The 144,179-nt window shown below is 40.2% G+C and overlaps 1 protein-coding gene across 1 annotated transcript; it reads right to left on the reverse strand.

Annotated features, from left to right (window-relative positions):
* Positions 1-20,235: 20,235 nt before the first annotated feature.
* LOC116314287 (protein shisa-6) lies at positions 20,236-101,073 on the reverse strand. The gene is made up of 7 exons (XM_039610619.1): positions 100,198-101,073; positions 94,961-95,118; positions 87,718-87,813; positions 87,223-87,291; positions 30,542-30,604; positions 27,138-27,266; positions 20,236-21,146 (listed from the first exon to the last, which is right to left on the reverse strand). Exons 1-7 carry the CDS (start codon positions 100,764-100,766, stop codon positions 20,524-20,526), a joined length of 1,707 nt encoding a protein of 568 aa, XP_039466553.1. The 5' UTR covers positions 100,767-101,073; the 3' UTR covers positions 20,236-20,523.
* Positions 101,074-144,179: the final 43,106 nt, after the last annotated feature.

Here is a 144,179-nt window from a genome sequence, read left to right on the forward strand (position 1 = left end):
GCTGCTGAATCTTTAATTTTATTCATTTCTGCCTGTGTTTTACTTGCATCTATTTGAAAGAGTGTAAACACAAAACATGAATTTATTTTATATGCTGGAATATGCAGAACATAGGTTTAAATGTTAAACAAATTACTTCCTGTGAAAGACTGTTGCATATAATTAATTTTTGCTTGATGCAATGTGCATAAAGTTAAAGATTAAAACTAATAAAACATTTTTTTAAAAAGAGACTTTTTCATTTGATTACATTTTATATGATGGATTATGCAGGAAAAATAGAATTGAACTGAAAAGTCTATTGCTTTATTACGTATTCAGGTTGTGTATCATGTTTTTAAAGTGATAAAGTAATAAAGTAACCAATTACTTTTAAAAATAACAATCAGTAAAGTAATGGGATTACTTTCTTGGAGAAATAATCAGTAATTAGTAACTAATTAATTAATAAACTTGACCAACACTGATGAGTACCCACATGGTATACTTGTAACTAGGGATGGGTACCGGTGTCCGGTGCCGTTCTGACATAAACGGTAGTAACCAGACCGAAAAGCAGCGCACATTTCGGTGCTTTATTTCGGTGCTTTTTTTTTTTCCTGAGCCAATTCTAGCCAATCATTTTACGTTTCCGAGGATAGTAGGCGGGGCCAGGTACGTACGTTCTTTTAGAGCAGAGCTACAGATTAAAAATGCCCAAGGCAAAGCGATCAAAAGTCTGGCTGTACTTCACAGCAAAAGATGCAAACTCAGCAGCCTGCAACAAGTGCTTTAAGCTGATACTGTGATACTGTCAAAGGAGGTAACACCTCAAATCTGATGAAACGCCTGGCGACGCATAGCGTTTTTTTTAAAGCCGAGAAATGCGCCGTGTTTGATAGCTTGCTGCGAGACCTCACACCGAGCACATCTACTGCGGGTGTGGTGCCTGTTATCGGACCCGGAGTTAGCAACATCCCCCCAAAACCCGAAGAGTAGAGTCCTGGCCCCTAGCCCTGCCAGTGTAGCAGAAATGATGACGGATGATGATGGCAGCAGCAGCCGTTCTCCTCTGCGTGAGTAGCTTCATGTTGTTCCTGTGTAATTAACGTTGAGTACGCTAACCACATTATTACATTAATGCATGTAAGGTGAACTAGCAAACACCGTCGTAGTTACATGCGGCTGTCTTCTTGTTTGATGGCAGATACTCCCTTCACCCTGGCCAAAAGGCTAAAATGACCAAAGAAAAGTGGAAAACAGTTAAACATGAGAGGTTTTTGGACAAAGTTTGTGTTTTTTCCATTGTTTAAGCACTGCTTCCAGCCAAGAGTGAGACCATATATGCCCTATAGCTGCAGAAAAGGCTAACATTGTTATCTTTTTACAAAAAAACAGCTGAACATGAGAGGTTTTTGGACCAATTTTGTGTTCTCCATTCTTTAAGCACCGGTTTGAGCACCGGTATCGGATAAAACCTAAACGATACCCATCCCTACTTGTAACTGTCAAAAAGCAGATAATAGAACTGTTGCAATTAGTAATCATTATCACATTGGCTATAGCAGAGGGGAGGGACCACCGAGCAAAGGACTGGGCTTAAATCATTAAAAATAACCCAAAAGATATTTCATCAGCACCCATAATAATCTCTGCTAGCTAACTGTCTGGTAGCTAGCTAACTATCATTTATGTCCACATTCACATAGAGCAGAGAGGGAAATCTCCTCTATCCCACGTTACCCTTGGTGGTAGTAATATATCTGATAAAAGTAAATGACCAAATTCAAATTGTCACACACAAACAAACACACTTTTACCTTCTGTCTTCCACTTAGCATTTCTTATACTGACAGCTGATGTGAACGCCGTAGCCAAAAAGTACAAAAATTATTTGAGAAAATGGGCATTAATCTACTGCTGTAACAGCTTCTGATCTCCTGGTTTCAAACTTCTCACCAAATCTTCTCACTTAGGAAGCTCCAGATTCTCTAACGCGTATGTTGGGTTCTAAGTCACAGTCAGCGTTTCAGGCTTTCTGCACAAAGATCCTCCTGTCATGTGGAATATCTCTACATGCTTTTGTGGCTTTGTAACATTTGGGGATTTTATGTCATTCAATGCAACCTGAACAGCCACAGAAAATTAAAAAACGTAGGAATTTTGGGATTATTATTAATATTTACTGTCTGTTATTTTTATTTTACCATCTCAGCAAAAGATTCAGAAGTAAACCAAACACAATTCAATAATAATGATAATCTTTAAAGTCTCTGAATCCTTGAGGCACTAAAATAAACTGATCAAATAAGAACATACACCCCTATCATGGACCCTCATCTCATATTTCTTCTTTTAAGCTGAAAGCATCAAACATCACCAAGAGCAACACATAAACACCAAGTAGCTGTGGTTACCAAGAAGCAAAGACACCCTTTCTAGACTTTAGGTAGTGTGTGCAGTGCTGGGTGAAATTAGCACTCCTCCGATTTGGCAAATCACAGGAGGGAAACAATATTAATTAGGTTAGCAGTTAGCCTGGTTTTCACATCCCTGGATTCAAATGCAGCACTTTTCATCTGGCAATTCATGCAGTCTGGCTGTGCCCCTTTCTGAAATGCCTCTACACCCATACGCTGAATTTTTTATGGCACATAACCTCATTTTCGGGTCCCAAATTTCAGATGACCCCCGCAGAGTTGTCGAGTTATTGTGTAATTTTCACAAATTCTATTTTCAAATCTCAGCCATATTAGCATAAAAAGCTGAACCGTGTGGCTTTGAGCCATAAAATGAGAAACCTCCATTTTAGCTCCATTACTTGTATGGTATGACAAAGATTTACTTCAGGTTTCACAGAAAGTCTGAGGAAAAATAATACATTGACTATTAACATTAAAGCAAGTAAGTGAGCATCTTTTAAATCTCCAGCAGGGCTCAGATGAGTCAGTCTAAAACCTGGAAGCACAGACAGTATAAAAGATGGATGTAGCCACCCTGATGTCACCCAGTGGCTTTTAGCCAGAAGTCCCCTTATACTGATTAAAATTAGCAAACCTGGTTAACAAGGATTCATAAACTTTACACATTAAGTGCATAGAGACACGTATCAGCTAAATAGTGCTAAGTAGCATGCTATTAATATGCTAAAACTTCACTTACCAAAACTGAAGCACAAATTTGTTGAATGCTCTGCATCTGTGTTTGTCAGACGCTTCCATTGAAACACTCCAAAACACACCAATAGCACAAACATGCTTGAGAGGTCTAATTAGCAGAGGGGAAGCCTAGCAAACAGCTCTGAGCTACAGCTGGCTGATCAACAAACCTGCCAGTCAAGTGGTCCAATCAGGTTCAAGCCTTGGAAAAATCCCGAAGAAGGGTGAGATATTAAAAACCCCATAGTGCGCTAGTTTTAAAGAGGGAAAATGTTTACAGACACCAAATCTAACCACACCGACCGTGCTCGGTAATAACTCTGCACTCCAGAAGGAACCAAGTCTGCAGCCAATCACAATGCCCATCGTTTGTATAAAGCGCATGGGGTTGTGAAAACAAAAATGATAATTTCTTTTGGTTTTTACTCTCTTTTTATTTTTGCTTTCATTCTCGGTCACGTTTAGGCTCTCACAACGTGTTTGTTATGGTTGGTATGAGATTGTCTTTCACACCAGTAACCCTTTTCAGTGAAAAATGATGAGTTACAGTTACGGCCTGCTGCTCAAGGACATACTGAGATACACCAGCAGCCTCGACTGGCTGGCATTGTTTGACACTCCTCAGAACAGTGGTACCAGTCTACCCAGCAACCCCCCCGATTAAAATAAACAAACAAACAATAAATAAACATCTCCGACAAACAGCCAAATAGAAGCTTTTAGCATGGCTAATTATATTTTACTCTGTGTATCAGAACTGTGACTTTTAAATGAGTACAGGTATGTTACTATAATGATCATAGTATGTCTATATGTGCCCTATCTTAATGAAACACAGTCAAACATACAGTGATTATTAACATGTATATGTTTTAAAAAACTGATAAGTCCAAGGTCTTTTGATTTTCATATATATTATGTTCATTTCATGACTCCCCTGCCAGGGTGGTGCACATTGTTTGCATTTCTTTTACATGCCTACATATGTTGCCTGTAGGCTGAGCTTTCACCATTTTATCTAAAATATGCTGGATGTGTGGGTAGGTGTATTGTTACAGGCACAGATAAGGTGATGAAAAACAGTCCAGGAAGGCTAGATTGGCTAATGGCTGCATGCATAATCTATCTAATGAGCTCGTCAGATTTATATGTGAAATTTAAGGCTCAAGCAGAATACAACATTGGTATTGTTAGTGTCAATGGCTGTAAGGTGTTATCTCAAACTCTGAATTAAAGTAGGCTGCAACAGATCACACTGCTCAAACACAGGGTGCTGCTTTTCCTCCAGGCTTAAGGAAATAAATCAGAGCTCTGTAGGTTTCTCTACAGTAGAAATCAAGGTCATACACTGTTTTTTAAATCTAGGACAGTTCGCCTCATGAGACAAGCTGTTCATCTACCTCATATTACTGGGGTGGCACCATGTAAGTCCACAAAATCAGCAGCACCAGTACAAATGTCACTGCACAGCTGGACAGGTTTACTGCAACGCCCACAACAAGTTGATATAAATATTATTACCTGTTCTCATGTAAATCCTGGCATATCTGAGGACCCAGAGATCCATTGGAGGATCCTGGGCTCAGGGTTGTGTCCACTGCGGGATCAATACTGTTAACTGATGAATTTGTTACATGATCTCTTGAACAAGCCACCTACTATAGAAGCATGTGACAGCTGAGAAACCTGCAGACCATTGTTCTTTCTTTTGTGTGCTTACTTTGTGCCCCTCCTGTTAATTCCTCTGAGACGCTTCAGCCTAGTTGCCCAGATTAAGACTCTGTCTGCATGTGGTTGTTTCAGCTTGCATGCAACCTGGCATAAATTAATCTAAATATGTTAAAGTTTTAGACAGAGGAGGTGTTTTTAAGCCATTCGCTAAGTCTACTGCATCATAGTCTCTTAAGCAACCTCCCCAGAAAACAACAACAAACAAAAACCAACAGAGTTTATTAAGAGGTAAACCTGCACAGTGAACACGCGTGCAATACACACAAACCTCTTTGTAAACAAGTGATGGTCTCTGCTGGTGGTTCCCTCTGTCAGACACTTCCCAGCAGGATACAGTCAGATTAGCAGCATCTCATTGATGGCTTGTGAACATCCTCGTTTCATCATGTTCACACAGTGGGAAGCTTCACATCCCACCTCAGCCCCATCCTCGCACAAAGTGAAGAGGGGGTGTCACGTGCTACGGTGTTGCTGGCAGAAACCACACTCAGACCGGCACAAGTAACACTTATCAATGTAACCTATCACACGTTAGGTTTAAATTACATGTGCTGAGGACTTTTTTCTTTTCCTTCACTACGCCATTCACGGGTACAGGTCTGGTGATCGTTCACGTCAGCCCATGTGATGGAGCACTCACACTCACTCCGCTTCTTGATCAAATAGGCCTTACATAGCCTCGAGGTAAATTTTGGCTAAGGCTCAAGCTAAACCTTTGATGATATAAAAGTGAAGCCAAAGATTTCTTGAATGGCCACTGAGGATGACCCATACACTGTACATGAAGGATAGGTGAAGTTTGTCAAGGTGAAGAGATCCGAAAAGTGAAGCAAGCATAGGTATTTTTTAAATCAGGGGCGTTTTTAGCCCATTCTGGGGGGTGCTTCGAATGAATCAAAGCACCCCCAAAGATTTCTTACTTTTTTGACAATATTTGGTACAGGATATTGTCATATTTTTTTTTTGTGTGTGTGTGTGTGTGTGTGTGTGTGTGTGTGTGATACACTACAAAAAAATATAGAAAGGATACAGTACTTGGTTGAGATGTAATATTTAAACAACAAAAGTATAGATACCCCCCCTCCCAAAATGGTTTGTTCCAGCTCGCCTCTGGTGCCCTTTGTGCCAGAGCGATGGTGGCTGAGACGCAGCGGAGTGAAGGTGTAAGTGCCTGGCTTAAAACAGGACATCTTAGCTGCATTTAACCTTCAGTTACTCTTTATATAGTTAGGTAGGAGTCAGACCATATTTCTTTTTAGCTGAAAAACGTTACACCCAGGTAACCTGCAGTGTTGAAAACGTGTTTCCCGACTATGTTTGCTACCCTACAATCCGTCCTACTCTGTAGTAAAATCAGTGACATTTGACCGTCCTGTTGCTCCCATTGAAATGTATACAGCCTATTTAAAATCTAAAACTTAAAATTGTCCGTAGCCTGCTGTTGTTACCACTGTCCTGTTTGAAAAGGAATGAGAGAAGCTGCTTATTTTGTCATATGTGCCGATATGAAACCCAAGGTACTAACTAGCTAACTGACTGGATTGCCATTAACCTTATAACTCCTGGTTTGTTTGTGTTTGTGTGCGCGCGTGTGTGTGTACAGAGAGACAGCCAGTGTCACTGTATGTGTTGTGAAGAGCGGACCCAAAATGCAGACATGAAGGAACTTGGACCAAAACTTGAGTGTCAACAAAAAGCGAGCCGTTTAATATGGCTGATAAAAAGTACAAAAACAAAAGGCAGATGCACACAAGAAAGAACCTAACTACAACTAAACTGGGAAAACTAGATGCTAAACACAAAAGGTAAAGAACAAAATCTTGAACATTGCAAAAAACCTAAACATGGAAAATCCTAGAAACATGACGTGGAACAACAGACAACCTGACAAAGAATGAACAGAAACACACAGGGCGTTTATCAATATGCGTACTTGCGTTCTCCTGTACTCGTGATACGTCATCAGTCGGAGACCAAGTACTGTTCCAATTCGAAGTACGCATCACGCCGAGAACGCGAAAAAGTCCCGGATGTGTTCTCGATCCGCCCATTTTATCGAGCATGCATCGGTGTAGACTTGGGACAGCTATATATCCCAGAATGCATTTCGTCCAAAACTCAACAGCGGACTCCCGTCACATCCCCCCGCTCGCGGACTTCTCACTACTCAGGTTAAAGAAACCCCAGCAGCTGTCTATAGTATTGAGTGTCCACTAGAATAGAAATAAAAGCGTTCTAACATCTCACCTGCTTGTTTTTATTAAGGTATGTACACGTATGTACATGTACACTATTTTTATTATTAGAGGTTTCACTACTGAGGTTAAAAATGATATATAAGTCACTTAGATCACTTCTAAATGTTAATGTTTGGTTTATTTCAGTGTTTTATTTGTTCCTGAGTAAACCGGTTTGGCTGTGATTAAAGTTAAGCTTCATAACATGTTACTCACAGTTAAATTAAGAGGGGACGGCAGTAAAAACTCCGGACCTGTGACATCATCACGTACGCTGGTGTTCCAATTGTACATATCGCGAGTCCGTGCTCGCATTCTCGGCGGGTACATACTCCCGTGCGCGCTCTCGTGATGCGTACTCACCGAGAACGCGAGTACGTACTCGCGTACTTGGGCATTGATAAACGGCCACAGACTACACACAAGGGTGATTAGGGGAAGTGGAAACACATGGGGAAACAGCAGACACTAATCTGACATAACGAGACAAAGGAAGCAAAGTTGACTACACTGACACAGGACACAGACCTGCAAAATAAAACAGGAAACATGTGAAGCAGACATGACAATACAAACTTGATAACATAAGACACGCAGTCAAAACAGCCTCACAGACAAAGGGTGGGGGAAACTTAAATATAGGGGAAGAAGACACAAGGGGAATCTAAATAAACAAATGAGCTTAGATAACCTAATGAACTTAAAAATAAACCATAAACATCAAAATAAACTCAAACTCAAAACACTGGGTCCACAGACCCAGGAACGTGACAGCCAGGTTCATAATGGATAAGTTTTAAAAAAAAAAAGGAGTCACATTCAGTTAAAAGTGTAAAATCAAATTATCCATCAATCAAGAATAATGTTGGATCAGTGTTTCAATATTTATATCTTTTATTAGATGTTCATGTGGTTTGGTTATTTGCCTTTTGGTTGAAAGTACACTGAGAGAGGACTTTTATATTAGTGATTTCAATAGTATTTTTTTCATATTAATTTAATGTTTTCATCTAATACAATGTGTATGATTGTCAGTCCAAAGAGGGAGAGAGGAAAGAGGGGAAAGTACAAGGTCAGGAAGAATCAGGTAAGAAAACAGACAGGGAGTAGTGACAGGCACAACAGAAACTCTTAAACTGCTTGAGAGAGTTGACCACCAAACAGTGATAGATTTGCCAACCTCAAGGTGAGGCGACATAGGTCAAAATAAAAGAAAAAAATCTGCAGAGCCATATTAGTAGTATCTGCAGTAAATTGTACCACAGGCACAGTTGCCTCCATTTTTATAACTTTTTTAATTAATATTTGTACATTTGTACATTTCAAGGACTCTTCTATTTTTGGAGTTTATTTTTTATGTACCTGTATTGTATTATACATACACTTTAAAAGTGAATCTCTGTCCAGAAAATGCACTCAGTTTACTTTTTACTCACTATGAGCATCATTCATTATTCTCCCCCAGTAATTAAGGTTAGGATATGTATTTTTTTTATTCCAATCCATTCTTCTTTTGCAGCATTTAAAGAACCTTTATCAGATTTGATGGTTTTGTTACAAACTTTTCAAAAAAGTGTTTTGCTTCTTTCACAAATGTGGGGATTAGAATTTTTTTTAGAATTGAATATTGATTTATCGATTAGCATTCAAATATCTCAGTGAAAACAGAATAAAGATCTACCACAAAGCAAGAAACTGAGACAAGGCTAATCAAAAGGTATTGGCTGAAGCATATCCTGATTAAATTGTGTTAAAATGTACAAAACAGTGATGTCATGTTTTGAGACGAGGACCCAGGCACAGAGAGACTTGATGAATTTAAGAATCTTATGATTTGATAAAGAAATTTGCAGACTTGCACAGAGATGGTAAAATTATGATGACTGATAACGGAGACAACAGACGATGAGGACAGGGAGGAACAGGGGTTTAAATGCACCAAGGAGACAGTCAGAGAGAACTGGGGACAACTGGAGACATTTAAGGATGCAGGAACTGACAGAGACGGGGAAGAAGTCTCATTGTGACGAGTTTATCTTGCCTGGCTGGGCAGCTCTCTGGGTGCTCAGCACCCTCAGAGCTCTGATCCTAGAATCGCCCCTGTTTTAAATACCTCAACCTTGTGAATTTTGTTAAGGCTTAAAGTTAGAACACGTCGACTGGCAGGTTTGTTAATCAGCCAGCTGTAGCTGAGCGCTGTTTGCTAGGCTTCCTACTGCTATTTGGAACTCTCATGGATGTTTGTGCTGTTGGTGCCTTTTGGAGCGTTTTAATGGAAGTAAGTGAAAACAATAAATATGTCTTGCTGAGAGATACAGACCGTCTTTATCCTTTGAATTTTGGTGAGAAACTTCTGGTATTTTCTTGTATATTATGGTTTTTATTAGCATGCTACTTAGCACCAGTTAGAACCCAGAGAGTTTATGGATGTAGCTTGCTATCTTGCACACCAGGTTCTGGACTAAACATGGCCACTTCTGGCTCCAAAAGGTTAACACACACCTCAAAATGTGGATTGGAGAATAGGTGTCACGTTAGCTAGCTAACATCATACAGTTAGTATAGCTGCATTTAAAGCATGTTTAATGCTTTGACGAAAGCATTGAAGTCTTTTTTTTTAAATAGTTCGTTGATATTTCCATTCTTCATTTTTTTTAGCTTTAATTTACTCAAGAACTTTGTGTATTTTTGCGTGTATTTCTTGTTTAATGGGTAAAACCTATTAAATTACCTAATATGGTCAAGCACTGCTGCAGTGCAAATAAGTATAACATATATAGGGTGTTATAATGTAATTTTATATAAAGGTCTTGCACATTTAATCTATATTTTATGTAATAAAATGATATACCACCCATAAAAAATGTCACAATACTAGTAAATGGGTATATAACTACAACATTAATTTTCATAAATTCATTAATTTTTGATTATATAAACAGTAATATGGGTTTTCATTTTTAACTTAAAAATGTCCAGAAAATGTTATTACAATAGACTAAATACCATACACTGTTATTTACAGTTTGGCCTCTTGTAGACAGAAAAACTCTGTTTCAGTCCAGGTACAAATCCACAGCGAAGCAGAATGAAACACCTGTTACCTGTTTCAGGTACCTGTTGTTACCTGAGACGATACCTGAGACAATGGTGCATTCATGGGTGCCATTGCAAGAAAGTTTGCTGTCTCACAGCACAGTATTAAGAGGTTCCAGGACACAGGCTGTTACACATGGAGAGCTACAAAAGCTTGTAGAAGGGCATGAATCACACCGCAGACCCTATATCTGCTGCTTAGTGTGAGGAGCTGCAAAACTCCTACAAAATGCATATTGACCAAATTGTCAGAAGCAGTCTCCATGCCATCACCTCACACCCTTTAGCGGGACCTGTGTTCACAGCCCAACACTGCAACTCATTTGGTATTTCACAGAGAATATCAAAACTGGAACCTGTTTGCGTCACAGATGAGAGCACAACTTTAGTTTTAGGAGACAGATCGAACGCCAAATGCCTGCTGGAAGTCTTCTCTGTTTCTCGCACGTATTGCCTTAAGTTTTAAAAAAAGTTTGGAAGTTTGTAAGGTTTGTAAATGTGTACACAAACATCTCCCTCTTATACTTACATGCTTATTAAAACTGCATCTGCATATGACCATTCATTTACACAGGAACTGTCTTAAACTGTTCAACAGTTTCAAGCAGCTTTAATTCTTAGACATTTAATCATTCAAGGAATTGCTGTACTGTTGCAGCGCAGCTCGAGTTAACTTCTACTTTTAAAACTTAGAGGGGAGCGCAACCTTTAAGTGACAGGTCTGTTGATCACTGAGCTGTTCTGACTGCAAATAAACTGTGAGTAGTTTTAAAAACTCCTGAGTGCTTTCATTTTGGTTGCATGAAAAGAAAAGTGTTACTTTTTTCTGCTGGCATTTGATCAAATGGACACACGAGCCGAGCTCGGACTCTGGAGAGGGCCCGGCCTCTGGTGTTCTGCACATTGATCTGCTCTGTGGCCTGTACTGTCTGAAGTCTGGAGTATCTGCTCTGCTTCATGACTTAAAGTCCAGGTTGGGGGAGGGAAAAAATTCTGAGTTTGACCAGAAGATGTGAAAAAAATGAAGGAGAAAACAGAAGGGAGGGAGGTAAAGAATAAATGAGAATTGTGAGCATCCAGCGTGCGTGACTTCAGCAAAACTACTGCCGTTGTTATCTCAGTAGCAGATGGAGAATGAATAGTGTGTATGGTGTGTGATTAATGAAGGCTGTTGTCAATAAGACAATGCAGGCAGGATATCTGTGAGGCAGTAAGCTTTGTATTTAATTGAAGAATGTTCACACTGGAGCAAAGAAACAGGACTTTTTAAGAGCTTCGAAGATAGTTATGTGCAATGTCATAATATAATGTAGGCAGTTAGTTTCAACAAACATCTAATATTATGGTCAATTTTGGAGAGATTTTGGAATGAATTTGCAGATTTTGTGTCTTGTTTTCACTTTGTTCTCTTCAGGGTCTGATGACTGTGTTTGACAAGTATGTTAAAATCACTCATGAAACCGTGGCCATTTGGATGCATTGTGAAGTTTATAGCAATGGCTGCTCTTATTTGTTGTAAAACCCTGCAGCTACTCTAATAAACATAAGGCTTCCTTTGGTCTACCCTAACGAGGATGTTTCCATGATATTTGAGGAGGGAGTTTGCAAGAACTCCCATAACTGTTGTTATTATCGTTATGATGGTAATTATCATAATCATTTTCCGGACAGAGTCCTCATCTCTGATACGCAGCTCAGCCCCCCTCTAACTTTTCTTGGTGGGTAAAATTGACCAAGGTGATGAGGTCTGGGGTCATTTGAGGTATACAACTAATCCATCTGTGGTCTGCCGGTGCTTTGCCGAGCCCATTAGGAAATTACTCTAATCACATCCGAGTTATGGATTATTATCATCTGCAGGTAGCCACTTCATAATCATTCACTTCTTAATTTGTGGGTTATAAAATCACGAGAGGGATCATTCTGTGGATCCTGTGTAGGATTCACAATGAAAAATATCTTGTGTGACAGAAAGGAAATAATGAGGTTCATGTAAATGCAAAGAACAGCAGCACATCAGTGCAGACCACAAGAAGGTAAGAGACACCGCACATTTTGTATTAAAGGAGAGCCCTGGAAATGATACGAACCACATTTGATTAGCAGAGTAATTTGTTGTTTCTTAATTAGTCATTTATGTATTCCCCAATAATGTCAGAAATTAAGTCATTTATTTATATACTATAAAATTTATGCTGCAGAAATGGCAATACATATCACACAGTAAGGATTGAAAGCCAGGTCAAATCTGTAAAACTAAGTCCATGAAGAGATATGCAATCTGAGGTTCTTCCCTTCTAGAGGGAGTCAAGGAAACATGGGTGTGTCCTATGCAGAAGCCTTCAGTCACCTTTCTCACTCACTGTGTTAATAGACCTCTCTGCATTGAATCATACTTGTTATTAATCTCTGGCTCTCTTCCACAGCATGTCTTTATCCTGTCTTCCTTCTCTCACCACAGATGGCCCCGCCCCTCCCTGAGCCTGGTTCGGCCGGAGGTTTCTTCCTGTTAAAAGGGAGTTTTTCCTTCCCACTGTCGCCAAAGTGCTTGCTCATAGGGGTTCATATGGTTGTTGGGTTTTCTTTGTATGCATTATTGTAGGGTCTACCTTACAATATAAAGCACCTTGAGGCGACTGTTGTTGTGATTTGGCGCTGTATAAATACAACTGAATTGAATTAAATGTTGCACCCACAGTATGCAGCATTTTTTATATACTTTGAGTGCTTTTCTTTTTCCTCTTATTATGGTTTAAACAAAGGAATAAAACACTTACGGCACTCTCTTGTGACTGTAAGAATCTCAGACGAATGCTCGATCGTCTGTCAAACTCCTAAAAACTCACGATGCTCCTAAAATTAACACAAAAAAACTTAGATTGTATTTATTTGCAGAATGCACATTCTTTCCAGGTTATTATTACTTTTTATGCTATACTTCCCCTCCACCCCCACTCACCAACTATCACTAGAGGCTATCTCACACACAGCTCTGCTACTGACTGCTCTCATTTAAGCAACAGCGAAGCAGTATGTCGGAGGGATCGATAGCCGCCGCCTACGAGAAAGTCGTATGTGTGTGTGCTTTGCAGTGGGAACAGCCGCAGCCTGTTAGCTGCATTCATCTTCAAACTCCCATGGTGCTATGGTCACCAGTGAATGCCACGGTGTTTACACAGGCTCCTTAAGCACCCTACTCTATTATCTCTCTGCATTTACATGGCGCCCACATCCATTCATTTCTCCCGGGAGGTGAGAACTCTCGTAGTGAACCATAGATTACAGGAATTGTCCAATTTCTGCTCAGGTTGGATCCTATTGGTATAATAGCAGCAAAGATAATAGCTTCTATTTCCACCCCTGTGGCTGGTCAGCTGCATTTATTATTTGGTTATTTCCTCTTTATGGTTAGGTAAATATTCTACTTAATAATCTAATGCATTCACTCATCTGTCAGCTATGAGTATGTGTTGCACAGCTGGAGCTTATATAAAGGTATGATTACAGTTTACAGTGTAGAATGACTGAAATTTAAGAGTGTTGGATGCAAATATGAGATGATAGACAAAGGAGATGAAATTCAGTTCTGATGAGTTTGAGTGTTTTGACAAAGTGACGAACAGACTAAGTTAAAGTAAGAGAAAACTGAACATTCAAGAAAATTAAATAAAACATTTTTAGCATAAATCAAAGAATATAAACTCAAAGTATTTCATGAAGATCGTATTAAAATGGGCCCTGAATAAAACCAAGGAGTGCCAACTGTGAATCTGCAATATTGGAAAAACTCATCAAGTAGGAAAAAGGGGAAGAAAAGTAAAGAAATTAAAAGACTAGAAGACAGACTGAGAGAGACTCGTACAATCAAATGGAGGAGACACAGTCAAAGGGTAAACTGCAAAGAGCGCTATAAAAAATTCAAAAGTTATCTAAAGTGGATGATGAGGATAAGGTTATGGTTTTTTTTCTTTGGTTCTTGCTTGCTTGCCTTCTGTCCATTCTTTGTTTGGCACATCAATCAATCAGAGCAGCATTTGTCCCTCACGCTGCTGTGGCTTCTGATTGGATCACAGTGGTGATACATGAGTTTGAAATCCTTTGTCCTTCCAGACAACTCAGATCTCAAATTTCAGCATAGATACAACCCTGAAGTTCTTGTTTCTTTTCAGAGGTCTGCATGTTTTTTGGTTTTGGTTTTTTCTTCAGAAAAATACAACCAACAACAAAGGAATGATTCATGAGCATGCTTGGTTATTTTACATTGTTAGGATTAGCACTAGTGCTCAACAGCACAAGGATATATCCTTCTGACTGTTGGTTTACTGATAGTAAGCGGGACCACATTACAATATACACCATATCACCTTTTTGAACACCAGTGGCTGTTGATGATGGTCGGAATCATTCAAGCAGTTATCTGAATTAATTAACCTGATAAAGGACACAGAGGGAACAGGATTAAATTGCTTAATGGCCAAACATTTGACCATTGCTCCTCCATTTGGGCCACAGTTGTCCAAATAACCTTGTTCGTTTTTCCATCTAAATGCAAATGGATGGGTTTTGAAGAAAGTGGAAACCACTGCTATTTGCCATCTGCCCATTTGTGTGTGCACTATTGTGACCATTAGGTTTTGTTCTGGTATTGTACAAAATGCATGGCCTGCTCACTCCGCTATGAATTTCAAGAGGGTTTCAGATGGACCAGGACATGATGGGAGCAAAAGGTATTAATACATGTGTCATAAAAGTAATGAGGCTCAGTGCTTTTTGTTGATGGTGTCAGTGACCAGGAATGCAAAGGCAGGTTGGGGTACAGGTATTTTTGTGTGGTCTTTGAAATTATTATAAGGCGAAACCAGCCTCATTGTAATTCTCAGTGTATCCAAATCTGTTTTTTTGTCTTAGAGATATGCACACCACGTTTGTTGGTGTGCCAGGACACACCAGGTTATAACAATGCTGAGATGGTTCATATGGCCAACTCATCTTTTATATAGTCCCGTGACAAATTAATCTCATAGAACGACCTTTAGCGGCATTAACCTTGAAGTAAACATTTTCTGTATGACTTTATTAACCTCTCACGTTGTTTTGTAGGAATTTTGACCCACTCTTCTTCATTAATTGCTTCAGTTCTGTGATTCTGCAGGCATTCATCTATGCACAGCTCTCTTAAGGCCAAGCCCCAGCATTTCAGTCAGGGTGAGGTCTGGACTCTGACTGGACCATTCTACTGTAGATTCACTGATGTGCTTGGGATCATCATCCTGTTGCATGATCCAATTTTTAGGCCAAGCTTTATCTGTCCGACAGATGGCCTCACATTTGACTCTAGGATAGCTTGGTGTACCGAGGAGTTCACAATCAACTCAATGCCTGGAAGGTAGCTTGAGTTGACTGTTATAGTGAGTAACAGTGTACTGTATATGAAATGAAAGGAAACGAAGTGAATAAAAGAAAAAACATACTCAGTATTTTTCTAATTATTCTGTAATGCACGTTGACATTTCACACTAACTGAGGCCTGTAGAGTCTGAATGTAGCTCGTTTTTGGGGGGGGAATTTCACTGAGCATTGCGTGGTCAGCACCTAAATGCTCCACATCGGTAAACTGCTAAAACCTTTTGCTTTTTTAGAGGTGGTCACACTTCCAGATGATCAAGTAGATTTTATTAAGTGCATATAACTGTTATTTACCCCCAGAATTCCTATGGAAACACTTCCAGGACTGCATAGTGTTAGATTTGTATTGTGATTGTCATTTATGCTTAGAAATATCTACTTATATATTCTCAGAGTTTTATAATTAGGTGTAGATTGGTAGAGGTTTGATCCTTAATAGTCTGCAAGCTTTGTGTGCATTCCAGAGCTCTCTGACTTTCACACCCACATTTTAGGAGCATGGGAGAGGTCGTACCTTGTCTTATTGTTTTATGGTAGGATAAACTGTTTTAGTCTAAGTGCCTTTTGTTTAGATGGACGGCTCTTGGGAGTCTTCCTGGGGTCACAGTTTGACCCCCCCCCCCCACACACACACACACACACTCAAGGTATTCTTTGTTCACATGTATACCTATGTAAGGGGTCATATGTTAATGAACCTATGCATATTCATGTAACCACAATAAAAGAGCAGTGTTACGGGAGAGTGGACGAGAGCAACTGGGGTCAAGCGAAGGAACGGCGCCTGTCCAGTTCTCTCCCGTGCACGTGAAACATAAAGAACTTGCCTACTCGTGTCTTGCTTGCTGTGTAATTACATTGTCTTCAACGTTCCAGCTACAAACCTATCACATAGAGTCTTTTTTCACTGTAGATTATTGTAAGAGAGCCCTTTGGACTCATTTTTGAATGGAGAATTTTACTCTACATACTTTATCCAGATCATATTTATGGCCAATTTAGAATCACCAGCTAACGTGACAACCCTTGGCCTAACTATTAGACTGTATATAAAAGATAGAGACATGCATTGTGACACACATTATAAATTGGTATGTGGACTGGATTTTGAAGTGTTTCACCATTTTGATCATAGTTTCTGGAGACATAGGTGTCTGGAAAAGTTTTCAGGTAACATTAGCAAGCTTGGCTAGGATAGTGCATCGAAGAGTGTTTCAGTCGATCGCCCACTTTTTTACAAAAAGGCTATCAGACGAGGGTAGTGAAACGTGAAAAGCTGTGGCTCAAACCACAAACAAAAACAACAATTGTGTCTCACTGCTGAAACCATCATGTTTCCAAAGGTTTGCATTTCAAGCTTCACAGTTTTGCAACCTCTTAGTGAGTAGTTGGCGAGAGTTCAATACAAAGTACTGACTGTCAGGGCAATCTGCTAGCAACAAAAGCAATCGCAAGGAGGTTTTTGCTGCAGCATCATATATTTCTTTGTGACTACTTTCACCTAGAAACAGCAAGCAACCTCCTGCAAACACTTACCAACAGGCCCGAATTCACATTTTTCCCAGCCGTAAGCAGTAAGGTTTATGACCAGGCCTATGTGACAGAGACCTTACTTTGTATTTTACTTGCTTTTGGAGGAAAACTCCTGTGGCCATTTGATGAACTGCAGTTTTTGGTGCTTCTGCATCTGCATAATATCCAAGTCCTCCCCAGGTTCACTCTATGGGTTTCAGAGTTTTGTTATCTTGGACTTATATAAGCACATGTTATTAAACTCATATATACAACACACATGGTTTGCTTTAATAATTTGTAAACAAACAGAAAAATGCACAAGAACAGTCATAATTTGTTTGTTGAAGCCTTTAAGTTAGTCTCCGGTTATTTGTGCAGTTACATAGACGTGTTGTCATTCATACCACATTTATCTGTATTATAAAAACTCCTCTTTGACTATGAAAGACAATACAATCCTAAATAAAAAGGACAACAAAGCCTGTATGGCAGCCAATGAACTTCACAACTTTTTAAAAAGAGTAAGTGGCTATAGAGCTATACTGCATGAACAGGAAATATTGCACATAGAGAAAAGGCTCTTGGGATGACATCATTATTAATTAAGTGAAAAGAAGGAGCAGAAGTTTGTGAGATTAGTCGAGCGAGTTGGATGAACACATATCTGTCTAAAGCAGTCTATTAATCACGCCTTCTTCAAATGGCCCTCATTTGTGCAAGCACTTTCCAATATAGGAAGAAAAAAATCGTGTACAAAGACAGTAAAGTTGGAAAAAAGACAACCTCAAACTGACATCATTAAATGCATATCTGACATTAAAAAATAAAGTGGCACATTAAAGTAAAGAAATACATTTGGCCAACCTTTCATGCTCCACAACGTAAATCAATTTTAAATGTATTGTTATGACAAGAAATGAAGCACACTTAAGGAAAACGTGCAACAATGCATGAGCGTACTTCAGCATAATCACAGAATTGATTTGAATGAGACATTGCTTTCCTTTGAAGTTTTCCATTTAAATTGCACAGTCCAAATCATAAGTAACATTGTATCCAAGTTTGTATATACAGTAGCTGACCACTCAAATATCTAAAGAAACAACAATTTTCCTGATATCTTACTTGTCCAGTCTGCTGAGAGTTGTCACGATTTTAATTTCTTATTTCCTGACATTTTGGGAATGGAAATAGCAAGTCTGTAGAAATACAAAGGTTATTCTGAGGAGCATTTCTGACCTTTAATGAAAACGTAATGTAATTTCTGGCCTTTATACCATAAACTGAGCTACAATATAAAAGTTGGATGTAGCTTTAAATCTCAAATTTTATAAAAGTCTATCAGAAAATGACTGTACTGCTCACTTGATGTGTGACACTTTCTGTATGAGTTCATAGTTTAAATTGTTAGTTACAAATTATCTTTAATTTAGCAGGATGTTTATTTATAAAGGGTGTGAAAGTGTTTTTGGATTCTCCATCAGACACACGCCTTCAGCAGAAATGCTTAAGTTGGTGGCTACGTCCATCTTTTATATTCAGTCTAGGCTTAAATTAAGATGGGACTTGTCTTTGTGAGAAAGCTATTTTTTTGGACATGTGACCATTTTCTAAAGGAGGTGCTTAACTGGCTTTCCTGTGGAATTGGGCAGGAAGCAGCATGACACTCCACCTGTTGTTAAAAAGTGCAATGGCACGCTTAAATTTTCCTGCACTTAATAGAAATTTGCCTTAAAAAACTGTCTTTGGCAAACCTTATGACACATTGTGGCGAGTCCATTTAGAAAACCCAAGCCCTGAAGGAATTACACAAATCCTAACAGCCACACTTCTATTAATAGTATAAAATTTGGACCCCGACTGTCTCACTTCCTGGACTGGATCTTCATATAGGAACCGAGAAAACCTTTCCCACCCCCAGGCCAACTGAAAACAGAACCACAGTATTTTCACATACCTGTTATCCCATAAAACTTTAATAAATCTTATTCGAGCAAAGTTTAAACAACTTTCAATAACAATTGGAAGATTGATATACCTAATGGTTGTTTTGCCTGCAAAGTTTGAGACTTCTTCAATTGAATTTTTGAGGTATATATACGGTAACATCTCTCACCATATAGGTTTTCACTGCTGGTTCTGCTGGTAAATTATAGTCAATAATATTGCACAGAAAGCAAAGACAACAAGCATGATTGTTCAATTAAGAGCATATGGGATTCCATACAATAAGGCATTGCTTTAATAAAAATATCTCAAACATTTTAATCAATGCTTCACTAACAGGCGATTGTGATGTCCTCTTTAGTACCGATTGGTCCATCACATCGACAAACTATTACACAACCTGTGCACTTCTTAACACTGAGTGCTTGATATGTAGAGATGGAAGCAGCTGGCCAATCACAAACTCAGAATTATGGATGGATGGGGTTACGGATGACAAAGCAAGGATATGGAAATTCAGCAAATTTGAATGACCATCAGGCTCCGTTTTCACCTGTAGATTTATTTCTGCAGACTGAAGCTGCCAGTCAACACTGGTAAAAGGTTTTTTCACACACAATCATTCTATGCTACAAGCACAGTTAGAAAAGAAAAAAATTCCCCCCAGATATATATTAAATCCACATATTTTGCCGACATCTGTGGAAATAATGCTATTTGGGGGAATTCACCTTATCTAAAACAAAATTTTAAAGTAGGAATCAAGGATTCCAGGTGGGAGAAAAAAATAATGCCGGAGGGCCAGCTTTTCTAGGTTAATGCTGCTAATATAGCCTATTTACAATCTCCTATTATATGCAACAAAAATAGCCTCGTTTTTCACTAATAAGCTGATATGTTCTGGCCATTCACCGAAGAAGAAGAAGAAGTAGAAGAAGAAGAGAAAACTTAATCGAAAAAAAGGGAAGTCATTAATTGTGCTTTTTAACCCACAAATCCACTTCATCATTGAAATGGGACAATTCAAGAGGCACCATCTGAAGTGCTTACATCAGTTAATGAGAATCTCTAAAGCTATAACAAGGACTGAAAATACAAATAGTAAATATATTATATTTATATATTTATAAAGTTGATACAATTCCCTTCCAGTCCCAAATCCAGTTTAAAAAATATTTTCTTCACATTGTCTAATGTCCGACATGAAGGATCTTTGTGTCGCCACGCAAAGCCCTTATGATGCTCTAAGAGAGAAATGTCTTTGCCAGGGTTTGATTCTAATTATCCAAAATCTGGATGACACAGAAAGCTTGTGCTAAAAAGCCGGAAGAGTTCTTTTTTTGTTCTTTTTTCTTAAATGCAGGAGGTTGTTTTGATGAGAAGACTGAACAGTTCTGCTGAGTATCCTTCTGTTGATGTTGGTGGTGGGTCTCAGGAATGCTTCAACCCCGGAGTTAAACAGTTACCTCGTTCTTACTGGCAGTGTGGTATGTGTGGTGGTGGCCGGGAATGTACTGCAGGTGGTCCACCGTGTGTGTTCGTCGGGAAGCAAACGCCTGCCTCTTAGACGTGGTCACTTGGTGGTTGACCGTCAGCGTGTTGTAGGAGTCGGTGGAGGCACTGGGTTGAGAGTGCATCTTGGTCACCTTGTGGCGGTCCATAACTGGCGTGGTGGGTATCAGCATGTCAGCATGAGACATCGCCCTCGCCATGGCCTTCTCACGGAACTTGTCACGCCTCATTGCTGGGGATAGCAACAGCGGATCCTGGGAATGGAGGCGGTCCGCTGAGAGCAGCTGCTCCTCCGAGAGGTGGCGGCTGCTTCCATATGCTGCGGCCGCCATCACACCGTATGAAGACAGGCCGTACTCTCCACGTCGCGGCGTCCTGGGAGGAGACAGGACGTGGTCCTGCGACATGGCCCTTTGGACTCGACGGGGACGTTGCCGCTGCTGGTGCTGCTGGTGTTGCTGGTGTTGCTGGGGTTCTGCGTTCAGCTTCACCATGTGGGTCGGTCCCCGTCCACCAAAGTCAGGATGATGCTTCCTGGCGTAGTAGTCATCTATGTCTTTATCACCTGGGGAGTTAAAGACAAAGATCATCAGGGAGAGGCAGGCGCATTTAGTCTTAATGGCTTTGTTTTGGATAGCTTGGCTTATGACACATCTCTCCACAGCTAGCTTTATTTCAACAAATTAGCAAAATGCACCCATCAATCACTGAAACAGCAACATTGCATCCCTGGTCAAAAATAGCTGCAGTACACTGGCAAAAACTGCAGTGTGGCTTATGAGGTGGAAAGACAGATGGGGGGTGGGGGTGCTGTTTCCATGCTCAACAGTGGGAGTCAGGAACCTTTCTTATAAACCAGGAAATTATGAGCATCCACCCAGTTTCTTAACTGTTTATCCAGCTTATGATCAGGGGCAGCCTGATCCTGTCTCCCCTCTCATAGGGCAAAAGGAAGGATACGCTCTTGGCAAGTCACAAGTCCAGAACAAACAGCGAAAGGCTGACAATCACACATTCATACCCATGGCCAAGTCTTTAAACTGTGGGAGGAAAACTAAGAGAGTACTAGGAGAACATGCAAATACAGAAAGGCACCGGTAGATCAGGGAACGCTGAATAAACATGTTTATGTCGTTTATGTACACAGGAACATCATGGTGAGCTTAGCTGTACTGACCTTCAGACTGTCACATAATGCCCGACGATCATCACTCTGCTCTTTCGGTATGAGTAATATAATCCAGTGGTGTCTAACCCTGGACTGTCAGCAGTATAAGTCAGTGTGTTAGGAATCAAAGGTTGCAAGAATAATCCCACCTTGTAGCTCATGAATTAAAAATTATCTTATTTCCACTTGATTTACAAAGAGTTCTGGGTAATAAGCCCCCGTTGCTAGAAAGTCTAAATTTGGTCCAATCATGACACAATGTGTTGAGTAAATATTAAAGCAATGGTTGCTCATTGCCAAAATGTTTCCTGGGCAAGTTGTGCTTTGCAGCATATTAGATCATTTTTCATTCTGATATGTTTTACTAGTCAAAACAAATTATTGCACAAGCAAGAGCCTGTACCTGCATCAGAAAAAGACTCCCCAGTCTTGGTGTCCACCTCTAAGGAGACTCCTTACTGAGCATAAAATCTCTTTTCTGTGGCTATTTGGGTAATTAGAAGCATTCTGTCTACTATTACTGACGGCCAGGCTCATGCCATTTGTGTGGCTCAGTACAGATGACGGTTGCGTAGTGCGTCTCGCGATATCATTAAATCAAATAACAAAACACTCAGCTGCGGCAGCAGATTAAACCGGTCTTTCACAAAAATGCGATCCCCACAGTAATAATGGCAGTGAGAACTGATAATATAATCTCACACCAGCTGGAAAGTGCTATGCAAAGCAGTTTGAATTGTTTTGTCCCTTCCCTTCATGAAAAACAGGATAACTCCAAGCTCTTGTCAATGTATTTGTCCTTCAGGATTGAGAACACTCATAAGCAAGCCACAGTACTCAACAGTTCATGCGCGGGTGGTGCCTGAACGGGCAACCAGTGATTTAATCCTCTGCCAGAAAGCAGGCCGCCGCTCCACTGTGTGCACACACTCCTAATGGTAAAATCATTACCGCAGTATTAGCCACAGGTAGCTCTCAGCAGACTTCTGTCTACCTGGTTTTTGGCTGTGCTCGCAAAAAGGGGAAGGCTACCAAGGAGCCTGCCTGATTAACTATTGTGCTGAGCAGTTGTTACCTCTGCAGTAGTTAATTACTGCAGAACACAGAGGTTGAATTGGCGCTTTAGGACTATATCACGCTTCACCAGGTCGTGGAGAAAGGGGATGATGGGAATTGTTTGTCTGGATGCTCGTCTCTCTGGGAGAGATGTCACGCCTGGATACAGAAGGTCACCTTATTTTCTCCCACTCAGAGGTTTTAATGTCCACTACTCTGTGCATTCCTAATGAGGGAAGCCCAACTCTTGCCTGTGGCGATGTGGTCTAGCATTCTTCCCCGAAGGGTTGGTTTAGATATGACATTACGGCGGGAAATGTCAACCGAACTACAAGTATAGACACAACTGACAAGCTGTGGCTCATATCTCTAATGACAGGTCAAAGTGAAGTTTCCAGTCAATAAGATCTCAAGAGTTGCACTCAGATAATGATATGGCATAAATAAGAAAAAACCCCACAACACGGAGCAGAGTCTATGTAACCTTAGGGTCTGAAGAGGGAAGATTAAAGATTAAATTAGCATTCATTCCTTATAGTAAAATGTCTTAAACTGTGGTCTATGTGAACACCACCATGGGGATATCTGAGGTTGCAAAAAGTCTATTAGAAGCAACTTTCAGACTTCGTTTACAAAAGGATGACCATCTGTGGTATTTTCTGCTAACTTGTTTGCTAAGGACTTGTCAGTCCTTAGCTAATGAGCAAGCAGTTTAAGAGTCTTCAAAACCCCTCCTCACATATATTTTGTGCAGTCAAGATGCCTGAAAAGCTCATCTTGAGGCTTGAAAACAGGACTTTGCAAACCAACAGGTGACGTCACAGTAACTACATCTATCTTTTAACTGTCTTAACTGTGGTGCAAAAAGCCCGTTTTAATATAGAAGTCTATGAGAAAATGACTGTATTGCTTTTACAATTTATGACCTCAGTAACCACTTTTCTATTCAGTTTATTGTCTCAATCTCTAATTTTTTTTTATACAACTCAGTGTTTATCTTGGAAATTATGGTCCCATTTAGATGGATGCTGAAGGATGTCATTCTTTAGGGCTCGAATGCTTTGCTATTGACACATCACTACTGCAGTGTTTTCAGTTTCTCAACACCAAGATAGCGATGTAGTAAAATGTAGCAAGACCCCCCCCTTCTATACATTGTTTACTTTTATATTTCAAGTCAAAGCGTTCACAGGACAGGACAAGAACAGATCAGAAAACAAGAGATGCTTTTTGTTGCAATCAGCTGAAATGAGCAATTTTTTCCTTTCTGCCACTGAGGTAAGTAAAGTCATCCTCGAAATGGTCTGTTCCTCTATAACTGCCTCCGCTTCCATTTGATTTAGGTCTTATTCTTTATGGATGTACACATGTTCCACTGTTTACAGTGTAAGTGGCTGAAATGATTTAAGAAGGGCAATGGAAATTGCTTTATCTCATCTCTGCGGCACAGATAAAACGCAGCACTTTACTGTTAAAATGATTGCGAGAGGCTGAAGGGTCCCAAATGTGAAGCAGAGCTACAACACAGGAAATTGCTAACAACTGCTAATTAAACCCCAGCTCCCACTTTGCTAGATTACATTCAGTATAGCCAGTGTATTTATGTGTCAGCTATTGATCACAGAACACCGTAATCATATAATGCACTAACACTCGTGAAATTGGTAGAACATCAATTATAAAGTGATCTTTAGAGGTTTGGAGTAGGAGTGGCAGAATGTAAAAGGGGGATACGGTAATATCATTTAGGTATTTCTTTTTGGGCGGATTAAAGGTGGCTTATTTGTTCTAAAAGGTGTTTTAATCCCTTTAAAGGGTGATTAAGGGGAAAAACAGCAGAGCCAAATATGATTGGTTTCTCCTTCTTTGTGCCGCCTCCTTGGAGGAGCTAAGCGGGTTATTTTAGAGCTGCGTCCTCAATCCCTGCATCGTTGACATCGTTGAAGGACGGAGAGGATGGAAGCGCCTCTCTTGCTCTCTCTCTCATACACACACAAAAACTACACACCAGAAATGATTTATAATTGCCAATTTTAAATTGCAAATAAACCATGCTAATTTAATTTAGTAATCATCGTCTCTCCAGATGGTTTCATTAAAATTGCAACTAATTATATTACTTTTAGGCTTGTTTCCAAAGATCTCACTCATGCTAGAACTTCTTTTTTCTTCAAGGGATGACTTTCCTTGCGTGTTTGACAAATTCTGCCGGGCCCCTGTCTCAAATTCGAAAAGCTTCTTTGTAGTTCAGCATGATTCATCTCTGTGATTTTCTGTGTTTGTACAGGACTCCGGCAAGATAAGAGCAAAGCCCCGAGTTGATAAGTGAAAGAAAAGGCAAACTTATAAAAGACAAATGTGGAATGCGCTGAGAGGAGATTGCTCTGATGCATGTTTTTCTATCACATAACCACACAGTGTAAAAAAGGACCAGTGACATGTTTAAGTGGCTTTCTCTGTGTGCGTACCTTGTCTTAAGATTGCTCCTGATGCTTTGAAGGTTTTATTTGAACCATTTTTGCAGACTCTTGTGGAGCTCTTTCTGAGCTTGAAAGGGAAAACTAAAATACACCCAGAAGTCACCGATGAAATGTGCACTTTCTGGGTGCTAAAGCTATAAGTGAGTAGGATAAAAGCAATTTTATATATACATATAATATATATGCTAGTTGTTAATAGTCATGCCAGCCCACATCAGCTGCTGGAATGACTGATCTGCTTCAGCTTTATATGTTTGGTGGAATTTTAGAGTATTTAGAGGATACTATTTAAAAAGAGTTTTAGGGGACAAAGGGGGTCATATGATTGTTGGGTTTTTCTCTGTATGTATTATTGTAGGGTCTACCTTATAATATAAAGCGCTTTGAGGCGACTCTTGTTGTGATTTGGTGCTGTATAAATATAACTGAATTGAATTGAACTATTTAATGCCCCACTCACACAGGCCTAGATACTGGTTGGCAACCACCAGTTGCTAGAGAAAAAGGAGGATGCTCTTGGTTGCAAGTGGTTGCTGGAGGTTATAGGGGGTTGCTGTGACATTGTCTGTAAAGCCAAGGACACACAGACTTAAAGATCTGCCAGTGACTCAGTGAGTAAGGAAAAATGTGTCTTCCCCGACAGATTGGCAAGCGATTGCTTGCTGTTTGGTAGGAAATAGGTATATGCTGCTGGAACAAAAACCTCCTTATTATTGCATTGCACCGGTCGCCTATATTTTATATAGAAGATGCATGTGTATATCTTTTTGATACAAATGTGTTGAGGTACTTTTAATACAGTTGTTGAGTTTGATTAATTTTGGCTACATGGAAACATGCCCCAGAAACGTCAAGCATGAATAAGGCTATATGCAATCAATATTTGATTATAAAATCTCACTAAATATGTCAACTCAATGGACCCTTACAATCCACATGCCCAGCCTAGAAATTAGCAAAGCTGCAGTTTAATGACCTGGGATTGAATTAATTTGCAAGATAAACATAACATTAAATAAACAGCTTCATTTAAAGATCGCATTAAAAAACTGTTTTATGAACAGAATTTTTTAATTCTTAAATAGTCGAGGTTTCCTGTTTGTTTTCTTGTTCATGCCTCATGTCCCATCTTACTGTGCAATAAAAGTAAATGTAATTTACTGTCGTTTAGGAAAGATCTTCCACACAGATGAAGCATACCTTAGGAAACTTGTGGCTTTAATGAAAGTTAAATAAATGAAACAAAACTTGACTCATCACATGAAACCATTCTATGAACCAGTGGACAATGCACCAGTCAGGAGGTTAAAGCAGCATCCACGTTATCATCAAACTGAAAATGTCACCATGAGGATAATGAACTGCAGTATTGGCGAGACATTAAAGTGCCATCCAGTTGTTGTATAGAAGCCACTGAGCTGAAAAAAAAAATGGTTCTTAATATGTCATTAAGAGACATTAGCAACATGACATGGGCCACAGATGGAACTAAATTACACGCCAATTAGATGTCAGTCTATGAGCCGATAGATGAGTGGATGGGAATGAGTGTGGAGCCTCTGAGCGCGCTGTCATGCATTTTAAAAAGTTTATTTCCCTAAAAAGGTGAAAAGTGAGAGTACTATCTGTATGATGAGCCAACAAACATCTGGAGGTAGTTATCATGATGCATGTCTCTGTAATGGTCATTGAGATGTTTCATCAGGCCTGGCGCGGTGAATCGAACAACCCCTAATGCACAGGCCCGACATGAGGGTGATGTCATCGCCTGTGTTTTTGCAGCGTATCAGGTATGACACAGCGATGGAGGACGACTGAAGGACCACTCGCTAGATCTGTGGAAAGTATTTACTTAAGTCAGACTTGAGGGCCAGCTCGTAGGAGGGCGGCAGATGGCTCAGGTTCTGGAAGGATCTGGAGAGGGACAGGTCGTAGGCTTCCGTGGCTGAGGTCAGGATGTTGTTCATCCGCTGGGGTCGCTCTACAGGGGACAGGGGAGGAAGTGGTGCACTGCAGTCAGCACACAGTCAGTCAAAAGGATGGGCTATACACTGGGAGTCTTTACTTGAGGGAAAAGGAAAGGAAAGTGATGCAGTGGGAAATGTGCGTTGAGAAAGATTGAGCAGGACTACAGAGCATTTAGGGGCTGTTTCACACATGCTGCTGGAATTTATTCAACTTTTGGTAAAAAATCAATCAATCAATCAATCAATCAATAAATAACTGAGACATTGAACAGGAAGTTAGAGTATTAAAAATGTGAATGTGGGCACGGGTAACTGGGAAAACCACTGTAATTACACCCGCCATATCTGATGTGCATGCTGGTCAGATTTGGGCTGTTTTAAAGTCAAAAGTAACAGAAAAGGCCAGCTGTTTCTGTCTTATACTCCATATGCTCCTTGTTCCTCCTCCATCCACTCATGAAATGATGTTGCACAGATTTCAGATGCACAGATTTCCTCTGATCAATGTCAAAAGTGTTGCTTGCTTGCGTCTGTCTGCAACTTTTTCTTGATTCTTTCCCTTTGTTTTCAAAGTCACTCTCACCCTTTTATATTTAAGCCTGGTACATGGCTCCATTCAGATGAGAAAATCTTTTCTCTTGTGACATTTGGATAGTTTATTTTGGGTATACGTGAATATATCCTTAAGATATTTGCATTATTTCTCTCTGAAATGCCAAAAACTTGGGCTCGCTCCAAATGATCACTGTCATTTTTCTTCTGAACTGTGGTGCTTGTTAAAAATAGCCACAACTTCTCGGTGAACTTTGGCATCATTTCAGCTTGTGATGTCCTGTTTTTTGGAATCTGGCATGGCCAGGCAAACATCTCTACATGTATTTCATTTTCAAGATGAACAATTCTGCCAAAAACTTTACAAATCCTTGTTTTTCATTTCAACATTTGTTGACCAATAGCTACCAGTGCGCCAGCCTTAACTACTTTATGGACAAAACTCCTACTGCCACTGGTGGAAAAAAATCAAGTATGCATAGAACTCAGTGAATTCGAGCATGGTATTCTCATAGGATGCCACTCTTGCAACAAAATTTCCTTCCTACTAGATATTCCACAGTCAACTGTAAACTGTATTTTTGCAGAATGGAAACATTTAGAAACCACAGCATCTCAACCAGTGCTGAGGCACATGGTGCATGAAATTCACCAGTAATTCCAGACTTCCAAAACTCCTCTGGGATTAACATCAGCACAGAACTGAGCACTGGGAGCTTCATGGTATAGATTTCCATTGCTGAGCAGCTTCTGAAGGTGTAATGTAAAGGTAGCTCAGTACTTTTGACCATATAGTGTATCTGTTGGTTGCATCAGTAAAGTATATGGATGCATAATGTGAACCAAGCTTGCTGGGATTGGCTGATAGTTTACACTTCAACCTTTTGTCTAAACATGGCTACTTCTGGCTCTAAGAACTTCTCAGACGGGGATCCCAGTTTGGAAAATGTAATTTTCCTTTGCTGGACAGAAACATACTCAGAACTTTAAAAAGAAGAGATAACATGTTTGACTGAACTGAACTAAAAATTAAAAAGTCAGAATGGGCTGTATTTTAGAAAGGACTATGCTTAACAAAGAGCGCTTTGCTTGGTAAGGCTGAGGGTTTTGTGTCAAGGCATTTCAAGGATATTATTTACTGAAGTTGCAGCTTCAATGAAATGACTAATTTGTCTTCTTTGCAGTTCTGAGTCAGCGGGAAACTGCGTCACTCAACTGCATCTAAGCAGCTCAAACGACAGATCATTATCGCATGCCTTTAACAGTTCATCTGGGGATATCTGTGATATGTATGACACCATTACAGCTCCCTGCACTGCACAGAGCTCCTGTGGCTTCAGAATTTAGGACGCCCAGTCACGGGTCAGGAGGCGCGGTGGGCGGAAAGGGCTGGGATTCAGGCAGGGACGCGGGTGCTGGATTTAAAAATAGGACCGGGCAACTACTGCAGCAAGGAGGATAGGGACACACAACATCAAGGAACATATGGTGTAGAGGGGAGACATTCACAGAATCAGAAAGTGTGTGTGGGGGTTTGTGGGGTAGATAGAGCCGGTTAGGTTGAGTGAAGGAAGAGGAAAGAAAAAAAATGCGTGAAGAAAAGATTTTAAGGTTGGACTAAAGGTCATGGATTGTAATGCAGCAACGTGAAGTTTTGCAACTGCAAAAAATACACAAGCGCTTGAACAAAAGGAAAGAAAAGGAGAATAATGACCCTCAGTGTGCAGGAAAAGAATTCAGTTGCTACTTTACATGAATTATGTTAAAGAAAAACTGATGAAAAGATACACATAAACACCATGTGTATGTGTATTACTTACCGTATCTCATTTGTCTGTGGGCTAACAAATCCAAGTGAGAAAGAAAGGATCAATAACAATCAATGTGCACAGTATGTTTCAAACTAGAGGTTGCCCTTGGTCAAAAACAATATTGCAGGAATGCTGCCAAGGGTTAACAAAAACGTCCAAACCAGCAACTCTTGAATTATGCATTGCAGCTATGATCCTCATCAGAAGCTAAATAGACTTCAAAAGTGCTGTTTGAAGAGTTTTATTTGGTTCTGAAAGCACTTTCGAAACCCATTTTCCCATGAAAAGCCGCCCTGTTTAAGAGGCAGACAAGCGCAGGCAGGATGTGGATGGCAGCGCTCCGTTAATGGTAAAAAACTTTGTTTAATGACTCAATGACGATAACTTTAACCTGAAACAGTGACACAAAACACTGGCCTCTGCAGTTTTAGAATATCACAGAGGGGATTTTTGTAAGTAATTAAAAATCCAGGTTCCCTCTTTCATTTCACAGCCATTTAGATGCAGAACCGTTCAGTAATTCCACAGTGAAGGGCTGCTCCCCTTTCACAGAAAATCACATTTAGAAAAATAGATGGGATGCTATAAGAGTAACTGGGTTTTCAATAACTTGAGCAAACTGCACAGGCGATCCTTTGATTATCACACTTTTTGCTTTTCATTTTCTCCGAGGATTTCTCTATCAGCTCCTCGTACTTTAAATTCCCTGTGAAAGGCATACTTTTGTTTTTGAAATTGGAAATAGTCTATCACAGAAATTGCTCGGCTTTCTATCACTTAGAGATAATAATGCATATCATTTTGGAAAATGAAGCCAATGACTGCCATGAAATCAGGCTAAACTAAAAAGAGTATATCACGTTATCAGTCTAGGGTTACACTGGCTCTGCCTGTAACTACACATCAGCAGTCAAGCAGTTTCTTACCCATTTTAGGTGTCAGGGCGGTCAGGTCCAGGTGGCTATGCTGGTAGTCATGGTGGTGGTTTCCTGTTACGAGAAGAACAAAAGCAAATAAAAGTGTGTCAAAATCAGCAGACACAAAGAAAGCCAAAAAAAAGCAGCCCTTTTTGATTTATTCATATTGCATTAATATATAGAATAACTGACCCGACTCAAAAGTAGTAACAATCAAGTCAAAAACATATTACAAAGCCAAGTTAAACTAAACCAGTCAGCAGCACAGCAAACATGAGGTGTACAGCCCAAATACAAATAAGATGGTTACAACTGGAATCTAATTACTGTTATAATACCGTTAATATGCCTGTTTGACAACAGCTTATGGAAAATGTCAACGTATCTCATGGCTCAAGGGATCCAATTTTTGTTTTGGGGTTTTTAGAAGACTGAGAATCTGAGAACAGATTCTTCTATCGGTCCTATTCAATAAATAATACAACTATGTTATACAGGCCATCCATAGCTGCTGTGCAATATGAATAACCTTGCTTTGCCTTGACAGTCACTACACTTTATGCATTATCTATGCCGCAGTGTTGAAGTAGTGAAAAACTGACCTTTATGAGTTCAGCACTACTGGCTCTTCTATAATAACGTGACAAATGTTGTTCTCTATTTCAGCAGAGTATCAGTCAGCCCTTCCATCCACTCAAGTCAGTATTCGCTATATCCCCAGACATGAAAGCTTTGATTTGTTCAGTGTCTCAAGTGAGCAGTAAACTGCCACTGCTCAGTTATGAGCCTGTAAGTGTTTCTTCCATTTGACAGAATCCACTGTTTAGCAGCGCTTTACCAAGATGATTGATTATAGTCACTTTGTCTGGGTACGTGGAAGCGGCTACACCTCACGGTGATCCATCTTTGCGGCAGGTGTGTCACTTGATGTTGCGCTAATATTGTAATGTGTTGTTTTGTTGGCTATAGAACAAAGCAATATGTTGTGAGACCTCTGTCACTGAGAAGCAATGGGAATTCCAATAAGTGAAAATATTGCCTTAATTCAATTATATCTTTTTTCTTTTCCTGAACAACATACAACTCATGGTTATGCAGTTGTGGCTTATTTCCATTTAAATATGTTTATCTATCATTCAATAAGGCAGTAAAAGCACAGCTCTGATAGCTGTGTGTGAGCTCTTATAGAGGCTTTGAACTGATAACAGTGGCTTGAGTTCTGCCTTTGTGAAAGATCAGTGCCCGTAGGTCACCGATGTTTATTTGCCGGTGGGAGTTTGTGACATTTCAGACAAATGGTGACTTTTGCTAACATCCTTAATGTGGAGTTGGTGGAGTCCCTTTTACATTTAGACAGACAGTCAGATTTTGAATGTAAAGGCTTTGAGAGTTAAACTGTTTTGACTGGGTGCACGTCTTCGGTCCGTCCTCCCTGCAGCTGTACTCTGTTTGCCAGTCACACAGGTTTGATCAAGAGGCCAATTATAGCAGCTATAGAAAACCCAGTTAAATTACCCTTCTATGAACGGGAAATGAAAGCGGTTTTGTACCAAGTAAATAACAACCTTTTACTATCTGAGTAATTGGGGAAACTGCTTTTTCCCCAGAGCAGAAAAACAGACCTCTAGATAAATTTCACACATTAAAATGTACCACAAGTGTTTAGCCAAGGTTCAAAAGCTTATCACCCGGCAAAGATGGTTTCCCTTTGAGGTAATCTCCGGTTCAGAGTATGCATGTGTGTGATCCCTTTATATACATATGAATGGGATCGCCAGTATTGTGCAGTGACTCTGGTACTAAACTGAGAACAAAAAACACATACAAAAAATAAATCTGATCTAGTCCCATGCATGGCAACATGGAGCATGGAGCTCATTCACACCAAACTCATGAGGCTGGAGTCTCTATTTCTTTAGATGTGTTTGGTCATATCTCACATCTAATATATGAAATTTAAAGTCTGTGCCTTCAAATAAACTGACAGCTAAAGAATCCTGCTACATATTAAGAATTAATGGCATTACCAAATGAAATGAAGGTAACTTGATGCAAAAAGTATTTTGTTTTTAAAAGTAAAAAGAAAATCTCCCCCACTAGAGAACATCAAGTGTGTCATGCAAAGCTGAGCCTTTTAAAAGATGTCCTCTTTTACCAAAGCCTGAAACCCAGCAGGACGACAACACATCAAAACTCTTAGGGCTATGCAGTCTGCTGCAACAGCAGTGCACAGATGCACTACAGATGCATTACATAGATAATGCTTAACACTGTTTTACATAAAAAACCTGGCAGTTTAATGCACTACTGAAATATACTGAAACATGTGGGTAAAATTAATAGTCTTCACCCATCTGCAAAGGTATTGCCATTAGTCTATCCAACCATACATCTATTCATCCATCCATTTTCTTCCGCTTATCCAATTCAGGGTCATGGGAGGGTTGGAGCCTATCCCAGCTGCCACAGGGCTGCATGCCGTCAGGCTTCTGGAAAACACTGCAGGGATTTGCTCTTATTTAACCACTGAATGTTAAAGCTCAGCTGACAGTCGATGCTTTTAGCAAAGCTCAGATTCAGATTGAGACTGTGCAGACCAGTCGAGTTCTTCAAAACCAAAATGTGAAAATAAATGAAAACCTTTATGGACCAAAGGTTTGTACTGCCACTGTCACCAGCGCAGCGTTGTTTAAAATGATCTTGTATGAAAATTTCCCTTTACTGGAACTAATGAGCCTTAACAAGAGAAGAGCCTCAGACTAAAGGTAGAAAGAGAGAATAATACAGATAAAATAATTTATTACTGAAGGTACATTTACTCAATATTAAATATGAATACATAAAATTGATAAGTAAAATATGAGCATTGCACTCGTTGATGTATTTAACAGCTTCTGAAAGCACAAATGTCATTTTTCTTCCACAGCCAGTGGATGCTGTCAGTTCATCTGCGTGGGCAGGTCTGGGAATGTCTCCTTGTGTTGTACTGACAATAGAGTTAATACTCTTTTTTTCATTTTCACACATGGGCGTGGTGTTATTGTACTCCATTATAGGGTGTTACACCCCTCTGCAACCCCTACTCGCCTTGCAATTGGAGTTACAGCAGAGTCTTTGGGGGTTGCCAAGGCTTAATTCCCAGTTGTCTACACCTGACAAGGTATGGTCGAAAAAGTATGGCTGAGGTTGGTTTGGGGCAGACACCACTTCATGCCTTCATACTCTAGGATGTCATTTTTAGTTGAAGTTGTCGAGTAATTTAAAATAATTCCAGTGTTTCTACAAACTCTTGTGTCAGCCTTCACTTTATGTTTCAGCTTATTAACCTGGTGGTAACAGCAGCTCTCTTACTTTTCACGATCAGTCTCTTGTGGATTTTGATTTTTCTTCTCTTGTCATTTCAGTGTCTTACTGTCCTGTGTTTGCATTTTATTTAATTTGTCATCTCCCAAAAGGAGGAGGAGAAATAGAATATCAGCAAAAGATCACAGACCATTAAAAAAATGTTTAAGTGACTGAAAACCAAAGTTAGTTACGCTGAATCGGTCTAGGCTGCTGGGGGATTCCCATGATGCATTGAGGTTTTCTTCTCCAGTCACCTTTCTCACTCACTATGTGTTAATAGACCTCTCTGCATTGAATCATACTTGTTATTAATCTCTGTCACTCTTCCACACCATGTCTTTATCCTGTCTTCCTTCTCTCACCCCAACCGGTCGCAGCAGATGGCCCCGCCCCTCCCTGAGCCTGGTTCGGCCAGAGGTTTATTCCTGTTAAAAGGGAGTTTTTCCTTCCCACTGTCGCCAAAGTGCTTGCTCACAGGGGGTCATATGGTTGTTGGGTTCTTCGTTCTATGAAAAAGCTTGTACTTGTATAAAAAGTAAAATCCATGTGTCACTTTTTAACAGGAAATTCTCAGGTTTTATCTCCAGCAATCCTCAAACCCGTTACAGCACCTGTTATTAAAGTGCTAAACAGCAGTCACTCGAGTACGGAATCAAAAAAGTGGAGCAAATGTCAGTTTTATCATTCACACAGAGATAGTGGCATGTTGAATGCATCAGCGTGTACTGAAAAAGAACACACCGTCTAGGTGTTAATACATAATGCAGCAGCTCTCACTGTCAGTTAAGTGTGTCACATGGATTGGCTGTAGTAATTCAGGCAGATCTGTCACAAATGAACCGAATGCTTCCAGGTTCCAGCGGGTGGACAGAGGGGATCCCACTGTGACCCAGATCCATTTTAAACGCCTCGCTCTGGGGGAAGCTGATGGACAGACGCTGGCTACCGAGACAGCCCATGCTATGTCATTATGCTGGCAGAGTGTGAAGTACCATGTGGACTTGGTGGGACAGATCACCTCATTTTGCCCTTCTACATATGCATGTGTGACGGAGAGGCCAGTTTACAGAGGAAGATGAGTTTCTCTTTACTAGAGCCATTCAGGATTTTAAGCTCTCATGTATCTGTAAAGGGAAGCTATGATGGATACATTGTAAAGTGTTAGTAATAATTCAATCTGACACAGAGAAATTACATCTGTAAAAAACCCAAAAAGCAGTTTAGAGACATTTTGTGTATTTGGCAACTGCAAATTTATTAATGACATATAATAAATTTAAATAGTCCTCTTAATGCAGCTTTTTTGAACTAGAAAAGTGAAGTCAGGCAATTTGACTAACCATATAGCGCAACACATGAAAAGAGCACTACTTATGTGAGCCCACTTGTGTTATTTGTGGATGTTGGTGGAAAAAAACGGAAGAAATGCCCAAATCGAACCAAAATGAACTGAAAAAAGTGTATACAGAGACTGAAAACTAAAATTTAATGTGACACCAGACAAGATGAGATGCTTTGGATATTAAATTCAGTAGTCATGTTTACTCCTCTGCTATACTGAGGACAATTACATAATTCTGCAGATGCCATTTATCAGATTTCCTCTACAACCTTCATCAAAGCTGAACTAAAGAAATTACACATTTTAATTAGCAACTTTGGTCAACCTTAAAACCCTAATGTGACTCAACTACCGTTACAGCTTACATTTAAATTTCCAGCTGGTCCTCTGCTGTTTTGTCAAAGGCAGGAGTGCCTTGACTTTGTAGAGAGGTGTTCTTGGGCACTGGTGTCGTGACACCCCAGGTCATGGTGCAAGCAAACCACAGTTCACGGTCACACAAAACTGCCTCTTTGCAGACTTTAAAACTGGCTTGATAGTTCTTAGATCCAATATCGCAGTGACCACTCTTTGTGATGCCAGTGTCTTTTGACGTAGATACAGTACGAGACCAGTAGGAAGATAATGTTGTAGCTGTGTATGTCCTTCAGGAGTCACAGGAATCTTTGTCTGTCCATAAATCTCATTATTTGATTCATCCAGCGTGCTTTAAACCTGGCGGTTGTGTTGCTGGAGACCTGAGTAGGTGTATTTCAGCTGCTGACATCAGTTGGAGCTGTTCTCATACTGTGGCTGAAAGCTGTTACCAATGTTTCCACTACCTGTTCCACTCTGTGTGTAGGAGGAAGGCCAAACACATGCATATAGACATTTTAATTTTGACATCTGTGTCAGATTATTCATTGACATTTTCACCCTAGGCTTAACCATTACAAATAAGTGTCTAGTCTAAACCTGATTCTAACAGTGACCCTAAAACAAACTCTTAATAAGCCTTTAAACTGGATGGAAGTAGTAGTAGTAGTAACATCACTCCGATGGCTTAAAATAGATGAATATATATATATATATAAATGATTATGTTATGTTTTATGATTATATTTACCTGTAATTGCTTTAGTTTCCTGTAACAAATGACTTCAGTCATTCCTGCTTGAATGCCTTCTCTGCACAGCCACTTTTTGGACAGGCACAGTTTTACATATATTTAATGAGTGGATCCTTAAATCTGTCTATTTTTTATAACAGTAACCTATATATAGGGGATACATATGGGAGGTATATGCACTACTGCACTACGCTAAGAAAACTGAGGCAGGTTGGAAAATACTAACAAGGTAGAAATATTTAAAAGTTATACAGGCAAAAGATTGTTGTGTAAAGTGCTGTTTTTTTGTTTTCCTTGGGGGCTCATCAGAAATGGAAGGAAAAACTGTGCAACCCAAAGAGATGGAAAAAACAAACTAAATTCAAAAAAGTCAATCGAGGGCAAAGGAAACAGGAAGGGGAGAAAAAAGCAGGACCTAAGCTTAGAAAACTGAGAGAAACATGAGGGTGAAAAACAGCTGACTCAACAAGAACAAAGAAGAGCATAGGATCAGGACCATTTAATACTCAGGGCTGAGTGGAGACCGGAGGGGAACGAGACACAGGTGAAGTTATTCAAGACAATCACATGGGTGGAGGGGCAAAGCAAGACAGAAGAAAACAGGAAACAACACCCAAACAAGGTGAAACTACACTGAAGGAATGTAAACCTTTAAAATGAACCAGAAAGTAAACAAGAAAGTAAACAAATGACAATTCAACTCAGACAGGGGGACAGACATAAATAGAGGGAATAGACATGGAAACACCGAGGAAACTAAAAAATGTAGACAAAAACTAAAACACAGAATCAGAGAAATGAAAATGTGAGTCAGTAAGCTTATGATCTACTAGACGTGTTATCCCATAATTATTTAACTGTTGTCCCTTCCAAGCATAGACAGTATGAACAAAGGGGTAAATCCAATGCGTACCCGGAAAAATCCTCCTTTCTTACTCTTGGAGAGACCGTAATCTACTTTTAGATATGATCCAAAATGACTGATTGCATCTATAATATTACCACAAAAGCATTTATAGGTCAAAACAGGCCTCGCCCCCTGGCAGCCATTAAAAGAACACAAACTTAAGGCCCCCCTGCTTTAAATCTGCACTCCCAGCTTCACTTTTCAGACTCGGAAGCAACATCCATCTTTTATGGTTTCACAACACCAGCTGGTGGTGCAAACGTTTTTTTTTTTCCTTCTTTCTTTCACCAAAAAATAAACTACTTGCTGCTTATTAATCAGACATTTTCTTGGAGGACACACATGAAGTTACAAAGAGTTAGACTTCATGAACATTAAGAGGAATGACTTTAGATAAGGCATGCAACTCTCAGTCGTTCATTGGCTGCAGCCCATCTTTGATGAGTTTTGGAAGGTTGTTGCTCATCTCAGCATACCGGGTATTTAAAAATTCTCTGTATCATTTTCCACTTTCTGCACTCAGCATTATTATAGCATTTCTCTGTGCACATGACTTAATCTTATTTCATTCTACAAGTAAACCACATCTGACTGAAATCAGATGGAAAGAAATCCTTTCACCAGTGACTTTGCTGATGACAAATCTGTTAATTTTCCATCTCACATGGTACTGTGGTGAAAAGGAAAGTTGCTTCATTTTGCTTATTTAAATGCCGGTCTCTAACATTAACACGTCTCCAGAAATGAACAAAAGAGAGCAGCGATCCACACAAAGTCTCGGAGCCTTACCCACACGCTGCCACGAGCTTGACCGATGGTGTTTCGGGGAGCACGGCTTCTTGGAGTCTGTGAATTACTAACAAGGATAAGCACAGATTTATCTGATGTCTTCTTCGATATGTCAGAAGTCACATCACACAAAGCTGCCGTTATCCTTGCCGTGAAATAGAGGACTCCATGAACCAGAAGGCTGAAAACGGATAGGAAACCTGAGGAATCCAAGTAAGCAGCTGAGGTTGGAACAAACACAGATACATAAAAAACAAAAACAGGCTTGCAACTGGCCAAAAGGGAAACTGATTACTGAAGAACGTATTCACAAACCGTCCCCCAACCCCACAGATTTACCAAAAGCTTTCTCCTTCGACACTCCTTTCCATCCACTTCTAGTTCGGCTCTGTTTTTCTTGGTTTAGGAGCATCCTTTCCTCCACTGCAGAGAAATCTCTGCTACATCCTCCAGTGTTTTTTGGGGGATCTTTTTGTTAGCTGTTCTCCCTGTTTCAACAAAGCCAGCCCTGTAAACAAATGCTTTTCCCACTTTAGTGTGGAGAAGCTTGACTTGTGTACACACAGCTGTGACCTTCACCCCATCCAACACTTTAGGGATGAACTGGAAACAGAATGTCCAGCTTTAATGGAGCAAAAAGTGCAATGCTTTTACAGAAATACACAAAAGTCCTCCTTTAGTGTGAGTGTTTAAAGTGCAGATGTTCCAGGAAAATCCATTTTAGCAAAAGATCCATGAAGGTTCACAAGGTTCACAGTAGATTTAAGCAAATTTAAGTCAGCTATCCAATGTGTAATGGATTATAATAGAAATATATAATATGTGCAGCTTTTGATATTTGGAAAGCAGACTGACCTTTTCACTCCCCACAGGGGACAGACACCGAACTCTGGACGCCACAGCTATGATACTAACTCCTTCTTTGCTGGATGGTAGTCCCACAGCGCTGACACTGGGCGAATCGAAATTAGCGACATCGTGAAGTCACTGGCGTCTTATGTTTCATAAAAGTGTGCTCGCCGTGTCAGCATAGCAACAAACTGAACATGAGTACCTGAACCGTCATTCAGGCACTGACCTCATTAAAAACACGAGAATGTGCACATATCGTTAATGATTCTGCCAAAAGATTTCTTTTTATTAGAACTTTTTCTTTGCATCAATGCAGTGTCTTCTCAGAAGCAAGAATGCCGACACCTCTGCATTCATTTCAGAGTAGCTCTCATTAAATGACCACATTTAATGAGAGCTGTAATTAATGAGCAATGCTGAATTCCTGTTCTAGCGTCTTCTGTCTGTGGAAAGTTGGGCAGGCTGAAGGAGAGGAAGCGAGAACATAGACAAGCTACATTGGTTCAGATGAAACTATATTCTGAAACTATATCCTGAAAGATTTTTTTTTTAATGCAGTATTAGTTAAAATGCAGCCTTCATTGTAAGACTCACAGACTGTATGTAAAAGATGGATGTAGCCACTGTGACAGTCCCAAGCTGATTTTCTATTTGCTGTTTTAAACCAGGTGTAATGATCGAGGGATGGTACTGACTGAGAGACTGAGGCGCACTGTAGACTCAGAGGCTGGCAACATGTCAATCATAACCTGCTTTATCCTTCAAACCTGTGACTGAGACCAGTAAAGTGTAAACAGAGGACTTTAAGCAAGTGAACCAAATGCTAACTTTCCCACAGACTTATGCTGTTTCCCCCTGGTGGTCATTAGAAGGAATTCTGCACTGGCTTCACTTTTCAGAAGGTTCCTCGAGCTTTTAATTGGCGAGACCTGATTGCTACTATTTTGTCGGAATTAAAGCAAATCCCTGGACTAAGTTCTTCTTCTGTGGTTTAGGTATAACATTCAGTACCCTCACATATTTTTCTGTGTCCGGCTACTTTTGGGCATACCATGTATTAAAATAAAAAACATTATATTTCACAAAAAAATTGTAGTTATGTTAGTAACAAACCTCCTGCTCGTTGCAGCTCTTCAGTTCAGTTGTTTTACCAGTTTTAGCTTGAACTTTTTGGCCCATTGTTTTTTGCTGATTTTATTTTTTTAATGCCAAAGAGGATGTTTACAGACTTTTTGTGTGTAACCAAGACAGATTATAGCTCAAGCAAAAAGCTGAATTTAATAAGGCTCATGGCATGAACAGAAGCAAATGAGTAAAAACTGGCAAAGCGTTTTAATTCTCATTATAGATGTAAAGGAAATCATTGATGTAAAGGAAAGACAGGAGAGTATTCAAAAAACAAATTATCCAGTAAGTTATTTTCCATAATTGCACTCCGTGTTTTCCCGTAATTACATTGGTCGTTTGGCACAGAGCAACTGTTGATAAGCAGGCTGATGAAACGATGAAATGAAGGAGAAATAGGCAGGTTTTGTCAAGACACCACAAACTGGAAAATTGCAACTGGGATCTTTTAATGACTTTGTAATTATGAGGCAGCCTCATCTGCTCGTTGGCATTTAACAGAGAGCTCACGGAATACTAAAATTAAATGTTTACATCTTTCCCTTCAATTTGGGAATGCATTTTATTTTAGTTACAGCTAATTGGAGTTCGTGCAAGTTTAGACTTTTATCAGTGACGACTGCGCAGTCAGGCGTCACGCAAGCTTCAGAGTGAACTAGAAAATGGCTCTGAACAAACAGCTGAAGAATGCTCTTTGTTTAGTCTCTGATGTGCACTTGCACACTCTGAAAACAGACGAGCGCAGTCACTGTTTCCAGTGATTTAGTATGTTTTTAGCTGTTTGTCAGTCTGTCAGTTGTGCCCATAGTTCTGACAGATGTTGGTCTGTTTTCAAAGAGCTCTCCCTCCTCGCCGAAAAGAACAGACCGGAGAACCGAGACGACTGTCTTGGCATTACATGACGGCTTCCCACCAGGGGCCCACGAGGCCAAGGATCTTTGTTTCTCCAGTATTGATTAGGGATCGTGTGTCACAGCTCTTGGATGCATCATGTGCTCCTGACATGCTTTTTCCAGTCAAGAGGAGGCGCAGGCTGTTGTTTTTCCCTCTCCTCCTGTGACCTTGTGACTTTTGAACAGAAAGAAGAAAATACCTGCAGAGCCTGCAGGGCAAAAAGCAGTAACACATAGGTGTGGAGGGACGAAACTAAGCTGTGTTTATGCACAATATTTCCTTCTGTGCCAAGGTTGTGCTCCCATTCTGGGAATGTGCTCTGTACTTTGCATTTTGCGGGATATCTGAAGGAATCAAGACTCTTCAATAAGAGGCTCTCTCATCTCTATTCTACTTATCACATAACAAATTCAAGATTAAAGCTTCAAGATCATTCAGCTATAATCAACTACAGGGTTACAATTTCTAGAGTAACACCTAAATCACATCTTCAGTGTGTGGCTCCTGTTTTAACCAAGTGTGAGCTGGAGGAGATGTCTGGTCACCGGGAGGTCCTCTTAGACCGCTGTCGACCTTAAATCACAAATTCTCAGTTTTGTCTGTTCATCACTGTTGTGATGAAAGGTTTAGTTGGTCAGCAGAAGGTATCCATGTTTCAGTTTACAGCATGAAGGTTGGGAATAGGTGCTTTATTATCTACTGCAAGATGATAAGTCAAGCCATCTGTCTTTTCAGATATCCAAAGAGAGAAAAAACATTCATGTGGCATTATTAAGGTTAACGCTATCTCCCTTTTTTAGCTCTGTTCTTGGTCCCCTCCATCTTTCGATGCAGTATCTGATTCTTTACCTGCAATCTGCTGCTTTATGGTCACCAGTTTAGTGCTGTGCATTTCGACTGCAATGGGTTTTTAGAGGTTTTGGTCAGAAAACAGAGTTAATTAATTAATTATACTTCAACAGGTCACTACAGCTTAACATTAAAAGCAACCCCCTTTAGAGTTCACACGATTTCAACCATTGCTAATATCTGTTAATATTAAAACTTTACATTTTTTCTAAATGTTGTGTCAGAGGGAAAATAAATACTGGAGTATATTAATGTATTTTCTACACTAGCATTGTGAGGCTTTTACTCTGTGTGTATGTTAGGCCATTTATTTGCCAGGCTAACCTTGAAAAGTAGCATCAGTGTCTTGCCATTTACTGACGACTGAGATGATCTTTTTTCGGGAGGCTTCAGTGTAAGTGGGTGTTATTTTACAGCCTTTCTGGCTCCCTGCATGTCTTTGAGTTGCTTTGTCTCCTTCACACTTATGTCACATTCACAGAATTAAAGCAACAAGCGCCCGTTCCTCCGCTGCCTCCTGAGTAATGTGCGATGATTACAACAGATAATTACATCTATTTACATATAAATGTGATTGATATTTTTCCTACAGAGCTTCAGCTTCTTTAAGCTGCTGCCGGAGACGTTTGGCACTGATCTTGTTATAATCTATCCATAATATTTGGATCCTCCATCTGAAGTTACCTAATTAAATGATCATTCGCGACAAGTAAACAATCGGAGATGATGACGCTAATTAATGACGGCGCAACGCTGTGAGGCCGTATGTGTGGAGAGACGCTGCTATGGCATCTCACAGTGTTTATTCGAAGACTTGTGATTGTAAGGAGTCAGATGTTGTGTTTTCTCAGTTGCATACTCAGAGTGACTGCAGAGGCCACAGGCCTAATTGATGAGGTGCTGTCATCCACAATATCGACCACCCTCATAAGAATCTCAAATGAACACTCGAGCGATAATGCCAGCACTCGTTAAAATCTGAGCGCAGTGGGACTTTCGGAAATGTCAAGACAAACCCAAATGGTTTCAAAACAGGAGGACCTTTTAAAATAGATGCCACAAACCCCATTTTCATAACAACGAGCAACAATATCTTGATTGTGCATTCATAATTTTCAGATCAAAATTCTGTTCCTTCTCCCTGCTGTGCTTTTTAATTTTTACTGGCCCTGCCTGAAGAGACCATTTGCTCACCCTGTGCAGCCTTGTGTCAAACATGCCCTGCAGTCAGGTCGCGCCTCAACAGGTACATAGTCAGATTACTTATTAAAACTTTGGCTTTAAGCCCAAAAGGTCGGCAGCTTGCCACTTGGCTGCAGGTGCAAAATGTGGCTGGCAGGAGGTTCGACCTCGGGTCAAAATGATCCTTGATTTCCTTTGACGTACTGTAATATTTCTGACACACTTAGAAACTTTTACTCATGAGCTGCTGAGGATCTCGGTGTACCAGCTGTCACATGAGATGATTTTATACACACGCAGTATAAAGTTGACTGACTTATGCCTCGTACAGCCTTTTCATGAACAGTTTGATGCACTCACTATTTAAAGAAAAGCTATCTTCACAAAGTTTAGGTGTCATATATCTACAGTGTGGTCAGTTTATGAAGCTGGTGGGCTTTCCTTGCAAGTTTGACTGACTGTAAGGACAAAATGTATGTTTCCTGACTGGGTCATGGGGGGTTGCTCAATGCTGGTGATATTGTTGGAAACAAGTATAAAGTGCTGCACCAAGTCTGCATTTTACTTGCAAACTACTGGTGACCGTGACAATGTACTAGTGACCAAAGCAATCCCCAGGAGGTAAGCTAATTTCACGCAGTGACAGCTAGCAACCTCCAGCAGCCACTCACCAACCAGCGAGGGAACACACATTTTTCCCTAGCAGCTGGAGTTTTGCAGGGGATCACTGACTGGTTTCCAGGCCTGCATGACTCAAAGTGTCAAGCAAAATAATGACAACTTGTTTCACAGGCCTGTATCAGGCAGCTGCAGGTAATATGGGACATTTAATAAAACCCAATACACCCTGAGCTTTGATATTTAAAGACAACAGCTGTAATTTGAAAATATTTAGTCTGAATAAACTCTTTCAGGAGGTCGAGATGAATATAAGCCACACATGACTCAGAGTTTAACTAACACTGCTATATTTAAAGCAAGCAAGGTGATCTTCGCTGACCTTAACTCCTGATGCTCTAGGCTATTTTTGTAATTTCATTTATCAGTAACATCTCCACAACTGTAAGGCCAAACTGAATACATTCAGTGTCCCCGCACCATCACCTGGAAAGAGTGAGATATGTGAAAGTCCAGCAGAAATCCAGTTTAACTTCAGCCCCATCAAAATTCTAATCAAAATTTAAAACAGCGACTTTTTATGATGAGTCAGTGGGACTGTTGCATCTATAAAGTCTCAACTTGACCAAATTTGATGCATAAAGACATCAGTGCCATATCCATGTTGTCCATTAGTGTTAGTATTAGACACAATGAATGTGCCAACCCTTTTTAAAAATGTCAGGGGTCAGTTTTTTTACACCTGCCATGACGATCAATATCTATTAGTTTTAGGTGTGGAATCTTTTTTTAGGTGGTGTAATGTGTATTTTTAACATGTGTTTGTCTTCTTTAGCAGATTTGTTCTCAGGTATGGGGATATACTTCATAAATATATAACACTTGACTAAATCCAGCCAGTATATAAATTTATAAATAAATATATATATATGTATATGAACAGATGTGACCAATCAGACTACGGCATGTTGCAACAGGTGAGCTGTAGCTCAAAACGTGCACTAGTACTTAATATAAAGTGATACACAACTAGTTACTGTTTTACCTCAGACACACAGCTCGACACCGCTCTGGGTCCATCAGCTCTCTGAAATGATTCCTCTGCTTCCTCAGCTGAGGTATGAATTATGTCCAGCTGCTTCTTTGTCGTGAGAAGTGGATAAACCCAGAATCGGTTTCTTCCTTTTCTTCTTTAGAAACATCAGCTCATCATTGCTTGATATTGATTAACTTTATTTCCAAGTACACTTTGATGTTTTTATTGGATTACATGAAAAGTTTGTGTCACTTTTTTGCAACTCACTCCGCGTGTAATAGCCTTAAGACTATACGGTAACCATCATATTTTATGATGGTTACCGTGTAGTCATATTTTAGTCGTATAGTCATATTTTAAATGGCCTGTATTTATATAGCGCCTTAACAGTCCCTAAGGACCCCAAAGCGCTTTACATATCCAGTCATCCACCCATTCACACACACATTCACACACTGGTGATGGCAAGCTACATTGTAGCCACAGCCACCCTGGGGCGCACTGACAGAGGCGTTTTAGTCATATTTTAAATATTTTAAAAGAACAAAATTATATAGAAGTTTCCAAATGCACACTTCAAGTCCTGTTGGCAGGTTTAACATATAAACTACATATAAAAGTTGAATGTACTGTCACCTGTCAGTGTGAGACGTCCTGTTTTGAAGCCTTAGCCTGAAGATTGTCATGGCTGATATTTTAAAGTTGGGCGTGACAGTTGAGGAGTGGATCTTACAGAAAAGCTGAGGGTCACTGCGCACCCACAGGCTGTCCTGCCTTAGAGCAGAGCCTGTTTTATAATCCATTTGACTGTAAATATGAACATACAAAATGAGCATCATTCCCACTGGCTCCACTTTTCAGATGTGAACGCTCGGTCAACTGACACATGAACATGAACCCTGTGTGACTCCTTGGGCTACAACTTTGAGAGATTTCTCAGCACCAAAATGAAATGAATACACTATGTTCAAATATATAATATATGTCAAATATAAATATATGGAGAACATGATGATTGATATCAAAAACCATCAGTTTTACCAACTTAATGAGTGCAAAACCAGAATATGTACTTTCTGGATCCACTGTATCGCCTGCTTCAAGGTTTCTTCAAGTGAAAACAGTTATTCTGTTACAAAAAAGCCACTCCTCACTGTGCTCAGTCTTTGTATAACCGCAGCCTGTACCCTGTAATTTTGCCACTACTACAAAGGTAAACATATGGCATTAACAATTTGACAATTACAATGCCAAGTAACAACACGGCAGTCCTTTTATGAAGCAAGTTAATTGACTCTTTTCTTAGGGAGGTCTTTTTATACTCTGTGTCTCCACAGCGTTTGGTTGTCTACCCCAAGCTCAAAGCACCCCCCATGGTGCTGACTGCAGGAGTGACTACTAATTAGACAACAGCAGGGATGTGTACAGTAAAATGGTATTGCTATATAACTTGACTTTAAAAACTGCTTATTTATGTGTCTTTTCTCATGCATAATCTTTTGCTTGAAATATGATTCTGACCTGAGGCAGGTGTCAAATATACAGAGGAAATGAAAACTCATCAGCTGCAATGTTGCTACCAGCACAGAAATAAGCCAAGTGAAATCAGAACAACAACAAAACAAATTACACAACTAAGAGAACATTTCTGGTTAATCAAAATACCTTTCTACCCAAAATCTGAAAGGCTGAATTTCAAAAGGCTGAGATCAGATAAGAAGTAAAGGAAACAAGGGAAGATAAGGAGCAGGTGAGAGGCCGGAGATGAAAGGAAGGATTGAAAGAGAATGAATGTCTATGAAAGTTTGTATCAGAGCTTTTGAAGACATGTCTGGTTCTTACAAAAGGAAGGGTCAGTGAACAGATAAGGGTAGAATAGGTGGTCTGCCATATGCACAGGTGAAGAAATCCCACACTGCCAAACAAAAGAGAAAACACAGGTGAGAGTGAAGGATGGATGCAACCCTCCAAGGGATGCCAGACATTTTCTGACCTAGGCGATATCAAAGAGGTGAAGATGAAGAAAGGTAAAATAGAGTAGTAGCTTGATGTGTTGCTCTTTCTGAGAAACTAGAGAAATAATGGTAGAATTTGCTTTTTTATTGTTTTTCTTTCATGGAAATTCAGGGTTAAAGGTGTGGCATAGACATACCTAAAGGGTGTGTTTGGTGTTTATGCCATGGCTAATGCACTGCTGTGGTCTTACACTAGGTTTTCTTTTATCTAGTGAGCTTTGTAAATTGGGTGAAGACTGCTAATTAGTGCTTAAAAAGAAAATTTAGCAACATATAGGATTAAAAAAGATATCTCTCTTAACCTATGGTTTAGTCAGTAACCCAGATGTTCTCAATACAATGATGTGGACAAGCCTCACATTTCTAAATAAATTTTAAGCCTTAGCAAAACCTCAAACAAGTTGAGTGGCTCTCATTTCTTCTTTTATTCACCAAATCGATCAGACATCAGATCCATCTGCAAAGGCTTGTTTTCCCGAGCGGTAGTAAATGAAAAACATCTATGCCTCCCTCTACCCTCAACCACCTCCCCTTACAAACAGCTACTCGCTTTGTTCAGTTTAATACCTTAAATGTAGACTCAACGAAACAGTTTCCGCCTTAAGTAACCTTAACAACGGACCCTGCTCTTATTGCAGAAAGCCAAGTGTATAGTCACACAAAAGCGAGTCACGATAAGCACGAGGGTATCCATTCAAAGATGAAAATTAAGAGAAAACTAAAGTCAAGCGACAGTTTGTAAGACTGATTTGCATTGTGCCTTCGGGTATCTTGGGGGGTGTAAATGAAATTTCTGCAACCTCTTGTCGTCTATCTGAAGACTCCTGCTGTCAGGGAGCCTCCACCAGCCACATTTTGATCTTTGCTTTTATGTCTCTCAATGCTTTGTCTCGCCTCTAACCAAACATGTGTTTTAATTAGACTCAGAAAGAAGCTGCTTCACTTTTCATGTGTTTTTTTTTCTCTTTCAAAACTTGAACCTAAAATATATTATTTACTCAGAAAGAAGATTGCATTAGCAGAGGCAAAGATTTCTTTATGTGTTTACTGCAAATACGTGCCTGTGGATAACACAGTGTGACGATCGCACAGACAGCACTTTATTTATATATATATTTTTTTAAAAACAGGAAATTGCATTTTGATGGCCTGAAAACTAAATAAAAACTGAAACTAGACAAAAGTGAGAGATGAAAAGACTCAAAAAAATGGGGTGTAAAGGAGTTTAAAAACACACACACACAAATACACAAGTCTGTGAATATGGGAACAAACAACGTCCAGGCGCTTCCCACAAGACAGAGTGATGCACTAACAAGCTCTCACGGTGCCTCGTTTTTCCACCTCTTGCTGTTTCTGTTCATTTTGGGTGCCAGACACATCTGTCTGCGAGCTTGCAAAGGTTATGACTGCTCGGAGATGAAATCCTGGTGGGCATTGCATGACTGGAATCCACATAGAGATTCAGGTGTCTATCACTGTCTGCTGTTGCTCCTGACAAGCAAACCTAATAACAAAACAAGAGCTTTGGAGGCGTGAGAGCTGCTGATGATAAACGAGTGTGTTCAAATCCGGGTGGAGGCACCAGTGTGCTGCACCACAGAGCAAAATATATCAAGCATAAATCAGAGTGTCTGCAGGGGATTGATTAGTTGATACTAATGAACTCCTGCCAATGCCTTGCATTTTTAACTGCTCCATGATGAAGGTCGCTGCTATGACTGAGCAGCAGGATATTTTATTTTAGCTTGAAACTATTTCCACTCTTGGAAAAAGTACAGTTTAGTGTACTTCAAGTCTGCTTGAATGGTTTTGGGCAGGAGAAATCTTAACACTAGACCGCACAGCTTGTAACACGGTTTGGGGAGTACCCTTTTTCTGCTTCAACATGTCGGTATTACAGGTGCTTTTGTGGTTAAATGGGAGCTGAAAGAGTCCAACAACTGGTGGAAACCCTGACTGCTTATATAGTAACACATTATTGTGGACCTATTATGCTTTCCCTTATGTACTGTCATATATAAACAGCAGTGAATTCATATTACTCTGGCCAAAGTTTCAAGTCATGAGGTTGGTATATGTAAAAATCGCCCATGGGAGGTTCAGACTGCCCTGCATGCTCAATTTTTACCCCTTCAGCCATAAAAGGCTTATGGCAGCGGTCCCCAACCTTTTTTGCGCCACGGACCGGTTGAATGTGACAATATTTTCACGGACCGGCCTTTAAGGTATAACCTTTAGTCAGTCAGAAAAACTTTGGCTCGTGCAACAGTTACACGAGAGGCTCATAGACCTGAAACAGAAAATGTAACCAGACTACAATCAGTTGGCAACAAGCTGAGCCGAGTTCTTTGCTTCAAACAGACATGTTGCAGATGAATTGCACTGATTGGCAATCACTAATTTTTATTGCTTGTAAGGAGGTGGCTGTCTTTGTTTTACTTTAGTGTACCCGAGCCATTAAAAGGAAGGTGACCTTAAAGGAGGGAAGAGATTGTTTCAGACAAGACCCTGTCTAAGACTAATAAGGATGATTTTATACTGAGAATCATACAATCAGTCTATCGTGCTAGCAGAATCTAAGAATAAAAAAATGATGGTAAGCATGAAAATCTTCTTTAATGAGCATCACTTTTGATTTCAAGTTAGCAGATGTTTTTATTAAATTCTGTAAATTTATAAAAAATTATGACTCAAACTGAAGCAGAGACTAATTTTATCTAATTAAGAGAGTGTCTACAGCCAAAAGTGTCTGACAAATCAATAAGACTGACGGATTTCAAGCAGCTGAAGGTGGAGATTTAAATGCAGTCATAAAAAGGTCTCCACCAACTTGCCAGAAATGCTGATCAGCACCGTGTGAAATAGAGGCTCCATTATGAAGCAGTAGGCACATCCCCTTTATTGCTGACAGGGTTGGAAACCTATCATCATCTCTGCAGATTAAAATAATCAAGCACAAACATTTCAGAGTTCGTCATTATTTCCTAGTGTGCAGTTTGTGATGAATGAAATCCGAGCGGAGATCATCGTGCGAGTGAAGCCAGTTTGAGAAGTTGTTACACCAGGTTGTGGAGAGAGGCAGAAATAACACGTCGCAGAGTGAAATGTGTTTTCAAATAACATTCTGCTAATTATATTTCTCTGAAAGTTGAGCAAAAGCCATTAAAATGATTTCATTGCCGTTTGAGTGGAGCATTATTGAAATTGCCTTCATGTGAAGAATATAAAGACATAAAAATGGCTGTTAGAAAAAAAAAATACAGAGCCACTGCTGGGTCACGTCATTACGTCCAGGTTTCACTGCTGAGCTCCACTCAACCGAATATCAACTCGTCAAACATAACTTTACTCATACATGGTCCGCATGCATGTCAAAGGTCAGTGGAGAGGGATTAGAGTTAGGGAGGAAGGAAGGATGAAGACAGCCAGAAAAGAAGGAATAAAAAAAGGAAGAAAGTTGGGAGAAGGAGGTGAAAGGGAGAAGACTGAAAAGAACGAAGGAAGAGAGGGAGAAAGGAAATAAACAAGCCAAACAAGAAGGAACAAATGAATGGAGGAAGATGGAAGCAATAAACAAAAGAAGGATGGCAGAAAAAAAGCAAATCATCAGCTGCATCATGTAATCACTGCTTAACACTGAATGACCAATAAATCAATAGTGGTGAACATGTGGATGCATGACTCTCAAACATCTGTCAAAAAATTAAGGAAAAAAATCTCAAATGTTAGTTTTCAAACAAATTTTACATTTAATCTTTTATGAACTTTAACGTTGTGGTCAGAAACTGCCACACGGACCAACACAGGTCCTGTCCCAGAAAGACAAACATCTTCATGTTCCACACCAAACGAGTGGCATCACAGGGACAAACAAGGTTTCCCTGCAAATCGAGCAAAAAACAGACACCGAGGGGAATTGTGGGCATCAGCGGAACGAGCCTGTCCAGGCTGTCACAATCCACACAGCACAAAACTGTCAGGACTTTGTTCAAAATAACAACCCAAAATCTGCAGTACGCAAAGACTTGAAGAGTCACGATACAAAGACGACACAAACAGATGAAAGACAACAGGGAAGATTCAGGAGGGAGAAGGAGTAGAGACTCTGACCTGACACACACCGAGGGAGAATACACTGACTAAATACAGACACCAGGAAGAGAAGGGTCATGTCGAACAGATGAAGTAAAGAGCTGGGAGGAGAACAATGGAGACGAGTCCAAAGGAAATCAAAAAGTAAGCAAGAGGGACCAATAATAAGCTGACAGAGACAACACTGAGATGGACACGGAGGCAAACACAGTAGGTGCAGAATTTGACACTTTGGGGTATCCAGTGGATTCAAGGGACGTGTAACATGTAAAACATGCAGTGAACACGTGAGGAGGTGGAGGTGTTATCCCTTACAGCACTGACACCAAAGGACACCTTGTACACATATCTGGGACGCCAGCAGCTCTGACCAAATTTAAATGAGAACGGTCTCATTTCCTACCAACAAACTTCCAACATGTTTGAAACCGATGTTTATCCGTCTCCGTTACTTGAACAATATGACAGCCAACCTTTACCTATACAAGCCCGATGACCTATTTGCTGTTTGATGACTCGTTGGAGCGCCTCTTACAATACACCAGGAAACCCATCCCATTTCTAACACGCAGCTCCTAATTCATTATAACAATGGTGTGTAAATTACCTCGGGCTCCTTCCTGTGGTCTGACACTGAAGAATGCTTCAAGAGGAAAACAGCTGAACTTGAAAAGGAGATAAGGGCAAATGAACCCGTGTGGGAAGTCTTAAAATACCCCCTTAAATAGGGCAGCGCAAGAGGCTCGGGGTGTAGCACGCTGTACGGCGAGCCCGTCCACGCAGACGGGACACGAGTTACATAAACCGACACGAGACACCGCGGGATCCAGCTAACTGGAGCTCCTGATAATGAAAAGGAGCGTTGAGGGCCCTGCGAGCGATCGGGACCGAAATGTCACCTGCTGCACGGCGACCCAGATGACTGCGCAGGTACGGCACCCAGCCGGGGATTAACTCCAGAACTTATACTTTGAATTTCAGCTCTGCCAGCGAAGCAACTTGTACAACTGGGGTGTTCTAAAACAAATGAAAGGAGCAGAGGTGGTTAAAGATTCATAGGCTCTATATTCACAGCCATCCGTTTCACTGATGAGGTGCATAGTGAGGGATTAGGGAGGCCTTGCATATTGTTAAAAGTAAATTGGTGCCTTTCAAATTTTGCAGCATTGCCCGGTCTGTCCTGCACATATAATGAATTCTAGTAATGAACTGGCCTTATACAGGAGCTGTAAAGCGTTGTACTATGCAGACCACATTTGTCACCATTACAGTCAATATTTGGTGACTGCCACAAGATGAATGTTGCCCTGGGGAACAATGAAAGAAGCCTGCTCTAATCTAAAGTGAGTCATGATAGTCTCTTTGGCTCCTGCAGGCGCAGGTAATGGTCGGCATTATACAATGCAACACCAGCTATTTTCTATCCCTTTCCTTTGATTCTTCTCTGTATGTATCACACTCTGAAAGCATTAATATTAGTTCGAGGAAGCAAAAAGTAAAAGGATTAAGGCAATTATACAACAAAAAGATGTAAGAAGAAAAGCTGAAATGGAACAGATGTATTTTATTTCTGAGTCGAGGCAGCACTGACCCAAATATTAGAGGTACAATCACCTCATTTTCTATTTGCGCTGGCTGTCTCTGGTGACCGAGCTTAACATGGAATCAATTCAACTAATTGGAGACTTCAAATGGAATTGTTCTTGCCCAGCACCTGAATCATTGCCAAAAGCGCCTCATTCAGACAGTGAAAAACAAACAATAGTGCTACTTCTATTAACTCTGTCTTCAATTAACTACTTAAGCTCTCAGTTGTGTCTTTAAAATTCCCCAGTAACAATATTTAAATAAAGGGGTGGGTAATCTCAGGTTTCTTTCCTCCTACCCCTTTAAACTATCAGCAACGCCAGAACAATAAAGGTGTTTACGTAGGTCATAACCAGACAAATGATTTTACCCAAACGTGCATGTTCAGTCTCAGTTTCTGCATCCATGTGTGGCCAAGGAAAACAACGTGAGTGGAGTTTTTTCTTTATCTGACACAAAACAGGTTCGGCACCTTCACACGTGTAGACTCACTGTTTTAACCTACTTGAGCTGGTTGGTTTAGGCCAGCTGGTTGGGACCAGCGCTAAATGTGGCAGACCCTTCACATGAATGCACAAAGTTTGTATGGAGATATTGTAGGAAGCGGATTGAGGCTGACCTGAGTACAAAAGATCTCTTTGTTCCAGGTGTCAGCACGCCCCTACAAGCCGTGCAGTGGCAGTTCACGAGCCTTAAAGGTAAATTGGGGTTAATTTTGTAATTGTCACACCTGAGCGGAGTGAATAAAGGCATGACTGAGTGGCTTTGCGATGGTCCCGGCATATTTCTGCAGAAACCTATCTTACTCTTCTGGTTGTGTTTTCTTTTTTCATGTACTTGAATCTTTTTAAATCTTTTAATCTTTGTTTTTAAAAATACGTTTTTTCAGCATCAACACATTTAAAACTACAGTCTTTATTTTCAGTTGCAGTTCATTAGCTATGTGACACCATGTGCTGGTTTATAGATCGTGATTCTTTCAGTCCATGTTCCCTCTGTTTGCTCCAGGCAACCAGGCCCAGTCTGGGCTTTGCCTTATAATCAGTGCAGTTCTTAGTTTTCTAAAGCATTCACAGGTTCACTGGAGGCAGGAATTACTAATGGATAATTCAGCATACATTTAATGTTTCTGATTTTCCAAACGTCTAAATAAAAATCAAAATGGTTCGAGTTGCAGTCGACAACGTGTGTGATCACAACTGTCAAATCCATTTTGTCTTTTCTTTGGGAACTTGCAATCTCAGACTCCCCTCTGACAAATAATTTCTCCAAAATGTCCATCACTAGCATCTTTTTATATGTTTTTACTGAAAGTTTACAGGGGTACTGTCACACTGAGTGAAATCTAGGATCAGTCATATTTCTGATAAACCCGGGGTCGTTTATACACATGTCTAGAAATCAAGTGCTAGATTTGCAATTGTATTAAATCAAATGTCTGTGGGTCTTTAAAAAAGTCTAGTTCATTCCATTTCCATTAAACCCAGAGGTATTTTTTCACATTTTCAGCCTCCCAGACTCTCCGCAGAGGACAGCATCTAGCTCAGCAATTCACCCTGGATTTTCTCTGCACTGCCGGCTAAATCCAGCCACAAACAACCTAAAACTATCTGACCGTAAAACCTTTATTTTCTGCAGTGGTGTTAAGGGACCCATGCTCACCTCCCCACTTTTGTTTTTACTCCTAAGTCCTTCAGCTTCATAAGAATCCAGCTTGTCAGCTGACAGACTGACAGAACGCCTCGGGGCCACCCTGCATCTCCAGCCGGGCTGGGACATTAGCATGCACGCAGAGTTTGAAGCTCGTGTCCGTATCACACTGTGTGTGCGTCATATCAAACCTCCTCCTCCAGTTCTGCACACTACAGGCAAAGGCAGTTACAAAAAGTGAGTCGCCATGGTTACAAAATATAGCCCAGCATACGATATGTAAAAGAAGCATTTGTTAACATTTTGTAATGGAAAATTTAAATTAATTAAATATTAATTAAAATATTTTCAGATGACAAATCCTCAATTATTACTCTCTGCACTTCTCTTCAGCTCTGTGGAGCATTTTAGAGTTTGTTGTTTTAGGTTTTGTGCCCCAGTCTTACTTACAGCATACACAAAAATAAAAGCATATGAAGGATATTGAAAAAAGACAAACTTTTTCTGTAAACTGGATGCATAAGTGATGCCAAAGATATTTAGCTTATCTTTTTTTCTTTGACTGTAAAATGTATTGCATTAAATAAATCAACTCATTTTTTTTCCAGCTACAATATTAAACCACTAAATTGAGAATTAAAGCTATAAATTTTTATTAATAACAGCTGTGATGTCATTTTCCTTCATGCAAAAATAAAACACCGGCCATGATGTTTGTTTGCTGTATTATTGCTATTTTAGTGTTCCTACTGTATTCCCCATAAACAGTTTATTAGCTACAGCAGTCTTGGTCACGACGGCCCTTTGCCAGTGAAATCTTAACGCTGTTCTCAGTCACGCAGACAATGGAAACCACAGCACATACCCACAGCAATCAAAGTATCACTGGAGAATGGCTAATTATAAAAATGGAGAGTGGATTGCTGTTAATTTGTTTTTCCTGAAAGGCATCAGCATTTATAATACTCCACAGCATTCACGAATAACTGTGCATTACTGTGTTTTCACAGCAGTTTGTTAGTGTGCAAAGAAAATAAGTTTACCTTGGGCTTCACTCATTAAACCTCGTTATCATTTGTATGTGTCTAATTAAGCAGATATGCTTTAATCATAATCAGAAAACAACAGTTTAAGAAGTGTTTCCATTTATTATTACATCTAAATAAGCTTGACAACTGTGCACACTTAACTTTTAAGGCATGTAAAATAATGCCCGCCCTGAACTGTAACCATATAATCAAAGGTCATTTTGGTTTGGTTTGCCATCAGCGATCAATTGAAGTTATGTTTTGTCCTGTTAGTGCAGCTTCTAAGAAATGACCTTCCCTTACAACTGCTCTCCCTTCTCAATTATGTTTTAAGGGAAACAATTTTTCTCCCAGTTAACTTTTGTTTGTAACCTTTCACGGATATTTTTGCCATTTATGTTCTTGCTGTCCTCGTGTGGCTCTACCTCAAGCAACAATGCACCAAGTGGTATTACCTGTCCAGTGTAGGAACGACCGGTGGCAAAGTATGTGACACAAAGCCAAAAAAAAAGCACAATATTTTTGCAAATGTTTGTTTTGTCCGCTGACAAAGCACATTCAGTCTTTAAGGGCCAAACCAATAAACATCACATTGCAGATTCAGCATCTTTAACATAACACATGTTCAAATTAAAAAGCTTAAAGAGCTAATTTACTCTTGTGCCTTGCTACTGTGATTGTAGCACAGAGGATAATATTTCAGCTAATACGCGTCACTTTTTGGACTCATTTCCTGAAATTCTCAGGTGCATTAAGTGCATTAGAGAACGACTTACAGTGTTCTGAACAATGCCTTTGTGTTAAGGCTACATTGTGAAATAAACCCAGAAAAGAATATGACAAAAAAAGAGATTTAATATAGCAGGAAGCGGAGGATTGCAGAGCAATATAATAAGCGCGGTTGTTATTAATTCAGTGTCTGATCTCGACAGTGTGCTTATCATAGCAGAAAGTAGGCCACCAATTCCAGCCAAAGATCATGTAATTTTCTGAAATGAACATCGTCAGTGCAAAGGCCAATAAAGCAGAGACACACCTCTCTGCTCGATCTCCATAATGAGGTCAAGCATTAAATATGCTGCCTCTCAGAGTGAATTTCACTTCCGCTCTGATCTCTCTCTCTGATCTACGTCTGTAGTCTTAAGCTTTTTCTCTCCCAGTGACATTTCAATTGCCACAATAGCTGCTCGTGTAAATGCTGCCGGTTAGTGAATCATCACAATTAAGTTAAATCATCACAAGGAACATCAAAGCCATCAGTAAACCAAATAGAAATGAAGAGCGACTGCAAAGGTTTGATGTGAGAGAAATGTGAAATAAGGAAGCCGGTTATATTAATACCTAGAGGACATTTTTCCTGTCGTGAGTCTCCGATATAAAATGAAGTGTTTCATTGATCTTGTAAGAGCCAATAAAGCATTTGTTAACCTCTCTAATCCCTCTTCAGATATGTTTTAATCACTCTGTGCCCATTTTGTTTTGTTGGCTGCACATACAGCAGCTCTTTATCAGTGTTTTCCCTCCATTGCATTTCCCTGAAATCTAATGAACTCGTCAAAGATGCGGCTTTTCATATACGGTCCCCGCTGACTGCTCAGTTAATATCATTTTCCTCTGTGGAAACACATCTGAGCTTTGGTGGATCACGACAAATATTAGAAATGTAGAATATTTATTTATATTTAGTCACAGTTTCTGATGAAAATGTACATCTAGGGGCAGGAAGATGATATTTTGTGAATATTTAAAGAGGCTGCTGCACAACTGAGAGGTTTGGTAGGAAAAAAGGAACTGATCTCACTGCATGTGATACATGGAGTATGCAGTTTTATTAAATGTTCATGCGCGTTTTATCAAAAGGAAGCTTTTAAAGAATTAATGGAGGAGTGTTTCAGGACCGTCTGCACTGTCTCGAGGTAGTTTTATATGGAAGATCTGTGTTCAGTGAATAAATCTCATTTCATATTAATGACACGGTGTCTTGTGAAGCCTCTGAAGAGTCAACACGAGAAATATGAAGAAAATTTAGTGCAGGGTGACGCATTTTGTTTAGTTTTCTGCAAGTATTAAGTGCTGAATGTGAGTTAAAGTCATGAACATGTCTAAAAAAAGCTGTACATCCATCCAGCTCTGTCCGGCAGGAACATGGAGGATGTTAAACCGTCAGTCTTAAATATCTGTTGACCAAACCTGGAACTTCGTCTTCCACTGAAAACATCTCTCTGCTCTAAACAGGTGAAGGCTGCCTTGTTTGTGGCACACCCCACAGGTCACCGGCTCCGGTGGATACGGGCTCGGGGTGTTTGTGGAGGTGTACCTTTGTTTAAAGACTGGATGATTAATTCTGCTGGTGAAACATAATGTTGTAAAGTAAAACCAGAAGGCAGCAGTAACAATGCAATTTCACAGAATCCTGACGTTTTTACAGTTTTATTGTACAGCTGCGTGCTTTTATTGAAGTCTTTGATAAATAGTTGATTTTATCATTTATTCTTTTTTTAAATTAATTTATTCCAGGAAGGATTTTACCTTAAGTGTTGGATTGGATTACAGTGAATCCTCCTAAAGGTGGGTGCAGTTACTTTAAATCTCGGAGCGCATTATCATAAGTGGCTTTCAGTTTTTCTTGCTTCTCATTTGCATGCTTGGCTTTTACGTGTGTTTAGTATTCGTCATGTTTAGTGCAGTGACTGAATGAATCTCGTGTTTTTTAAGTGAGCTGTGATTCTCCCAGTCTTGGATTGACTGGCCTTATCCCTATATTTCTATATCTTTGTTTTTTTGTTGGATTTAATGTTATTTGAATATTATGTTTGTTAATAGTCAATGAAAGTAGCACTTTTAAAAATAATTTTATGTAGATTTTTGATTTTTAAATGAGATACAATAAATTCTATCATTAAACGCGGTCTCTAATTTTAGTAAGTGGATGTGCTTGTGTTATAGGGTGGCCTTATGGTGATAATCAAAGATGCATTTGTAGTTAATGAGAGAAGGTAGATTGTGCAGGTCCTGAGGGGGTGTTATTAGGACCATAAATATATATTTTGCCAGGTTTTCTGTTGTGGCTGCACATCCATCCATCTTCTGCTTATCAGGCTTTTGCCTAAGTGGAGAAGCCTTCTCTCCAACCACTGCCTCCAACTCTTTCAGGGGTATACTGAGGAGTTCCCAAGCTACACAACACCCAACCTCACCTAGAGGGATCAAGAACCTCAAATCACTTCATCTCAGTCCGTTTGATGCAGAGGAGGAGCTGCTCTCCTCTCAGCCTTTCCTAAATCACTGAGCCTCCTCATCCTTTGAAGGTCTTTGAGGGTAAGCCCAAACATCCTTCGGAAGAAACTCATTTTCACAATGTAATTTTTTAGGTCACTAACCACAGCCTGTGACCATAGGCGAGAGCAGACACATAGTTTGACTAGTAAATTGGCAGCTTCACCTTCACAGCAGAGCGGGACAGCATCAGCACCACTGCAGACACTGTGTAAAATCTCCTGCTCCACAGTTCCCTCACTCGTGTTTTTGTCTTACTTTGAAGGTACACGAGGAACAATTAGAAACCTGCAGCTGATGACTGATTTATGTGGTGAATTACAATCATATGTCCTGTCTGAGCCAAGCACTGATGCAGCAGAGTCTTAACGCTGATAAATCGCGGAGGTGAGGGGGAGCCCAAAGGATACTAAAAGTTAATACCCACCCGAGCCACAGCCTGTTCACCCTTCTGCCATCTGGCAAGCGATACCCAAGTATCTGCTGCCATACCGCCAGACTTTTGGAGAAGTTTCTCTTATCGGGCTGAGAGAGAAGCCAGTGTCATCCTCCTAACAACACCACCGATATTAGCTTTATTATTTTCTCATGACGTGCTTAATGTGGTTCACTTCTACTGAAAAGAAAACAGATCAATGTGCCCACCATAAAAATCACAAGCACATTAATTCACATAACATTTCTGATGATCGAGTGCGAGCGCCGCACATGTAGCTGCTGGTCACATAAAACCTTCATCACTCTCCGCAGAGAGCTCTTTGTAATATACCTGGGGAAGAAAATAATTACACTGAGGCTGTGGGAATCAAAACACATGCATTATAGTGCTCCTTTTTCAATATGTAATTTACTATATTACTGAAAAAGTTATTAGCCTGACAAAACACCACAAATAGGATGTATACACATATACAAATACCACAGGTCCACTACTGGCTTGTAACCTGGATGGACATGATTTACAAGCAACAGCAGGAAATAACAAAGATTTTCTGGTAATAATAATAATAAGAAGAAATTATCCCAAACTGTCTTTGGCAACAACAACCTGTTCAACGCTGGAGAAACAAACTATGATAATAATCGTCAGAATCAAAAGTCATTATGTTGACTGTCATGCTGGGAAGCAGACTTGCTTTAAAATAGTGACACTTATATTTAAAAACCCAAACAGTGAAAACCCAGAAAGGAGATTGTGTTAAAATATTTAAACAGACACATTAGTCTCTGTTTGCATCACTTGGTGTCAGGTTGTGTCCTTACATGGACACTGGCAATAATCATGCTGCGCTCACACAAAAAAGTAGACCCTCTGTCAAGTTTCATGTCTCAGGACATAAGAAAACATCATTTGGTTCTTACCAGAAGCAATGTGTGAAATACACATTAGCTTGTAGAACCAGTTTTAGCAGCAATAACTTTGTGCTGTTTGAAACTGATATATTATTTTGCTGGCAGTGATTTTGAGACTTTATCAGTTTCTCACTTGTTGTGGAGGAATGTTAGCACACTGTTCTTTACAGCATCCTTTCAGTTCATTGAAATGTGCAGCATTCATTCATGCACAGCTCTCTTATGGTGCCACCACAGCACCACAAACTCAGTCAGTTTGCAACACCTGCATTCTTCTCTTTGTCAGCCATTCCATTGGAAAATTACTGTCGTCCTTGGGATCATTGTCCTCTTATATGACCCAAACTGGTCCAAGATTTTGCTGATGGACAGATATCCTCATGTCTGACTCTAGAATACTTTGGTATACAGAAGATTTCATGGTTAAGTTGGTAACTACAAGGTGCCAAATTCCTGTTTCTGCAAAAAAAAACCAAAAAGCCCAAAAAATCAGCCCTCCTCCACTCTGCTGACAGTCGGTACGAGGCGTAAAAGGTGAATGTTTTTTCCAGACTTAGTGCTTTGCATTGTGGTCATTCATCTCCAGGCTGACCTTGTCTGTTGAAAGGAAATTATTGAGGTTTTGCAGCTTTGCAGATCTAAGCCGTGCTGCCATGTTCTTTTTAGACAGAAGACGTTTTCTCCTGCAATCCTTCCAAACGAGCCATACCTCTTCAGTCTATTTCTACTGCTGTGAACTGTAACATTTAACATGCTAACTGAGCACGGCACCGTCTGACCGTGGGGTGAATTTACTGGAGCGTCCTGAGAAGGCTGGCAGCTCTCTTGAATGTTTTCCACTTGTGTATGATCTTTCTCAGAGTAGCTGATGGACTTAAAATTCTTCCCAGACTGATCATTTTTTCTCTTTTTTTAAGATCATTGCTAATGCCTTTCCTCCTTGGTCTTGTGATAACACACCTGAATGCTTCAGGACAGCAAACTGTCAACACTTCTGCTTTTATAGAGCTAATGCTAAAACGTACTGATCAGTTAAAAGTGCATGTGATTATCCTCTCTGTTACTTACCCTTACAACTCCTATAAACACACTGGTGGTCTCTGTAGTTGTTCACGGGACTGTTTTTTTTTTATTTTGGCTTCATTTTGGTTAAATGAATAGTTACACATCATAAATTATCATGTTTTGTAATTCATATGAAGTCGCCTTTGTCTGGCATTTAATTTGAAGACCTGTTAAGGACCTGTTACATCAGGAAGATAGCTGCCAAACTGTTTATAGAGATTTTATGCAACAGGAAGTTAAATTTTATTGTATTTAATATATTTACTGTTGCTTTAATGTTTTGGACTGAATTTGAAGGTAAATGTGTTTGTAGCTGTTCTCAAAAAATGAGCATTTTCTGCTAGGATAAGCAGTTACATCATATAACTCGGTAATTTTTTCTTCTTTAGAAAAAGTCTTAAAAACCTGGAACTCATAAAGATCTGATACCTTTAGAATCTCAAGCAGGCTGTTCCTGCTTCAGACAGTCAGTGACTGAATTGCATTATCTATTTGAAAAAGTGTGACAAGGAAAACCATGAGCAAAAATCTTTTGTCCGTCAGGTAATTTTGATCTTTTCCATGATACCACATTTGTCTAATCACCAAAAAGCCACAGTGTTTCTTTGAATTTACACAGACAAGCTGAAAGAGTAGCTGAAACTCTCACAAACAAAACCATTTTTCATGCCAACAAGGATCCCTGATGGTGTCAGAGAGGAAACACCATCTGTGCACAGCAGCCAAGCCTGTCAGGACAACAACTGCAGCATTCAGAAAGACTGACATCAGGATTATGTTCAGATTGTCTAACCCCAGCATTCACAGACAAACAACAAACAAGGATGCTCTTAAATAAGGAACAACAAGGCAGGATGTCTTTTAAAACTTGAGAAAAGTTGAATTATTCTCTTATGCGCATGCTGGTTGCTCTTTAAGGTTATTTTTTCCAGGAAGAAAAAGTACATAAATCCCGAATACTCAGTGTTCTGCTTACATTTTAAACCTGCACAGCATCAGGTCTCAAGTGATACCATATTTATGGTTGTCAAACTGGAGGTAAGTGTCACCACAGATCCCACAGCAGCTTTCTATGAGAGCTTCTGCATTTTTGAAGCTTTAATAACGCAAAGGCTTCACTCCGAGATGAAAGATTTATTTTTAGTGAATCAAACCTTTAGGTTCCTGTTGATCACAGAACTTTTCTACCAACATCAAACGCTCCGTGTAAGTAAAAACCCACAGGCTGGTTGTGCAAGCTGTTATCATGATCTATTTTAGATGACAAGCAACCTGAATAAGTGTGTAAAATTCACACTGGTTTTTCACCTTTAGATAGAAAGGTAGGAGAAAACTGAGCTTTCGAACACTTTAAATTTGTGTATTTTTTAGGCCACACTGTGAGGGTTTCCTAGCCTAACCCAAATAAAGAGTTTGGGTGGCCTACATACCTTTCAATGTAGACTTTTTCTTTCTTTTAAACACTCCTAACTTATGAGGTTTCAGGAACACTAGTTTAGTTGGAGGACAGTGTACATATGGAACAACTAAGAAGGAGAAACGGTTCACTTCTTTACTTTAGACTGCTGTTCTATTTTTCTATGTTTATGCAGAGTATAGTGATACAAGTTGTAGAACTCTATATTTCAACTGAGAAATGCAACAGAGGAGCAATGGCATGCGCACCACTGGCCAGAATTACAGCAGTAAGTCAGAAGCATGCGATGAGGTGCATAATGATGCGCTCTATCTAAACGTGCAGATTTGTGACACCAAAATCAAAATGACGGCGTGCTGCTTTATGAAGCACAAAGATCACGGAGCGGTTAACTGAAGACGAAATTATCGGATAGTACAAGCGTTTGAAGCTGAGCCACTCTGGCCACCGTACGTGACAAAACATGTCCAAATTACCTCAGCGACAGACTGCACTTCCTGTTAAAGTCCCAGCGTGAGCATTTAATTGAGTTGTCAGCCCAGTAAGAAAAGAGACGATTATGGTGCAACACATGGTGGCAGATTTGGGGTCAAACTGCTCTACGGTCGGTCTCTTGTTGATTGAAGGTTTTGTGGTGAGGTGAGGTGATGAACCTCTGGAGGAAGTTATTGCTGCTGTGTGGAGCGGCAGCTCTCAAATGATCTCAGTGGGAAAAAGTAGTGGGATGGGACCAGAGGCCACCGAGGTTAGACCACAGTCTCTAGCAGTGTCCTGAATTTCCAATCAGTCCAGCGAAAGGTAAAAATAGACCTGTCCACTAAAAAAAATTGTTTGTAAAGGCACGGTTTCAGAGGAATTCTTTTCCTAAGAATTGTAAGAGAGAGATATCATCTTGATATATGTCCAGGGGTACTTTGGCTGGATCTCACACCGATTGGTTGCCATATTTTCATAATTCCTCCCTTGTGATAAATTACAGAAAAATTATTTTTTGTCATTGATTTAAACATTTTCACACTAGAATTGATAAGAATCATGGTTCAGTTTCTTATAGACTGAGATCAGCTCTGTTCAATGGCTCGGGGCTTGGCTATTTGTACCTGACTGTGGTCCAGGGAAGGTTTCACACTTGGCAATCTACAGTCAGGCAGGAGATAACTGAAAAGAAGGCACTCTAATGGTTTGTCTGTCTGATTCTAAACAAACTCCAGAGCGGTTTGTTCATGGCGAGAATGTAATTCGACATCGAGGCAACTCAACTAGCAGGTGTTTGAGCTAAACGGCTTCCCATAGCATTCTGGGATGTAGCAGAATACCAGAAACACGCAGAGTACACAAAGTGCAAACACGTATTAATATGAATGTTAGAAGTGAAATTTTCTTTCTTTATCTGCTTTTGTCGCTCATGCCCGACCCATCTGGCCAGCAGGCAGCAGAAACGTTTTCGCGTGGTTTGTAGTGATGCCTTTTGGTTCATGTGGAATTTTCTCTGTGTACAAAAAGAAAACAGAAAAGAAAGAAACAGAAGAAGGCTGCAAGTTTGCAAACTGATCAACTGATCTGGGCCAGAGTACATCAACTATAGGTGTGAAAACGCTCTCAGAATGACATCAGCATTTGTTTGCTATTTATTATGTTGCTGCCATTTCATGTAATATTTTGTTCCTGTGCAATATTTCGGCAGATGTGCAATTTCCATCCCTTAACTTATCCTTAACGACCATAGCACTTCCACCCTTATTTATTATTTATTATAGTTTATTATGATGTCCTTGTACACACCCCCACAATACTTCCCGTAACCCAAACATCGTGTATACAGTGCACATAGTGTTCTTATATTGTTTATCTTCTTTTCTTGTATATTGTTTTCTTTACTTTCACACCTTCATTGTGCAAGCAACTGTACAATGGCAATAAAAGTTCTAAGTCCTAAGTTTAGTCTAAATGCACAACACACTAGTTGGTTTAGTGCCATGTTGTCGTGAACAAGATATCCAATTCCAAGTCCAGCTAAATTTTCAGTTGCAGGTTCACAAAATAACTCTTCAGTCCAACAATTTACTTCTATTATTTCTTTATAAATAAATCTATATAATCATTTACAAACAAGTCAAACCAACGTTGAAACCTTTCTCCTTCTTATCATTGACGGCAAATCTTAAGTCATATTGGATCTAAACCAAGCCATTTCATATGCAGCCAAGTCAGAGCACTTGACGACAATTCATATTCTATTCATTTAAGTCCCTGAGAAGGTTCTGATGTCATTTGCACTTATGTCTGTCTTGGCTTTCAGATCTCTATTAATATTGTGTAGAAACAGCTGCAGGTCCTACAGCTAAATATTTAAACATAAAAGCCTCAAAGCTCTAAGGACCTCGCTCTTGCTTCGTTATTTACGGTTACTTGTTTTTAATCTGTTGAAAACACGACACGATCACAGCTTTGTGTTCAGATTTTAGTTTTAAGCAAAACAGTCTCAGGGCAAAATTAAGCTCAAATTAAACTCTTGAGTTTAAGTCTTGAGCGTCCAGCTGAAATACAAAGCTCCTAAAATTAATTCAGATATTTCATGAATACTTTATTTTAAAAAAACCATACAAAAACAAGAGCACTCAGAGAGCGCAGTTCCCTCTAGAGGACCAGAGTTATATTAAAACTTTCATGTTTTATGTCATTTTTATTACCACACGCTAATGTCATCCTGCTTTTAATACAACACGCTTATGTTTGACCTTTGACCTATGACCTTCATGCATGACGTACTAAAATAATGTATTTTATTATCTTCTTTACCCATATGATTAGAGCAGAACTGGCTGACATCTTTGGATCTAAAGGCTGTAAAAACATAAGTGTTTAAGATATATTCATGCTCTCTCTATGCCCTTAATGTATTACTCAGTATTGCTTCTTGACTTTTATTTTTCCAAGATTAACTTTGACCTTGAGCACTAACAGTGGGGCTGGCTGTAGCTCAGGAGGTAGAGCAGGTACTCTGCTGATTGCAAGGCTGGTGGTTTGATTCCTGGGACGCCCAGTCTGCCAAATATACTTGGGCAAGATACTAACCCCAAGCTGCTCTCCAATGCATCCACTGGAGTATGAAAGCACTTAAAAGCATAGAAAAAGGTGACTGTTGCATGTCGTATAAAGTGATCTGAGTGCTCCAGGAGAGTAGAAAAGTGCTGTCAGTCCATTTAACAATGAAGGCCAAACGCTAACCTAACTAAAGATCAAGTATATTGTTGTGAAGTTTGAAGACAATCCATTAATATAAAGTTTTTACTGATTTTCACATTTGACGTGTCCTTGATCCAGTCAGCTTGAGCTGTTATTGGTCTCCACCATCACACAAAATTTGAAAATTATATCTTGAAAATTGTGGATGCAAAACCGCTAACAAACAGTCGATTACATGGTCCCTTCCTTCAGGGGGAGAATGATGGCCATCATGAAAAATGCTAAATACCAGAGGTTTGAATTTTTATTGAATTTTAAGGATTATTACAGTAGTTTATATTTTAAACCACAAATCTTCCTAATCACAGCTATGTGCTCTAAAGACACTGATTGGTATCAATCACTGCTGCCCAGAAAGGCTGGCTGTTATAAAAACCAAACAGATGGTTTCTCATCAGACAATAACCTCAGTATGATACTCGTTTATTTATACAGCCAAAAGACAGCAATATTTTATTAGAACTTGTTAGATATGTTGTTCAGAAATCATGACCTTCGAAAAAACCCCAGCTGTCTTTGTTACAAATAACATGGCTGCCTGCTTGTCTTAATCAATTAAATGTGTAAGCTCTTAAGCTCATTCCTCTTGATATCTGCGATATGCATAATAATGACCTCATTACTGGAGGCGTCAGCATTGTGTTAGGGAGATTGGCTGCAAAACACACTTTTATCATTTGTAATTTATCCTTCCGAGGGGCCGAGGAGGAAAAAAGAAACAAATGGTGAGAGGAGACAGGGAGGCTGCGACGGAGAAACCAGACACTGTGTGAAATTGAAGCTGGTCTGAGTCATTCCAAGCATGAACGCACATCCAACCATATGTGGCATCTGTGCTATCTGCCCATCACTGACAGCAGGCTGAAATGTAACACATAAAACACATCGTCCACTACCTCTTTGACAAAAAGGTGCAAAGAGGAAAGAGAAAAATGACCTTTTCTCAAGTGACTCAGGGCCTTGGACGTGTTCTTTTTCAACCAGCACTCTTTCATTAAACTCCATTTTCAAGATGTGTTTCTGTTGTCAAGGTTTCAGTGTGACGATTATCTGTTAAAGGACAAACTTTGTGTTTTTATTGAATAATCAGATGGTCCTCTGGCACGAGAAGAGACTCGAATATACTTCATCAAAGTAGCTGGCATGTTGTTTGACAGAAACGTCAGTTTAGTTTTAAGCACAAAAAGTCAGAAAATAATCATTTGACTTTTTTTTTCCTTATCACGCACTGTGCACTTTCTTGTGAAATGCATTGAGCGTGCCTCGCATTTAAAGGCGTTTTGTTCATAACTTATTCATGAGTTTTGTAATTCTTTCTCATGCAAACAGACAGAATGTCAAACAGGGAAATGTGTGAAAAGAGCTGAGAAAATGCAAAAAAAAGAGAGAGATTTTATTCAGTGCAGACTCGTGTCTAGATTTAGATCTAGAAGTGGACGTTTGTTATTGAGAATATAAATTAATTTAGATTTAAAAACTGCTTCTATAGCCTGTTTCTCACGTCTACTACATTACCTCTAACTTGCTTGGTTGGTTATGCTAAATTGAGGGTTATGAAGTGCTTTTTCTATTTTTTTAAACAGATGAATAAATTGTGGAAGTAATATTTATAGTTCTGCTGATTGGCTCCATCTTTGAAATTGTGTCTCGGTTACAGTGACTCAAGTTTGTGGCTTAAATGAATAAATTCAGACACTGACGTCTGCTGACGAAATTCTGATGTCTTTCCTTGAGTTGTGTCACTGTCTGATGTAACTGCACTTTTGTTGAACATGAGCATGATGTGCAGGATCAAGTCCTTTTGTCTCACTGTGTTTTAAACTTCCAGCTCCAGGTCCAGGCCTCGAAGCCCTCGTGTGATTAACTCCTGTGACAGTGAAGTCTGCAGGCCTTCTCACTAACAAGCGCCAACACACAGGCGTAAGATAATCTTTAATTTAATCATTATAATTATAGCCTGCACTGTGTGAAAAATACTGGTTATGAAGTCGATATGAGAGTCACCAGATCTTTTCACTGAGTTCTCTTGCTGTGTCATATCACACGGAAAAAAGGCATCATGTCGTGAGCCACGCCCGAGTTTCGTTGCTCATCCAGGTCGTGTGGCTAGAGGAAGATAATCTATGACCGGCAAAATGCTGATGTTAGATACATGCCAGTGTAAAGGTCAATCAATATCAAGGAGGGGGGCATTTGTAGCATATGTGGTGATAAGTGTGAAGTTGTTATGCAAATTTCTGCAGTGCGTTTGCAGATTTTCTGTGTGAAACTACAACTAAGGTTAAAAATGATTACGGCATCAGAAAAGATGTGGCTGCTTAAACATGCAGATATAACAACTTTGGAGAGGATGTGGGTGACACTATACTTGTTAGTGGAATAACTGATCCATAAGAGCAGCCCAGATTGGGCCCAAAGGTGCTTGCTATCTTGGTGAACTTTGAAGATCAGTCGCTTGAATCTTTGTCTCCAGATTTACTTTCAAAAAGTCAAGGCTCTGTAAACAAGACTAGATATGATTTAAAACATTATGGATGTGTCTTGCTCCAAAAGCAAAAGGTCTGCTGTTTAACAGCATAGAGCTGAAATATTATGGTTTCTAGCTTCATATATAACATTTTACTTCAGATTTCACAGATTGTGAGAGATCTCTGCCACAGGACTCACAAAGGAAGCTTGATCACATCAGAGGCGGGCTTCGTGCTAAACTAGTTTGAACCTAAAGGTGACCTGTTGATAAAGAAATCAGGTCTGTTTGGAGCTGTGGATTCAGCTGACCTGAAACACTCACCCAGCGCTTTGTCACGTGTGCAGTCTTCTCTCCACCTGAGCATCAGCGGAGGCAGCAGAGTCTTGGAAGCCCTGCTGCACTCTGTGGTGCAATGTGACCTGGATGAGATTTGGAGGAGACTTATCTAATGTGGGGCGGCACAGATTGCATTGTGTCCACAGGGCCGGGGACCACAGTTCTGAGAAACCTCAGGGACACACAGCGCTGAAAGCAGATCTCTTACAGAGAAGACCAGTCTCCAGCCTGCTCGGCTTAGCCTCTGGTCTGAGGCTAAATGAAAAAATGGAAACATGTAGCTGATTCATTTAAGCCAAGAACTTTTATGTCACAACAATTTGGAGCATGCAGGTAGGAGTTACCTTTTTGTTGTTTAATTTGACCCCTTTGGCAATGGTCACTACTGGGAGCAAGTTAAAGTTAATTTCAACAGTTGGCTTTCACAATAAATAAAAAAAAAACAATCATAACTTTGTGTTTGCTCATTTTTGAGTGGAGTCCAGAAGTTAAATGAGATGAATTACCTCCACCTGTGATGATGATCCTTGTTAATGTTGGTACATGTGTACAGCAACGGCTTCAGGCAAGTTACAGAAACTGAAGCTAATTTTAAAACTCATCTTTTAGTGGAGTCGGACGAGCAATGAAAATTTAAAAAAAAAGTCATGAGAATACTGCTATGTTTCATATAATCATCCAACAGGTGCAACCAAAGGCTTTAATAGCAACAATACCTCCACCCCTTTTTGTTAGACTAAAATGTGCCTCTTTTTGCCAATGCTGATGTCAGGCTAAAGTGTATTGTGGTCTCTGCTAACAGTATAAAAATCCAATTTGGCCTGGATTACTCCGAGGATCAGGACAAATCAAAGGAGCTTGGAGGACCTCTCTACACTTCAGATGAGGTCATGGTACAATTGTGTGTAAAGAGAAGCATCTTTATATGTGGTCAAACAGTCACACTTGAGTGCATCACAAAAAGTCTGCTCTCAAGTACAGAATAGAAGAGCGAGGCGTCAGCGCACACTGTCAGACAGTCTGGTCAGAGCTGTCCATTGTGTTGCATTTAATTGTACCTACAGAAGATCCACAAGTGAGAGACATTACAAGGGAGAGCTGGAGAAGGAGTCCACACCTTGCCTACCTTCACACTGCGGCAGACAGTGTTTCATTAAGTTACATGTTTCGGACAAAGCTTTTTAAGTACTGTTAGAAGCAGTCTGTGCTGAAAGTGGGAAGTATAAAGATCCTGCAGCACAGAACAGCAGCCTGGTGGAGGCTTAAATCAGTAGCTGACATAATAACATTCTGGTATTTTGTTTTTAGCTCTTGGTGGTGACGGCGACTGAACTACTTGAGTGAGGTTTATGCTTTGGGATAAATATATCATTTCACATCACTAACCACATCTAAGAAGACAGATTCAGTTAAGTCAGACTACCTGTCAACATGGAAATGAAACTAAAAGGGTGCCAAGTGTTAAGATGCACCGCCAACTGATTCTGACCGAGCTTCTGTACATGATGAACTGGGAGAGAGTCCCCTCTCAAAAACCACATGTTAGCTGTAGCTGTTTGACTGTAGTTAGTTTATCGTTACAAGTTGTGGCGACATTTTATAGCTCGTGTGCATCTACTTGTCACCAAAGCTCAGCTCTGAATCTGGCAATCTGAGCTGCATCTCTGGCCAAGAAGACACAAAATCATTATCTACACGGTCATCACTAACTTGACATGGTGGATCTGTGAACAAATCCAATTTCTCTCCAAAATAATGCCTCTAACAAGAGCCAGCAGCGTGGCAACACGTCTCACACGATCACAATGTCATACGAGTCAAGCGCTGCTCAGCCATTACTTGAGACATCTCGTCGGGGAAACTGACCGCAGATCCAGTCGTCGCCCGTGGCCTTGGCTGTTCCTTTGTCATGGGCTAATGTAAGCACGGATGTACACTCGCCTCCTCAGGCCGGATGCTGGTCTCTACCCTTCGGATCACAAGTTCAATTAATTTCACAGTCGGCGGCACCCACAGTCATTTCACCGGGGCCTGTTGTCTGGAACTGGAGAAAAATGGGAAGAATATGATGCACCCAGAGCCGAAGCCGCTCAGCTGCTCAGCCGCTCAGCGCCTTCTCCTCCTCCTCTCTATCCACTGCACCCATGAAGGCTCCAATCGCCCGGAGCCACATCTTATCAGATAGCGCCACGGCTGTGCAGCATATTAAAGCTCATATCACGACGATAAGGGGAGATGAGACGGATTCATGCATCATTACTGCTCTGTAAAGACATCTCTTTTCCATCTCATACAGCAGAAATGTTGGAATTTAGGAGAAAAAAAAAATGCAGTTCATTAAGGAGTTTGAGCTAATTCACAGTCTGCTGGATCAAATGGCTGTTGGATTCTCGCACAAATAAATAAACCAGCGACTGCTTCAGACGTGAATGGAGGTCACGTTAAACTCTGCATCATAACACAAACATTTAAGAAGCGATATAGTGGAATAGCTCCACTGCAGACACCCAAAACAGCTCGATATGCTGCCCTCAGTTTACCATTTTATTCATCAAAGCAAACACGGTCTCACAGAAATGTTTTCATCAGGAGTGTGAGGCTCCGATTTGCACTCAGTTATTACGAATGACTACATTCACAAGACACCTATGAGTGAAAGGGGTATCAGTAGCACCTAGCAATAAAGAAATCACCGCATAATTGCAGCTTCACGTAGACGCTCCTATTGGCAAAGTTCAAATGTGTCAGAGCTGCGAGGATTACTTGACTGGTTTACTGGCAAAAAGTAATTGCAACCATATTGATAATCAATTGCAAATGATTAAAAATGCCAAACATTTGATAATTGGAGCTTCACATGTAGAAAATCACTGGGTTTAGATTGTTTGGCAAACTAAACCAACTAAAGATGTCTCTTTATGCACTGCGATTTACATTTTTGACTATTTTATGAGCTTTGAAGTCAGCTTAGTACAGAAAATCAGCAGATTGAGCATCAGAACGAGTCCATACAGAGCAAACACCTGTCCACACTCTGTGAGTTTAAAAGGTAATAAAGGGTATGTAACTATTAGAAAATAACTATTAGTTAAAGTGGTAATTTGGTATTATTAGTTAATAATTATTCATCCGTAATTCTTCTTCTTCTTTTCTACAGTTCATGTCCCGCTCGATGCAGGGTCCGCTATTTTGCATGCGTTCCTCCTCTTCTTCCTATCCAGAGCATCTGTGACGTTCGCATCCTTCATGTCGTCTTTGATTTGGTCCATCCAGCGCTTTTTTGGTCTTCCTCGCAGCCTGTTGCCGCCCGGGTCTAATCGTTGGGCTGTTTTCATGACGGAGTTCTCATCACAATGGGCAACATGGCCGTGCCATCTTGTATTTTGTCCCCATCATTTTAATGACGTTTTCGTTCATCACTCGGTTGAGTCGTGTGAGAACTAGGGGCCACCTCAGCATCTTCATCTCCATGGTGTGAAGAACTTGCTCGTGCTTGCTCATCGCCATCCTGCACTCTGACCCGTAGAGGTAGATTGGCATTCTCTTGTCGCACACGACTCCAATGACCTGACGCCACCAGTTTCGCAGTTCGAGGTGACGAGGGACCCGAGGTATTTGAACTGGGTGACTTTGGGCAGAGGCTCGCCGTTGATGGTGATGGTGCCGTCAGTCTGGGGGCTGCATTCGAGGTACTCAGTCTTCTTAATAAGTAATAACTAAAAATTAAGTATGGATATATGTACACATATGATGATATAATAAATAAGTAATAGTTATTGTTATTTTATGCAATACGTAAATGACAACAGCATTTTTGCCATTTAAAAATGGTCTGTTGATATTGGGAGAACAATATTATTGTGTTTTTTTCTTTCGCCACAGTAATGATGAAGTGAAAAGCAGACACCATGACAGCCCTGCTTGGAACAAGAAAACTGAATTACACTTGTATTTACTTCTTTCGACAGGCTTTTGGCCTTCAGCTGCACGCTTAATCACTGCAACTGCATTGTATCAGCGGCACTCACACTCTGACAAACAAAACTTCACACTTGTGTAAGCACTGATTTGCAAGTGTGTGTGATCAGAAAACTTTGGACAAAAAAAGAAAAAATACAGAGTGATAGATGGAGACGCTGTCTGTCTCATCACTGGTTGGCTTTTAAAAGAGATATTGAAAAACACTTGTGTCTAAAAATGTCATTTTAGGAATCTAATGCATGAGTCTATATGCATACTGCTTACGACCTGAGACAGACTTATTTTAAGGGTGACCTGGTTTCACTTTTGCTTTGCATATCTATACTGCTAATTTAAAAAAAAAAATGCAGATATGGCCTTAAACCTCTGTGTCTATCCATCCATCCCTTTTCTATACTGCTGCTTGTCCCCATTGCCACCGGAGCCTACCCATGAGGCACAAGGGCACTCCCTGGACAGGGCTCTTTAACAGGACCTGAATCCAGACAAAACCCCAGCTGGGCCTGTCCCCAACCTTTTTACTGCGATGCCGTGGGCTGCGCATCAGCTCAGTGGCACGCACTTAAATTAACACTAATGCTGATAGCTCTCTGCAAACCACATTACACTCAATGATGAATGAGTCCAACATCCGTAAATATTGTAATGAACCATCATGCATTCCTGCAGGCACCCAGCTGGCGTCGACTCTAATGAGCACTCGGAAAAGTGGCCACACGGCTTGTTGAAACATCCCTGATAGATGCATCGCATTATGGGCAAAAAGGCCACCTTTAGTAGAAGTGAATTCACCCTGCTCCCCTTTGGTTTCCTTCTTTAACATTTCTCATTCTGTCTCTTAGCCTCTCTGTCACGCAGGGCTGTGTGTGCTGGTTGCTTTTCCAGGACAACACACAAGGGATGATACTAATCGCAGACCTCTCAGTGCTACCCACTCACAGCTTATACACCTCAGATTTGCTGTGTAGTAAGCCTTGAACTCTCTGTCACAGTGTGCTGCTGTACGGCAGCTGAATTTTTCATACTGCTTCACATCTGTGCTTTTTAAAGAGGTGGATTTATGAATGAAGCCTGGCCTTGTGAGCGAGTCTTCGTGCGTGCATGTGTGAGTGCATGTGTGAGTGCATGTGTGAGTGCATGTGTGTGGGGGTTGTATCACTCAAGTTATTCAAGCTAGGTTTGCCCAAAGGGTCACAGGAAATCTGTGGGCAGTTCTGTTCACACAAAACATGCAGAGGCATTGACTAATGAAGCATTTAGAGCAGAAGACTCAACCTGAAGATGAGTTGCAAATGTAATTTCTGATGATGATTTACATACAATTAGCATCAATTTGTGAAAGCTTAGCCACTGGTCGTAATTTGACAAGAAGCACCAGTAAAACAAGCGAGGAGCGGGAAGAGTGGAAAGATTTCACGAACACGAATCACATCTCTGCCCAACTGCAGGCTGATTTGTCTCTGATGAGTTCAGTGCGCTTTAACAAAGCTGTTTATGTAATGTGTGCAAGCACCTATCAGAAAACACTTGTGCTTATACATAGATACTTCAGTCCACCAAAGTTGCATTTTAACACTGTCCTGGGCCAATTATGCATCTCATATAAGTTTTAAAGTGCTTTATGTTGCCTAAGAAGGATATTAATAATATTTAAATCTTACATCTTAAAGTACACTGTCAGCTTCTACTGAAGGTGTACTGAAGTTACAGGACTTCCCTCAGAATGTCCTGAGGTGAACAGACTCAGCTGATCACTATGATAATTTGAGCATTCACTCTTTTCCCCCACAGGTATATTTGGCAAATTTTTGATATCATCTGGAGGTAAGCGATGTGAGACACAGCTACACTTAAAATGGGGGAAGTGGTTTGCAGCTGGGTTGATATCCGATGCACAAAACGGCTCAATAAAAGTGTCTTTAATGGCCACTTGAGGTTGGCGGTCGGTCTTTATATATTCCCTTGTTAAATTGCCCAACTTGACAGCATTAAAAAGCACATTTACAGCACAGCCACAAAAAATAGTTTTGACCCCAGCCAATATATCAGGTAGGCTGGACAGTGCCCATATTTCAATGCGACAGTTGTAACCTCACATCTATTTCACTGAGTCAGGCATAACATTATGACCGCTGACAGGTGAAGTGAATAACACTGATTATCTCTTCATCATGGCACCAGTTAGTGGGCGGGATCTTTCAGGGAGCAAGTGAACATTTTGTCCTAGCCAGATGACTGGGTGAGAGCACCGCCAAACCTGCAGCTCTTGTGGGGTGTTTCCAGTCTGCAGTGGTCAGTATCTAAAGGGGTCCAAAGAAGGAGCAGTGGCAAACCGTCTGTGGCACGTGCTAGACAAGCAAGTCAGTATATGGCCAATTAAATTGTGGTCCCACCTCAGAACATCAAGGACTTTAAGGATGTGTTGCTAATATCTTGTTGCCAGATACCACAGCACACCCTCAGGGTCTAGTGGAGGGTTAGAGCTGTTAAGGCAGCGAACAGGGGACCAGCACAATATTAAGCAGGTGCCTGATTGGTGTTCATTCACATATTGCAAAAAGCTCTGCACATTCTTTTACCTTTATACTAATTATGAGGGAATTTAATGATGAAAGATCCCAAAGCCATCAATCCTTAAATGCATCCTCTACATTATTTATCTCATCTCTGTTTTTTTTCTGCTACTTGTACTTCTTACATCATATTTTTCCATTTGCTTACATCAGGGTAGTTAGTTTTTCCACCTTTTCCCTGTTTGCCACAGCGATGTTCTCAAGATTCAAAACACACACGTCTCATCTCGACTAAGGCCGTTCGCAGTTTCCCCAAAGCTTAGGCTTTTGGCTTAACGTCAAAACTATCATTACAATGTCAGCGTGCGCGTCTCTGCTGGTCAAATGAGAGTAACTATTATGAAATGGAGTCCCATTTGTTTTCCAAATGAGCATATTGTCCTTCACAACAGAGACATTAACATTCAGCCTCTCCTCACAACACTGAAACTCTTTTTCTTTATCCTTGGCTGTCAGCTTTTTTCTCTCTTTAATTATTCTATCGCTCTGGCAGCTTTCTGGTCTCCATGCAGTCCCTCATCTTTGTAAAGGGAGAATACTTCCCGCATGATAAAAACAACGCTGCCTCGAGCTTGCCTGCCTACTGTACGATAGCTAATTCTTTGCATACCAATACAAGCAGCCCTCTTGGTATTTGCTTGTGGACAGTGTGCTGACTGAAGCATTTCCATGTCCAGCTCTGCCATGTCCTTGCCCCCCACTCATAATAGATATTGACAGGTGCGGCGCAGATAACACTAATCTGCATCCTAATAGGATTTTACATGTCATAGAGTGCTTTCTCGTCACCACGGCATTCAATTCACAACTTTGTTATGCGGCTAATAGCATTACGGTGGCACAGCCTGCGGCCTTCAAAGGCAAGGATGTGAAAGTGGAGCCTGACTCATTCACAGGTTTGCTGTCTGAGCAGGTGAATTAATGCTTATTGGACTCAGCATATGGTCCATTAACAGTCACGATAAAAAAACATGTCATTAAAATGCATCAGTGGGAGATTTAGTCCTTCAACGAGAGATGTTATTTTATCTTAAAGAGCATTTTTCTTTCATTTCAGCTCACCGATCAGAAGAAATCAACACTGTGACGCATTTTAGTGGATTTTCTTAAAACCTTTTAAACATCTAAGATAACTGGAATGATCTCAGTTTTGAAGATCATAACTTTTATCAGCGCTATTCCTTTTTCACAAGATTCTAGTCTCTTGTGAAAATCCCAAATTTATAAATACCATAGCCAGCTTTCTCTTTCTTCTCCTTCTGTTGCCACTATTACAAATATAACCAGCCATTCCCTTCCTGTTGTCCCCAGTGGGTGTCCACCTTTCCATATGACCTCCACACCCACCTGCTGCCACGTGTCCTTCAGCCACTGTCGGATCATCTTTGTGCCACTTCAACCATGGGGGCCCTGCGGCTTTCTTCTCTCCTTTTTTCTCCTTATCACCTTTTACCGTCGGTGTTTTTGTCTCTGAGCAGTGAATGTGAGTTCATATCCTGTCATAGCGAGCTGCTTCATATGATGGAACTGCAGCACAGCATTCGTGGAGTAATCGTTTAAAGGGCTCCTGTTTTCCAGCTCCATATTTAGATTCTCCTCTAGGGTAGTTTTCCGTGATTCAGACTTCAAAATAGAATAGAAAATTAGTGGAAGCCATGATAAATCAAGTTTAATTTGAGCTTTTAGGGACTGTTAATGAACTGTGTTAACTAATGATTTATGTTTGCAGAAACTCAAAGCACACAGTATTGATAAAAGAAAGGCGTGTGATGAAATCCAGTACCACTGCACTGCAGAAAGTGCCTGTGGAAGGCATTTTTTTCACTCTCGTATGTCTTTGGGATTACATTAAAATTTGGATTCACATTTTTTATAAAACTCTTAAAGCCTCCCGTATGAGGCAGTTCTTGTATTTTTTTGTTTGTTTGTTTAAATGTTTGTGAAGCACTTTGAAAAAGCCCTTCTGTGTAAATACATTTCCCTTCCTTTGCCTTTTATCTTTTACTTGTAGGGAAAATCTGTAATTAAACAAAACCCCACAGTCTGAAGAAAAATACGCAATATGACTATCTGAGGAGGAATCTCTCACCTCTAACTTTTACCCACATTCAGTCATTACTTCGGCTTTTTTCTGCACTTATAAAATTACATACTCTTAATTTAAACATTGAATACTAAACCTGATATTAGAATTCACAGGGATATACAAAATGTTATACATAAATATGTTCAGACAGATATGCGCTAGCCTCGATATCAAAAAGGACAATATATATTTCCAATTTCAGATAAACGGTGTCAGGAAAAGATACGGCGAGAGCTCGGGTTGACCTTCCATTTGGTGAGCTCTCGAGATGTTATTTCAGTGTACAAACAAGCGCTACATAATTCATGAGGAGAGGCTGGATCAGACGAGGTGTTAAGAGGCTATCTGTGTGTGTGTCAGGATGCATGAATGAGTCTCAATATTCAGTTCTCGGCCATGTGGTTGGAAAGGCTTGTGGGATTCTCCGAGTGTGAGTTTCATCTAACCACTCTAATCAGGTTCATTAGCCTCCTATTTAATGGACAGGCGAGATAAGGAGACAAATCAATTCATATTGTGCATTTGGCAGCCGCAGATCTCTGCACGGAGACGGCACCGTCTCCCTGCTGTTTGGAATCACGCTCATTGAGAAAGTTACGGCTTAGGAAAATGCTGTGCTGACTTGAAATGACTTGATAAAGACCAATCACAGACTGGATCCTGCCTGAAAATTGCCCAGAAACACTCATATGGGTTATTACAGATCAAAAAGGTCACATACCAGGTTTATCTGGAGGCTGGTTTACATCAATGATTTTAAGAGTTGCACCAGAAGTGAGCTACTTAAGGTTTTAGTATAGAGGCACTGGAATAAGTCCAGTGAGCTTTAAGTTATTAAAGTTTATTATTGCTAAATATTTGTGAACGTTTTTTTGCATTTTGGTGCAACGACATGCAGATATCTGCATACATTTGGATTTGCACTCTGTACATGAAGTTTTAGGGAATTTTGCATTGCAGCATCACACTGTTGAGGGTACGCAAGTTTACAAACTACAGCTTCTCTCGCATACGTTTTAGAGCTTTAGTGGTCTGTGTGTACAGTGTTTTTTACCAACATATTTATAATTTCATATCCCCATGTAGACTGTGGTCCAGTGGGCAGTGTTGTGGAAGACATGTATGAGGCTTCGGTAACACAGGCCTAGAGGGTGACCCTGCTTTGAATCATTTATCTTTGTTTCTGGTTTTTGAGTCACACTCTTCACAGTTTCACTTTCACTCAGTGAGCAGTTGCTGAGTGTTTGCAGATAAGTTGGCATCTTCCATGCAAACTGCTGCTGGCAGTCTGCAGTCTGTCTGTGACTAGTGTCACCTAGCAACAGCCAGCAACCACTCAAATGCACATTTTCCCCTAGCAACAGGTGGTTGCCAGGCAGTCAGCGACCACTCTCGAGGCCTGTGTGACAGCGGCCTAACATGACTGTATCATGGGCTTGTATTAAGCTTAGCACTCCCTTATACTGACCATCTTGCATTAAGTTGTATCTTGTGTTTCATCAATGCCAGTGGTCATAAAACTCTGAGACTTGTAGCTGTCTTAGCGTTTAAGTTTTTGGTAGGCTAGCGACAACCAGGCCTGTGGTGTTTTTCCAAATTCTTAATTTTATATTTCTTGGTGACTCGAACCAAATTTTATCACTAATACAAATTCTGGTGACTGTGTGGGCGAAATGTACACGAAGAAGAACGTAGCAACACATTCGCAGGGAAATGATGAAATAAACACAATATATAGGACAATCAAAAAAACTGAAATTGATCATAAATGCTTTTAAGAAAAACATTAGTGTTAATAATTAAGATAGACATACCTCCAAATTAACTGCAGAAGACTGCAGCTTTCACCTCATTTCTCAATCCAACATGTAAATATAGTGCATTTAAACGGAGTTAAAATAATAGCTGACAGTGTGTCTCTCACAGACAAATGTTTCTAATGGGCTCTTCTTTTAAAAATGGAGTTTCTATGACAATATAATCCCATGGTGGCCCAGCAATATTATGCAAATAAACCAATTACTCTTTGGAATAAAAGCAGGTTCATTTTTCTGCATAAATACACAATGCAAAAATAGTCCATTTAACCTTGTTACCACCTGCTCCTCTCATCTCAGTAAACAACCGCAGCAAAGGCCGTATGACCCTGACATCATGTTGAATATTTTATTCCACCCTACTATGCTGAAAAAAGAGTTTTTCTGGTGTCTGATAGTGGGAGTAGCGCCGTTTGCCTTTACAAGATTTGTGCGTTTAGGTTCATATGTAAAGCAGAGCAGGATGAAACATTTACAACTGAGTGACAGACAGAACGCTGCAGGGATAAGGCACTTGTATTCCGCCCGATGTGATGCCTTGCCTTTGAGTCTCAGCCTTTTGAATGCTCTGATCATCTTAATGCTGCAGGTTTGATGCTCCGTCTACACCTCAATCCCACGCCACGTCTGCCATTTGTATAGATGTGACCAGCTGGGAGATGAGCTGTGGCTTGTAAGTAAGTGTGTAGAAGACGAGATTTGATGAAAAACAAAACAGTCGTATTTCCTATAGAAAACCAGCAGCGTTGCCATGCTCTGTTTCACCACCTGCGAAGACTATACATCAGATGCTGCTGGTAGCCCTGCTGGTTTTAGATAAGTGTTGGGATGGGAACTGGTCTGTGTGGGCAGAACACAGCGGGTCTACCACAGACTTTCCTGCCCTTGTAATAGAAGTCCTGTAGCTCTGTAAGCTCAGTAACTCTGTGACATATAGTGGCCGTGGAACATCTCAGATCTTGTATCTTTTATAAAATGTTAAATGTGAAGACTGGAAGGAAGCATATTAATAGGTTGAAAGAAACAGAAGCTCTTATGAAAAGGTTTAGCCATGTTGTCAAACAATTTGCAGTTATCTTTTTACTGTTTCAAGACAAATTATTAATTTAATCTTACTGTAACAAACTAGATCTTGTTGTCCATGATGTCGCTCTACACGGTGAGGAATTCAGTAACCAAACACATAAACACAGGTACATGTTAGGGCTCCTGAAGATATTTATCTATGCCAGACATGGTGACATCATCATGTTGCCTAGCAACCACCTACCTATGGGCTGAAACGACTCATTTTTGCACATTCATCAGCTTATATAGGCATAATATGTTACTTAATTTCATGATAATAATATTTATATTCACATAACTTGAATTTTATGATATTAATGTTGCTTGTTAACCTCCTAACAACAGAGCATAGGCATGCACTATTAAGTTAATGTTGGGAAAAGACTAATTGTGGCAGAGACTGTGGTCAGAGCATGTAATGATTGATGAAAAAAAACTGCAAAGTTAATAAAAAGCTGACTCATTTACCAAAACGTGAGCACAGTCTTGTTTTCTTTACCACCCTGCACGCCAGTCTGAAGGCCGGTACTGAATGAAATGTTCTTGTTGTTGTTATTTGGACAGCTTTATGTAAATAGGCAGCATCACTTTTGCTTATCATTATGAGTTTAGTGTCAACGCACACTGTAGTAGTTATCGAAAAATGATACCAGCAACATTTTGATTGGTGCCTGTGACCCTCGCTTTCACTGAGCGTGAAATCTGCCAGAAAATTGAAGGCTTGGTTGAGCAATAAAAGGCTGTTTTGGTTTTAGCAGGAAGCTGAAACGGTACACACTGGGAAAAACAAAACAGATTTACTGTTGAAAAATATTTCCATTTCCAGAAGCACCAAAAAGAAAAAAGGCAGATTTATAAGAAAAAGACAAACTGCAGATACAGATGGTCCTTCAGTTCATCTTATTTCACCACGCAGGACCTCTGGGACGGGTAAATGCCAGAAGGTTTGCTGGGAAACATATCCACTGGATATGTTAAATGGGACACATACTGTACAGCTAAATGGGACATATATTGGACTGTAGAATGGGACACACTGTACACAGTGACTTTATTAACTATTACTAACAGAATATTTTGCTTCAGAGGAATCAAAATTCTCTAAGCGACTTTCTTTCATTGTTAATTCTTTGTTTTCGGGGTGTCGAACTCCAGGCCTCGAGGGCCGGTGTCCTGCAGGTTTTAGATCTCACCCTGGGTCAGCACACCTGAATCAAATGATTAGTTCGTTACCAGTGCTCTGGAGAACTTCAAGACATGTTGAGGAGGTCATTTAGCCATTTAAATCAGCTGTGTTGGATCAAGGACACGTCTACACCGGCCCTCGAGGCCTGGAGTTCGACACCTGTATTTTAGACCATCGGTCTCCCTTTTAGACTCAAAAAAATTGTAGTTCTTTTCTTTTAGAGGAGTTTTTATTCCCCATTTCATGCATTTTTTTTCAAGACGCATTCCACAACGACTACAATCTCAGTGATATCTGGATATTTGTACCAAGACTGTCAAGGAAGCATTAAGCTTATTTAGAATCAGATATCAAAAATAATTAAACATTATCAGCTTCAATCACAAACGGTGGCTGCACACTGAGGGGGGAACGCAATCCTTCTGGAAATGATCTTCTGTAACAAATAAAATCTCGGTTGCTGATGCACATCCTTTTCTTTCCAGATAAAGTTGGAAACTTTAGAAAGGATTTCAAGCAGCAGCAGCAGGGAGCCGTCACTGGATCCAGAAGGAGCTTGACTCACCACTGATCCCTTTGAATCAATATAAAGCGTCATAGTCTAGTTTGATAAACATGAGTATGCAATTGGCTGATGTCACCTTACAGGATTTTATTGATCAGTGATTCTCACGTTTGAAGTTTTCAGTTACTGCATGCTCAGATTTTCAGCCGCTACAAGCATCTGTAAAGACGAGCCTATATAAGGACTCGGTAATGGAGGCAAACTGGGAAGTGAAACCTACTTGGCACAATTTGACACCCCTCCATTTGCACTCACACTCAGCTACGCAGCCCCATACATGCATAAGCACAGACACACTGTAGGCCTGGAGGGATTAAAGCAAGGGGAGGTGGGAGCGCTGCAGCAGTGCGTCCCAATAAGACAAGGTCACCTTAAGTGGATTGGGATGGCGGGGTGGGGGGGTTGGGGAGGTGGGAAGACAATTCCCTCAGGATGAAAACAGGGAGCAACTCATGAAAAAGTAATTAAGCAGGATGCACATCAGTGGATGCCACAGGCGGGGAAAGCAAGGAGAGAGATGAATAAGCCCCGAGGACGAGGGGGATGTTTGTACACAAGATGTCTGGGAGATGTTCGCTAAATGCACACATTGGGACTGTTTAACCTCAGAGATATTACACGTTAGCCTCAGAGTTACAGTGACTCGACAACTATTCGGGTAACAGCAGCGAGCATATTTTAGTTCCTGCTTCTCGAACATGACTGGATTGTGTTACTGCACGGCTTTTGTGGCTGATTTACTTCATTAAACATTATTTAAAAGCTGCAGATTTTACTTCACTAGTAGAAAATGATTGCTAATTGTTTTTACATGTCAACATCCGGAGGAAAACTCTTGCTGCTTACGGCATCCTTTTCTTTGTCGTCGCAACAATAAAATACGGTAGCAACGTTCTCTGTTTCAAAATAGACATTTAAAACTACAGCAAAATGAATGTATGTGTAATAATTGGTAAAGTCATTTAACTACTTTTGAAAGAAGTCCATCCATCTATATTCTGCTGCTTATCTGGGTCCAGGATGTGGGGGCAGCAGTCCAACCAGAGATGCCCAGAAACTCCACTTCCTGTCACCTACACCAGCTCTTTCAGGGGGCCACTGAGGCCTTCCCAAGCCAGCTGAGAGAGGTAATCACTCAGGCATGTCATGGGTCTGCCCTGGGGTCTCTGCTCTAATTACCAACCCAGAGTGGGCACTCCACCCTTTTCCAGCTGAGAACAATGGTCTCAGACTTGGAGCTGCTAATTTTTATTCTTGGCGCTTCACACTTCACACTGCAAACCACCCCAGTGAGCGCTAAAGGCCAGCGCCTGATGAAGGACCACACCAGCAGCAAAAAGAGATGATCTTCAGGCCACAAAAGGGGAGACCTTTTGGCTCTTGGCTCTGCCTAGAAATTGTGTCCATAAAACCATCCAACAGTCAGTGTGAACAGGTTTGACTGAGGACACAGCTAAAGAAACTACCTCTGTAGCTAACTTGTGTAACACCTGTACATCCATCCAGCCATGGATGGTAGAAAGTCATTTAAAAAAAATGAAATAGCAATAAAAACTCCCCAAAAAGTGTGCTGGACCAACCAGAATAGACAGATTTGTGTCACATCAATGACAATCTGAAGTTTAGATGTAGATCTAAGAACTCTGAGAACAAAGCTGAGACTTTAATTCCATCACTGAGTCAACTTTCTGATACTGATGCACAAGCCACTCAAGCTTTCTTTGAATCTTACTGTTATCTAAAGCGCTGCTGATTAATTATTTCAGATAAAAGAAAGAAGGAAAATGCTCTGAATGTCATTTTGATGTCAAATTAAACTCAGAGAAACAGGCTGAACAAAGAAGAGATCTTATTTTGAATTTTCCTTTCCTTTGGGAACATGTTCTTAGACAAACCTCTTAAAATCTGTGCTACTTTGATTAAACTGACATTCCTTGACTTGCAAAAGACAGCACAAGCGTTTTTACTAAAGGAAGTTTTTCTAAATCAACAATTTAACAGTAGACCCTCTTGTAATTGTGATGGAGTTAAATAGGAAAAGTCAAATAAATTGAATGATGTCACTTTTGGCCTTAAAATCAACCACTCACCCTGCTATCCCCCTTTCTTATTTCATAAGAAGCCCTTATACAAAACAAATACAGTAATCACACTGCTGGATAAACCAAAACACGGGCCATCTCAACCAGTTTTATTCAGTGAAAATATTTAGAAACATCAGCTGTTTGCATCTGCTTGACTTCCATATTAACTGATATCCGGAGCTGTTAAGCAGCATCGCTACATATAATCCATCCAGCCTCACTTAGTCACTTTACCACCTGATCCGAGCACTCCTGCAGGCAAACCAGAGATGCTCGTGTGTCTCTGTGGATGCACTCAAAGCTCAGAGAGTCATGTTAGATCACAGGTGCATGAATATTAATGACATTATTTGGATCTTTGTTTAACAGCTTGGTAGGACTGACGTACATTCAAATCTGTACTGTTTGTACTGTTCCTGTCACTGTGGCACCCCCACACAAACAAAACAATGCTACACACACACACACACACACACACACACACACACACACACACACACACACACACACACACACACACACACACACACACACACACACACACACACACACACACACACACACACACACACACACACACACACACACACACACACACACACACACACACACACACACAATATTGGGGGTAAGGTCAAAGTATTCATGCTTAGATATTTGTCTAAAGGAGTGAATGTGAATGTCTCATCCAGCCTTTTAGGCCAATAAACGCACCCAGGATGTACCTGAATAGAAAATGGACTTCTAATGAAATAGATCTTCTTTCACTGATGTGTTACTGAACCTCCTCTATGTGGCCAAAGCCTTGTATCTACAACACTGGTGTGTTTAATGGTAACTGATCCATCGAAGGTGAAGCAGGAAGGACAAAAACTATGATAAATGGAGTAAAAGATAAATAAAGGAAGGAGAAAGGTAATGGAGAATGCATCGTGACAATCTAGGAAGAGTGGAAAGAAAAGGAAGGTAAGGAGCACAGAAAGAAAAGGGAGGAAGTAAAGAATGAAATATGTAAAACTCCTCCAAACGGTCTCTGACTGCAACAGAACTTGAGTAAATGAACTTTCCACTTCTTACATGAACCAGAATTAAGGACTTGATGTCTGCCTGGAACAGCTGACCTGTGCAGATGTTCGCTGTGGATGATCTTTGCTAAAAAAAATTAAATAAAAAAATGTTTTTGGAGCAGATTTGGAGCCAGGGCAGGATGCCGTCAGCTGTGACACGTGCACATCTGTCAGTCTACTTCCTCCTGACAGTAGCTGTGTGTTCGGGGAGGGGGGGGGGGAGAGATCCTGCCGACAGCCAGCTGTTAAACGAAGACACATACGATGGAAGCTGACAGGACCTCCGCTTTGAAGTGACAGCTACCGCCATCAGGCCGCTAAAGCGTGTCAGCTAATAGGTGCAGTGAGAGGGTGACAGGTACAGTCAGGAGAGGGTCGCTGCCTCAGACAACATCTGAAGTGTTAGTCTTTAGTTAAAGGGTTTGATCCAGTTCATGAAAGCTGACGTTTCCAGCTTTCAGAACTGCTGTTCAGTATTTGCTTTACTGGCATGCGCTTGTTAGCTTCACTTTCAGCATTCAGATGTTGTTGTACTTTTTTAGCGCTCTCCAGCAGGAGAGCTACAGGCTTTCTGAAGGTGTTTCCAAAATATTCTGTGGACTGTTTGTTTGTTTGGGGTTTTTTGCCTATTAGACATTCAAGCATTAAAAAGCCACTTAAGTGAAGGGAAGATATAGTATTGAGTTCACACATAACAGACAGCAAAGAACCAACTTCAAAACAGATATTTAGCCACATTGTTGCTAACAGCCCGATGCATAAACACATGATTTGTTGCAGTTTTTTTGCAAAAGAAAACAATCCAGCTTCATAAGAATGAAATTGCATTTTGTCATTAGCTGAGATGTATCAGCACAGTGTGCAATGTGTCCTTAAAAAAAGTTGAAAAAACTTATGTACAATAATATCCTGCACACATTTCCCATTTTTCTAGCAAAATATAAAGAAATGAGGGGTGGCTCAAGCCTCTTACACAGTCCTGTACATAAAACATTCAGTGGTCATTAATACATTTAAAAAGATAATTTTTAAATTGATTAATTGTCATCTCTGATCTTTATATCTGGGTTTTATTGAAAAAGCGTATCTTGTAAGTATGTATATTAAGGTTCAGAGATAAATGTTCACATACATAGAGAGAAGTTGCAAACAATTTGCAATTTGAAGTCCTTTCTTGAGCTTTTCTTTATGTTGAGTACTGAGTTTTTCTGGGTATTTTTACAACAATCAATAATTTTACAATAATCCAAATGTAACCTACGTGAGGGTTTTCCAGACAGAGACACACTTGTTCGCTGGTTTTAGCTCAGTGAGAAAGTCTGTGCAGACATAACGGAGACGAGTTACAGCGGTTTCTCAGATGACATGTTAGGACTGAGAGCTGGTCAGCTCGACTGGTCCAAATTTAACTCGTTCAGGTTGTGTGAAGCTGAATGATCCAGAAATGTTCTCCCCTTTTCAACGACACTAGACTTTTTTTTTTTAATCTCACAAAGCCATTTTGACTGCACAGCTTCCACTCAGAGCGACTGTCGCTCTCTATCACTGGGACTCAAAACCTGTCAGGTTACAATCATCAGTTCAATCACCAGTCCTCATGCCACCACTCTTTCTAAAGGAGAAACACCTCTTGGTACATCATTGTCACTTAAAAAGACAAGCTTGCAACAAAATGTTCTTCATGGGTCTGAATTGGGGTCTCCTGAGAATTCGATCAGTTATGATGTTAAAAGTGAGAATTTCAAAGACAACCACACATTTTAGGTTTAAGAATCGGAAAGGATTCAATAGCAGATTCAACATTCAATAATAGAACATAAAACTAAAGACATTTACGATAAAGAAACAAGTATTTTGCTGATCAAAGTCACATAAAAGTCACTCGTCACGTCCTGCTGCCCCGATCTTCTCTAAACGTTACCCAGCAGAGCTGTGTGTCAGAAACCAAATGTCCAAATGAGTCACGTTGGACATTAAGTACACTTCACCCTCCCAGCTCCCTTGTGCAAATAGAGCAGGTAATTTTCTGGATAATTCACAGTCAGGAAGTGGGTGACACGCGACTCATCGCCATAAGCAAATTCAGTATTTCCAGTAGTAATAAAACATCTGATACAGAGGATCATCTGCTGTGTGACACAGCTGAGAAAGGGCCAGTTCTGATGATGTTTCAACCTGATACTCCAGGAATTCACATGTGAAAACAACTAAACACATGTTTATGACCAAAGATAAGATTCTATCACACGTTGACTCAACAAAAGAAGGAAAAACAAAAAAAACCCTTCAAACTGTGAACCTTTCACTTACCTTCCCGACTGCTGAAAAGTGTTAACCCCTGGCTAGACTCTCACTTATAAGCATCAAAGCAGCCCTGTTAATGTCTGACATCCTCACCTGTGCATAGAGGTCATTCAAATAAAGCCGACCAGTGTATTCATTCAGAGCTGCTGTCAAACAGCCACCAGCAGAAATACATGGGCTCTGAGAACCACCTCCCATAGAATAAATAAAATATTACAACTCTGGCACTCTACACCCGGTGACTGAGCTGTGATTATCGGCCAAGGGCACTCCACTGATCTGTGTGTGTGTGTGAAGTGTGAGCAACTTCTCTTATCAGGTGTGAGCAGAAAACAGGTTGTGTGGCTGGAAAATGGAAGATTTAGAGAACATACCGTAGGACATGGGGATGTCCAGATCGCCCTGCCAGGACATCTGCCCCGATTCGTCTATGGAGTGCTGCGCTATAAAAACACAACAGGCCTCTTGTTTATGGCCCATTCTTAATCTAATGCTCCTTTAATTTATTTGAATTTCAGAGGACAATAGGAGGGAAATCTACAACTGTGCCATGCTACGTTCACACTGGCTGCCTACAGAGTTGGAAAGTGTTACTTTGTCATTGGAAGTGTGGATTTAATCATAGATAAGAAATGTGTGTCTGTGTGGGAACTTTGCAAGATGTCACTTAAAGCCATTATGAATTGTAGCATCCAGTTTCCACTGAGCTGAAACAAAAGTCACATTCTTTGACTTTTTTTTTACTGCGCAGTCCTGCACACAGTCATTTGGCAGAAAGAGCTCGACAGCACGGCACAGTGAGTGAAATGATTGTTATTCTGCACTTCACTGTACTGTGAAGTGAAAAACAGATAATGAGGATGGACTACCTTTCAAGTGGCCACGTCCAAGTGTGACAAACCCAGAGGAGATGAAGTTGTGCATGTCTTGGCCTCCGCTGCGCAGGTTCTCTTTTCCGTAATGTCCTGGTGAGACAAAGATTGTGGAAAATTAATATTTCAGCAACAAATTTGAGAGTTTAAAGGACGTGCTGTGTACTGTGCCTCAAGTTGAGACACGGGCTTGGTGATGCAGACTCAGATAAGCTGACATCATCTGTTTCACAACTCAAAAGGCAGTTGCATCATCATGTTAAGACTGACTACTGTTAAGTAAATCCTTCCCCGCTGTTACTGATCTCTTAATATGTTCGATCCACTACTGGTGAATATCTCAGGCTACGTTCACACTGCAGGTCTTAATGCTCAATTCCGATTTTTTGATCAAATCTGATTTTTTTATCTGGTTGTTCACACTACAAATAAAACGTGACAGCAAACGCGCTCTAGTGTGAACGGTTCACGGCCCTCAAAGCGGCCCGTATGCGCAAAAGAAGACGTCACACACAACACGCTCTGTTTACGGAAGTAAAAATGGCGGCTACAGAGCTAGTAGGTGTTGTTGCAGCAGTCTATCAATTTCTCCCCATATGCTAATCAAGTCCAAAACCTCAGTTTCTGTCCATTGACTCGCTCCGTCTCCAGTTTCCGCCGCCATCTCGTTTGTCTTCTCCGATGCTGATAATTGGCGTCTGTCTTGTGTCAGTGACATAAAAGACGGATTTAATGCGACATGACCGTTCAAACAGCAGTCGCTTTCTAAAACATCAGATATGTATCGGATTCAGTACCACATACAAAAGTGACCCAGATCGGATTTGAAAATATCGGATTTGTGCCGTTCAAACTGTCATACCATGATGGGATATGGGTCGCACAGGGTCAAAAAAGTTTAAGGGGAAGTTTGATGCGCTTTCGCCTGCAGTAAGTGTTCTGTGGACCTAAGGAAGATACACAAAGTGCCTGACACTCTGAGGCTCAAATATTTCTCATTTGTTTATTTTCCAAGTTTGTCGTCACTGTTGGAGCAGCAGCTGCTCCATATCCCGGATTTTCCAAATATTATGAAAGGTTACATGAAAAGTAAAGGAAAAAAATGGATTATTGTGCACTTCTTAGGCCAGTTGGCATTCAAAACATTCATATTGTTACAATGGTGACTTTTTAGTATTCATAGCTGCAAGTGTGCTGTGAAGTCTCATTCATTTTTCCTCTAAATAACATTATGAGACTCACAAGTTGAAAACCTTGGCCAACAGAAATCCTGCAGATTACATCGATGCAAAAACAGAACAAAAAAAATTGTAAAATATTTGAAAGCTTTCTAATATTTGTACATGCATGTGAACTAAAAGACCTTACTTTAGTTTAAAATGTAATTTAATTTTGAGAGCCATCTACAAAAAAACCCCCAAAACAACTTTTGAATTCTGGTTCTGTTTTGTGAACAGCAATGACAGCCGAGTCTCACTGACATCACATTTATGTGAAACTATTTCAAGCCAGACTTGTAGATAAAATGGGAACAATGTTACTCGAGATAATTAAAATGGCTGAAGTCAGATAAATTGGACTGGCGAATGCCAAAACACACTTTTCAGAGTCAGTCGCTCAGTCCTTCACAGATCAGTGCTCTCAAGACAGTTTGCTATTGGCTACCAGAGCAACATCGCCAAAGTTCAACTCACCTGAATTTACTTGACCCCCTCAGGTAAATCCATTGATTGAAACCGCTCTATTGGAAAGAATTTAACCGAAACATTTCACCGTTTAAAATGCTGGTGTGGCTGCGCTTCTGAACTAAGGAGAGTCTGCAGTGAATTCCCAGCTGTTTCTGCCATTTTATAGAAGAGCAGCCGCAGATGACAAGAATACTAAACAGGGATAAAATGGCAAAACTGGCAAAACTGACTCTCAGGTGGGTTGATTAGCTTGTCAATATGCATTGCTTAAGGATGCCAGAAATGAAATCAGCAGATTTCAGGGTTTCATATTTCCTCTTTTTCAGTGGCCCTTCGTTTTTTCGAAGTAGCTGAAACCCTTTGATAAAACTGCAGAGGTTTTGGCACCTTAGAAAGGAGGGAACTGGGTTGTTATATAATTCAGAATGATTTAAAGTCTTTAAGACTTTTGGAGACGTATTTATAAGAATGACCAGTGTTAAGTCTTATGTGCACATCCTATTTGTGTTAAAAAAAAAAACTGTAATCAGTGATTTTCGCCTCATCAGGATGAACACGGGTGTAACTGAGAGCCTGGTCTGAACACAAAGGAGCAACACAAGGTGTCTGCTAGCACTGTGGCAGTGTTGAGCTGCCTAAAAGAAAATTAAAAACTGCAGCATTAATTAACAGATGAAAACCTTTTTAAAAAACATTATAGAGGTGGTTCATCAAACTGCTTCTCCTCCTCCTTCTCTCTGCTCTCTGTTCGCACCTCTCTGCATTAACTAGCAAAGAGTTAAATGCCTATTTCTCCAAAGAGCCACTTCAAAGTCAATAACATCACTCAGACCTTTGGGCCAGGGGAAGCCGAGATCGAACAGCATTTCAAATTATCATAATGAGAAGAAACACGTGGGAGCATTAGGCCTGGTCTTCATCACGCTGAAGTTTGGCACTGAAGCCTCGGCAACACAGCTCGTTTGTTTCCTTTTATCAAACCCAGAGGATGACTAAAGCCTGATTACTGACGCACTTTGACCACCACTGTTAGTTTGAGACCTTGAAAGAAATCAGGAAATATCCGAGGATGGGAGGTAGCATATTTCACTCCATTTAGTGCCTGATTTTTAATACTGCTCTCTCTGTGCAGATATGAATGCTGTACTATAGCTATGTTTAGTTTTTCTCACAGGGTGAAATGTTGATGATTCATAAATTCTGTACACTCAAAGGAAAACACCTAAAACACTAAAACCATGAGCTGGAGACACTCACCATGATATAAATTGCTCCCTTGAGGCAGCCTGAGCCTAAAGCCGCTTCGGTTTTTTATTTTATTTCTATTTGATGTGTTTGCAAACTTTGAGGAAAACACTGTATGACTCTCTCTATTTCTATGAAACTCCAGCCTGAAATAGTTTGGCTTAGTGTTATTTAGCTTTAAAGGGTGACTTACAGCAGCAGCATCCATATGAGCGTCACCAAAGCAAAATGGTTCCCACACATTTGTTACACTTCCAATACCAAAAATAGTGGTATCCTCATTTTTTACAACTGTTAATTATTCCTGAAACTGAGATGGAATGTGTCAGGACCTAAAAGTGTGACATTTCACCTCCATGAAATATACAGAAGTATAAAAGGGCATCCACATATTGAGCTGCACTGCAGCTGTTGGGAAGTTTTAAAAAAAGTTACCTTAAGGTGTGTTCTGGCCAAAAACTAAGGTTAACTTTGTATCCTTTGGACATATGTTACTGCTACAGATTATGCACTAATTTTAATGTTTGTCTTCAAGCCAGCTTCTTGCTGTTATCTCGTTCCAGTTTTGCTCCAAATAGTTCTAGGACAAAATTCTAGGGAAATTTCAGATTTTGTTACTACTGGACAGAAATAAACAGACTATTTCCCCCAGTTTGCTAAGCTAATCTAACTGCATGCTGGTTGCAGAGATTTATGTCCTATATAAACAGATGAAAATGGTATCAGTCACCTGATTAAACAAATAAACAGACAAAAACAAACTCTTCATTCAGAGCAGCATTTGTCTTTTTCCTCATGCAGTTTAACAAAATTGAAGCATAAAACCAGCTGCATGCAGAAAACGTTTACTCTTCCATTGTTCAAAGCCTCTGAATCTGCTCACCAGGACAACTGATTCATCTGGCATCTTGACCTGACACTGAGGTTTCTAGTTTGAAAAAGTGATTGTGCTCATTAGTCCTGCAGGAGGATGTACAATTACCCATATGAGCAAAAATCAAATGTCCCTCACCTACAGAAATCCCTCATCACTGAGAGCGGAGGCAATAACAGACTGAAGATGGAAACAGAGTGCAAGGTGTTGACAATTTTGTCAGGTAGCAGTCCCATGCACCACCTTTGGAGTGCTGACAGTGAGCCAGGCCTTATTAGCCCATATCAGTGCTGGCCTCACTAATGCTCTTGTGGCTGAATGTGAACAAATCCCGCCAGCCAGGGTTAAAAATGCGGTGCAACGTTTTCTCGGGGGAGCGAAAGCTGTTAAAGGAGAGGATTAATGTCTTTTGTATTTACAACAGTGGGTTCCTTCACATATACAATTATATTTAAATGTCAAGTAAAATAACGGAGTATAAGTATAATACATATAATACAGACACAGAAATCTTTGCTACTCTTCAAGCAAACCGATGCAATGACATCATCTTTTGAAAGTTTCAGCCCAAAGTTGTTTCCATCAAAACTAAGTTGCTGTGAGTGTCCTGAAAGGATGATTTCATTCTCCGTGTGGAAAGTGTGGAAGACATTTGTCGCCTATTTTCGCAGCAACATAGAAACTTTAGAGGACAAAATGAGAGTAGAGAACAAAACTCCAGGAAATTGAAGTGATAATGCTCGCTCTGGGACAGTTCTGGAGGGGTACTATCCTCACCAGAAGACACACTCCATCAGCATCATATCTTGATAGGCTATAATACAGTTTCTCCTCCGGAACAGCAAGTGCGATTTGCACATAACGCACTGCTGATGTTTTGAGTTCACATCCAGAACTCAACTCTTGCTACACGTCATAAACCTCTTTTAATGAGTTTTCCCTCTTTTTCTAACGCTGTCCTTTTTTGGGGGGGAGATATGACTTGGCTCTTGTAGGCTTATAATTCTTTGAAGGGCTATTTTTTAATCACAACATATAAAGACAAGTGATAAAAAAAAGATTAAGAAGAGAGAATGAGCTTCATACTGTTAGAGCCCATCCGCTGAGTGTAGCTTCTTCTGAGTATATTTTATTCTCTTTCATGGTTGTATATCAGTGTTTCACAGAAGTCTATTCAAATCTGTCTTCATTCTCTCTGCCCATTAACTCTGATTTGTTGCAGCGATCCAGAGGATGGTTTCTGGCCGCCAAAAGACTACTGCACCTGTGGGATCATGGACATCTTTCTTTCTTTTTCTGCTTAAATAGCTGGCTTAAATAGTAAACACCATGAGGTCAAGGAAAGGATGAAGAGGGAATTCGAGTTCATCTACTGTTTGAAACAGATGACCAGTGAAGAAACATGAAATGTAAATCGCTCTAATAGAGTGCAAGGATAAAAACATAGAACTAAAACATAAGCATGTCCTCTTTAGCCCAGACCTTTTTCTACTACTTTAAAATTACTGCAGTGTTTTGTTGTTGCCCTCATAAAAACGTACATTTCCTCAGTTTCTCGATATAATGAAAACCAAATGCAGTGTGTGTTTCATGCATAAACTGATCTGTCTTTATAATGTTCTGTAAAGCTAACAGTAATTATGATAATGAAAATAAAGCCGCATGCTGCCATGCAGCAACAAACTCTCCTCATTCTTTTGGTGAGTGGGCTCACAAATCCACATATTTAACAATAGTAATAATAATATATTGCAATACAACATGTAAATGCTCCCACTAACACTGTAATACTTAACAGAGACAGTTTTCCTCATTTTAAATTCCCATCACTGTCCAAAATTTCTGCCATCTCAGCCTAAACATCCGTCATCCTCCTTAAGGTCTCCATTCACCCGTTCACTGGGAGGTCTGCTGTTCACACAGCAAACAATAGCCGGGTAATAAAACACGGGTTTCATAATTTACCAACATCTTTTCTGTGGGTGTTACCATATACTGAAGAAAGTTATGTGTCACTTTGTGAATCACACACAGACTAGTCCTTACTCGGTGTTTGTACTCACACAAACAGACACTGAAGCTTATTCTAAAAGCTGCTTCAATGTTTTATCCAGACGGATGAGCTTTTAAACTTACCCCTAATGCATTTCTGCTACTTTGGCGTCACTTCTGCCTGTTTGAGGGTTAAGGGTCGGTGTTGGGGTTAAACCTAGAATTCGTTTAGGGTTTAGGTAAGAGTCTCAGGCTTGGTTGTGATGTTTAAAGAATGCATTAATGCCAATAAACTGACACCATTTCCCCAAACTTCCTGGCTTTCACGACTTTTTGAACCAGTGCTGCAGCTTATATGCCAAATTACTACAGCATCAGAAAGTGATTGTATTAGCTCAACCTTGACAAATAAAATGCAGTTTATTACTTTAAAGAAACACTCACTAATCCAGTTATAATTTCAAGTAGCAAAGGCAATATCTCAGAAAACATCCCCCTGGGTCTCGGCTGTTGTTTTGAGAGTTTATGAAGTTCACCTTTGAATCCCAAAGCAGAGCAAAATGGCTACAAATTATAGGAAAATGATGGAAAAGAACATACACTGTATTATTTTCGACCATCTGAGTTGGTGATTATGCAAGAAATGACTTACTTTTCTTTCTTGTTTGCTTTTCTTTGGTAAAACACAAACTTATAGGCTCGTGTTGCTTCTGTCTGTTGGAGCAGTTCCATTTCAATCATATATGCCAATGAAATCAAGTCATTCTGTAGCAGAAAATGAGTCATGTTCTGATATCCTGCTACTCAGTACTGTCAGTATGAGCTCTCCTCTGACACTTTGCTTCATGTTGGGTGGTGGTGCTGATGGAGAAAATGGTGAAGGCAGAATGACACCAGAGTAAAACATAACACTACTGAATCTGGGACACCATACTAGGGCACTTAGCAAACAAGCTGATCCCTGGAGCTGGGATCTGGAGACCGACCAGATAAAAGTAGCAGGAACAGCGTTACACCAGAATTATCTCTGGACAAAAAGGTGGCGTAATCCCGCAGAAGATAATAGTTTACGTCTAAATTTTTAGCCAATGCTGAGTAGGCTTATGCAACCTTAGCATGAGGGAGAGAAGAACTCAGACAGAGGATTGCGTTTCATTTATGCACCGCCGTAAATGCTGGCTCTACAGAGCAACTCAAGAAAAAGGATCTGTTTCACTGGATGCCAATCACAGGACGCTGTGGCAGATTAACGAGAGCAAAGGAGGTCTCTGTTTACGCCGCTTAACGCCCGCACGTCACAACATCGTAAAGCTGGATTTGTAAATGGACGTAGGGTGAGAGCTATACATAAAGCCAGTTATTTGGCCTTCACACACACACACACACTCTATTTTACAGTCTGACTTATTGATCCCAATAAAAGCAGAGCAGTGTCACCTACCATGGTTTGCTGCCTTAGTGTGAACAGGTGTGTAATGATTCTTCAAGGTTCTGACCGGTGTCTCATCTTTGGGGGACCCGTCAAGCGCTGCGATGTTTTCGTGCTCATACTGAGATATGGGAACTGGTCCTTGTTGTCTCAAAATGTCAGCCAGGGCTCTGAAAGGAAACCGCAGTGATGTTAAAAACATGAACTGATATGTTCTCGTTTCCAATTGCCAACATTTTCTTTTCTTAGCTCTTCCTAATTTGTTTAGCTGCAGCTTCAATTTGAGCCACAGAGGTTTGGGGCAAGGCGAAAAGGAAATCCTAATTACATCCACAATCACGAGGGAGTCAGGTGGTCAATAAAGCAATGCACACGATACAGAGTGTTATTTGTACCGGACTCAAGCTCGAGGCCTGTTTGCAAAGTGTTAAATCAGTGTCTTTTCTTTGCAGCTGCAAAATAAAAGTGATATTTCACTAATTCTGCTTCCAACTTTTGGAGGCTCAGTGTCTGTCTCTGACACTGAGTGCCAGCAGTGCGCTTTCTTAGAGGAAATGAAAGGGCAATTTAACTGTGTCAATGTCAACCTAAAGGAACCACACAGTCCACTTTTCCATAACTCTGTGACTTTGGGAGATATACTGTATATTAATAGCATTTCCCTTCCAGGATGAGCACACTTTAGCTGTTTCGTTTTCACAGACAGAGGCGACCTGATTTTGCATTGTCCCAGTTGATACCTCGTTGCGTGCAGCAGGAGCACATCCTGTATAGTTTGCAGGAACTGACCCAACTTTAATCAGGTATAAAACTGCAAATTGTGAAGGAAGCAAGTTTCACACAGCTTCTTCAAAACTGTAGGAGCAGCTGTTATAAATGTGATTACTGTTTATATGGAATTTTATTGCATAATTCTTTAATTAAATCTATAATGTTATTTACAAAGAAGACTCAATAAGGAAAAAAGTACTTGGTAAAAATAAAGTCCTAAAATTAAGTTACAAGTAGAATCTTTTAGGATCCAATAAGAGAAAAAAATGGAGCAAGAATAATCAGTCAAAGATGCACAACCCAATTTGATCATATTTTACAGTCAGAATATTACAGACTTTAAAATGAAGACAGCCTCTAAATTAACTGGGAAAAATAATTACTGTGGTAAACCAAGTTTGACCATAGTAATTACAAAGGGCCAAGAATCGATCCTTGGGGAACACCGCAATTAAACTCACCTACTGTTGTTACGATAGAGCTCTAATAGCAAAACTGTTTATGTAACAACTTTAATATAAAGGATAGGTATAATATTGCATATGTTGTCTTGTTGAAATGAACTGAAACCAAAAATCCTCCAATTTCAGTGATTTATGTAAACGTGAGTGAGTCGAACTGTTGCAAGATGCCTTTCATTTGTCTTTGAACATCTACAAAGTTACAGGTGAGCTGTGTAGGGTTAGATTTGAATAAGAATGTGTTTAACCACATCCTAAATAGGCAAATTTATGGAAACTTGGAGCTGTTACATTTCAAATGAAGTCTAATCCATATTGTTGTTATACGTTTTCTGATAAAAGGTTCATATAAAGGGTTTGAACATTAACCAGACTCCGCCCCCTAACCCTAGATGTGGTCTCCTGTGTCCTGGTGGATGTGAAGAGGTTAAGTCAAACCAACCGCCCTGCACCACGCTGCCCCAAACGCTCACAAGCACCAAATGTGTAACTAGCATAAATTGCATCTTGTTTTTTTTCCGAGAAAAGTGATCAATAAAACTTTAGCTCTCACTCACATTTCTTGTGTTTCGGTGAAGGTCACAGACCAAACAGCAAAGGTCTGCCAACAGCTCAATATTCTGCTCACATTCCTCCCTCAGTCACAGAGGTAGGAGTCTAAACCACTTTGGAGAAGCACCGGAAATTAAGAGAGACGCTCACACTTTTCAGGAGCAGGCCCTTGCCAAATATAAAGCTAATCCCATGTTCCACTACTTCTTTGTGGTCACGGCTGTCAGCATGAATGTCTGCTGCCAGCCTCTGAGGTCTATTCCAGCAGACATCATTACAACAGCTCTATGTGCCAAATGGTTGGTGAAAATAAATAAATCATAAAAAGAGGGAAAATGCTACTGAGCACCCAGCAGGCCGTGCCTCCTCGTTTAATTGTCCTCTCTCTAAACTCTCGACACCAGCCCTCGTATTGAAGTGGTGACATTAAGCAGATCCACTTGAAAGTACACCCCATGGCTAGGATGGAAAAGCAGTACGATGGCATAAATCTAAATGTTGCTTCACTTTTCAAAGCACAGACTAAAAAAAAATCTGCATCCTGATATTTCTTGTTATTTTTGTGTCCATTTCAAACACAATACTGTATTATAAAGTCCATATGGATATTAAAAGCTTGCTGTGCCAGCTTTTGAAAGGAGAAAGCCAACACTCTAGCTTAAATTGAATCTATAATTGATTTGCTGAAAAGGTTTCTTTGTGTTGTTTGTCAGAGCTTGAATTTGGACATTTTCTATCAAGAACTTGTTACTGTGTTTCTCTAAGAAAGACGGCTGAGTAATCTCCCTCGACATTTTCAAATCAGCAGGCAACAAAGCCTCATGACCCGAGCATAACAATGCGCAGTTATCATTAAGTCAACTTCTGGGCTCTGGCAGAGAAACAAGACGTCCTCTCCTGCTCTGTCCAAAGTCAACTATGGATAATAGGAGGTGACTCGAGAGACTATTGAACAACAGCAGTGACTAACTGACTATAATTTTTCTTTAATTGTGGGTGGAAAATGCTATTTTAGTCAAACCTATGCCTAATTAAACACTATCCTTAATTATCCTTTTAATACCTGCTTCAGTGACGACGAAATATCCATCAGACATGGAAGCAATCAGCTATGTGCAAAATGGATAGTCCATCAAACAGTGAAACAGACATTGGTTTTCCAGTTTACCTGTTCTGTACTTCCTGTTGAAGAAGATGCATCTAAAAAGATTTTTTCAATCTCAAGGTGGAAGCCAAAATTCAAAACAACACAAGAAATTCTAACCACACACCACACTAACAATTAAAGGATCCCTACTGTAGAAGTTTACTCTATAACAGCATGAGGTGATATACTACGATACCATAAAAGTCATGCCTGTGGACGAAAGCAACCTATAAAGACTTGTGTAACATTATGACTTTACAGTTACAGTCACCACACTCTGCCAAATCTTCAGATCCTCTGTTGCAAAACCTAAAATGTTTCAGCCATAAGTAAAGTAGGCCACGTGGTCTTTTGCTGGTATCTGAGGAACTGAACACCAAGTTTATTTCTTTTATCTTTAATGTCAGCACAATGCATGTCGAAACTGTGAAGCCAAATAACAATGACATAACTATTAGATGACTTTTGTGCTACCATTTGGCATAAAGTTGCTTCTAAAATGTTTCCTATCATCATCATTATTATTATAATCACATTATAGTTCATTGTAAAATAATAGTTCAGAAAGGCAGAATAGGCATAATTTTTTCCATTCGAAGTATCATTCAGTCCGTGTCAGGTGACATGCGATCTGTGTGCTGCCATTTCACAGACCTCTGTGAGAAAGATGGGGTGGCCACAGTGGCGCACTTCCATTTAAAGCTACAGACAGTGAAAGAGCCATATGGAAACCACAGCTGTACACATTTGGTAGCAAACATGAACAACTAGTGTGGCATTTTGAGCAATCATGCCAAAGAGGATGATTCAAATGTAGATTTACTTATCTTTAATAACAAAGGGATTACAGATTAACAAATATAACAAAGTTTTCAGTTGCTTTAGGGTTCTGTGGATAGATGGATAGACAGACAGTGGCAACATTTGGAGTGAGAAATAAGCTCCCCGTGATCTTGCATCTGCCCTTTGATTTGCATAAAGTACCAAAGTTCTCAGTTTTATTCAAATAGGGAGTAGGGTCCTCCACACTTTATCACTTAGAATGCAATGCAAAGCCTCCAGACTGTACTGCATAGAAAATAAATGAGAAATGTGGAATGTGATATATCCTGCTGAAATGAACCATAGTCTGAATTTTTCCACAGTTATCTGACTGTTTCTGGGCTGCAGACAATACAGTCCTGAAAAATCAGTTATTCTTTGTAAGTTATTAAGAGTCTAACTGCAATAATCCAAGCTTTAAAATTTTTCAAGTTATAAGAAACTGCACGATTTTACACTCAGGTAAAAGCTTTCCATATAGACTTACAACAGCACACCATTTGGAGTGTTTGGCACAGCAGACTTTCAGATGCACAACGGTGCCCATAATTTGGTCAGCTGAATTATTTTTAGGCAACAAAGAATGCCTTGAAGCTGAAAAAATAGAGGAAGAGGTCTGATTCAGGACATAAGGGCTGGAAACAGAAGTCATTTGCATGGAAAATATCTTATAATTGACTTTCCGATGATGATGATGATGATGTGTGTTTGGGGGGGGCAAACATTGCCTTCAGCCCGTTCCACACATCATACAGCAATTTGTTCAGCTTGTGACTGAAATGGCCACAGGATGTGTTTTTATGTGGCTTTAATATTCACTGAGCAATTCAGTGACCACTACTGGTGCCTCGAGGACTTAAAAAAAATGTCATTGCAGAAGAGACCACTCCCATCACGATGAACGTGATCACTTATAATGGTTTTCAGTGGCATTTGCTTTATTCCCTGGAGGTTTGACGGACATAAAATACCACCACCCGCCTTCAAGGATTGCCAGAGAATGGGATGTGTGCCCTGTAAAGGTATCTATGATTTTTGATTTTTTAAAAGCAAATCTCTGGGAAAAAAGAGTAATGGTACATGTTAAAAGGTCATGGGGTAGAGTGAACCCATGATATTTAAGGTGTAAGTTATGTGCGTTGCTATAGATTAGTTGATTCCCCATGAGAGCAACTATATAGATTGGGTTTTAAAGCTATTGGAGGGAACTGACAGCAAAAAGTCTGATTGTGAGCTGAAGTCTGTGTCAATCTGCAAAAAAGGCTTCCCCATCTGATCATTTGATAAACTGTAGATTTAAGAATTAGTCTTAATTACTCTGACACATGAAAACAGGTTCAGATTTATATGAGTAAACGGCACTGAAAGAGTCCAGACAGGAACACAAGTGTAAACTGTGTGTAACATAAAGGACATCTTTTAAAATTTATATTTTCCCAGACTGGATTGTGACAACATTAAAAAAAAAAGAAAAAAAAAAAGATAAAAGATCTTACCTGTGCACGTTCATTTCCTGAGGGGGCTTCGTGGCTTTATCGTAGGCAACTTTTGCAGAAATCCCAATGGCAATGATGAGCGCAATGACCCCGCAGGTGATGTACACCGTGGTGTTGGTCTGGTCCAGCTCGGGGTCGTACGTGTCACCTGTTGGCGCCGGTGACGGGGGCTGGGTTTTGATCCAGTCCGGGGTGATGTAGTTGTTGCAGCTGTTCTGCTCTAGCCGCTTCCCCCGGTCCGCGCAGCAGAAGCGCAGGAAGCAGCTGCCGCAGCAGAAGCGGTGGTCGGTGTTGTTGCAGGCGAACGCGTTGTCGAACTGACCGCTCACGTCGTAGTAGCCCTTACATGTGTCGTGCTGGAACGCGACGAGCGGCGGAGCCTGGACCTGGGTGATCTTCCCCGGGACGGCGGCGGCTCCGGGGACCGCGGTGGTGCTGCCGTTGACCTCCTTCACCTTTGGGATCCTCCTCAGCGGGGTTTTGTTCTTTTTGTTAGCGGTGGCGGCGCACAGGACATTCAGAGGGTCTAAGTAAACCAAAAGAAGCAGAAGGTGCTTTATCCCCATCATTTGATGAGGCGCTGGTGTTTGTTTGCTGGCCCCCACTCTCTTCTCTTTCTTCACTGAATATCACTCTTCCACTTCTTACCGGGTGGAGCTTCTTGCGGGTTTCTTCACCGCGGGTACTCCTGTCTGCGCCGAGCTCTTGATCACGGACTTTAATTGGCAGATTTTGCACTCATCGGACACGCAATGCATCTTCACACGTCGTGGTCATCCAATAAAGAGCGTGTTTTTCTTCTAAAGTTGGGTCTGACCAAAGGTCTGGATTTATATCTGGACACAGATACCCGATAAATACACAGAGTCCTTCAGGGGAATCTGTCTTTGCTTTGCCACGAGCTGTTGGTCTCGAGTATGATCGGGGCTCTTAGTTACACTGTGGAGAAGAGAGGGGTTATCCATGAGAAACTTTGTCAATACAGACAGAGATTAAGCTGCGACAACCGGACCGACTTTAAACACGCGAACACTTTCAGCACCGTGGACAGCGCCCAAGTTTCCCTTTGGCTTGCTGGAGCGCTTCAGCACCCGGAAAGTAAAAAACACCGACCCGTTTCTATATTCATATAATTCAAAACACCAATTTCGGCTACTTTGGTTTAAAAAAGAACCAATTCTTAATCTTGACTTGCACGGAGATCCCAAATATGCCGCTGCGTTGCGTTGTGTCGCCTCGTCTGTTTCCATTTTATGCGTAAACTTTATTTCTTCCGACTTCCTGACCTGTAAAGTAACTTCTGCTCGTTTCTAAAGAGAGATAAATGGTCTGATTTAAAGAGAGAGAAGAAGAACATGAGGACTTACCAGGTTAACAGTGGCCGGTAACAGGGTTGTCTCAGCCACTGCCACTGAATCAAAGAGCCTCGGCAAGACAAGAGGCAAGACCTCTCTCTCCTCTTCGGCCCGCCTCCTTCCATCTCTCTCTCTCTCTCTCTCTCTCTCTCTCTGTCTTCCCCACCCACGTCACCGATACAGGTACTTCACTTAATTATCAATCATCTCTGCTCCCCTCTTCTTTGGTCATATGCCTGCAGGCTGCACTCGATAAGTCGCGAGGTGGAAAAAACACAAAGATAACAGTGTATTAGAAGTTGTCTGCAGAGGCGAGGCGCTGCTGTTGGTGTATATTCACGCATCAGTGCGCACACAAGCTGTGCGTGCGTGTGTGTGTGCGTGTGTCTATGCAAACATGCCCCAGCTGGTTTACTTTAGAATTATAAATCAAAGCCCATCCAAGTGGAGGGGGAGGTGAGACGGATTTGGGCGCTGCAGAAATATCTTGAAGCGGGGAGGAAGTTTTAATTTGACGTTCAGAGTAAAAGCTGAATTTAGGGAAAGGACTGCTTTAAGAAAGGTTAATATTAAGCACATACATATGAGAGTATTTCAGAAATCCTGCTTTTGCAATCAGATTACTCATTCCTTCACTTTAATGTCAACATCTGACTGACATATTTGAATATTCTGTACACTGATGGGAAACAAATGACTTTAAGATGACATTTTCTCAGTTAACCGCAGCTCCCAGAAAATATTTTCTACAAATGCTGACTTGATTTTCAGGATATGCTTCACAGATCTGACAATTTAAAAGTCAAACTTGAGAATGTTTTACTAAATATGGCTTTTGGGAATCATGACTTCGGGCTGCCGTTTAATTTCAGTGTCAAAGATTTTCCTAAAATCATTTTCCCATTGAAGTCATTTACTTTACTTCAAATTTCTGGCGAAACCAATGTTAAGTGACCTTTCATGCATTTGTCTTGATGACTCTAAGCTCAGTGTTTTCTACACTACTATCAAAACAATTTAACTTTTCACTTACTGGTAATTTCACTTTTACATCATATGATACTTGGTAACTACTTATTGTTAGGGAACGATTATGGTCTAGGTCATAACACCTGATCGTGCGCTGCTTTCTGTGTTTCCAGAGTGCCAATTTCGTCCCATTATAAAGGTGAGGACACCTGAATTCTGCCAAAGCCGGGATGGCCGGTGTGTTGTGGAGTGGACCCAAAAGCAGAAACAGGAAAGAATACAAAGTGTAACAAAAAGTGCGCCGTTTATTTAGGCTGATGGTAAAAACAAAAACAAAGGCAAAGGCAAACTGAGGAAAAGACTTAATGATAACCTAAATGGGAACAGCTAGAATGAGACAAGAAAAGTATGACATTAACATGAATCTGAAAAGAAGCATGAAAAATGGAGACTTGTGGAAACATGAATAATCCATAGAAATGAGGTGAGATAAGCAGATAACCTGACAATGAACAGAGAGAGACAGAGGACTTAAATACACAGAAGGGTAATGAGGGAAGTGGAAACACCTGGGGAAACACAGCTGACACAAATCAACATGACGCCACTGGAGAAGCAAAACTAAACACACTGAACATGGAACACGAGACTCTTCAAAATAAAACAGGAAACATAATGGGACATAGACAACAAGAGCTTGACAACATGGAACACAGGAGACACACGACAGACTGGAGACACAGAACACAAGGAGAGACACATGAGAACAGATAAAGACTCAAAACTAAAATGACCTTGATGATAACATGGACTGGACTAAACCTTAACAAAAAAAAAAAGATGGTCATTTTTGCTTAAAAAGGTTGCTAAACCAGAAGTATCAGTGAAAGTCATATTGAGCTGGACCATGCAGTGTCTCAGTAAAACCCACATTGCATCTGCTTTCATCTAGTTTCAAAACACCGACATCGCCTCAGTTTCACGATGAGAGTACGGCTACTGTCACAGTGTTTGTGTCCATCTTCTTTATGTAGTCAGTGGATTTTACATATACTACATCTCCCGATAGCAGGGCTTTATTACAAACATATTGCAAACATTTTTTACGAACAGATCACTCAAAAGGAGAAATATCGGGAGTGGAACATAGTTAATATAATTAAGTTTTTTTTTTTAAATGTAGCCTTTCAGCCTTTCCCATTTTCTCAAAGGTTTAATCGTTTTAAAATATGTGCTTTATTCTGGCCAAATCTGACAGAGCAGATGGTGAGCATTACCACATTAAAACATCTAGACAGGTAATTTGACAGCAAAAGGAAACCGTGTCAAATTGACTTTCAAATACTTTGCTGTCATTGCATGAAGTCTGCTGTCCTCATTCACTCAGTTATTATCCAGCATGTCAAAGCTCATCCATCTGGTGTGCAGACTAAAACTACTGCCAAGATTTATTTGTTTTAGCCAGCTCGAGTGCCATTTGATCAAGGTGAATGCTGTTTGACCAAGGTCTGCTGTTATTACTTTTATAGCAATTCTATTTTTCACACAGCAAGGTGATGATATTTATGGGGTCCTCTGCAACATTTAATGCACTTAAGTTATAAAACTGATATCAGTGGTGCGCTTTTTTTTTCTTTTTCTTTTTTGTAGTATTATTAATGTTAAATCCACAACAAACAGTTGTTAACATTTATTTTATGTGCGAGTGAATTACTGTCAGCTATAGTTGAATTATTACATGTGAATCTTGGGGTGACAGATTTCACTTTAAGGATAGGGAGATCAGATTTGACATTTTAGGACAAATACAATTTTTTTTGTTGTTTTTCGTTGTTTTTAAATGTAAAACAGTTTTTGTTTTCATGAACTGCACCATCTCATAACATTAGAATATTGTGACAAGCAATACTTTTTGTGTATCCTATATTCAGTACACACCATTTCATGCTTTTCTGGTTTAATTTTGATGATTAGAAAGTACACCCTTTTGTCACTTCTAAAGTTTTACATATCAGGACTTCAAAAATCATCTGGTCCTTAGCAGGTCTTAGGATTAGGTGTGATATATTACAGTGTGTGATTATTTATCTTTTTTTTAAAACAAACAAGTAGACCTATACTGCTTTCGTGAGAACAAAGAGGGTAAGAAGCAGCCAGGTGCTGCACTTGATTATGGGCAAGTGTGAAGTTTGGGCAGTTTGCTAGTCGGAAGCATTTAGGTGTGTGCCAAAGAGGAAATACATCAGCAATAATAGAGAAGGAATTGTTGCTGCCCGTCAATCTGGGAAGGGTATTAAGGCAATTTTCAAACAACTTGAAATGCATCATTCTACAGTCAGAAAGATTGAAAATTCAAGACAGTTGTTTATCTTTCCAGGAGCGGACATCCCAGCAAATTCACTCCAAGGCCAGACTCTGCAATCCTTAAAGTAATTGCAAAATAAAAATAAATAAACCATATGTCATACACTACATGCCTCAGCTGACATGTTAAATGTTAAAGTTCATCACAATTAGGAAAAGAGTGAACCAGTACAGTTTGTTTGGAAGGAAACCAGAAGATTTCTTTAACAATGGAGATGTTTGGTCATGATGAATATCAGCACAAACACCTCCTACCAACCGTGAGCACGGTGGTGGAGGTGTGCTGACTTGGACGTGGGCACCTTACAATCACCGAGTTGTCCATGAGCTCCACTGTATAACAAAGTGATCTTTGCGAGGCCGTCTTTCAGTCAAAAGCTTGGCAAAACTGAGTCATATAACATGACAGGAATCCCAAGCACATCACCAAATCTGCAAAAGAATGTTTCAAAGTCCCAACCAGAGTCCAGGCTTCAACCTGACGGGCATTAAAAGAGCTGCGTGTAAACAAATACACACAGCAAAACTTCAGTGAATTGAAGCAACACTAAAGAAGAATGCGCATTACATCAAATTGTTGCTTCGGAGAGTCGTACTACAAGCTTCCAAATCAGAGCATCTTCTTAGTTCTTCCAGACACTGCTTCTGAAATTTTATCATGAGCTGTGAGTTTGTTATTTTGAGTTATTTCCCTAGCCAGCAGTATTCCTTAGTGTCAAGCTGCTGTATGAGTATTTTGACTTAGTGTTTTGTCACTGCTTGTTTTACTTTGTTAGTGCATGTCTCTTGTGTCTTGTCTCAAGTTTTATTTTCTGTCTGTCATTTTCCCTGATTGTCTCGTTTTCCCAGCTGCGGTCACCTGATTATCCTGTGTGTGTATAAATAGTGCTGTTTTCTCTTTGTCGGGATGTCTGTTATCCTGCTGACGTGTTGTTTTTCTGAGTTATTTTGGATTTTGTGCTTCATGATATGGACTTTGTTTTAGACTCTGTCCATTAGCCTAAATAAATAGGTCATTCATTCTTCTTCCTGTTTCAAGCACTTGGGTTCTGGTCCTAAAAAGCCTAGTTTTTGTTAACCTCAATAAAGCTCAGGTTGTATTTACTCAATTTAAAGACCCAGTAGATCATTTTAGTATGTCTTTATGTAAAACTTTAAACTTTTTATTGTACCATGGCTGTATCTCATGTGTATCACAAATCACATATCTCAAATTATTCAAATACTTCCCATGATCATTCAAAAATAATATTTCTGAGCTTCTGAACATCTTCCATTACCATGAAGCCCTCAGCTTGTCTACAGTTTTGCATTCGACATTTCTCACCTTATTCTTGACAGTAGAGTCTGTGGGGTTCAGGTCAGTTGAATTATCAGGCAACATAAGCACAGTATGATCAGCAAACAATCTGGTGGTAGTTTTGGCACTGTGGAAAAAGAACTCAGTGTCTTCAGACGGCCCTATGAAGTGCTCTAAAGTTTCCTGGTACATGTGGCATTGGCTTTGCACTGTGGACACAGTTGTTCAACCACCACCAACACCAGAAGATGACGTGACGTCCCAAATCATCACAGACTGCTGAAACGTTAAACACTCCCCTCTTCCTTCAGGCACTGAGCAGCTGTTCAGTTCTGTTTCTCCTTAGTTCAGTTAAGATGGTTCTGTTGTTGTCTCTGGTTCATGATTGTAACTTCTTTCTGAAAATGAATGGATGTCGTTGGTCTTGATGCTCTGATACCCGCCTCAGTCCGCTCTTTGTGAAGCTGTCCGAACTCTTGAATCGACTTTGCTTGACAGTCCTGTCAAAGTTGCTGTCGTCCTATATGCTGGTGTGCTTTTTCATGCTTGTGCACCACATTTTTTCCCCTTCTAGTCAATTTTTCCATTAATATGCTTCGGTACAGCACACTGTGAACAGCCAGGCTTTTCAGCAATGACCTGTGGCTTAGCCTTCTTGTGGTGTCAGTCATCTTCATCCAGACAGCTGTCAGGTGAGCTGTCTTCTCCATGGTTATGTTTGTGTGTACTGACACAGACTAAGAGGTACTGATACCGTCTGAACAGTAACTTACTCAAACAACATATCTGATTGTCATAATCTATAAGCTATAATTATCCAAATTATTATTTTTTTTAAAGTTTTGAAATATTTGGCTTTATATATAATGAATATTGTTTAAAAATTAAGATAAAAAAAAAATCACAACATAAAATATTTGAGCTGTACTAGTATGTAAAATTTTGAGGTAGCTGACTTGTGAAGAAGTGAAGCGCCTGAAACCTGCATTCTCTCTGCTGGCCAGCAGAGGGCAGCTGCCCTGAGAGCAAAAAGAAATATAAGTGTATAGAAGTCTTTGGAAAAAAATGGCTCCACTGTTCACTTCGGTAAACACTTTCCCGATGTGTTTATGGTCTCAGTTTCAACTTTAAAATCTTCTTTGAAGCAACATGATGTTTATTTTGTAAACTAGCATCCTCTTCAGAGTAAATTAGATGATTATGCAGGGCACACATTAGCATTTGGCTGCTACCAGGCAGCAACCTCAGAGACAGGAAAAATGAAGCCAAAAATCAATTGTGCCAAAATGCCAGAGTCCCTCTAGTGGCCACCTGAGTCTGGGTCCAAAAGCGAGTCACATCGGTAAACTCCCATGTTAAAAGTTTCCACTTGAGCTCTAAAATCATCATTTTACAGTCGAGTACAAATGGTTTCATAAATTTTTCTATTTAAAGTTTAATGATATTTTTGAAATTTAATTCTCAGGGCAGTGCCTGTTATTATTGCAATTATTACAGCCAATAAATATAACTACAGTAACATCGTATAAATGTAGCAGCTTGACTGTGTCTTTTGCTAAGATACCTGAGCAGATATTAAAACTTGCACACTTTGCACCGTGTTAGTGGTGTTTAATTCCCTGCCCTTACTTGACTTGTCAGTTGTCTAAAGCACTTTATCCCACACCGCTAACTCCAAGTTCCAGATAAAAGAATAAAAAAAGAGAGAAGAGGAAGAGGAAGTTAATTGCCCACCCATCCTTTACATCATTCAAGTGATCTACCCATGCAGACCTTTGATATATGGTATGATCAACTCTGCAGTGCCCCTGACAGCACTGTACAGATAATATGACAAGAAGACAAGAAAAGGGGCACAGAGCTTTTGATGAATGTCTTTCCACAGTGGATGCTCTGGAAGACGGCATTTGCAAATTGGCCCTCCATTCCTCTGTCAGTCAAAATGGCACATCAGATGGCATGTTGAGCACAAAAGCAAGAGGGATTGTCCATTAGTGTTAAACAGCTTCTAGTGTGCAAAGCTAGTTTCAGCAAAAAGAGCTGACAGGTAACGACGGGGTCGGAATTGGCTGAAGAATAATGAGACCGTATTTCCACAGACAAATGAAATAAATAATAATAAATGACACCGAGGAGCTCTCGAGCTCCGAGTCGGCTTTCCACACCACGAGCGCTAAACAATCACGCCGTAAAAATAATCGCCTTTCACCCCACAGAGGGGATAATCTTGAAAGCGCTCGCCTGGTAATTGTTATGTTGATTAGTATCACAGATATTTGCTCCATATTCACTCTCTAGTATCCAGCTGGTCTATATTTTGTCTTTCAATCAGGGATTTTATGTGGGTCTTGATTTGACTGAGCTCAGAGCACCATCCAAAATGTCTGCCCCACTTCTGGTGCAAGAGGGAATTGCTCTCCTTTGACATCAGTCCTGTTCAAGGGTCCATTCTGTTGCCTTTGTTAATGAGCCAGACTGCCCCGACATCTTTCAAAAGCTTGACGTTGGATGTGAATTGAAAACTTAAAAGCTGGTTTGATGTGTGCCACCAAAGAGAGCCGGCTGCTCATATCAACCCACCTGGCAGGTGTTTGAGTTTACATAAAACAATTTAAAATCCCCCCAATGCTAATTAGAAATATCCACACATTCAGTCTGTATGCTGAAAAATGTATTCATCAGAATCTGTCACTTAACATATGTTGAATTTATTCAATTTATATTATTCAAATAATTAATTATTAAGGAAAATATGCTATGCATGAACCAAGTCCATACCAGTCGAGGAAATTTTATTTGACCAGATTCAATTTAATATTTTAAACTGTACTCAAGTAACAGAATTACGTGAAAATTTTACATGTAATCAAATTACTTAAAGTCAGCATTTTGGGCTTAAACATTAATATTTTTGAATATGTGGCATTTCAGTGTTAAAGAGACATAAATAAGTCATAAGTTAATTTTATCTCATAATTTACATTCATAAATAATATATGAATAAATAAGTCAGTTTTATTTTACAGTGGTATATTTTCTACTATGTCTCTTTATCCTATATCAAAGACTCTCACTCAATATTTACCTAAATTGAAGACATGAGGTCTTTTTTCATGAAATTTGCAACAATAATGACACTTATTGTTTCTTTTAACTCCACAGATGAAAAAAAATAAGTAATACATAAATAAATAAAATATTAATAATAATAATTCAGATTGACATTTTTTCCTCTCTTTGGCATAATTAACTTCAAATCTCTCTTGAGAGAGAGTAAAAAGAGTGCAGCTAACAGATAATGTTGATGACAGGTGGGGTGAACTCGGAGAGCATCGACACTCTGTCATCAAAACTTTTGTTCCCATGTGGAAGAGATCCCGCTGATCTGATGAATTATTTACCAAATATCATGCAAATGAGGAAAATAGCAGCTTTTTTGCCCTGTTTCATAAAGAGTGCTCCTTGAGCTCTGCAGGGAACACACCAATTTTGAGAAAACTGATGAAGTTTTCTCTGTGTAGTTGTTACTCCTTGAATTTACGTTATATGGGGAAAAGTACTGAGTCACATCTCTTCATCTTTGAGTCCCATTGCCACAGGTGTATAAAATCAAGCACCTAGCTATGCAGTCTGCCTTTACAAACATATGTGAAAGGATGGTCCTTTCGATGTTCTACTCTCCACTGTCGGCTATAAGTGCTGTAAGTGGAAGCACTGAGGAACTACAGCAGTCACCCACAAAGTGACAGACCACATAAAGTTAGAGTAGGGTGCTGAGACACATAGTGCGCAAGTGTGGCCAACCCACTGCATTTATATAACTGCAGAGCTCCAAACATCCTCCAGCACTCACATCTGTACAAAAACTGAGTGCCAGGAGCTTCACAGCAATGGTTTCTATAGCCAAGCAGGTCGTGTAGATGTCATATGTAGGTGGCCGAGTACTTTTTTCCCTATGCAAAACTGTGAAAGTCTGCAGTCACCCCTCATTTCTTTTTATTTTGTTTCCAGGGAGCCAGAGTTTCGATGTTGTGACTTGTTTCTTGTCTCAGCACCGTTCGCAGTATGGACACACAAAAAAGAAGTGTTAGGCCTAAAAAATCTACAGCAGATGAACACTATCTGAAAGTCATGTCTTTAAGAAGCTGGAAAGAAATCCAGCAATGACCTGACACAGGACCTGAGAGATGCATCTGGACCTTCAGCCGTTCACTTAAGCCTCATCACAAATGGGCAGGGCGGCTGTCAAGAAGACATTTGTAAGGAAGGGAAACAGGGAGAAAAGGCTGAGGTATGAAAATCACCATCAACAGCTTTAAAAGAATGATGAATCCATCTTTGAATTTTTGCTTCAAGAAAGTACAAGAAATCTGGCTAAGAGAGTTCAGGCTGTGTTTAAGAATAAAGGCGGTCATGCCAAATACTGACTTTGAAGCTGATTAGAATTGTAAGAACATTTAGTCTGCCATGTAATATTTCCATGTATGTTTGCAGATGTTTCAATAAATCCTGCACTTCTTAACTATTTTCCCAGTGACTCAAGAGTTTTTCACACTGCTGCCATGTAATACTGTTTATTTAAATCAGTGTATTAGGATTTAGTGTGGAAGAGATATCAGAATCTCCCCTGTCCTTAAGAAGAAATCCAGGTTCTTGAAATCCATGAGATTAATTTTGATGTTCACCTTTCACCTTCCATCATCACCACTTCCTGTCAGTCTCAGTCTTTATTGAATATATGAACTTGTATTTTGTTTTCCAAAAGATTAACAATGACTCAGACTTGGAGTTAGTGTTAAAGCATATCCAAGAAATATTATGGAAATTATGGATCCAGGTTTGCACCCTACAGCAACTCTCTCGATAAGGAAATACAACGTGTCTCTGCAACTGCAGCAAGCAGCAAGTGTGTCCTCAAGAACTACTGTAGTGTTCTGTTTAGTCATGGTTAAAGTGCATAAGCTGCATCTAAAATAAATGATACAGTGAGTGGCATTAAAACAAACACGAAATTAGTCGAGAATCTCATCCTTTTTCCGGTTTAAGGGGATGTTTCTATGTGACAGGGCGTGAAGGAATCAGTGTTGTTAAATGAGTCAAGCTTGCAGTATAGTCATTCAAAAAGGATTGTTCCATGGTCAAATGGATCCACAGACCGTTCCAGTACTTGGAGAGGGCAGTGCATGCAGCTATTTCTTCAATTATCCAATCCCAACAAACCAATTTTCACGACCGATGCACCGCCAGCCAGGTGTCCAGAGGTTAGAAAAGAGTCGGGGTTTTTAACTTCGCTCCACTGCTGTCTTTTTTCGCAGTTGACACAACTGTTTTGGTCATTTTTCACATGAACGAGCAGTTGTACTAAGTGTACTAAGAGTGTCTTCCAGGAGAAATTACCTGAAAATGTAGACTGATCAAATTTGTTATGGTTGGTCAAGAGAATACAATAAAGAAAGGGCAAAGGTTACCGCTTTACACTTGGCTGCAGGCCATCACAGGTCACACGCTGTTGGTGAAAGCAATAACAGTCACGATATTGGGGAAAAGCACCACTCAGCTGGATCCAATCCATGAAAAGCACAAACTGATTGATGATGAAGGTATTGGTTTAGCACAAGCTAAGGCTGAGAGATGCTTGACCTTAAAAATGATAAAGGACATCGGCTGTTAGCGTATCAAGCCTTTTCTTTCCACGGTTATTAAACAGCTTCACAGTTATAGAAAGTCTGAGCACTCTAAGTATTTTAACACCCAAAGAAATAAAAATAAATTGAATATTCTGCATCATTCGACCCATTTTGGGAACTTTGGAAAAGTATAAGGTGGAGTTAATGTGTACAGAAGCAGCAATCTGATTGGCCTTCATTCACATTTTGGCTTTGACCACAATAACACAGGGATGTCACACTTTTGCAGTTTCAAACATCATGTGATATGTCAAATAAAAAGGACAGTACTTTTTCTAAATTTAACCAATGAGAGGTGAGCGCCATAAGGTTATTTGTAAGAGCCCCACAGTGCAATCTAACCAGAGCACTTACTTTCCTTTTTGACTCGCCATAAAGTTAGAGTCCTTCCTGCTTCTTCTTCACTCACCTTTATTCACTCACTATGTGTTTGCATATAATCATTTCATCATTAGTTATTATTGATCTCTTCCACAATGTGTTTTCTGTCCTGTCTTCCTCCCCTCACCCCCAACCAGTCATGGCAGATGGCCCCGCCCCTCCCTCAGTCTGGTTCTGCTGGACGTCTCTTCCTGTTAAAAGGGAGTTTTTCCTTCCCACTGTCACCAAGTTTGCTCACATGGGGTTGTTTGATTGTTCGGGTTTTCTCTGCACTATTTTAGGGTTTTTAGCTTATAATATAAAACACCTTGAGTTGACCATCTGTTGTGATTTGACACTATATAAATAAAACTGAATCAAGTTGAAGAGTTTTTCATCCCCCCCAAAAAAGAGAACTTCTCAGAGTTTCAGCACCTTCTCCAGGTTCTAAGTAGTTACACTGAAACAGTGTTAGTAAAAGGTTAAATGAGTGTTACAAATTTTTTTTGTTTGTTGTTTTAACAGGAGCTCTACGCTTGAATAAGTTCTTCTGTAGATGTGGAGTTTATGATAACAGGGGAGCAACTAACAGAATGGCGCAGAACATTTAAGAAGTGCGTTTCCATCTTTTTTTCATCAAATGAACTAAAGCTGCACAGCCAGAGAGACTTCTTGGTGCGCTGATTCCTGTAATTTGTTTCAATTTGACACATCTCACTGCTCTATGATGCATAGAAGGGGATTATAAGCTACACTTAAACTTCTAATTTGGACCTCAGTGACTGGATGAGTTACACCTTAAAGAATACTTAATGACTTCCTAAAGAATGCAAACTAGGGTCGAGGGAAATTAAAACTCTTAGCCTCTGTGTTTGGTTCTTTACCTTAAGTCCATATCTTGTTTTTCTCACATCTGAAAAACACAAAGTGCAGGAAGGGAAGGAGAGAAAACGGCTCATAGAGTTTTCTCAGAGGAGATCAATGATTGCAAAGTCTAAATCAAAACAGAAAGTCGAGGAGCAGCTGCGTGTGCGTGTGTGCGTGTGCGTGTGTGTGTGTGTGTGTGTGTGTGTGTGTGCATCACACCGTCACAGCTGTTTTGTGTCGAACAAATGAGTATTTATGAGAAGACATCTGGCCATCAGCTGGTGGGAAAACAAAGTAGAGTTTTAATGTCAAGCACTCCAGTCAAGAAGAAGGCGCTGATACGTTTCTGCTCTACACAGTTAGGAACAAATATTTATGTAATAAACAGTAATTATTGCACTCTGAGATATAGATCTCAAAGACTGTATACAGTACGCGCAAAAGTCTTGCATCCAACTAGCAAGACCCTCTTATTTTTTTAGGTGGTCTCAATAAATCTCCAGGATTTCTGAAGGTCTTTCAAACTTTATCTTTGGACACTGGTTACTTTTTCGCTCATCTGTAGTCCTGTCCTTACACCTGACCATTTTCCTACAAATCATTCAGTCTAAATAAATAAACAAATAACAAACCCCTCATGTCCACACATAACAGACAACATGTCATGAACTAGCTGTGTGCAGGCAGGAATTGGACCCAAATGCAAACTCATGGAAAGCTGGATTTCAACTCAAAATGCAGGTTTATTCGCTGAATGGGGGGAAAGGCGGTACAACACAAAACTGGGAAATTAATAACTAATACTGCGAAGAGGCACACGAGGAAACGCAGCCAAGAGGGAGGACGCGACACGGAACTGAGGGAGACGCTGACATAAATACACAGAGGTATAACAGGGAGGTGAGACACACGAGGAACACAGCTGACACGAATAACGAGATAGGGAAGCTAGACCAAACATGGAAACACGGGACTTTCACAATAAAACAGGAAACATGATACCGGAGTGGAGAGGCAGACGAGAGGAAACGAGGGAACATGAAGGAGAGAGCAGACATGACGGGCTGGGGAACATGATGAAACGAGGCACAAGAACTCACAATTAAATAAACAGACACACAGAGGGAGACAGGGGGCAAAGACACAAGGGGGAATCTAATAAACTAAACTAAACAGAACAACCTAGGAACCATAGACCATCACACAACATCACCAAAAACCAAATTCAGGCACTTTGTTACCAGGAGCCTGTCACAAACACACATCATTTGTTCTTTCTCTTTTATTTTTTAGTTGAATCTCTGCAAAAATGCCTCATGGGCCCAACACTGGTCGACATAGTTTGACATAAATAAAAGAATACTTTTGCACATACAAGGTGATGTCCAAAGAGCTACTAGCTGAAAACCTGGCATGTGGTGGAAAATTAGGAAATTTGAGGAAACTGGGCAAATGGAGGATAAAAGAAGAAGTGGCAGGCCTAAAAAAATCAATATCTACAGCAAATCTGAACGTTGTGTCCTTAAGAAATAAGGAAAGAAAAAAATCCAGGAAATGGATGCATCTGGACCTTCAGCAGATACGGCGACTATTCCCCTAAACCAGGGGTGTCCAACTCCAGGCCTCGAGGGCCGGTGTCCTGCAGGTTTTAGATGTGTCCTTGATCCAGCACGGCTGATTTAAATGGCTAAACTACCTCCTCGACATGTCTTGAAGTTCTCCAGAGGCCTGGTAATGAACTAATCATTTTATTCAGGTGTGCCGACCCAAGGTGATATCTAAAATCTGCAGGACACCGGCCCCTGAGGCCTGGATTTCCTCACCCCCGACCTAGACCGTTCGAAATAGTCTCAGTGGAAGTGTGGCTGCCAAGAAGCAATTTCTCAGGAAGGGAGGGTATCCCGGACTGAAACTCAGTGGCAACAGGTTTGATGGAGTGATGAATCCAAACTTGAGACTTTTGGTTCAAATCATTGTCAGTGTGTACAGAGGAGGAGATCAGCAGAGACGTACAACAGTGAGCGTCTACAGTCATCTGTAAAACACGATGGAGCCTCTGTCAGGGTTTACAGCTGTATTTAAGCTGGTGGTGTTGGAGATCCTGTTAAAATTGTTGGAATGATGAATGTAGAAAATGTACAGTCAGATTTTACTCCAGCATACAAAACCATCTGGAGAGCTTCACTCTGATGTAGTTTATGGCTGCACACTTTCAAGTCTTCTTTTTGACTTTTTATTCTCTGTCACGTTTTGTTCGAGTTCAGGTAAAGGTGGTGCTTTGGGGTTAACAACAACCACCAAATGTTAGAAGGCAGCAACCTTTGCTTCCATTTTCCCGACCAAGCTCAAGCAGAGCACATTTCCTAAGTTCGAATGACATTCATTTTGTGTGCCTCTGAGAGAAAATGGAGTGGAAGGAAAGAAGCCGGAGGAAATAAAGGCCTTACAACTGAGAGAGCTGATGATTTCCTTCTTTTCATCACTCGCGCAACACTAATGAATGACGGGGTAGGAGGTGGGGGAGGGGATAAATTAGATTAGAGCAAAGTGAAAAACACAGTTAATTTGTCTTGTTTAGCTAAGATTGTAGTGGTAAACTCATTTTACCTTTGTTCCAACCCGACCTCAAATTGAATGTTGGGGCGACAGCTTACAGAGAAGCCCTGGATGGTTGTAATGAAGGGAAAAGTCCTCGGGAGTGGAAAACGAGCCACAGATGCACCAAAGTTTTTGCTGGTTTTGTTGTTGTTAACAGCCCGGCTCATGATAAGTGATGGCTTTCATCTGCGTTAGCAGCTGCTGAACGATAAGAGTGAGGACACGCGATGAGCTCGGCCGTCAGTAGCTGGAGGTCACATTATATGGCCAATCATCGCTTCATTTGTTCTCGTTAAGCGTGTCATAATTGTAACTGTCCGTGGCTAGTGCTCACGAGTGGTAATCATGAGTGACAGCTCTGGCAATTTTGCAGGGCCTGCATGCAGTCAGCACGCTGGACGCGATGCCATTATTTCTGTTCAGCAGGCTTTACCATATCTGGGGAGGATTACTGCTGCTTGTCTGTCCCTTGTGTTGCTGTTGTTGTTGTTGGTGTTGGTGCCTCGACTTCGCCGGTAAGACGCACCAGTAAACACAGCCTGCAGCCTGAGTGGGGAGGACTGCCTGTGACAAAGTCCATTCTGTCAGTGGCATCCAATCAATAACAACCTCAGCAGCATCCCTCCACACGAGCTGTGTGTGTGTGTGTGTGTGTGTGTGTGTGTGTGTGTGTGTGTGTGTGTGTGTGTGTGTGTGTGTGTGTGTGTGTCAAGTTAGGAAGCAAAATGTGGAAAACAAGCCACCTCTCTCTTTCCAGTCTTCTCTGCCTTCTCAGGGGGTCTGGGTGGGGATGGAGGGGGCTGGGTGGGGATGGAGGGGGCTGGGTGGGCTGTCTTAAACACAGAAAACAACAACCTCCAATGGCAAAAAAGAAAAAAAAAGAAAAGAGAGAATCCTTTCTTTGCTTTCCGGGGCTTGATCCCCCCCCTCAAGAGGAGAATTGTTAAATTGTAGCTGCATACTAACAGCTTCCTCTGAATCAATTACCATTTGGATATAAATGTCACAGCTTTGGAAACTGTCACTGGGCACAGACTGAGAGGAACTGGTGGTTTATTAAGGATGGCATAGATGCTCAGGGTTTCATAAACACATTCCTGCTGGTGAAAAAAGTGACATATTTTCAATTAAACTATCATCTTACACTCGGATATGTTGCGCAGCGGCAGAAAATAGGAAATGAAAAATATCGCTGGCCGCATTGTTGCATTAAATTCTTCAACACTGTGCATGTGCAGGAAAACCACCAGCTGGAATTTACAGTAGGCAGTTTAACCTGAAAAGACACTCTGAAGGGAGCGCTCTAGTCATCGTCGTGAAGACCCTGGTATCCGCAGCAAGCGTGGGCCACAACAACATTTGCAGCTCTGCACGTGACCTTTGCTTAGACAGCATAAGGTTTGCTTTTAGCCGAAACAAAAGTCCAAAGAAAACGTCCTCAGATGCAAGTGTTCGCTGTCAGTGTCTTGGAGAAAGCAATAAGGCTGAGTGATTGAAATGTCAATATAACATTTACTTTTAATAACCTGGAGGCAATAAGGACTTGACGTGTATTATGAGAAGAGGAATCTCTTAAGCCTTCTTTCTGGTTAGTGGCCAGTTTTTTTTAAACAGACCGGGCTTATGCTCAGTCTAAGAGTCATTTCTCTGACTTCAATCAGAAATGAAGGCCTGTCAGCCTTATCTTACTATAATGCCGTCTAGATTCAGCCATGTAGCTGTGCAGCTCCTGGATCTTCCAGGGTTTTGTGGTTGTGTCTTTTTTATGCAACACAAACACATGTTGTCATACCCAACATGTACTGTATTCCAGGCACCCGCTGCATAACTGTGTCCCGTTCAGGCAGTGCTATGCTCTTCTCTTAAACGTCTCTGTAAACATTTCTTGTGTTGACAGTATATAGCTTAAGTGCACCATTCTGTAATGTCATTTCAGGACATCACAGTGGATTCATTAAGAAATCCTGTGTAAGGAGCCCACAGCATGTGGTGGGAGACGTTTGGCTCAGAGGTTTTTCCCTACACGGAGATGCTGTAGTGCGTAATTCTGCAGGCACCACGGTACAGAATTCACCACTCTCATTCTCCAAGCTCTGCTGCTCCCATTGCAGCTGTTCTTACTGTGTTTTATGTTATGCAGGGTCTCTCAGTCTGCTGGTCACTCCCAGTTCCCTGCTGTACTGAGCTTAGTTCCTTCTTGCAAGTGGTGACCAGATCAGAACTTGCTAAATGGTAAAAATCACATACGTGTGGTGTTAGGAGTGTTCTGCCTGGTTCCATCCGAGAGAGCTGACTCTCGCAATACTTTTAGCCAAACTAAACCTTAAAACTGCTGACTCAGAGCTTATCACCAGCATAATTTCCCTCCTCAATGGGCCACCAGTGTTCTGGAGCTACTTTGCTTACCTAGCAGGTACTTCCACAAATTTGAAGCAGAACTCTTTGCAAATACTTATGATTAAGGTCCATTTTGCAATTTCACTGTGATGCTCTTTTCTTTTTTTTATTCACAAACTCATAGTAATGTAAAACCTGACCTCTCTACTACCTCACTATCAGAGCTGCATGAATTTTCGGTATTGTTTTGTTTTTAGGACACAAAAGGAACAGTGAATTGCATTTTTTTTAAAAATAAGAGACTTCTTATCAGCAAAAGAAGAGAAAGTAACAAACATATAAAAGCTCACTAAAAAATCCCTTTGCTGTCTTTGACTCATTTGTACATCACCTCACATTCGAGCACCGAAACACAACTGCAAAAACCTGCGTTGTACTCCACCCCACATCTGCCCGTCACCTCTGCCAAGTATGTTATCAGAGCCAGCCCCTGCTGTGCTGAGCCTGGTGTAACTGACCAGATAAAAGCCTGGTAATCTCTATAAACAGATATCTGCATTTAAATATAATCTGTAGGCAAGGGACAAGATTTTTGGTACAGGAAGCTTTCTGGTTATCGTTTGTATTCCGCTACTCCAGGCTGATGTTTGAACAGGCTTTGGTTGCATGCAGGTAAACGGTCCATGCACAGAGCACAAAGGGGACTGTGTTAGAAAAACTCAACCTTTAAACCACCAGCTGTCATCTGATGACTTTTTTTTCTTTCAACTGCATTCATAAATGATAACTAGGGGTTGCAATAGGAATTCTTACACCCGATAACCACTTGTTACAACAAAAGATCTGAAATGTTGTCATCACCTGAGACTCACCAGTGGATTAGCAGGCAGAAGGACTAACCTGGCATCACAGGTTAAGCAGCAACAATTCGCTGATTGATGGTTAATGCTTTTTGTCATTGTTTGGAGATAATACATTTTGAGTTCTGACTGTTGGGCAGGTACAATCTGAATCTATTATCTGGTTTTTGAACAGCTTTCCCTATTTTTCTGATATCCTTTAGATGAACTTGTTGCAGTCCCATACAAATGAACAAAGCAAAAGGAAAGGGCTATGCTCGCTCCAACAAATGCACTTGTGAGCAAAGAGCTGCATTCCTGCTTTTTCATATTTAGCCCTGCATATATCACTGTATGCATTCAGCAACATGTTGACAGTAGTAAAGTGTGTTCATTCAAGATACCAGTGTGAACAAACTGAGGCACCTGCCACCTTTGTGGGGAACAAAAAAGCCATAAGTCACCAAGAATGGAAGAAAAGAGCAATTTTTTTCCTGTGGTTTGCAAACTGAGTTATGGGCCGTACTTTCTCCTTTTCCCAGTTATTGTTTTTAAACTAAATTTTAACTTGTTGGTGTGTCTCAGAGGGAAAATGAAATCTAATCTGCTTAGTACACATATACACACACACAGTAAGTACAAATATTGAATTGTGCATATTGCAGAAGGTGCAGAGAAATGTTTGGGTCCAGCAGCACAAACAGAGGGGAAAAAAAAGAATGAGTTGATTAAACCTCGACTGAGGAGGAAAATGTAAAACTCTCGAAGCAGAAATGTTTCTGCCTGTGCCCTTGATTTTGTTCACACTCTGAGCATGTGTCAGTCTATGAATGGCTGCGGCAGGAAGATGCATGGAGACGGCACCGGCATAAGATGATGACTGATACGGTCACATCTCGCTGCTCACAAAAGGATAAAATATAAGGAAAGGATCCCCGTCCAACCTGGCAAGAACTTTGCTTCATTTTGCCCACTTAATGGTCCAGCGCCACCTGCCAGTCAGCCTTTATCACCTCCATCACTCCACTTAATCAGAAGTGCTGGCTTAGGAGACCCTCTAATCAGACCAATTATAGTTTAAGGACTTGTCTTTCTGGCGAGTGTCCTCTTAGTTCAGGAAACTCTTTTGGCTTCCTCCTGCCTGTCTGGCAGATTCCCAACCGAGCTTCCAGAGAACAACCTTGAGCAGTTTTATATTCTACATAACCTTTATTTAACAAGGGAGGTCAATTAACAACAAATTGTTTCTCACGATGACAGCGAAGATAAATGTCTCTTGGGGCTCTAAAAGGGACTTGGGTTAAAACAAAAGAACTCACAAGAGAGGTGTATGCCAGCCAGGCAATTAAATCACTCACAAAAATTGGCATCACTTTCTCCACTTTGTGCCTTTTGTAATTTTTAAGAGTTTAATACTCCTCATTAAAAGATACATAGTCTAAGTGTAGCGATAAGGGCTAAAAATAGGACTCGGATGAAGTAATGATTGAATGAATTAAAAAATTATTCTTTATATCTTTTCTGCATAAACTTGAAAACAAACCTACACAGCAAATGGTCAGATTATATAACACAGAGCATGCACGATCTCACGGTGAGTGTGCCCACCATATAATTTCACATACATTATCTAAAGAACTGGAAAACCAACTCTTCCAGTGACCTTGTAATAGTTTTTGACATTTGGAATTTCTGAAACACGTTTAATCTCAGGATAATCATGGTAAATCTGACAGCACTATCCATCATAGCCAATTGTAATTACCTGCATATAGATCACTGTCACATGAAAAGGGCCATTAAAGGGAGCTCTGTGTGTGAATAGAAAACATTCAATCAAAATGCCACAGGCAACACGAGCGGCGGCCAGGAGCAGAGATTGAACAAGAATCCTAACCAGGACATCCCCCGCTGATGGCTTCATTCCCAGGTGGGCTGGACGTGTGACAGTCACAAACAGGTCTATCAGCAAGGGAAGTTTTTTTTTTTACCTTTTTATTTGACCAGCTTGGTTCAGCTGAGCTCACATCCCCGGTGGGCTTTCGCCAGTCCCAAAAATTGCCTCAGATATGTTGGTGATTCAAAGGATATTTTTACTCAAATTGTTTTACTCATATTTTTATATTCATTTATACTAGTTTTTGAAGTCCCGTGTACAACCCATCATTCAGTAGTGTGACTACAGCGACACCTCTCTTTAAACCTCTTTCAGTCATTTTGAGATGCTGTGGTGGGGCCTGGACTTTAGCTGGGCTGTTTTCAGCCATTCTGTTGGAGGTTTCCTGCTTTGGTCCAAGCTTTAGCTGTCAGACAGATGCCCTCACGTTTGAGAATACTTTAGCTCATGGTTGACTCAAGTACCACAACTTCCCAGGTCCTGCGACTGAAAACAAGCCAAAGTCGTGACCCTCCACCACTGTTTGTGCTGATATGCTGTGTTTGGTTTTGTCTAAATATGGCCAAACATCTCCACTTTGGTCTCCTGCAACATGGAGATTGTTCCACAAGTCTTGTGGTTTGTTCAGATGCAACTTTGCAAACCTGCGAGGCTTTCTCCAGGTAACTGAGTAACCTTTTTCTGTTTGTACTGTCATAAACTCAGAGATTTAACATGTTATCTGAGGTCTGAGCTCTTTGGTTCTTTGCATGCTCTGACCATGGTGTGAATGTGCTACACTCCAGGGATATTAAGTTATTCTGTTAAACCACACATAAATGCTCCAGACCTGCAAACTGCCAAAGCTTTCTGCTTTTAAAGAAGTGCTTTCACTTCATGATGATTAGCTAATTAAGTGCATCTGATTAGCAGCACCTTGCTGCTGCTTAGACTCTGAAATGGAAGCAGTAAGGGTGTACTATATTTGATACTTTTGAGCTGGGAAGCACAAAGACTCATGGGACAAAGTTGTAAAATTTTAATGTTTGGTTATGTTTCGATTGTTTCAATCTCTCGTAGAATGGCTCCATAGTGTAGTGGTCTGCATGTTTGCTTAACAAGTGGAAGATTTAATCCAGGGAGGAAACACAAATCCTTTGGGGATTGCATCAGCGAGGGCATCCGGCATAAAAATCTGCCAAATCAAACATGCAGAGCTACCCGCTGTGGTGACCCATGTGAATAAGGGAGCAGCTGAAGGTAGTTGCTAGACTTTAGTTCTTGTGGATAAATAATGTGATGTGTTTGTGTGGCCGAGAGGAAAAAAAACACTTTATTATTTATCTGCTTTTTTCAAATGATCAGTCTGTTACATTTTAAAATGTTAATGTACAAATTCCTGTTCCTTTTTTTTATTCAAAACAAAAAAAAATAATAGAACATTTAAAGTTTATAGCACAAAGGACAACTCAGACATCATAAAAGTTGCATAGTGTTCCTAATTTGTGGTTGAAAAACACAAGAAAAAGATGACAATGGAATGCAAACTATGCTTGAGTCACGCTACCTATCAGCTGCAAACTCTTCCTCACATCTGAAGAAGCACCTGTTAGCTTAGCACGGCAGCTCAAGGATACTGACGTCGCTTCTGAGGTGGAAATAATTCACCCAAACTGCTGATAGCTACTTCTTGGACAGAGATTTAAAAATCTTATGGCAGGACTCCTTCATTGATTTTTTTTTTTAGGCTAAGCAAGGAATATTTTCAGAAATAATGTGAATACAGCCAGTAAAAATAAAAAAACATCTCTGTAAATGTAACTTTTCCCACAGACAGCAATCTTGTGTGCTCTAAAAATGTCATTTCACCGCACCCGGTAGTTGTCCAGACTACTTCTCAAACCTTACAACAGTTCTTTAAATTACATTTCTTTGGTTGTGCATTTATAACATAGATGTACATATATAACACGGCTTCATTTTTACGGTTTATTATATATTTATTTCACATGGCTAGAAAGGAAACTGCTTGTATTTTTCTGAACTCAATTGTAAAGCACTGCTGAACACACAGTAGTAGGAGTCTTTATAACTGGGACGCATGAGGAGTAAAATGACTTTGCAAATTAAGGCACTGATGGCAAAATCTATCAAAACTACATGTTTTCACATAAGTAACAATTTAAGGCCGATGTGTAGACGTGTGGAGGTTATTGTGTAGGTTCAATCAACACAGTAATAGAACAAATAAAACTTACAGAAACGTCAGAGCCTGTAATGTTGCAGAAAGACATAAAAATTGCATGCCAACATACAGCGCGAGAGAAAAATAGAGGGGGCAGAATGTGAAATGTAAAGCAGCCGCTGGCTTTAAAGAAAAAAAATTGTGGTTATCAAGTGTTACAGTTAAAGGTGCTCTGTGTTATTTTGAGTCATTTCTGGTTTATCAAGCAGATGTTTGTTTTGTTTGTTTATTTTACTGTTGTATAAATGATAAAAGTTGAAAAATAAAAACACTTGCAAATGACGCTTCTGTTATGAATTTCTAGTTTCTTCACGGAATCAGGGTGGAAGACAGAAGTAACACGGCTGAGCTCCGTCACCTAAACATGCCCATTTGAATGGCAGTACAGACCAGATATTTGCCCTATCTAAAAGTAGATGTATATACTTTTTTTCTTCCATTATCGTCAGGCAACTAAGTGGTGTAAACTCAAGCTGTATTGATTATGAGTTTGCTATGCCTTGAGCAAAAATACCCAGGAGGGTGTTCTTGCCTGGGATTATGGCTGGGATGCTGGTGCAGCACCATAATCACAGAGAACATCCTGAAGGTTATTGCAGCTTTAATACAATGGTGGGAGAAGTCTGAGTGTGCTCTAAAAAGTTTTCTCCTAAGTAGTAAACATATAAAAATAAAGTCACAAGTAAATGTCATATAAATATAGGAAAGCTAGCAAGGAGTCACAGAGCACATCCCAGAAAGTACTTTTTGGATCTCTAAATGCATTTTATACCAAATTCACCTTTGTGGTCTGAGCGGACAGATATAAGAGCTTTTCATCGATGAAGAGAGCAGTTAAATCTACAGTGTTCCTCCACATCAACTGAAAATCCCGTTTCTGTCTCTGTCCTACCAGCTTTCAGCTCATATATTTCCCTTATGAAACTGTCCTTAAAGCCCTTTTCCATTTATTTTTCCCTCAGTTTCAAGTAGAAGGTGAAGCTGACCAAACCAGTTTATCTAATCACAAGGCTGTTGGTTCAGTCTCCAACTACAGCTTTCTACACATCCAAGTGTCCATAAGCAAGATCGTCTTTAAAGAGGGGCATATCCACTTTGAAATCACCCACTGGTGTTTTGTATTTACAGGTTTTCATTTTGACCTGTTTTTAATTCAGTTTGACTTCTGGTGTAGTTTTTTTTTTTTTTATCTTCAGTTTAGTTTGTATTAGTTTCAGTCTTTTTATTTTTTATTATTGTTTTGTGGAGGGCATAAGGCATCAGAAGCACCATCCATCCATCCATTCGCTTCCGCTTATCCTTTCCAGGGTCGCGGGGGGCGCTGGAGCCTATCCCAGCTGTCATAGGGCGAGAGGCGGGGTACACCCTGGACAGGTCGCCAGTCTGTCACAGGGCCAACACACAGGGACAGACAACCATTCACACTCACATTCACACCTAGTGGCAATTTGGATTGTCCAATTAACCTATCCCCACAAATTGCATGTCTTTGGATGGTGGGAGGAAGCCGGAGTACCCGGAGGGAACCCACGCAAACACGGGGAGAACATGCAAACTCCACACAGAAAGAGCCCGGCCTAATGGTGGAATTGAACTCAGGACCTTCTTGCTGTGCGGCAACTTGTGGGTTTAGTTATTTATTTATTTATTTTTACCAAACTAACAAATACTAAAGATCCTTCATCTATATTTTTATTTTAGTTAACTACAATTTTTTTTCACATCTACTGTAAGTTTTTAGTTAACTGTAATAACCTTGGTGCTAAGCTACCAGCTAATACTAGCAAACTTAGTTAGCTAAGCGCATTCATGGAGCACAGTTTCTTAAACAAGCTTTAAAGAGGTATTAATCACAAAGCAATTGATTTTATTTGTCAGATATTTGTAATAAAAATGCTCCAAAACTTAACAATACTTCAAAAACTATAACAGGACCACTTAAGTTATGTAAATTAACAGCAGTAAAGCTTAGCAAAAAGATAGTGGCTATTAAGCTTCTGCACAGTCATCACAAAATGTTTATTTCTGCTGTAACGTTCCTGTTTTTAACATTTCCAGTGCAGACTAAGACTGACGTGGAGTTCTGCCCTCTCTTATTCAAACCGATACGGTAAAAAAATAAATTTTTCCTAGCCAAAATATATTTTTTTACCGTATGGGAAGTGCCATCATGAGTCCAAAACACTGCGTTTGGTAAGTTAAAGTAGAAAAGGTGCTTTATGAATGCAGTCCACGTATACATGGGGTTTTTTTTTTGGGGGGGGGGGGATTCTTAAGGCTCTTATTTTATTTATTTACTTATTTATTTGCCTATTTGTCTTTTTTTTTTAAACTGCCCTCAGACACCTGTTGTTCCTTAAAACTACTTTTGAAGATGAGACCTGCTGCTGGATAACAGGTAAGAAGATTATTTTCTCCTTAAGTTTGCAGACAGTAATTGGAAAGTAGCTTTAAGCTCACACATTACAAAGTGTTTGGTAATGAAGTCCACTCCTACGCAGTGGGTGCATCAGATTGCCCGTTGTGGTGAACGTGGCCGCCTGATATGCAGAGAAGCCGGTTTGAGATTTTGGAGCAGCGTGCACCGTGAGCCGTGCCCGCCGGGTTTGGGTTTTCTTGTTCCCCGCTGAGGTTGTTGTGGTGAAAAAGTCTCTGAACTGGGTCACAGCTGTGCAGCACACAGCGGCACCGTGGCACATTTCTCTGTGAGTGAGGACGTTGTGAAGGCCGGGAGTGAAAATGAGCATGCTTGTTAAACTGCCCCCCCTCCAAGTAAGATGAGAAGAGCAAGAAGCCGAAGCAATAAATCATTAATTTGCCATAAAGGCAGTCGGGGAGGAAAGGCAACATCTCTCTGTCTTTTAAAAGCGATGTGGATGTATGGCAGCGCAGCCTGTACGTCTGCCGCCTCGCTACGGCCTTCTGGAGAAAGACAGAAACAAGAAAACACAGTCTGGAGATCAGCAGTAACAACAAAATGGTTTTCGACGAGCTGAGGAAAGCTAAACCAAACACCTTCTAATCTTTGTTTCTTTAATCACTGGAGTTTGATCAGAAACCTTCTGCTGCACATTAATTGTGTATTTCTAAAAAATAATCATTTTTAAGCAGAAAAACAAATATTTAAAAAAAATCACACTAAATCCTGATAAGGTGAATTTAACAATGTATTAATTCATATATGCAAAACTCTTAGATTTAATTCCCTTTCAGCCTCGACTCTTGTGAATTAAAGGTCTGGCATTAAATGACTTTGTCTTGCCCTCGATTACCAAAGGGAATAAAGATCACTGAATCAGAGCAGAAGCGACGCAGATGCCCAGGTTATAAATTTGTATAATCTATAACTCTTTTGGCACACGCTGTCATTAAAACACGCTCTCATGCGTTCATTGTAATAAAGCCCGACTGCATACCTGCAAAGTTTTTAGAAATCTTCATGTCTGGTATTAATGCGAGAGTCTAAAGAGGTCAGGTCCAAAAGGTCTTTGAAGTCAAATTGAAGATTTGAAAAGATGGGAATCAGTTTGCCTCCCTGCTGGCAGGAGGCAGCGTCCTGCTGTGACATCCTCCTGCACTGTGATTCAGCTTCATTTTACCAAAAGGTGCATCATTATTTGTCTTGTGCATGTTTTCTCTTTATCTGGTTTGTCCTTCTTTCTTGGTTTCTCATTTCCACACACCTGCAGGGCTTGTTTTGATTCATCTACTCTTGGTTATGTTTTTACGGCCCAGTATCATAAATTTATCTAAGATGGACAATCTCTGTACTTGGACCTTGAAATTAGAGAAGATAAATTTCAGCCCTCCTAGGTTGGGAAAACAAAGGAGTGAAATTAGCCGTGTAGATGTGCGCCTGGACGAGTGAAGAATGCTGAAAACCACCAAAGGAAAAGCAGAAAAGCAAACAACAATAAGACGTCACGGAGGAGCTGAGCGAGACTGGATGTAGTTGCAATACTCATACGACCGCTGTATTTCAAATGCAGCCAAAGTACCTCAGTCTTTTACTGTGTGAGGTCGCATTTTGCAGTATGCAAGCCAGCATTTCTTTCTGGCCATTCTAACCCAAATACTGCATCGATAATACAAACTTACTCAATATGCAAAGGAAAATGTATGAAAATTGAAATGCAGGAACTGTGGCAGCTTGTCTCCTTTCACAAAAACCTCGAGCTTCAAGGCTACTACAAGGACACACATCCACACTAAGGTCGAACCACTAAACCTTCACAGACTTGAAGTCACAGCTGTAGTTCTTGAGAGTTCATGAAATCTTGAAAAGATATAAAAATGAGCCTCCATTACGAAAAAATGTTAATAATCATTAACATTTCTGATATATCGGCTATTTGCTTCTGCTGATACTAAGTTTTAGTCTGATAGCTGTATTCTTTATTTATTCATAAGACAAGATCCTGCTTCACTTTGTTTTCTTTTGCAACATTTATGTTTCTTTAAAAAGGGACAATGCATATTAATTAACACAAGCACTTAAATTCATCAAGTAAATATGCCAGAGTTAGCTACACATGCTGATTTTCATCTCCAGTACCTGCATTTTGATGGCATATTAAATTAATCAACAAAAACAAACATACAGAGGCATGTGAGTGTAACTAAAGGCAGAAACAATGCCCATATAACATTAAAGATCAAACATCAAAATCACTTATATATACACAAGGCAAAAAAACCCCACTAGAATCAACGACTTTCAGTAGCACTACTTCAAATCATGAGAACATGTTTGAGTATCCAGTAACGACTGTTTCATAAATATAGAGAAAGAAGAGTTATTGTACTCCTTATTTCTCTGGGTATGTATTTTGTTACACCAGCTCGATGAGAAAAAAACGACTATTCCTGAGGAGTATTTATGGAATAGTAAGATAAATGACAACAGGACCAAGATTTTTTTTTTAAAATGAAATAAAAAAAATACATTATTCACCTCATTTATTTCACTTTCAGCTTGCTGTGAGTCCACCTGCTCACACACATGCAGTGCAGGTGGGGAGGAGATGACAAGAGACAGGTGAAGTAAATAATATCAATGAAACTGACTACAGCCCTTCATCACTGTGTACTGAAAGCTTCCCAAAAGCGAGTAAGTGAGAGACACTGTTTAAAGGGTCTGATCTTTCCAGGTGTGTCACATGACTCTTTAAAATGCACATGATTACTGAGTTGGGATGTCTCTTAAACACAATATTGGTATCAACACGTTTGACCTTTCTCATTTCATTGTGCTCATTTCGGAGCATTTTCTGATTTTGTTTAAAATGATAGTGAATTAGTCGCTAGGAGCATCGCTGCTAAACACTGACAACCAGGTCAGCAGTAAGTTCAGTGACATTCCTGCTTTGGTTTTCATCCTTTTCTCCATCCGTCTCCAGTTAAACTTGTGTGGAAATGCAGCACTGTGAGATTAAAAACTTCTAAACCAGGAGGCTGCTATTTTTACCCTCGGTTCTCTTGCAGAGGTTACATTACGTTCTTTTGAATAGAGGTCAGGTCCTCTGTTCACATTTAGGTTCTTCATCTGCTGCGTTAAAAGGGATGAGCAAGTAGGTGTAAAGAAAAGCAACTGCGCAGCGTGTTCTTTGTGATAGTCTCCAAAACAAAGGAGATTCCTGGATATCTTCTTTCTGGATTTAATAGAGTCGTTGCTGTTGAGAAACTGAGCTGTCAGGGATTATAGTAATTGCAGATCGTGCCGCATTTTGCTTACAAATTGGGGAAAGCGTTACATTTTAAAACAAAGCAATCCTTAAAAAAAAGCTTTCTCGTTAAGGAAACTTCTGCCTTTTTCCCCCCAGAAGAAACACGGCGTCTCAGCTGTTGCCTGCAATCACTGGCTAATTGTAGCACAACCTCGCTGCTATTAGCCCTGCGTGGCCAGGCTTGCCATTAGCTGATTACTGCACACCCACTATCTTATTAATGTAAATCCCTGAAAGAAAATATGGCCGAGACATAATATTTACTTTGCAAGCTATTCACATGGTACAGAGCCACAGTTGGCTGCGATGCTTTATAGCGATTTTTAATGAGTCTTAACCAGTCACCAAAGAGGAGGATTTATTATTCCATCCTGCTGCCCACTTAAATGAAAAATAAATAAATAAGCAAATAAATTAAAAGAAGGAAAAAAAGTTTTTGCAGCAGGACGAGACGCCTGCTGAGGTGAAGGTGATGCATTTTAATTTACTGTTTGGGCACGGAGGTAATCCATCTATGTTTGTATCTCAACAAATATAATTTAGACCCTGCACTTATCTTGTCTGCACCAGGTGATATACAATACTCCTTCCTTTGTTGACTCTTTTGTTATAAATTAATCAGTGAGCTTGTCCCATTTCTCATTATGCAGCCTACGTGGTGGCATCTGACTGCAGCTAAACTGCATTCTTAGCAAAAAAAATAAAAAAAATGATAATTGATAGCAGGCCAAGCTTATTGATTTATACAGAAAAATGTCTTGTTATCTTATTTAAACAGACAGCCTCTGAAATATTTCTACAGCGCAGTGCTTGTTTATCATTTGTATTTCTACTGTGTCTGCAACTCACAGCCTCGTTTTTGTGTCCAATTAAAATGCATCGAGCGTTGCGACAATGCAGTGAATGCAAATAATCGACTTCCTGTCTGCGACCACCGGCGCTCAGCTTCTTTGCTACTTTAAAACTAGAGAAGACGTCCGCTGTCACCTCAGCGTTCTTGGCTGCAGCCGTCGTGAAGCCCTCGTCCCCTCATCCTGCTTGGGCACCTGCCAATATGTCCTCATTTAAGAAATCGCCCGGGCTGATAAATAGCCGCACTCTCTGTCACCATAACTAACAGAGTGCCTGCTGCCCTCAGGGTCGACGGAGAGGTGCTCAATCTGGTGTGACCAAATTACATCTCATATTGGCCAGTGGGATGAGAGCAGGGGCCTGCAGATGAGAGCCAAATCACAGCATCGCCAGTACAAAATACTGCCCCCCTGCATTCTAACTGGGTTATCTTCCCGTCTCGCTCTCTAACAGTGTTATCTGATTTGCTGCAATGCTCTCCCAGAAATAAAAAAGCATGGCGCTGAGGGCGGAGATCTCTCTATGTCTTGAACCTTGAATCAATACCCAATCAATATGGCGAGCTCCATAGTCTCGTATGAAAAGAAGCCTTTTTTTCCTGCAGAGGTGTCTGGCTCTTATCTGCCTGAAGCAATCAGTCACTAAAACTGCCTATAAGAGATTAATGTCAGTTTAATTAGCTTTCCATAATAGATTAATTTGACCTTCCTAAAATTATACATGATCAGCAATATGTTTCAATTGAAATAGCCCAAACAATTCTCTGCAGCCTGATTATTTTTTTATTAACACTCAACCTTTAACATCGGTGAAAGATTTCTAGCATCTTTGCTGACAAAGAGACGGATATTTGGGCCAGGGTATTCCTGCGGAGGGGGGCGGTAACCTCTTTGTCATCAAAACAGGCTAAAATTGGCGACATGTTAATTTTGGACTCTCCCCTTGTCCACTGGATGGGGTTGATTAATGTGGCTCCTCGTCACAGTGAGCTGGCAGAACCAGGACAGGCACAGATTTCCACCCTGCTCTCACTTCTCAGCAGCTGTGAGATCTGGTTTTTCAGTTGTCATGACAACAGAAACAAAAATATGAATGACAATATGTGGACTGTAAGCAGTTATAAGAAACAGTGAGAGGTCAAAGAGAGAGTAGGTCTGTTGTGCAATAATAAAATCTTCTGCTTTGTTCATGCATTAAAAACAGTGTTGATGGGTCAACAGGTTGGAACACAATTTGGAAATTCCAGAGACTCTGCGGCTGTCCTTTTCGGTTTCTGCACGGATTTCTTTCTGAAATACTTAATATGTGCAACAAACATTGAAAGGATGTGACATTTGAGCTCATTACCAAGGGCCCACAGTGCCGACAGTGAAAAACACTGGCTAAAGTTAGCTTAGAAATGTAAGCCACACCATCGAAGTCAACAAACAGCCAGATTTCAGTCATGAAAGATGGGCGTAATGTCCAGTCTGCAAAGTGACACCAATGAACATGAGCCTAAAACCTGCATTCTTTTAATAGCCACCAGGGGCAACCCTTACGGTTGAAAAGCGACTTTGGGTCTCCTGTAGCTGTTTTCCTCTACTACCTACTCATCTCCACTCAACCCGGTTTTTAGGGTTTTCTATTAGGTGGTATCAGGTACTTTTTTAGCAGATACTTGGCCGGAGTTTAAAGCAATCTGGGTCGATCTGAAAATATGACATCAAAAGACTGCACGCCACCAACTAGTCAGTCAGTGGCGTCACTCGATAAGACATGAGAGCGACTCCTTTTACAAAAATCAAACCCGTCATTTTTGAAACCCAGGAATGAGGGAAATGGCTCCACACAAAACAACACCGTGGTCCAGTAACATTGGCTCAAGTTAAATTTTCCCCATTAGCATTTCAGAACAAATAGAAAACATAACATAGCTACAAGAAGAATCACAAGATGATTTGGATAAAAAAATAAGGTGCAAAGGTGCAAAACTGCATACATAAATAATAATGCTGTCAGAGTTAATCTCGTTAAAATGACGTTAATGCTGTAACCGCATTAACGTGGCAAATCTCCGTTAGCGAGTTAACGAGGATGCACCTTGAGGCAACTGTGTTGTGATTTGGTGCAATATAAATAAACTGAATTAAACTGAATTGAATAACAGTTCATTCCACAAAGTACTGCAAACCCCAGGTTCCACAGCAAAGAACATCCAACTTTCTCAAAGGGATGATTGTTGTTTTCCATGATTGTTGTTTTTGTAGCTTGTGTAGTAAAGTGTTGCATAGTTATCAGTATGGCTTCAGTAAACTTTGCTCCTCCTCACTGCAATTACTGCTCCCATGGTTTCTGAAGTTTTGTTCTCAATAAGCAATCTGACATTCACGGATTTTAACATTTCCATGGTAACAGTGACCTCCACCAATCGCAAACATTGCTGTTTCGGTTTACGATTGCAGGTAGAATTCTTTTCTACGACATCATGAATAAAATGCTTTTCTTTTGTTAAAACGAGGTTGGTATCATACAGACTTGTGGCTTCTACAGGAGCACATGCCTTCATTTCACAATGATGGATGGTTATAACATTATAGCTCATAATCAAAATCCCTGAAGAATATGGATGGGATTTTTACTTCAGCAAATATGACAAATGACTAACAGCTTTCACACACATACATCTGCAAACAATGCTGCCTGTGCTTAATGCAAAGCACCTCATAAATGTTGATGTACTGAAATGCACCTGCTGGTCTGTGTACGTCATGAAAACTGCTGAGACAATGAACAAGAAACACAACTTTTGTGACATGCAAACAGAAGTGTTCATGAACCGGGAAATCTTCCAAAACGTATTTGTCTAAATTGTTTCTGCTTTTTAATCACTTTTTCTAACGGCTACCCTTCCCTTGGAAAAAAACAAAAACAAAACTAGGTTCGAGGTTCTTTAATGTTTTGGATGTGATGGAGATATATGAGGAATAAACTTTGTAAGCACTGCATATATGGGCAGCACGGTGGTTAGCACTGTTGCCGCACAGCAAGAAGGTCCTGAGTTCAATTCCACCATTAGGCCGGGGTCTTTCTGTGTGGAGTTTGCATGTTCTCCCCATGTTTGCGTGGGTTCCCTCCGGGTACTCCGGCTTCCTCCCACCGTCCAAAGACATGCAACTTGTGGGGATAGGTTGATTGGATAATCCAAATTACCACTAGGTGTGAATGTGAGTGTGAATGGTTGTCTGTCCCTGTTTGTTGGCCCTGCGACAGACTGGCGACCTGTCCAGGGTGTACCCCGCCTCTCGCCCTATGATAGCTGGGATAGGCTCCAGTGCCCCCGCGACCCTGAAAAGGGCGAATGGAGCACTGCATATGTACAAAGTCATTTTTTTCCAGCAAATAGAATTTATAATCTGTATAGATTTAAATCAAGTTAGTTTGTAAATTTACCGAATGCATGAACGTACAGGCACAGAAAGTAGCAGCAGCTCGCTATTAACTTTTCTTATCTCAAGATTTGATCTGTTATCCTGCTTGTTGCAAAGGGCCACACTGCAGCTTTCACAGCGTATTATCTGAGGAGAATAAACATGCTTTCCCATGACAGCAGTTAGATGACTAGCACAATGCTAACAAACCAAAGGTAAACACAGGCCTGCCTTTGTGGACACCTGCTCATAGAGATTAATGTGGGCACTGGGGCCAGTAAAAACATCATTAACACTCAGTCTTATTTGGTTGGCTCTGCAATACAAGGTTAGGCCAGATGTTCTGTGGACAGAAAGCAGCTTATAAATACTGTTGCACCCTCATTATTAGGCAGAAATGTGTTGGGCACACACACACACACACACACACGGCCATCTCGTCAGCAAACTGAATATTAATCTCTTTTTGTTCATGTTATGCACTCTAGAAAATCTTTCCAAAAGAAAATCCAGAGTAGAAACTTGAATTTATCTTCCTTGACGTTACAGCAAAGCCCGTATGCGTTGCTTTATTTCTGTACACAAAGCAAGAAGAATCATTTAAAAAATTCGTAGATGAAAAAATGTGGGAGTTGTCAGTTGGGTCAAGTTAACAGTAGCAGTTCTGTGTTTTAATGAGGTTGTGAGCAAGTGGTAAAGATTGCGTACAGTAGCACCACAATGTAAACAAACTAATTCCATTACAAAGATGTGTGAGCGTGCTGGCCACCTCCCAAATGTAAAGGAATAAGTTTAAACTATTATTCTTTGGCTTAATTCTATAAAATCATATTCAAAATAACCGTCCCGACGATGTCAGAACACATTTTAACGCCCACACTGGAGTCGTTCAGCACTGCTAGACCCACTTGGTGCTCTGGGAGGTAATTTTACAGATGACAGTAAAAGTGGAAAATTACTGCTGGCTCAGTTAATCAACTAACAATTAAGCTGAGAGGTTGATGAAGGTTTATTGTGTTAAACTAGATTACTGATAAGCTGAAGACAAACAACACCGTGAAGAGGGAAGGATTTTTCATATTTAGCGTTAATAGCATGTTGTCACCCTTTCGATGTGAAGATGTTTAGTTAGCTGGCCGAGCTCCACACTGACAGTCACAGTAATAAAAAGAATAGTGGGCAGAGGTCTTGACAGTACAATAACAACTGTGTATTACCAGCATCTGCCAAGAAATCTCAATAAATACTGTCTGTAACTGGAGAGCGGTAGAAACCACATTTACCATACTCGTCTTTCCCACTAATAATTTTCTGGTCAAAGTCCGTACCCTGCAGCACAGTGATGTTTCATAATGTTTTAGCAGAAATGAGACTCATTGTTGTCAGTACCATTTGTACCGATAATTAAATGAATGGAAACCAGGGGCTGCCTCAGAAAAATAGTATGGTCAATTACAGGTGCACTAGGACATTTATGTGAAATTACACCTTAAATTGGTGCTGCAGTGGAGAGGAACATCTTGTTGCATGTATTGAGTCTGTAAAGATGTACCTCATTTTCACCAATGAGCCTTTGGCAGCCAAAGTAGAAACGACACGATCATACTGGAACTACTTTGGTGCAAGGACATGTCAGAGAGGCAGAAGTTGTTGCAGAAAGTTTGCCTTTAATGCTTAACAATTTTGAACTTCACCGTAAACTGCAGCAGGTTGTTTTAGAGCCTAAAGCTTTTTTTTATCTTGTGGTGGAAACTGACCATATAGGGGTATTCCTGTGTGTTCGAGACCGCAGCAAGAACAAAATTGTGGTGCACTGACCTTGCCTGGTTGCCTTTAAAAGTCAGACCAGGTCTGTGACCAGTCAGTTGCCATCTTCAAAGTGACTGGTGCTTAAAACCAGCAATAAAATGGCAATAAGATGGAATTAATCTCCTATCAGTTTGTAACTAAATAGGGTCAATCTGGCTAATATGTGCAATTTGTTTGTGATAACACAGCGATTAACAGAAATTCACATTCAGAATCCAACCAAAGCCTCATAGATGTGAAAAAAAATCAGTAATAGTTACGTGGCTGCTGCAGGATGGCGCCACAGTGACATGGGCGCTCTGCAACTTTCAGTCAGTGGCGTCGACTCCCCTATTGCAAAGAGACGCCTTATAGACTGGTTGCTGCCGTCTGCACAGACTGACTCAGATTGCAGCATGTTGGCAATCTGCAGTTATAAATTAGACACCAGTTATTTGCAAATCTTCACCAAATTTTCTGAGAGTGATTGAAGTCGATCCAAATGTTTGGAGATGTCTTGTGATCAAAAACGGTTGTTTCAGCTACTTGCAATTGGTCTCCAACAGCAAAACAATATAAAGTAATCACAAGCGTGATGGACATTTCCAAGATTTTGACCTTCTCTGTATTGTGTTATTTTGCTGTTATCACCCTTAGCTCTCCGAAGGTTAAAGAATGATGAGAATGGATCTTGATCAATCATCAGTAAGAGTTGGGAGTGAGAAAGCGTTGCGTACGGTGTAGTGCTATTTCCAACCTGGTAAAGGATCCATATGGAGAACTGGGTAAGTAAACGCACCTGAGTAAGACAGAGAGAATTCCTATCCTCCTCAACAAGCGCTCCATCAGCGTCATTCCGACGTGCGATTTGGCTGGCTGGGATCTCACGTGGCAACCTCATCCATCTTTATCGCTGCTCCAGGAAGCACATGGTGATGGGCGTTGGATGACAGGCGCAATAGAGCTGCCGGCTTTATCTATCGGCATGTCTTCCAAGCTTCACCCTCTGAGAGCTTTGAAGGGCAACTTCCTCAGACTGATAGCAGACAGATGAATGCCGGGACGAGGGCCCGAGGCGCCCCCCCCCCTCCTCCTCTTAACACCATTACTCCTTTCCCGACTTCATTCATTGTATTTATGCGCTGCTGCCTTGAAGCATCTGAAGCTGCCAGGCTGAAGTAGAGCCTGTTTGGGGTGACTTTGAAGGTAGAAGCACAAACAAGCACTGGATAAATTTTTAACCAGAAGGAAATAAAAGGAGGATTTCCTAAATGCCTCATATTTACAACAGGGGTTTTTACTTTTTTGTGTGCAGCACAGAATTCAGAGCACCAGGGAGGAAAAAAACATCTTGATTTATTTAACAGCCGTGTACGTTCAACCAACTGAAGAATGATTTTTTAACAACTATTGTTTTGAGTAAGTGATTTTTTGTTGCATTCACGCGCAATTCTGTTTATTTTTCTAACTCTATTAACCACTGTCTTTTCTCATTTTTTATCCCAGCTAATAGAAGTAATCAAATACACGAATACAGATGAAACATGACGGAAGCCCACAAACCCTGCTCATAAAAAATCCACACAGTAAAGTGAGACAATTCAGCTGCAGCTATTAAGATATGCAGTTTAATTATGAATGAGCAATGTGTGGGTGTAATAAGCATAGCTAATACAATGACTTTTTGCACAGTATGTGCCTCCCTGTATGAATTAGTTTCAATTTGAGAAGAAAAAGAAAAAACACTACATTACACTTTCAGCATGAAACAATAGTTTTATTACATTTCTGCAGGTCACGAGTCGGCCAATCACTGTGTTAAGACATAAATAAAAGCAACTGCAGCTGATTCAGATTTAGGTGGAAGAGAGTAATATTAGATAAGTGTATTTGATCTTTTTTGGTAAATATTTTCATAATTAATGAATGCATAAAATTAAAATTAAATGTGTAAAACGAGATCCCAGACATTTAGAGTACGAAAATTATACTTATTTTATCAATTTGCAACCAATTTAATTCCAAAATAAAAGCAGCTAACAGTAATTGTCTGCTGAAGAAATATTACATAAATTATATAGTTTAACATGCACTGAATTAGCATTTAAATAACACTGTCAAAGTCCTTTTCCACACACACCTGTTTGGAGTAACAACTTTTCAACAGTACTTCAGAGATAAAATGATTATAGTATAGATTTTATAAAAAGCCTGCATGAGATTGTCAATTACTTTTTCATGTTTTTTCCTAGCATGCTAAAGAGCAGTGTTTTGCCTCTGACCAGCATCTGAACTGGAGTACTCATGCATCATGCAGCAGGGTGAGCAAAAAAAACCAAGATATTCAGCAGCTTTTAACTTTAGCTGCAAGTTAGGAAGCTGTATCTAACTTCTCTTGGGCACATGAAGACTTAATCATGTTGGTTTATTTTTTTATTTGCTTTTTCTGTCAGTTGAAGGAAATATGTTTTCATCCAAGCTTAGAAGTTCAAAAACAGACAAATCCAAGAGTCTAGATTGATTGTTTTTTCAAGTCTTTCAATCGAATCACTAAGAAAAAAAGGAAGAAATTGCCATTGCCTCGAAAAACATGATTATTAGTGGGTTACAATGTTCTGAGCAGTTGCTGTTATTTATGAGATTTAGTATAGGAAGTAAAAACTTAATGGCAAAATGTGAGGTTATGATTATGGCCCAGTCGCTTAGCAAACAGTGCAATACGTATTTTGGTCCACTGCTGCACAAAAACAATGCAATTTTTATAAGAAAGGTTAGAACTGTCACACAAAATTAGGTTATATTTGCAGAGAGTGAAAAACTCTTTAAGAACTTTAATTAACAACTTAAAACAAACACAAAGCTCTGTACAGTGATGGCAAGAAAAAACTTGGCAAATTGGCAACTTGGATAAATTCAGAAACACAGAGAAACAGAGAGAACAAAGACTAAATACACTTCATGAAGACAGATAAGGAACACATGAACGTCCACAGTAACAAGAAGGAGAAAAGAACAAAGGCAGGAAGTGAAAACACTTAAAACTGCCCAAAAAAAGTAACCTTCAAAAAATGGCCCGAATAAAGAGAAAGTGAACAACTTAACTTCAAAAAAGCTTCCTGAGTGAAAGTCTTGTAATCTGACACATGCTGCCACCATAAACCTGCTACTGCAGACTCCATCAGTTTCACTATCAGCAATGAGAGTGAAACTCAGATTAGAGAATACAGGTAAACATAAAGGAAAGGCCAAAAATAGCATGTCACAATTTGAGAATATTATTTGTGAAATAAACATATTTCACCTTTTATTTGCTGGCACAGTATTTAAAGCCTTAAAAATGGGCGAGAAATAAACTTTAGCAACTATTATGATGTTAGACAAAAGCAACTTATCGATTTTGACATTTTCACGATGATAAACTGATAAAACTCTGCACAGCTATAAGTCTTTGGGATATCTAAAAGGAACACAAATCACAGCAGTAACGTCCTATTAACTTGTAATATTTTTTACACACTCGTGGCCCATTAAGAAATTCACCAGGTTAATTTTCAGAGCCATTTCTCGTCGGCTATCTGAACGCCTGTCAGCAAGAATTAATGTGCAAATTAAGCGTTGAGAAGTTGCTTTAGGCTTCTTTCACAGGTCTAATGCAAAATGCTCTTGGGTGCATTGTAACAGAGGCTCTCCGTCCATAACGAGCACAATCACACTGCAGCTGAAACCCATCATGCCCTCAGCCTGGACCCCTTTGTTATCACAGCCAGCTTGCAGCAGATTTAGTGCTGAAGAAGATTTGGGCTACAACAAAATAAATGGCTTTTTTTTTTTTTTTACACTTTAGTAAACACGAGTAAACATGGGAAGGAATGTTGCAATGACATCTCCACTTGGCTATTACCTCTCCTTCTTGCTTTTACTTTAGCTTTCAAATGGAAAACTTACACATTTATTAAATTATGATCTTATATTTTAAACATTTGAAATGTCACAAGAAAGATTTTGTTTTTAAACTTTTCAGATACGACACAGGCTGTGTGCCAGAAACAGAAATGGCAGATGTAAAGTGAGGTTACCTTTCTAACCTTAATGAGGTTTTTAAATCAAAAAGCCAAAGTAAGGCTTGTTGCTGCAGTCATCTTTCAGCAGACACAAATTAAAAGTGTCAAATATATACATGCGTTTTAGTCAGTATTACCACAGGTATGAGAGAACTGTACTTTTAACAGAATGGCACTCTCTCTCAAAAACTGCAGTTCCTCCAGTGGCCACTTCGGGCTGTCTACGAAGACTAAGGTGTTAAAAAAAGCAGAACTTTGCTTGGCGCAAGAACTGTGTTATTTATCCTTTCATCACAACTCAAGGCCCCTTTTAAAGTCTTTTTAATGGGCTTATCTTAAAAATAATTTAGCCTGTCACAAAGTAGAGTTAATCGAAGATATAAATTCAACAAAGACAAAATATACACTGCTAAAAAAATTAAGGGAACATTGTGAAAACATACACGATCTTAAGGGGGAACTAAACAGCCTGGATAACTGAAGAAATCTTACTAACTGTTAATTTGTTATTTAATTCATTATTTTCTTAGGCTACTTATGAGTTATTGCTAACCAAGCTTGATAGCGTTAGCTAACAGCGTAGCACTCCACCCTCTCATCCAAATATGGCAACGGCTGGCTCTAAAACTCTAGCCTGGCAGTGGCTAAATGACGAAAGCTTCAAAATGCAGAGTCCAAAAACCACTGAGTAACACTGAGGTGGCAACTTCTATCAGTCTGTGTTATCACAACGTAGCTTAGCTGTCCTTCAGTCCCTGTCCTCAGCGGGCTGATCCTTTTAGTCTTACTCAAAATAGTGAAATCTTATCAGATGAAGGGGAAACTCTCACACACTCTCTACACCTACAGTTTATAAAGTTTATTTAAATAATCAATAATGTCCTTTAGAAAGACAGATCAAGCTGACAAGTCAAAGAATGAAACTGACTTCAGTGATGAGAAGTAGCTCCTGTTGGCCTCTTAGTTGCCACTGCTGGACTGTAAGCAGCTATATCAGCTGCTTTAAGTATGAATATAAGATTAAAATGAGTGAAGCAGAATACGTTTGGTTATTCCCCCATTAGGACACTTTACATTTATCTTACATGCCTTTGTTAGGGTCTTAACAAATAGGTTGTGAAGCTCTAGATTTTGCTTCCGTAACTACACAAAACACTTAAAATCCAATGTGATTGCTATATTATTTCAAATGGCCCTATTAGTGTTTGAACTCCCCATTATTTAGTGCTGGGAATACTTTTTTCCCCCTGCAAAGCAAATGCTTTTATATTTATGAGTACATTGTAATTTAAAGGGAACACAATAAGGGAACTAATCTGTATTCATTTTTACACTCACACTTTACACTGTGGTATTTTTACGCCGTCATATTGGCAGTTTTTACCAAAGTATATCAATACTGCTTCCACCACTCTTTATCCACAGTTGACATCTCCATGTATCAAATAAATTAAAAAGAACGCAGAGATAAAATGTCTGCAAGCAGAGAAAATAAATAAAATAAAATAAAATAGCTCAGTAGGAACTCCACAGAGTCCCTGGCAGCATCCAGGATATTCAGTGTTGTGTACAGGATTTGTCATCATTTGTCTTCCATGCCTTACTGAGACATCCATCCCTGTCGAAACTCCAAACAATGAAGAAAACAAAACTCGTGGGCCATGATAAGCTGTCAGCCATGGTCATCTAGAGGTAGTGCTCTGTCTGAGACGACCATTGAGAGAGAATTTATCAGGCCTGTTACAAATCGAAACAAGCGTCTAGGCAGAACATTTGGGAAGCAATTAGTCATGTAACGTCAGGGAGAATTGCATCAAGGCGGCTTTATGTGCGAGACTCCCCAGGCAGCTGGAAACCTGCTGGTTGTTGCAAACAGGCCGATGGTGAACATATGAAGCTGAAGTCCACGCTGCCTCTGCCGTGACACTGCCAAAACAATGACAGCTCGAGTTTGAACAGTAACCTCTGATCTGCGTCAGTGTTGTGTGGAAAAAGTTAAAGTTACCTGGAAAGTTTTGTCATTTTTACAGCATCCAGGTTCAGCAGAGGGGAGCCATTTCCTGCCTCCTTTCTATGCCCTTTATGAAATTAGAGCGAGAAAAACAATTCCATCAGTAATTCCATTTCCCTCATCGCAAACTGCATATTGCTCATTAAATATTAACTGACAGGCATGCACTTCCTTGCATTTTGATTGGGATTTTTTTTTACATATCTATATATAATTATTTATGGCTGACAGGTTAAGACAGTTGAGAGAATTTCAATAAGAGCATTTCACCCGATGCAAATTGGAAAGCTAAGAACATCTAATGAGATTTTTTTCCCTCAATATTAAAAGATTACAATAAGTCGACCTAAAATTATTCCTTCTTGACTAAAAGATGTAGTCACGTGTGATTACAGGGCTGTAGGTAGTACGGAGTCCTTCAGTTGGCATCCATTTAGTTCTGATTAGTCAAACTGATAATTAATTAAATAATATCCCAAACTCAATTATTCAAATGTAAAACATTACCCCAGTGTTCCCCAACACATTTTTCAGTTTTCTAATTTTTCCGGTTGAAAACTGAAGAGAATGACAATCTAACAGAGCTGAAACTGTTTTGTCACCCATGAATACATAAAAAGTTTGCATCTTATGTTTGCAATGACAATTTTAATATGCAGATGCTTAGTGGGTACAATATTCACTTTCCTCATTCAGTACGTTAGCATAATTAGCTGATTAGCATCGAATAGGATGCACAGATAAGATTGTTTTGCTTTGTACATATTTGACTTTGTGGCATTGCATCAAACAGATTTCGAGACAATTGATTCTGAACCAGAAATGTACTTGAAAAAAGTGGAGAAAAAGTCAGTTACTGATTTCAGTGGGTTTCTTTCCACAACCACACATTTCTGCATAAGCACCATGTGCCACCAGCAGCCTGCCCTGTTGACACAAGGCAGATTGGGTTCATGGATTCATGTTGCTCATGCCAGATTCTAACCCTACTATCTGCATGCAAACCTTGCTATGATTCCCCCCGGTCTTCCACTGCCCAGTTTTGGTTTAGCCTGTGCCCTCTGCAGTCTCATATTTCTCCTGCTTTCTCCGCCCCTTCCACCACGGTTGAATGCGCTGGAAGTCTTAGTTAGCGAAGCATTTCACACAGGTGAATCCAATGAGGGAAACAGACAAGGACGGACGGTAAGTAAACAAAAGATGCACAGGGAAAAGGGATTTCTACAAATACTTAGAAAAAAACAACACCATGGCAAACACAGCCACCGTTATAATCTTTTGAGAGCAATGCTTAAGAGACTTAATGCAATATATTATAATATATGAACTGTTACCAGAGGTTTGGCATTGCCAGGATTTCTCCCTCCTTCAGCACACAAATTATAATGCCCTTGGAGAATATTTTCATCAAAGTAATCAATGAAAATATGGCACTTACTGACAACTTTAAACTGAAACTTTGATACAACTACCTCCAGACCAGGTTATAATTAAAGAATAACGTACCATAGTAATCTTTAGCCAGGCTAATGCAGTCAAACTAAAGAAAACCGTTATCCTGAAGACCGCAGCGTGACCAAAATTACCGACTGATTGTGGGTAATTAACTTTGCTTTTGAAACAGTTGCTCTGAAGACGGGGACCACATCTGCAACCATCTACAAAGTGACTCTGCTGCATCGAGATGGCGATAAAAGAGCAATAACACAGAGTCAGCATGCAATCAGTCCGGGATTGAACAGGGTCCGAGTTGGCAGTTACATTCGATCTGTTTGTGATGGTAATGCAATGTGTTAACTGTGAAAAATCAGCAATCTGTCGCTGCTTATTGTGAATCTTCTGCAATAAGCTACAGACTAGCCAGACCCTAAGATCTGAAAGAAAAAATACCATGAAATTCAGAAATTCCTCTGCACATAGTGACGTGTTTGCTACTGGAGGGCAATTGAAAAGGGAAATGGCGTGTTTTTATATAAGATTATAACCAGAATGCAATCATGTAGAAGCCAGCTGAATCAAATCCTGTATTTTAAAGAGAAATGTGTTGGCATCTATAAATTAGACATTAGACAAATTAGGCATTGATTTTCAAAGCTGCACTGAGTGATTGCAGTCTGTCAGGTTAGATTGTCTGGAGACATGTTGACTCCCACCAGGTGACCTGTGCAGCCAACTTGCAAATGAAAGGATGACCAGTTGCTACGTGCAATTTGTCACTGAATGCAAAAGAATTAAATTCAGTCACCAGGCAACTAATGATTTTTTACTAGTTGCAAAGAGGTTGCTGTCCTATAAAGTGACTTTTTTGTGACACTGAAAACTCTGACTTTAAGCTCAATATTCTAAGCTATCCCATTCATTTTGTTTATTACACCCCTTCATTGATTTGTCTTCACTTAATAAGATGCAAATTAAATTCGGTTCTGCATTAAAAAAATCACTAGAGTTCAGGAACAGAAGAGATTTTCTGAAGAGGGACCCCCAGCATAACACGGCCCCTATCCTTAAAGAAAACTTATTCCTGTGACTTGTGACAGGTTTGTGGAGTTTGATGTCTCAGCCTCCCGATTCGGCTGTTGTGGAGTCACTGACTGCAGGGCCGGCATTGCTGCCTTTTCCCCTCTGCGGTCTCCAGAGAGCAACGTTTGCTCTGATCATCATGTAACACAAGACATGCTCACTGGCAAGATTTGATTATCAATAAGCTGGCTGAATTGAGAATGTACTTGCCATAGCTTGCTTGACAAGCTCTGACTAGCACCCGTCCACCAGGCTAGTGAATTATGAAAACCATTGATGGATGAAATATGAACATCAATCTTCCTCAGCTCCCGTCTGCTGAATAAATTACTTTTAAAGTTCACTGCCATGTTTGCTGACATGTGCTTCAGAGAATGCTCCTGCCTCCCTGCTTTCCCTCTGCACGAGTTATCATCTGGGGAGGAAAATAATTTGGGTGGAAAGCAAAATGAGTTACAAGGGGAACATGATGATATTTTGGGGCTATTATCTGGACTGATGAGTGGTTTGTCCTATTGAGCACACAAGGCATGAAGGCAGTGGAAAGGCAAGTTGATTGTCCAATGATTTGTCTTATTGTATATCAATAAAATAAGCTACAGTGTGCTGAAAATGCCCCGAGTGAGAAACCGTCTGCTGTTCGTTCTGACACTGTTCATGCTCTGTAGCGCTGTAATTCTGCTGCACGGCAGAGGAAATTTCTCACGTTTTACGGGTAATGAATGAGCTTGTAGTTTTTTTCTCTTTCACCCAGAGTGGCCATAAATAAAACGCTTCTACACAATAGAGAAAAAATGAGGGCGAAAGGCTGTGTGAT

Source organism: Oreochromis aureus, linkage group 4 (genome assembly GCF_013358895.1).
Source record: "Oreochromis aureus strain Israel breed Guangdong linkage group 4, ZZ_aureus, whole genome shotgun sequence".
Lineage (NCBI taxonomy): Eukaryota > Metazoa > Chordata > Actinopteri > Cichliformes > Cichlidae > Oreochromis > Oreochromis aureus.

Coding starts and splice junctions, on each gene's coding strand:
- LOC116314287 (XM_039610619.1), bottom strand. CDS start 100,766: ATGATGGGGATAAAGCACCTTCTGCTTCTTTTGGTTTACTTAGACCCT. Junction 95,119..100,197: donor CAGGAAATGAACGTGCACAG/GTAAGATCTTTT, acceptor GTTTCCTTTCAG/AGCCCTGGCTGACATTTTGA. Junction 30,605..87,222: donor GGACATCCCCATGTCCTACG/GTATGTTCTCTA, acceptor TTCTCGTAACAG/GAAACCACCACCATGACTAC.